This window comes from Balaenoptera borealis (genome assembly GCF_965194805.1).
Source record: "Balaenoptera borealis genome assembly, chromosome: 4".
Taxonomy (NCBI): domain Eukaryota; kingdom Metazoa; phylum Chordata; class Mammalia; order Artiodactyla; family Balaenopteridae; genus Balaenoptera; species Balaenoptera borealis.
Genome location: NC_138861.1, coordinates 150,525,940 through 150,641,034, shown reverse-complemented (window position 1 = coordinate 150,641,034; position 115,095 = coordinate 150,525,940). Strand labels below are relative to the sequence as shown.

At 49.3% G+C, this 115,095-nt stretch overlaps 2 protein-coding genes and 2 long non-coding RNA genes across 14 annotated transcripts; 2 read left to right on the top strand and 2 right to left on the bottom strand.

The window, feature by feature from the left end:
* Window positions 1–28,382: 28,382 nt before the first annotated feature.
* On the bottom strand, window positions 28,383–36,261 carry LOC309627776. Of its 3 annotated transcripts, XR_014243951.1 has the most exons (5): window positions 35,964–36,261; window positions 33,879–33,937; window positions 32,812–32,958; window positions 29,651–29,830; window positions 28,383–28,893 (listed from the first exon to the last, which is right to left on the bottom strand). It is a non-coding gene; the product is annotated as an uncharacterized lncRNA (long non-coding RNA). The 3 variants fall into 3 exon arrangements; XR_014243952.1 differs by lacking the exon at window positions 29,651–29,830; XR_014243953.1 differs by lacking the exons at window positions 28,383–28,893; window positions 29,651–29,830 and adding an exon at window positions 29,844–31,918.
* An 82-nt stretch (window positions 36,262–36,343) lies between these two features.
* Window positions 36,344–77,459, top strand: PIGG (phosphatidylinositol glycan anchor biosynthesis class G (EMM blood group)). 9 transcript variants are annotated; one of them, XM_082389934.1, is made up of 13 exons: window positions 36,344–36,550; window positions 37,562–37,767; window positions 45,116–45,325; window positions 46,960–47,148; window positions 48,041–48,182; window positions 54,674–54,886; window positions 58,708–58,925; window positions 59,091–59,372; window positions 60,610–61,067; window positions 63,379–63,570; window positions 68,562–68,871; window positions 72,480–72,643; window positions 73,707–76,162. In XM_082389934.1, exons 2-13 carry the CDS (start codon window positions 37,618–37,620, stop codon window positions 73,930–73,932), a joined length of 2,754 nt encoding a protein of 917 aa, XP_082246060.1. In that variant the 5' UTR covers window positions 36,344–36,550; window positions 37,562–37,617; the 3' UTR covers window positions 73,933–76,162. The 9 variants fall into 9 exon arrangements, with proteins under 9 accessions (XP_082246060.1, XP_082246054.1, XP_082246053.1 ...); XM_082389928.1 differs by lacking the exon at window positions 73,707–76,162 and adding an exon at window positions 76,173–77,459 and having other exon boundaries at window positions 36,361–36,656; XM_082389927.1 differs by having other exon boundaries at window positions 36,361–36,656; window positions 73,707–76,161.
* Window positions 77,460–96,760: 19,301 nt separating this feature from the next.
* TMEM271 (transmembrane protein 271) lies at window positions 96,761–100,584 on the bottom strand. The gene has a single exon (XM_082389895.1). It carries the CDS (start codon window positions 100,541–100,543, stop codon window positions 99,425–99,427), a length of 1,119 nt encoding a protein of 372 aa, XP_082246021.1. The 5' UTR covers window positions 100,544–100,584; the 3' UTR covers window positions 96,761–99,424.
* Window positions 100,585–101,371: 787 nt separating this feature from the next.
* LOC309628658 lies at window positions 101,372–105,498 on the top strand. The gene is made up of 2 exons (XR_014244618.1): window positions 101,372–102,298; window positions 102,621–105,498. It is a non-coding gene; the product is annotated as an uncharacterized lncRNA (long non-coding RNA).
* Window positions 105,499–115,095: the final 9,597 nt, after the last annotated feature.

The following is a 115,095-nucleotide window of genomic DNA, read 5'->3' as shown; positions in this document are numbered from 1 at the left end:
ACCCAACAAGTAATTTACAATCTATTCAAACTTAGCTACTTAGGATATGGGAGTGTCAAAGACTGGAATACAGAATGTAACAAAGAATCTAACTGATTCAGAAATGTATGAAAAAACTCACTGTTGGTAGTGGGACAAACGGGCTGACCTAAGTTAACTTTGGAAATGTACAGAATCTGTAGGCCAAAGACAAAATGTGCCATACATACACAGTGGACTCTGTGTTCTTTCCATGAGGGGTAGTAGCTAACAGTACCGAAACTACTATATCAGTAATCGAATGGAACAAACACTGAATTTAATAAATGACAAATGGTGGAAGCCAGGTTTCTTACCACTGGAGTGGGATGTTACAGTCAAACAAAGGGAGAAGGTTACAATATCCATGTCATAACAGATCCGGTTGGAGACATCAGTATAAAATATCTTTAGCCTAATAGAGATACACACAGTTCCACATGGAAATCTTTATAATTATGTGTATATGCATAGGCTGGGATACATGCACATATTTCCATGCACTGTCAGCTGAGCATATTTAGCTCCCATGTGTAAGTTTTTAATACCATTCTCTAATAAAAGGAACAAGGGCTCTTTGAAGAAAGGGCTGATGCTAGGACTGAGACAGTAAATATATGAAGCAGGATAATCTTAAAATATCAGAAAGTAAAGAAGTACCAAAAATTTTAAAAACCCACAAAAGGAAAATTATGTAAAATGAAAACAGGAGCAAATGGAAAAAGCTCTCAACAGCCAAAGCAAGAATTAAGTAAGCAGTCTAATAATGTAGTGCTGCATTATAACCAAAAGTTTACAGTAATTATTCACGTGTCCAAACTGGTAAAAATAAATTACATAGTTTTTGATGAACGGTGTTAAATAGAAATCTCCTATGCAGAAAGCTTCTAAGCAATGTATATAGCCACTCAGCTGTCCATCAAGGATGTGAAGATAACCCCTCTCTCCTCAAGTGTGGGTTCCGCATTATGACTTCCTCCTAAATAAAACACACAGGATGGACATGGGGAAAAAATTAACCTCACTGTGGGAAAACTTGACACACACTACTTCAGCTAGGTGACCAAAGTTAAGAATATAAGTGAGAAGTTCCCTTAAGAGCCTGTTCTCTCGATACATAGTGAAGAGGAAGCACTTTACCTCTGTGGTCTGCTTTTTCAAAGCCAAGTCTAACCACGACAAAACCACCAATCAAATCCCAGTGCCCGGCAGTCTATAAAATACCTGACCAGTCCTCCTCCACACTGGCAAGGTCATGGAAACAAGGAGAGTCTGAGCAACTGTCAAAGCCCAGAAGAGACTAAACAGACATGATGGCCCCATGTCCTTTGAGATCCTGGAACAAGGAAAGGTATAACAAAGGGCACATGAATAGGGACTTCACTTAATAATAAAGTATCAATATTTGTTCATTATTTGTCATGATTCTGTAGAAAATTAGACAGGAAAGATTAAACGTCAAATAAGAGAAATCTACTGTAACAAACTGGAAATCTAGAGGAAAAGGGGGATTTCTTTGTAAAAACACATTACCAAAATGAACCCTAAATTAAGGAAAATACAAAAAGACCAGTTAATCACTGAGGAATCTCTTCCCCATACTGGTTATCCTATCACTGTTCCAGGGTTTCCCTCTCCCGGGACAGGGAAGGAACAGGGACAGAGATGTTTGGCAGCTCCCCTAGTATCTGACCCCACCCAGTGTCTTCATCTCCCCCAGCCACACCTACCCAGTGAGGACACCTGAGGAAGGATCAGGGATTATTGATTCAGATGTATCAACCAGGACTTTTTCTTTTCCCAGCGACTGGACACACTTACTGAAGTAAAAGAAATTAGTATTTATTGTAAGGGTAGAAATAAATTAATACTTGCAAATGGAAAGTTGAAGAATGGGTTTGGACCTGGCAGGTTCAGTGGCTCACACTGTCTCAGTGTGACCTTGCTTCTCTCCAAAACTTTGTCCTGCTCAGTGCCTTTGGGGGACCCCATTCATAGGCACAGGCTCTCTCACTGCCCTTGGGCCAACAGCAATTCTAGGCTGACAACCACTCACCATCCATTCTCTGAGAAAGAGTTTCTCCTTTTCTTGGATTCCAAGAAAGTCATGGTTTTAAATGCCTTTGATCTGGCTTGGGTTGCATTCTCATCCTTGACCCATCACCAGAAGATGGAAAGTGGGACTGGCTAGATGTGGGCTGTAAACCCATCTTCGAGCTGGGTGGAACATGGGCTCATCCTTCTGCAACTGTTTGGACTGGAAGCAGGTGAGATGTAATTCCCAAAGGAAAACTGAGGCACTTGGGCCTCAGAACAGATGCTGGCTGGCAGAAAGCAGCAGATTCTAAGTCAATGACAGCTCACTGCACAGCACAGAATCTGACACAGAAGGAAGAAAGGGGTTCACTCAGGGTCAGGGGCTGCAGCTACTCATCCAGTGCTCTTACTGTCCTCCCAAGACTGCAAGAAGTTCTTTCACTTACTGAAAAGTCAGGATCGTTGGTGGTGGTAAACTCAAGTCTCTTTCCTTGGGCATCAGGTCCTCACATCTCAGAGGCTGGCCCAGAACAGCCCATGTGCCCTCAGAAGACACACAGACCTCATTCCTGCCCCTGAGAGGTGGGAGCCCTTGAGTTATGCCATCTCCATGGCCATATTAATTGCCCATCCCTGAAAAACAATACTGCTCCTTTTCCAGTTTCTTCTCTCTCCTTTACTAAGAGGAAGAAACCAAATGCTAGGGTGGTAAGGAAACTCTTGTGCAATGATGTAATGGGAGGCTCAAGAATTATTCCAAGCCATGGCACCCATAATTGGCAGGCTTTCCAGAGGCCACATGGATGCATATGGCTCTCCAAGACAATGCAGTGTCACTGTGAACCTTCCACTGGGAGGTCCAGTTGCCCCCATATCTTTGATTCTTAATGAATATGAATGTCAAAAGTTTCTAACGGGGGCTTCCCTGGTGGCGCAGTGGTTTAGAATCTGCCTGCCAATGCAGGGGACACAGGTTCGAGCCCTGGTCTGGGAAGATCCCACATGCCGCAGAGCAACTAGGCCCGTGAGCCACAATTACTGAGCCTGCGCGTCTGGAGCCTGTGCTCCGCAACAAGAGAGGCCGCGGTGGTGAGAGGCCCGCGCACCGCGATGAAGAGTGGCCCCCACTTGCCACAACTAGAGAAAGCCCTCGCACAGAAACAAAGACCCAACACAGCCATAAATAAATAAATAAATAAATAAAAATTAAATTAAAAAAAAAAGTTTCTAACGACTGACAGGACAAAGGATTGCAGGGCCATGGTCTGCTGTATGGTTGTTGTGTCAGGGACGCACTCCAATGTTTAGAGGATTATTACTTCTCTTGGCAGCCTATGAGGCTGTGAGCAGGAGGCCTTTTTCTCAACTACATGCGTGTTGGTAGTTGAAACTTCTCAAAGGAATGTCTACACTGAACAGGCAGTTCTTGAATTGCCCAGCATCCTGGTCAGCTCCGTAACTGTACATGAGGGCCTGACAATGCCCAGGCTGGACTGAGCTAGAGGACCACAGATGTCTGCCTGGATAGTCAGAGGTCAAGGGCTGTCCTGCCCGAGACCTGATCATCTATTCATGCCCACTCAGATGGGACAAAGGATGCCTCCAGAGCCAGGAGGGCCCCACCAGCCCTTAAGAAGGCGGCATCTGGGGGCTGGCAGGTCACTGCACCCAGTCCTGTATAAATCCACACATGCCCACTGAGTGCCCTGCTGTCTGGGCTGTGCTGGAACCTGGGGCTGCCCAGGCAGAGTAGGGCCAGCATCACCCTTCCCAGGTGGGAGGGCAGAAGGAAACCATGCATGACTTCTGACACCCTCCCTAATCCTTGACAGAGGTTGAGTTGGATGAGAAACAGTCCGAGACAAGAACAGACATTTCATTCTTCTCTCAGAGCCCAGGACTGGGGGAAGGGAGGCCAGAAAAACAGTTACTGACCTCAGCTCCCTGACTCCTGTTTGATCCTGGGCAAGTCCTATCCATTCTGGAGGCTTCAGAGAGAAGGAGAGGGGAAGGCAATGAGGGTCAACTGTGCTTAAACCTAACTCTAACCTTTACCCTAAGAACCCTAACCTCTAACCTTAACCCCCTAACAACCCTAGCCCCAGACCCTCGCCCCTGACCCTTTAACCACAACCCTCTACCATAACTCTCCAATCATGACTCTCCAACAATGACCCATAACCCTAAACCGTGACCCCTGAACCCTCACACTGACTCAACCCCAGGCCTAAAGCCTGGCCTAGTGGGTACCGAGGGATGACTGTATGAACTCTCAAATAAACCAAGGAATTAAATCTTCCTGACCATGAATTTAGCAATGGTTTCTTAGATTTGACAGTAAAGCATAAGAAATGAAAGAAAAAAATAGATAAATTGGATTTCCTCAAAATTACAAACCTTTGTGCATCAAAAGAGGTTATCCAGAAAGTAAAAAGACAGCCCACAGAATGGAAGACAATATTGGCACATTATATATCTGATAAGACTCTTTACCTAGGATATACCCAGGGCTTTTACAACTCATCAACAAAAAGACCAACAATAAAATTTTTGAAACAGACAAATGGCTTGCATGGACTGCTCTCCAGGCAGGACATACAAATGGTCAACAAGGACATGAAAAGATGTCAAACATCAGTAGTCATGATGAAAATGCAAATTAAAGCCACAGTGTGATGCCCCTTCACACACACTAGAACAAAAACAACAACAAAAATAAATTTTAAAATATATAAATAAAAATAACAAATGTTGGCAACAATGTAGAGAAATTGGAACCCTTAAAAGTTGCTTGTAGGGGCTTCCCTGGTGGCGCAGTGGTTGAGAATCTGCCTGCCAATGCAGGGGACACGGGTTGGAGCCCTGGTCTGGGAAGATCCCACGTGCCGCGGAGCAACTGGGCCCGTGAGCCACAACTACTGAGCCTGCGCGTCTGGAGCCTGTGCCCCGCAACGGGAGGGGCCGCGATAGTGAGAGGCCCGCGCACCGCGATGAAGAGTGGCCCCCGCTTGCCACAACTAGAGAAAGCCCTCGCAGAGAAACGAAGACCCAACACAGCCATAAATAAAATAAATTAATTAATTTAAAAAAAAAAAAAAAGTTGCTTGTAGAGATGTACAATGGTGCAGTCTATGTGTACAAAACTTTAGCATTTACTCAAAAATATAAAATATAATTACCATGTGGTTCAACAACTCCACTCCTAGATAAATACCCAAAAAATGGAAAACACGTGTTCAAACAAAAACTTGAACACCAATTATTCATAGCAGCACTGTTCACAATAGCCCAAGGTAGAAAAGATTTAAATGTCCATCAGCAGGTAAATGGATAAGCAAAATAAGGTAGATCCATAAGCTGCATTATTCTGTCATATAAAGGAATAAAGTAAAATTATACAGTCGCTGTGGAAAACTCTATGGTGGCTCCTCAAAAACATGGAAAATGTATGAGCCCTTGATTCCACTCCAGGGTGTACACCCAAAATATTAGAAAGCAAGGACTGGAACAGATATTTGTACCCCGTATTCATAGCAACATTATTCACAATAGCCAAAAGGTGGAAGCAACACAACACATCCTTCAACAGATGAATGGATAAGTACAGTGTAATATATACACAATGGGATATGATTCAACCTTTAAAACTAAGGTAATTCTCACACATGCTACAATGTGGATGAACCTTGACGTCATTATGCTAAGTGAAACAAGCCAGACACAAAAAGGACAAACGTTCTACAATTCCACTAGTATGAGGTATCCAGATAAGTCAAATTCAAAGACAAAGTAGAATAAGGTTGCCAGGGGTTGAGGTGAGTTAGTGTTTAATGGCTACGGTTTCACATGGGGAAAATAAAGTTCTGGAGATGGATGGTGAGGATATTTTTACAACAGTGTGAATGTAGTTAATGCCATAGAACTGTATACTTAAAAATGGTTTAAATGGGGCTTCCCTCGTGGCACAGTGGTTAAGAATCCACCTGCCAATGCAGGGAACGTGGGTTCAAGCGCTGGTCCTGGAAGATCCCGCATGCCACAGAGCAACTAAGCCCACGAGCCACAGCTACTGAGCCCTCGTGCCACAGCTACTGAAGCCCATGCGCCTAGAGCCCGTGCTCCACAACAAGAGAAGCCACTGCAATGAGAAGCCTGCACACGGCAACGAAGAGTAGCCCCCTCTCGCCGCAACTAGAGAAAGCCTGCACACAGCAACAAAGACCCGACACAGCCCAAAAATAAAAAATAAAATAAAATTTTTAAAAAAGCTTTAAAAAAAAGTGGTTTAAATGGTAAATGTTATGTGTTTTTAATCACGATGGAAAAAATGAATGAAATAATGATCAATGTTACAATGTGGATAAACACTGAAAACATCCTAAGTGAAAGAAGCCATACAGAAAAACCACCCAGATCTTGCTCATCTTGTACACTTTAAATCCAGCAAGGTTTTTAAAGTGAGGAAAAGCCCCAGTGGTGGTTCCAGGAAAAGAAAACTGTATTCGAATGGGAAAATACATTTCCGCAAAGCTGGGGCAACTGGTGAAAGTTGAAGCAGGTCTGTGGATAGGATTATAATGTGGAAACCATCATTATTCCTCATTTTGGGGTTATGTGCTGGTTCTCTGGGAGAGTGGCCCTCCCACTCTCACAAGGTAAAACAAACTGGAGTATTTTGTGAATGTGGAAAACTTGATACTGTTATTTAAAGTTTTTTATACACTGGAAATTTACTAGAAAATAAAGTACTTACCAAAACAACCATGTCGTACCACGCCAGAAATACAGACATCAAACTCTGTTACAGAGGCCAAGCCCTACCCAGATCCAGCTCACCTCACCCAGTGGGGACGCCAATCACCCTCGTAGGAGTCCACATACTATGAGAGGCACCGTGGGAAGATTACATTGGGAGCCACTATGTCTTGGGTGCTGTGGGTGACGTGGATGTAGCTGAAACAGTGGGATTTCTGAATTCTAGTTTTCCACATTCAACCACCAAAAAACCGTTACAACTAAAAAATGAATTCAGTAAAGCTGCAGGATACAAAAAAAAGAAAAATCAATGCACAAAAATCATTTGTGATTCTATACACTGATAATGAACCATCAGAAAAAGAGTTCTAAAAAAACATCCCACTTACAACTGCATCCAAAAAGATAATCAGGAGTAAATTTAACCAAGGACGTGAAGGACCTGCACACTGAAAACTGGAAGACACTGATAAAGGAAACTGAACAGACAAAAATAAATGGAAAGATACCCCGTGCTCATGGGTAAAAAGAATATTGTGAAAATATGCATTCTAAGGTGGGACTTCCCTGGCCGTCCAGGGGTTGGGACTCTGCGCTCCCACTGCAGGGGGCGCAGGTTCGATCCCTGGTTGGGGAACTAAGATCCTGCATCCTGCATGCCACATGGTGTGGCCCCAAATTTTTTTTTAATTTAAAAAAAATATGCATCCTAGCCAAAATAATGTATAGATTCAATGCAATCCCTACCAAAAGTGCAATGACATTTTCCATAGAAACAGAACAAACAATCTTAAGATGTGTGTGGAACCACAAAGGACCCAGAAGAGCTAAAGCGACCCTGAGGAAGGAGAACGGGCTGGAGGCATCTCGCTCCCTGACTTCACACTTCATTACGAAGCTACAGTCCCAAAAAAGTGTGGAATTGGCACAAAAACAGGCACGCAGACCAGAGGAACAGAGCAGAGAGCCCAGGAATCAACCTACAGGTGTGTGATCAGTTAATTCACAAGAAAGGAGCCAAGAACATACACCAGGGAAAGGACAGTCCCCTCAGTAAACGGTGCTGGGAAAACCGGACGCCACACGCCAAAGAACAACACTGCACTCTGTCTACACCACACACAAAAGGGGCCCAAAACCCAGTTTTCCACATCAAGCCCTTCCCCTCCTGGCTCCTCTGAAGACAGACACCCTCAGCGGTCAGCCACGTACAGGAAGCTTCTGCCCACTTTTCCTTACCTTCTCCCTCAGCGGCGTCACCTCCCGGCAGGTCCTGAGGAGACCAGGCTCCTGTCAGAGAGAAATGGACCCCACGATGTCCCAAAGCTGAAGCCCCAGGGGGTCCTGAGGAGACTCGGCTTCTGTTAGTGTGGACTCGACCCCGGTTGTCCCGAAGCCCGGCCATCAGCATGGACTCGGCCCCACGTGTCCCAGAAGCCAAAGCCCCAGCGGGTCCTGAGGAGACAGGGCTCCTCTCAGCGTGAACGTGAACAGCATGATCTGAATAGACATCCCACCAAAAAAGATATACAGATAGTAAAAGTCATACAGAAACAAGCTCAACATCATATACCATTAGGGAATTACAAATTAAAATCATGAGATATCACAGCACACCTATTAGCACTGCTAAGCTCCAAAAATATGACAATACCAATGGCTAGAGGGTGAGGAACAAAAGGAGCTCTCCCTCATAGCTGGGGGGATGCATGTGCAGCCACTTTGTAAGACAATTTGGCAGTTTTTTCCAAAGCTAAACAAGTCTCACGTTGGGATCCAACAATCATGCTTCCAGCATTTAGGCAACTGCTTTGAAAATCTATGTCCAAATGCAAACAAGGATGCAATTATGCACAACAGCACTTTCATAATAGCTAAAAACTTGAAGAAATCAGGATATCCTTCAAAAGATGAATGCATAAGCAAATTGGGGTATATCCATGTCAAGGCGAGTAGAATATGCCACCCCAAAATATGTCTCTCTGGCATAAGGATTATTGGTCTGCTTTAAAAAAAAAAAAAAAAAAGGGCCTCCCTGGCAGCTCAGTGGTTAAGAGTCCGCCTGCCAATGCAGGGAACACGGGTTCGAGCCCTGGTCCAGGAAGATCCCACATGCCGCGGAGCAACTAAGCCCGTGCGCCACAACTACTGAGCCTGCGCTCTAGAGCCCGCGAGCCACAACTACTGGGCCCGTGTGCCACAACTACTGAAGCCTGCACACCTAGAGCCTGTGCTCCATGACAAGAAAGGCCACCACAATGAGAAGCCTGCGCACCGCAATGAAGAGTAGCCCCTGCTCGCCACAACCAGAGAAAAGCCTGCATGCCGCAACGAAGACCCAATGCAGCCAAAAATAAAATAATAAATTTATTCAAAAAAAAAATCTCAGAAAACTGAGATTGCCGTTTTATGAAGGACATTTACAATAGAGAAGTCTCCATTTATAAGGGCATGTCCCTCTTTGCACCAAAAATAGAAGGATAATTAAATCTTAAGTAACTCTTTTCACTGGAGAAGTCCTGACTTAAATGTGCAAACACTCATACCCTTGTTTACTGTGCTTTGCAGGATAACCTGCCAAAACTGGCCTTTCCCCCCTTCCCCAGCATCTTTCTTCTGTTTTTAGCTGAAGACGGTATTTAGGGGATGGTTTTGGTCATTTCAGGGAGTGACTCAGTTTTCCTTGCTATCCCCCCTGTATTCAGAAGGTATACATGTAATTCAACTTCTGCTTTTCTCCTGGTAATCTGTCTTTTATTTCAGGGGCAGGGGGGCCTCAACCAAGAACCTAGAAAAGTAGAGGGGAAATTGTTTTTCCGCCCATACACATGCAGTGGAATACTACTCAGCAGGAAGGAATGCACCATCAGCCCATGGAAGGACATGGATAAATCCTCAGTATGTACTGCTACGTGAAAGCATCCAGGCTGAGGAGGCTGCACGCAGTATGACCCCATTGGTGACACTCTGGGAAAGGCAAAGCTACACAGATGATAAGCAGATCATGCGGTGGGGGGTTTGAAGCGTTCCATGTGACACTCTAGGATGGATACCTGTCACTGTGCATTTGTCTAAGCCCACAGATGTGTGTAGCCCAAGGGGCCAATCATAATCTATTCAAATTTAGTTATTTAGGATGTAGGAGTGTGGCAGGATGGAATACATAATGTGACAGAATCTAACTGTATTAGAAATATATGGAAACAACTCACTGTAGGGGATGGGATCAAAGGTGCTGACCTAAGTTACCTTTGGAAATGAATGGAATCTGTAGACTAAAGGCAAAATGGACCGTACATATACAGTGGGCTTTATTTTACGAAGTTTTCCAGGGTGTAGTAGCTAACAATTCTGAAACCTCTGCACATGTAACCTGGAAAGGAGCAATGCATACATAAACGGCAGATGGTGGGAGCCAGGCTCCTTGCTGTGGGAGTGGGAAGTTACAGATAAGCAAGGGGAGAGCCTCTGCCCTCGTAATCCTGGATCTGGGCTTCCTGGGAGGATGTTGACTGGCCGGGGGAAACACACAGATCTTCACGCTGGGAAGACCCTGCAGACATAGGAACTTCACGCCCCATCTTTCCACCCATACCTGCTGGAAACACTCAGCCCTCCATCATCAGTCAATTGCAGCGTTTAAGACATTCTCGCCCCCAGGCAGATAAAGGAGCATGAGGGTCTTGCTTACCCCGAAGCTGTCCCAGAATCCAGGCCCTGGGGGTGGAGCCAGGTTGGGGCTTCCTGGGCCTCTGACCAGCAGGTGAGAGGAAGGAGGAGGACCAGTCCTGAGGACAGAGGTTCCCTCAAGTCTGTGAGCCCAGGAGCCCCGATGGGATTCATTCCCAGTGCGGACATGGGCGGGGCCTGCAGTGGTTCTGTGCTCCCCCTGGGCCCCTTTGATGAAGCCATGGCAGCACTGGCCCCAGACGTCTCCTGGCAGTGTCTCAAACTCTGACACAGCGGTTTTACAAAGGAACAAGAGAATGGAGCTGAGCCCCTGACGGCCACTCCTTTCTGGCTCTGAGTTGCTTCCAACAGGACCGCAGTCACCTGCACGTAGTCTGCTGTGACCTACCTGCCCCCATTGGCCTTTCCTCTCCCTCCCTGCGATGATTCCCGTGACATTTCCAGCCTGGACCCCTCTCGCAGGCCAGACGCCTCTGTCCAGTCACTGCACCCCCATCTCACCTTGGGGGCTAACAGGGCCCTCAGGGGACCGGGATCCTGCAGCTCCCCACACCCAGAAGCAGCCCCACCTTCCCTGGTTGCTGAGCCCAGGCACGGGGTGTAACCGAGCAGGACCCTACGGGGCCTTCCCAGGACAGACCCCTCCCCGACATCCTCTGCTGTAGCTCCTCTCTGAAGTACCTGGATAACAGCATCTGATGCACGCTTCCTGAGTTGTTTTAGAGATGCTAAAACCACCACCAAACGGAAGAAATTAACTACCTGATGATCTTGAACAGGTAGCCCCGGAACTTATGCCTAAGAATTTAGAATGTTAACTGCCTGTTACCTCACCATCAACCAGAGAATTGTGCACCAGCTGATCTCATACCCTGCAACCCCCCTCCTTCACTTGGCCTTTAAAATTGCTGTGCTGAAATCCTTCAGGGAGTTTGGGGATTTAGAGCACAAGCCACCTGTTCTCCTTGTATTGGCACTTTTACAATTAAAGCTGCACTTCCCTTCACCACACCCGGTGTCAGTAGACTGGCTTTACTGCACTCAGGCAAGCGGACCCAAGTTTTGTTCGGTAACACTGGGGTCTCCCAGGCTCCCACTCTCCTTGTGCCCCACTGACTGTCATCTGCTCCTCCAGAGTCTTGTTGCAGCAAAAATAGAAATGAAGTTTTCCCTCCCCTGAGAACAAGGAAAACAAAGGGAACAGCGAACAGGCTAGAGAAGAAACATAACCTGGCCTGAAAGAGTTCATCACTCCTTGTTTTACTTTGTCACTAATTTGTACTAACTAGATTTGTACTTTACAAAGCGAACCTCACTCCCTGACACTACGTAATTTACCTCTGGCACCCATCACCCCTAACTCTGTGTGAGTTACATCCCCTGCCTCTCACTCCCTAACCTTACTATGTCCAGCACGTACATTCTATATGCCCCTTATAACAAATCACCCCCTATAGTCTTTGCATTTCAGAAACAAGGTCACCGGCCGATAAACCAGAGGCAAACGGACGCAATTACCAGACTGCTGGACCCCAATTACCACGCGGCCTGATGCCAACTATGACTGTTTTGAAATAATGCAAAGAAAAGGAGGAATGCAAGACCTTCACTACTTTGATCCTCATCCTATACCCCGGACTGCGAGAGCCCCACATATAAAACCTTCCCTGATTCTCAAGGAGGGCGGGCCCAGTTCTTGAGGCGCTAGCCGGCTGTGTCTTCCCTTCTGCCTGGCAGAAGAATAAAACCATCTCTCTCTTCCTCCAAAATCCCTGGCTCCGTATTTCTGTTCAGCCTCGGTGCACGGGGAAGCTGAGATTTCGACAACAGTCTGTGGCCAGTTCCCACACTAATTCACCTCTACGCCCACAGCCCTGGCCCAAGCCCGATCTTGTGCCTGGTTCCTCCATCAGGCCCTGGCAAAACTCCCTGCCCGCACCGTGCACCTCACATCCCACCCCAACGTGGTCTTTCTGAAGCATAAACGAGACTGTGACTCTCCCCCACCTGTAATCCCCCAAATGTTTCCCCACTTTCGCTAGGGTATCTGCTGGGAGAGACATCTGCCAAGGCCCTGAGAGTCCCCAGCACCCCCACAAGGCTGCTGGCTCCTGGGTTCCCTGACAAGGAGCACCTCCGCAGGCCAGGAGACACGGCAGGAAACCCCAGAACCGCTCACCTCAGGAGGGGACTGGCACGGCCACGGCCTGATCAGAGAGAACAGAGAAGGGCTCCCCAGCTGGGACACAGACTCTGCACGAGTGGCCTCTCCCTGAGCCACTACATCACCTCGTGTGACTTGAGGGAAGGAAGGACCGAGGCACACTTGGTTCCTAAGGAGGATGGGATAGGCTCAGTCACGTCCCCCCAAATTCACATGCTGAATCCCTAACCCCCAGGACCCCAGGATGTGGCTGTATTTGGAGATGGGATTTTTAAAGAGGCGATCAAGGTAAAAATGAGGTCCCTAGGGTGGATCCTAATCCAATAGGATTGAGGTCCTACAAGAAGAGATTAGGACACAGATAGGCAAAGGGGGAGACCACGTGAGGACCTGGGGAGAAGATGGCTGTCTAAGCACCAAGGAGAGAGGCCTCAGGAGAAGCCAGCCTGCACACACCTTGATCTCGGACAGCATCCAGGACTGGGAGATGATAGGTCTGTTATTCAAGCTGCCCAGTCTGTGGTATTTGTTACGGCGGTCCTGAGCAGACTCACACGCAGGGTAACTCAGGGCTCAGACTGGACAGAGCCCACTCTCCATCCCCCTGTACGGGAGTTACAGGATCCTTACGAACTGAGGAGGGGGTCCCTGAGGAGAGGCACAAGATAGAAGGTGCTAGGCATTAACATGACTGCATTCGTGTTAAACGTGCCTGAAGTCCATTCACACGAGATGGTCTTGTCCTGTATGTACATCGGCACCTTCAGTCTGAACTGAGATCTCTGGCTTCACCACCTCCACTGAGAGCATTAGCTTCACCTGCTGTGGACCGTCTCCTGTAGGATTTCCAGAACCACAAAGCATCAAAGCTTCACAGGACCCAGAGTCTGTGCGCTACCGTCCAGGTGACCCTCACAGCAGAGCCACGCAGCTGCCCACCAGATCCCATTTCCCTTTTTCCTGTTCACAGCTACCCTGCACCTCCCAGCCTTCCCACCCCTTACAGCTGGGGCACAGTGTCTCGTGTTACCAAGGGGGAGAGGTGGAGGTGGTGAGGGCCTTGGCCAGACTGCATCCTAGGACGGAGGGCATGATGCCCACCTGGTCACCCCACCCTGCTGGTTGGAGCCCTCACCTGGAAGCAGGGAGGAGAAACAAGGTGGACAGAGCCTGGGCCCTGCCACCCACCTGCCGTGGACTCTCACATGAAAGGGACAGAGACATCTTGAGCTTCAGCCCATTTTGGGGGGGACACTTGGTTCCAGTAACAAACCTTTGCCCTAAAAGCCAAGGTGCTTTACAAACCCCTCCCCAGCTGTCACAGAAAGTCAGACTTAACTTCATCACACTTTTCTCAAACCCCAGCTCATGCTGAGACCACCACTCAGCCTTAGAGTCAGCATTGGGCCCCCAGAAACCCTAAATCAGTGGCTGGACACCACAACGTTGAGGGGTCAAGTAGGAAACCCATCCCTAAAGGTGTGGGTTGCACACTGCCTCCCGAGGTTCTTACACCGGTACATGTTGGGGGTATTTCAATCCTGACTGAGGACATTTAATGTCACCATTCATGTTGCTAATTAAGAACCCACTAGTTAGAGGAAAACCCTATCAAGATACTTGCTACACTGATGAAAATTTCTGAAGTTGGTCGGAGGCGGGGCGTTTTCTCACATGCTGCCAGCAGCCCCCCACAAGGACCATCCTCATTGGAAAGCTGCTTGGACCGCGCGGAGGCGTCTCTTTGTGAACGTTAGCTGACCTCCAAGCCAGCTGCTCCTGAACTTTACCCACCCTTCCCAGGAAAGCCGCCTGAATATGTGCAAGGACCTCACAGGCTAGAGGAAAGGGCTTGCAGCCACCCCAGCGACAGCACACGTGCTACGTGGGCTCCTGCACGTCACACAGGTCGGTCCTGGCCCCGGCTGCTCTTCTGGAAGCTTTCCATTCCCCTACCCGAGTTACCCCTCCTGTCCTGGCCCCCACTGCCCTTTTCTCGCTTCCTCACCTCTGCCCGGGGAGAACTTCCAGCAGCGGCCCGCTCAGACCGGGCCACCCTCACGGCCGTGGCCCCTCCCTCCCTCCCACCAGCCCAGCCCCGAGACTGCTGACGGCGCAGAGAATATGGCGTCAGGCACAGCTGCAGGGGATCTTGCTGCCGGGAGGGGTGTTTATATTGACCTCAGCCCAGGCACACCTGGGGAGGGCTGGCCGGCCGGGTCAGGCTGCCCAGGCCAGCCAATCCTCGCCCCTCAGGGGCTCATAATTGCAGAAAACGGGCCTTGTTGTGCCGGCCAGGCCCAAGGAACAGGTGTGGGGTCCTGAGGGTCAGGATTGACATGGGGCTACAACTCTGGCTGATTTTCTAATCATTTTAACTGGCTCATGAGTAGGAAACAACTTCAAGAAGACCCTCTCCACACGAGAGGAACCCAGGAGTCAGGGAGAGGAGGGGTGGTGAGTGGAGACAGAGGCCTGGTGCCCCAGCTGCAGTGGAAGCCCCCAGAAGACCAGGCGGAAGGAGGCCGCACAGAGTGAAGCCCAGGGTCACAGACCTGTCGGAGCTGCTGTTTGTTAGTTCAGGTCCTGCTCTGAGGTGCTCAGGGTCAGCTCTGACCAACAGGTGGGCTGGGGTGCTCTGCAATGAGGGCCACGTGCACGGTTCCTGTGTGCCCAGCCCTGCCGGGTGCCTGCCCAGGGGAGCTCCATACCCTGGGAGGGGTCTGCCCACAGAGCCCCGGGGGCTGCCGGGTGCCTACCCAGGTGAGCTCCATACCCTGGGAGGGGCCTGCCCACGAGAGCCCCGGGGGCTGCCGGGTGCCTGCCCAGGTGAGCTCCATACCCTGGGAGGGGCCTGCCCACGAGAGCCCCGGGGGCTGCCGGGTGCCTGCCCAGGTGAGCTCCATACCCTGGGAGGGGCCTGCCCACGAGAGCCCCGGGGGCTGCCGGGTGCCTGCCCAGGTGAGCTCCATACCCTGGGAGGGGCCTGCCCACGAGAGCCCCGGGGGCTGCCGGGTGCCTGCCCAGGTGAGCTCCATACCCTGGGAGGGGCCTGCCCACGAGAGCCCCGGGGGCTGCCGGGTGCCTGCCCAGGTGAGCTCCATACCCTGGGAGGGGCCTGCCCACGAGAGCCCCGGGGGCTGCCGGGTGCCTGCCCAGGTGAGCTCCATACCCTGGGAGGGGCCTGCCCACGAGAGCCCCGGGGGCTGCCGGGTGCCTGCCCAGGTGAGCTCCATACCCTGGGAGGGGCCTGCCCACGAGAGCCCCGGGGGCTGCCGGGTGCCTGCCCAGGTGAGCTCCATACCCTGGGAGGGGCCTGCCCAGGTGAGCTCCATACCCTGGGAGGGGCCTGCCCACGAGAGCCCCGGGGGCTGCCGGGTGCCTGCCCAGGTGAGCTCCATACCCTGGGAGGGGTCTGCCCACGAGAGCCCCGGGGGCTGCCGGGTGCCTGCCCAGGTGAGCTCCATACCCTGGGAGGGGCCTGCCCACGAGAGCCCCGGGGGCTGTTGGGTGCCTGCCCAGGTGAGCTCCATACCCTGGGAGGGGTCTGCCCACGAGAGCCCCGGGGGCTGCCGGGTGCCTGCCCAGGTGAGCTCCATACCCTGGGAGGGGTCTGCCCACGAGAGCCCCGGGGGCTGCTGGGTGCCTGCCCAGGTGAGCTCCATACCCTGGGAGGGGCCTGCCCACGAGAGCCCCGGGGGCTGACTGGGTGCCTGCCCAGCTGAGCTCCATACCCTGGGAGGGGTCTGACCACGAGAGCCTCGGGGGCTGCCGGGTGCCTGCCCAGGTGAGCTCCATACCCTGGGAGGGGTCTGCCCACGAGAGCCCCGGGGACTGCCGGGTGCCTGCCCAGGTGAGCTCCATACCCTGGGAGGGGTCTGCCCACGAGAGCCCCGGGGGCTGCCGGGTGCCTGCCCAGGTGAGCTCCATACCCTGGGAGGGGTCTGCCCACGAGAGCCCCGGGGGCTGCCGGGTGCCTGCCCAGGTGAGCTCCATACCCTGGGAGGGGCCTGCCCATGACAGCCCCGGGGGCTGCCGGGTGCCTGCCCAGGTGAGCTCCATACCCTGCGAGGGGTCTGCCCACGAGAGCCCCGGGGGCTGCTGGGAGGAGCACGTGAATGAGCGTCCTCTCTATGCAGCCAGCACAGAGTTGCTCAGCGACTTCCCTGTGGGCGGTGCTGGGGTGAGATGAGAACCAGGAGCTACTGCGGGCCCCCTGCACCCCCATCTAGGCCCAGCCACAGTGACGAGGTCAGTAGGCGGTTGCTGGCTGCTGTGCTGCGTGAGGGAGGCCCCACCAGTACCTCTTGTTTCTTCTACCTGACACCATGGAGGCCGCCCCAGGACAGAGCGGACAGCCTGCACAGGATGAGTGGGAGCTCCTGGTGACCCTGCAGGGGACGTGAGAGGGACGGACCAGGCAGGAGGGGAGTGGGCACCCAGGCAGAGCCGTGGGGCTTGGGGCCCAAGGGAGCACTTCTGGGTCTCAGCTGGGAGTGGACGGGCAGGTGGTGAGTATCACCCAGGAAAGCTGCTCTGGTGACGTGAGGCTGAACACGCTTCAGGGTGATATAAACTTCCTGGGTGACCCCAAAAACAGCATTGTGAGATGAATCCCATGAAAGGAAGGTTTTGTAAGAGGAATCTTGCTGAAGGGAAGGTTTGCAAAGTGAATCCGCCTAAGAGGAGGCCCTGTGAGCCAGTCCCCTCAGAGGGGGGACATGGAACCTGCTGGGAGCAATCGTTCACCCTGGGCGGGCGATGGGCACAGACCCCACTTCCTGCTCCCACATCTGTGCTTCTGCGTAGCTTACTTGGCTTCTTGGAGTCTCAACTTCCCAGTCTGTTTATCGGGTGACAGTAGCATGGATTGACTAGTAATTTGCTCAGAACAGGGTAGAAAGGGGTCCCATGGAAATTCCACAGAACACCATCAGAATGGGAATCGCAGGCCCTGTTTCCCGCAGGTCTGTCTTCAGGATCAGGAGAGCAAATCTGAGCAGACTTGCAGCAGAGCCCAGGGATGGGCTCAGTTTGGTGGGTCCTCCTGTTTCCTGAACCTCAGAGAAGGGAGGCTCCAGTGGGTAGTGGCGTGTTTACCCCACACCTGGGAGCATCTGGACCTCAAGTCCCAGCAGCCGCTGAGCCCTATCAGCCCAGCATCTGGGGCCCCAGGAGGCAGGCGGGAAGCCTGGAGGGCTCAGGCAGGAAGCACTGGTGTGGTCATCACCCGTGCGGAAGCTTCCGAGCCAGTGTCCAGTGGGAGCTCTTGCCCTGCCCATGAGTTTCAAATCCACAGCACAGATCAGCTTCTAGCGGCTCTGTTTGTTCTCTAGACACAAAGCAAAGTCCTCAGACCCAGTATGTCCATGGCCCGTGAAAAGACACGTCTGGTCTGGCACCAGGAGCTGCCTCTGGGTCCCTCCTGATTGGACGCCCAGCAGCCAGTGTCACCACGTCATGACCGTCAGGTGGTGTCGGGTGTGGGGGGACGAGAGCACACGGTCCAGGCCCACAAGGGACCATGCTGTCCACGGAACCAGTGTTGTGGCTATAGGTGTGCCCTCCACCACCCCACGGGCAGAGACCACCGTCCCCTTACACACTGTTACCAAATCAAGTCATATGAACCCTACTCGGGCCCTAGCCTGGCTGAGGATCACTGCCTCGACAGGGAACGTTTCCTTTTTCCATTCTGGTTCAAATAGGCGAATAACGAAACCAAAGCTGAGACCGACAGAGCACAGGCTTTATTCAGTGGCCAAAGAATGGAGAAGTGGGAACTAAGTTCATAAGTAAACTTCTCGCCCACCTGGAGAGAGTGATTTAATTTTAAAGAGTAAAGGCACAATCAGCTCAGTAATTGGCCACGGGGGCTTGAGGGGCCAAGGTTAACCTGAGCTGGAGGAACGTGGGTGCCTGCCTGGACGCTCAGAGGCCAAGGGCTGTTCTGAGACCTGCTTGGACACCCGTGCAGATGGAACAAAGGATCCATCCAGTCCCAAGAGGGCCCCACCAGCCCTCAAGAACGCAACACCAGACTTCCCTGGTGGCGCAGTGGTTAAGAATCCACCTGCCAATGCAGGGGACACGGGTTCGAGCCCTGGTCCGGGAAGATCCCACATGCTGTGGAGCAACTAAGCCCGTGCACCACAACTACTGAGCCTGCGCTCTAGAACCCGCGAGCCCCAACTGCTGAAGCCCACGCGCTTAGAGCCTGTGCTCTGCAACAAGAGAAGCCACCGCAATGAGAAGCCCCCACTCGCCTCAACTAGAGAAAGCCTCCGTGCAGCAATGAAGACCCAACACAGCCAAAAATAAATAAATTAATTAATTTAAAAAAAAAAAAAGGCAGCACCTGGGGGCTGGCAGACTGATGCACCGAGTCTTACATCACGTCTACTTAGTATCCTGCATGTCAGGGCCATGCTGGACCTGGGGCTGCCCAGACAGAGTGGGGCCTGCATCACCCTTCCCAGGAGGGAGGGTGGAGGGAAACCCTGCATGACCTCTGAGGCCCTAAGAACCCTTGACTAAGGCTGAGCTCAATTTGAAACAGTGGGTGACCAGAGCAGACATTTCATTCATCTATCAATGAGAATCCAGCACTGGAGGAGCAGAAAACAATGGCCTCGCTCAACCTTGACGCTAATCCTGACATGGACCCTAACCCTAAACTCTGATCCTGACCCTAAGCCCTGACCTAACCTTAGCCTAACCCGTACCCTAAACCTGTACCTTACCCTAACCCATGCTCTACCCGTATCCTACCTGTACCCCAATTCTAACCCATTCCCTAACACCCACTCTAACACAGAACCCTAACACCCTGAGACCGAAACCATAAACCTTAACCAATAAGCAAAACCATAACCATAACCAAACCATAAAATATATTCATTAACATACCCATAAATAACTCACAACCATAAAACTTAAACCATAACAGCAACCATAAACCATACACAGCCCCAACCCTCACACCAGCCCCAGCCCTAATGCTAACCCTCCAAACCACTTACACCAAGCCAAGTCTAATCAGATTATACAAATACATCTTGAAAAAGAAAACTGGGGAATTCTCTGGTGGCCCAGTGGTTAGGACTCTGTGCTTTCACTGCCAAGGGCTCGGGTTCGATCCCTGACTGGGGAACTAAGATCCCACAAGCCATGGGATGGGGCCAAAATAAATAAATAATTTAAATGAAATAAAACCACGATTTTAAAAAAGATTTTAAAAATAAAGGAAAAAAACAAGAAAACTACCCCAGTACAACTTATAAATATGAATGTAAAAATCTATCACAAAATAATAGCAACATGAAACCAACAGAACTTTAAATGGATAATGCCATAAGCAAGTATCTCTACACGAGAAATTTCAGGTTGCTCAACATATTTAAAAGTAAGCAATGTATTAAACCACAAAAATGGTGTGAAGTAAAAACACATAATCGTATCAATTAATGCAAAAAATCTACAATGAAAATCCAGTGTTATTTCATGATAAATACTCAAGAAAGCAGGAATAAAAGGAAATCTGTTCAATATGGAAAAGAGTAGTACAAAAAGCCACAGCAAACATCATGCTCAATGTTAAAGACTGAAAGATTTACTCCTGAAATCAGGAACAGGGCCAGGAAGCTGACCTTCATCACCGTTACTCAATAGTGTACTGGAAGTTCTACCCAGAATCTTGAGGAAAGAAAGAAAAGGCATCCATGGGTGAATGGAAAAATTAAAACTGTGTCTCTTCACAGAACATAGGTCACATCATCTTATATATAAAACTACCTATAATCAGCAAAGAAATTATTTGAGCTAATCAACTAATTAAGCAAAGTTATAGAACAAAATATCAATTCATGAAAATCTACCTTATATGCATACGCTGGCAAAAAATAATCTGAAAAAGAATTTATGAGAACAATTCCATTTTTAATAATGTCAACATCAATATTTAGGAGTATATCTAATCAAGGTACAAGACTTGTTTTTATGTATGTAAAGTTGTATGTTTGAAATTACTGGAAAGTAAATTACTTTTCAAAACATCATGTATGTCAATAGCATGCCAGAAAAGCAGAGAAAACATCAAACTTCCATGTAGAAGCCAAGCCTTACCCAGATCCAGTTCACCCAAAGTCCACATGTCATTCAGAGGCACTGTGGGAAGGTTATATTAGGAGCCGCTGTCCTCTGTGTTGCGGACGACCTGGATATGGCAGAAACAGTGGGATTTTTGAATTCCAATTTTCCACTTCATTCCACAAAAAAACTATTAGAACTAATAAATTCAGTAAAGTTTCAAAATCAATACACAGAAATCAGTTGCATTTCTAAACACTAATAATGAACCATCAGAAAGAGAAAGAGAGCAACCCTATTTACAAATGCATCAAAAAGAACAAAATACCTGGGAATAAAGTCAACCAAGGAGGTGAAAGACCTGCACACTGAAAACTTTAAGACATTGATGAAGACATTGAAAAACACACCAATAAATGGAAAGGTACCCGGTTCTCATGGAATGGAACAATTAATATTGTTAAAATATCCATTCTACCCAAAGCAGTGGACACAGTGAATGCAATCCCTCCCAAAATTCCACGGTATTTTCCCCCAAAATAGAGCAAATCCTCCTAATATCTGTGGGGAACCACAAAGGACCCCAAATAGCCAAAGAAACCCTGAAAAAAGAGAACGGGCTGGAGGCATCTCCCTCCCTGACGTCACACTCTGCTGAGAAGCTACAGTCACCAAAACAGTGTGGAACTGGCTCAAAACGGGCACAGGGACCAGAGGAACAGGACAGAGAGACCAGAATTCAACCCACACGGACGGGGTCGGTGAATTTATGACACAGGGACCAAGGACACACCAAGGAGCACGACACTCCCCACGATAAATGGTGCTGGGAAAACTGGACGCCCCATAACTCACGCTGGCTACCCTGCACACAAACCTGACCAAACACCCAGCTTTCCACGCCAAGCCCTCCCTCGCTCACACGAAGACGGACCCCCTCAACGGTCAGTCGCCCACAGGAAGCTTCTCCCCACTTTTCCTCACCGTCTCTTCACCTTTTCCTCAGGCATCGCCTGGGTCCTCAGGAAACCTAGTTCCCTAGTCAGCGTGGACGCAGCCCCACTTTGTCCTGAAGCCGAAACCCCAGCGAGTCCTAAGGAGACGGAGACCGAGCTCCTCTCAGCAGAGACGCCGAGCCGGGCGTCCTACCCGAAGGCCCCCGCCCCCGCCCCCGCGCCTGAGGCGGCTCAACTCCTCTCAGCTGCCCTCACAATCGAGTTCCATGGAACGAGCATGCGCTGTGGGTCAGAGAGGCGAACTCGGCGCCACCCTGTGGTCAGTGCGGGAAGTGCAGGCCGCGCCTCCCTCACAGGTCACTGGAGGCAGCGTGCCCTACTGACAGGACTGCTGAATCCATTAAACTGGAAATTCAAACTGAAATGGAACCTCTATCCCAAAAGTTTTCTAAAAGTAATTAAGGAACAATTAATTGGAAACCATTTGGAATGAAATGAATGTAGATGCAAACTTTACAATTTATACCAAATTCACTCAAAGTTATTCCGAGGCAAATTTTATTTTATTTTATCATTTATTTTTGGCTCCGTTGGGTCTTCGTTGCTTCATGTGGGCTTTCTCTAGTTGTGTCGAGAGGGGCTACTCTTCGCTGCGGTGCACGGGCTTCTCACTGCAGTGGCTTCTCTTGTTGGGGAGCGTGGGCTCTAGGCGCACAAGCTTCAGTAGTTGTGCCGCGCAGGCTTAGTTGTTCTGTGGCATGTGGGATCTTCCTGGACCAGGGCTCGACCCCTTGTTCCTTGCATTGGCATGCGGACTCTTAACCACTACACCACCAGGGAAGTCCCCACAGACAAATTTTAAATACAAAACTATTCAAAATTATAGAAGAAAATTGACATGAGCTTGGGTTTGCCCATGTAAATCATGAGCTTTGGAGTTTTAACACACAACACAAAAAGGCAATCTAAAACTGAAAACAAGGAATAACATGGACTTAATAAAATTAAAGATTTGTACTCTGTGAATGACCTTACTCGGAAAATCAAAAGACAGGTCACAAGACAGGAGAAAAATATTTGCAAACACATATCTAATAAAGGTTTTGTCTCAAAACATACAAATAATTCTAACACAAACAACCCAATTAAAATAGGGAAAGATCTGAATGGACACCTGGCCAAAGAAGATACACAGACAGTACACAAAACTATGCCCAGGACTAGGGGGCAGAAAAACAATGGTCCAGCTCAACTCCCTGAGCTATTTGTGACTGTGGACTAGTCCTGTCCTTCATGGAGGTCTCAGAGACATGGAGAGAGAGGAAGGGGAAGAGGGCCAGTTAGGCTTAAACCTAACTCTAACCCTGACCATTCCAGCCACTTTCATTTGACATGGTCTAAGAAGTCCTAGTCATAGTCATTAGATTTTAAAAAATAAAAATAAAAGGAATCTCATGGCAGAAGCAAAAGTAAAACTGTCACTGTTTGTAGATGACATGGTACTCTATACAGAAAATCTTGAAGATGACACCCAAAACCAAATAGAACTCATCAGAAAACACAGTTAAGTTGCAGCATACAAAATTAATCTAGAGAAATCGGTTGCATTTCTATACACTCACAACAAAATGTCAGAATGAGAAATTAAGAAAACAACCCCATGGACAATGACATTAACAAAGATAAAATACCTAGGAATACATCTAACCGAGGAGGTAAAAGACCTGTACTCAGAAAACTGGAAGACATTGATGCAAGAAATTGAAGACGACACAAACAAATGGAAAGACATACCATGCTCATGGATTAGAAGAATTCGTATTGTTAAAATGATTCCACACCCCAAGGCAATTTAGAGATTCAATGCCATTTCTGTCAAAATACCAACGGAAATTTTCGGAGAACTAGAACCAAGAATTCTGAACTGTGTATAGAAACACAAAAGAACCTGAATTGTCAATACAGTCTTAAGAAAGAAGCACAAACCTGGACATATCACGCTCCCTGATCTCAAACTATACTACAAATCTAGAATCATCAAGACAATATGGTATTGGAACAAAAGAAATACACATATGCCCATAGGACAGAATTGACAGCCCAGAAAAAAACCCATGCTTACATGGTCAATTCATCTATGACAAAGGAGGTGACAATATACAATGGGGAAAATATAACCTCTTCGATAAATGGTGTTGAGAAAACTGGACAGCTACATGCACAAGAATCAAACTGGAATCCTTTCTTATACCATCTAAAAAAATAACCTCAAAATGAATCAAACACTTCAATATAAGACCTGAAGCCATAAAACTCCTAGAAGAAAACATAGGCAGTACACTGACATAAGTTTTAGCAAGATTTGTTGGATCTGTCTCCTCAAGCAAGGGAAATAAAAGCAAAATGAACCAATGGGACTCCATCCAACTGAAAAGCTTTTCAACTGCAAAAAAACCTATCCACAAAACAAAAAGGCAGCCTACTGAATGTGAGGAATATTTGCAAGCAATATAGCTGGAAGTGGTTCATACACAAAGTAGACCAAGAACTCACTCACACAACTCAACCTCCAGAAAAACAAAAATCCAAATAAAAAATTGGCAGAAGACTGAACATGTTTCCAAAGAATATATACAGATGGCCAAAAGACACATGAAAACATGGTCAGCATCACTCATCATCAGGGAAATGCACATCCAAACCACAATGAGATTATCACCTCACACCTGAAAGAATGGCTATCATCCAAAAGATAACAAATAAAAAGTATTGCCGAGGATGTGAAGAAAAGGGAATCCTCATTCCCTTTTGCTGGGAATGCTCATTGGTACAGCCACTATGGAAAACAGTATGGAGGTTCCTCAAGAAATTAAATATAGACATACCATATGATGCAGGAATTACACTTGGGGGTATCTTTCTGAAGGAAACCAAAAAACGAATTCAAAAAGATATATGCACCCTTATGTTCATGGCAGCTTTATTGGCAACAGTCAAGATATGGAAGCCAGCACAGTATCCATTGATAGAAAAATGGATAAAGAAAAGTTCATATATATAGTTTCTCTCCCTCTCTCTCCCTCTCTCTCTCTATATATATATATATTTATATATTTATATATATATATATGAAAACTACACACACACACACACACACACACACACACTGGAATATGACTCAGCCATAAAAAAGAACGAAATCTTACGACAACATGAATGGACCTAGAGGACATTATGCTAAGTGAAATATGGCAGAGAATTACCTTATGATGTCACTTATATATAGAATCTACAAAACAAAACAAGTGAAAACAAAACAAAATGAAACAAATGAACAAACACAACAAAACAGAAAGGGATTCATAGATCCCAAGAACATGCTGGTGGTTGGCAAATGGGAGGGGGGGTGGAGGGATGCGTGCAATAGGTGAGAAAGATTGAGAGGTTCCAAATTCCTGTTATAAAACGAATGTCATGGGGTGTAATGTACAGCATAGGGAATAGAGTCCATAATACTGTAATAACATTGTATGGTGACAAATAGTAACTAGACTTATCTTGGTGATTATTTTGTAGTGTATAAAAATATCAAGTCACTATGTTGTATACCAGGAAACTAATATGTAATATTGCCCGTCAAGTATACATCAATTTTTAAAAAGAAGAAAAAATACTATCTTAAAAAAAAAGAGCGTTGGGGAATTCCCTCGCAGTCCAGTGGTTAGGACTCCATGCTTTCACTGCTGAGGGTGCGGGTTCGATCCCTGGTTGGAGAACTAAGATCCTGCAAGACTCACAGAGCGGCCAAAATTTTTTTTTTAATTGAAAATTAAAAAACAAAAGTGTAGTGAGATAAAGAGTAGATGCAGAAGAAGCTTTGAAAAGATGCAGGTTGAAAGGCCAACTGTCCGCTGAAGTTTGACTTTCAAGTGGCCCAGACAGATTGAGGATTTGAAGAGGAACAGCCATGTGATGCTAATGGAATGTTATTTGTTTCTTTGCTTAAATAAGGTTTATCATTTTTTTAAAGTTTTGAGTTCACAGCAAAATTGGGCAGAGTACAGAGAGGTGTCATATGCCCCCTGCTCTGCTGTTACTGCTCTCCCCATCTACCCCCTCCCCACCTACACAGGTGCTCAAGAGTTTCTCTCTCCCCAACTATCCTATCAACATTCTGTGTGTTGGTCACTATCGATGAATCTACATGAACACATCATGATCACCAGAGTCCAGAGTTTACACTAGGGTTCACTCCTGGTGTTGCACAGTCTATGGGTTTTGACAAATGTATCTCGCCATGAATGTATCACACTGAATAGTTTCACTGCCTTAAAAATCCTCTGTGGAAAAGTAAAAGCTAGAGCTTTACTTAGCCCACTCTGCCATGCATTTTCATAGCTGTGCCTATGTCTGCGGTCAAGTGGCAGAAGGACCAGAGGATAAAAAATGGTGAGCTCATTGCCAGTTCAGAGCTCCATATTTCAGTCTTCCCCAATTTGCCAGAGTCCTTTTCAGAGTCCTCAGATAGCTTCTGCTGTTTATTCTGGCTAGGTTTTATAGCTGCATTCAGTGGGAAAGACCAAGAGGGATGTGCTTACTCCATCTTATTCCCACTCAGGGTTTTTTCAACTATATTCATGAATGACTTCGCCTATAATTTTCCTTTCTCTTACTGTCTTTGTTGGGTTTTGTATTGAGATTATGCTTCCCATAAAACGAGTTAAGTGTATTCTCCTTTTTAAAATTCTCTGGAAGAATTTGTGAAGACTGGAATGTTCACTAATGAAGCCAAATGGAATTTTCTTTGTGTGAAGTGTTTTAATTTATTAAAATGTTTTTACTAGTTATAGGAATATTCAGTTCTATTTCTCCTCGTGTTATTTTTAAGTTGTATTTTCTAGGACTTTCTCTATTTCACTTACATTTTCAAATTTATTAACATACAATTGTCTGTATATGCTTTTATGATCTTTATAATCTCTTTAGACTCTTCAGTGATCCTATTTTTATTCCTGATTTTGAATCTTTAAAAAACTTTTATCAGTCTCACATAGGTGCCTTTATGACTTTGGATAGGCAGTAGTTTCTTAGATATTACCAAAAACATAAATGACCATCATAAAAATTAAAAACTTTTGTGCCTCAAAGGACACCATCAAGAAAGTGAAAAGACACAAATGGAAAAAATATTTGAAAAGCACATATATGACAAGGAACTTGTATTAGAATATGTAAGGAAGTCTTACAACTCAGTAATAAAAGGGAAAAAAAGCAATTTAAAGATGGGCAAAGGATCTGAATACATTTCCTCAAAGAAGATACACACATAGCCAACATGCACATGAAAAGATGCTCAATATCATTAGCCATCAGTGAAATGCAAATCACAACCACAATGAGATGCCACTTCATACCCACTAGGATGGTTATAATAATTTTTTTTTTTTTTTAATTTTTGGCTGTGTTGGGTCTTTGTTGCTGTGCGCGGGCTTTCTGTAGTTGTAGCAAGCGGGGGGGGCTACTCTTTGTTGCAGTGTGCGGGCTTCTCATTGCAGTGGCTTCTCTTGTTGTGGAGCACGGGCTGTAGAGCACACGGGCTTCAGTAGATGTGGCACGTGGGCTCAGTAGTTGTGGCTCACGGGCTTAGATGCCCCGCGGTATGTGGGATCTTCCCAGACCAGGGCTTGAGCCCGTGTCCCCTGCATTGGCAGGCGGGTTTTTAGCCACTGCGCCACCAGGGAAGCCCAGTTTATAATAATTTTTTTAAAAAACAGATATGAAATATTAGTGAGAATGTGGAAAAACTGGAACCCTCAAACAATGTTGGTGGGAATGTAAAATGGTACAACCACTTTGGAAAACAGTCTGGCAATTTCTCATATGATTAAACATGCAGTTACCATATGACCCAGTAACATATACACTGGGTATACATACCCATTAATTTCATTCCTAGGTATGCATACTCAAGAGAAATAAAAACGTTTATGCACACAAAAACTTGTACGTGAATGTTCATAGCGGTATCACACATAATAGTTAAAAAGTCGAAATAACCCAAATGCTCGACTCATAAATAAATAAACGTAGTATATCCATATAGTGGAATATTATTAAGCCATAAAAAGGAATGAAGTACTCACACATGGTACAACATGGATGAACCTTGAAAACATTATGCTAAATGAAAGAAGCCAGTCACAAAAGACCACATGTTGTATAATTCCATTTTTATGAAATGTCCACAATAGGCAACTCTACAGAGACAGAAAATAGAAAATTAGTTGTTGCCTAGAGCTGGGGGATTTGAGAGTACTGAGAAGTAGAGACTGAAAGTACAAAGTTTCTTTTGGGGGTAATAAAAAGGTTCTAAAATTGATAGTGGTGATAGATGCACAATTCTGTGACTATGCTAAAAGCCACTGAATTGTATACTTTAAATGGGTGAATTGTATGGTATGTGAATTTTACCTCAATAAAGTTATTAAAAAGATACCAAAAAAAAAAAAAAATCCTCTGTGCTCGACCTGTTTATCATGCCCCACCCCTCAACCCTGCCACAAACCCTTGGCAACCCACCCTTTCTTTGGTTTGCCTTTTCCTGAATGTCATATGTGGTTGGTACCCTAAGCTATGCCACCTTTCCAGATTGGCTTTTTTTTTTTTTTAATTTCTATTTATTTATTTATTTATTTATTTATTTATGGCTGTGTTGGGTCTTCGTTTCTGTGCGAGGGCTTTCTCTAGTTGTGGCAAGTGGGGGCCACTCTTCATCGCGGTGCGCGGGCCTCTCACTATCACGGCCTCTCTTGTTGCGGAGCACAGGCTCCAGACGCGCAGGCTCAGTAATTGTGGCTCACGGGCCTAGTCGCTCCGCGGCATGTGGGATCTTCCCAGACCAGGGCTCGAACCCGTGTCCCCTGCATTGGCAGGCAGATTCTCAACCACTGCGCCACCAGGGAAGCCCCAGATTGGCTTCTTTTGGTAAGTGACATGCACTTAAGGTGCCCCTCCCATCTCCCCATGGCTCCATATCTCTCTCATATCTTTTCAGTGCTGAAGAACATTCTGTTGCATGGATGGAGACCAGTCTGTGTGTCCATTCACCTCCTGAAGGACGTCTTGGTTGCTTCCAAGTTCTGGCAGTTATGAATAAAGCTGCCGTAAACGTCCAGATGCAAGTTTCTGTGTAGATGGAAGCATTCGACTCATTTGGGTCCATCAGTACCAAGGAGTTTGAGGGCTGGATCGTATAGTAAGAACGCGTTTCATTTGGAAAGACGCAGCCCACGTTCCCAGAGCTTCTGGAGATGGTCGCTGAGAGCATGGCAGCATGCTGAGGAACCAAGCCAAGGAAGGAGGCAGAATTCAGATGCCGGCGAGGAAGATGTGGCCGGGACAGGACCTGACCTCCACCCTCTTAGAGCTGGAGGCTGGTCCGGAGAAGTAGATGGACACGAGACAGACTCACGGGAGGGAACCATACACATTTATTTCCCGCAAGTTTTACCTGACCCAGGACGCCCTCCTAAGGAAATGGAGAAAGACCCAGAGAAGTGGCAAAACCTAAATTCTTTTCTGTTGGGTTGAACAAAGAGAGGCGATTGTGGAAAAGGAACCACACTAAGTGGGGAGGCTAAGGAGGTTGAGAGTTATGTTGAACAAGGTCTGTTTGTACAGAATTCTCTCATTCTCCACTCTCTGCCCCTGACGATCACAATGTCACTCTCCTTCCAGGAGAGGGAAGGTGTCTTCCTGGGGCGGGTGAGGCATGACATGTTATCTGCTGCTTCCAGGAAAGAGAAGGGGAAGGCTCAGCACCCCCTTCTGCACCTGGTGTATTGCTGTTGGGGGGGGAGGGGAATGTTGTTTTTGCTTTGTTTTTTGAAGTGTCTGTAGCTCGAGACAATATTCTGGTTTCCTTTACATCTAAGTCCTTTACCTGGCATCTGGCTTCTGACAGGAGGAGGGACACATGTTTCTGACATGACGGGCTGGGCAGGCAGAGGAGGATAAGATGGGTGCGGGCCCATGACTGTTCTCTTCTCATGTGTTGGGAAGATGATTCTCCTCTTGCCAGATGGGATCTAATTTGTCCATGAACAATCTAGCAAGATATCAGCTAAAAAGAGGAAGAGCAAAGGTCAGAAGAACATGGAGAAGATGGATGATAGATGCTGGGGTCTCCTGAGCAATGATTTCATCAGAGGCACATGCACATCCCTGGTCTCTGGACCACCGTGTTTAAGGCCAATTTGGTGTGTAGATCATTTTCAATGTATGGTGGTACCATCAGGACACTTTGGGGTACTGTCTCTGGCTCATCTAAGTGGTGCCGTCAAGCCCACATAAGACGGGGCTCACCCAGGGATGGCATGGTGCCAGAGAAAGGGAGACAGCAGTATGTCATTGAGCTTAAGGTATTTCTAAGAGAGTGACTCTCTGAAGTGGCTGAGGTAGGAGAGCAGCCGGATATCTGTCTGCTTGTTTGTTGGGGACAGGGATGGGGATGGGGGCTTTATTTTCTGGACGAGGTGAAAGAACTCTTAAAGTGAAGGTGTTTCTACAAGGGGTCTGTCAGGATGAGAGGGTGCAGGTCAGTCCATATGCCAAGAAATCCAGAGAATCTAAAATGGCTCAGACTCAGGCCTTTTCTCAGAAATAGGCAGAGAGAGTAGTTGGCTTTGGTCATCACAAAGCTAACTGGCGCCTCAGTAGTCACGACAGAAGGTTCCCAGAATGAATTGATTTGCAGGGGCCAGCACGCCTGCAGCCCTCTGCCCTCAGGTCTCAGCCCCCAGGTGGGGTACCTTTCACAGGAGAGATTTATTTCTTCCTAAAAAGAGGTAGAAAGTGTCTCTCTTGCACGGCTCTTAAGTAACATTAATTCAAAATAATCAATATGTCACTAAGGCATATTTAGAGGGAAATGCCCTCAAATGCCCCCACTCCCCTGATTACAGGGGAGACTTCAGGGTCCTCTTAGGTGGGAAGCACGAGGACCAACCATCTGCACCCAGGATCCCATCTGTAAGACTACATAGATGTGAAATCAACATAAATGTAAATAAATCTGCTTGTGTGTGAGAGAGACAGAGATAGAGACAGATAGACCCTAAGAGAGATGCACCAAACTATTCAAGACGGTCACCTCTGGGGGTGGGATTGGCAAACCTCTTTTCTTTAGGTAATATTTCAATTTCTTATAACATGTGCGTATTACTTTAATAATTCTAAAACGATTACAATCATATGTCAAGTGTGATCCATTCATCACTCATCTATGGAGTAATTAAAGTACAATATTTCATTTTTATTTTTAAAAGATTTATTACAAGGACAATAAACATTTACAACAGTAAAGTAAAGAATTCCAAAGGAATTAAGAATCAAGTAAAGAACAGAAGTTTTTGGTGACTCAGTACCAGGCCAGCTAGGTGGCAGTACATGGCAGGGTCAGGGCAAGTTTCTCCAGGAGGTTGTGTGTGTTCTGAATCAGCCTCCAATAGAGGTGAGGAAAAAGGTGTACAAGAATTGTACACTGGGGCTTCCCTGGTGGCGCAGTGGTTGAGAATCCGCCTGCCAATGCAGGGGACACGCGTTCTAGCCCTGGTCTGGGAAGATCCCACATGCCGCAGAGCAACTGGGCCCGTGAGCCACAACTACTGAGCCTGCGCGTCTGGAGCCTGTGCTCCGCAACAAGAGAGGCCGTGATAATGAGAGGCCCGCGCACCGCAATGAAGAGTGGTCCCCACTTGCCACAACTAGAGAAAGCCCTCGCACAGAAACGAAGACCCAACACAGCCATAAATTAATTAATTAATTAAAACTTTGAAAAAAAAACAGTCTAGTTATTTTTTTAAATTAATTAATTAATTTATTTATTTATGGCTGCGTTGGGTCTTTATTGCTGCACGCAGGCTTTCTCTAGTTGCGGAAAGCGGGGGCTACTCTTCGTTGCCTACTCTTCGTTGCCGTGCGCGGGCTTCTCATTGTGGTGGCTTCTCTTGTTGCGGAGCACGGGCTCTAGGTGCAAGGGCTTCAGTAGTTGCAGCATGCAGGCTCAGTAGTTGTGACTCACGGGCTTAGCTGCCCCGCGGCATGTAGGATCTTCCCGGACCAGGGATCGAACCCGCGTTCCATGCATTGGCAGGTGGATTCTTAACCACTGCGCCACAAGGGAAGTCCCGTCTTGGGTGTTCTGGATGACCTGGATGTGGTAGAAACAGTGGGATTTCTAATTCCAGTTTTCCACATCAACCCACCAAAAATCTATTAGAACTACTAAATGAATTCCGTAAAGCTGCACGATACAAAATCAGTAGACAAAAATTAGCTGTGTTCCTATACACTAATAATGAACCATCAGAAAGAGAAATTAAGAAAACAACCCCATTTACAGTAACATCAGAAGAACAAAATACCTAAGAATAAACTTACCCAAAGATGTGAAAGACCTGCACACTGAAAATGTTATGACATTGATGAAGAAATTGAAGACGTAAATAAATGGAAAGATATCCTGTGCTCATGGATAGAAAAAATTAGTAGTGCTAAAATGTTCATTCTACCCAAATATACACATTCAATGCAATTCCTACAAAAATGCCAAAGGCATTTTTCACGGAAACTGAACAAACAGTCCTGACATTTGTATGGAACCACAAAGGACCCCAAACAGCCAAGGGGATCCTGAGAAAGGAGAACAGCAGCTGGAGGAAACTCACTCCCTGACTTCAAACCATATTACGAAGCTACAGTAACCAAACAGTGTAGAAATGACACAAAAAGAGACAAAGGGGCCATAAGAATAGAATAGCGAGCCCAAGAATAAGCCCACACACATGTGGTCAGTTAATTTATGCCAAAGCTGCCAAGGACATACACCAGGGAAAGGACAGTCCCCTCAATAAACTGCCTGGAAAATGGAACATCACAAGCCAGAGGAGGACACTGGACACTGCACCACACACAAAACTCACTAAAACCCACAATTTTCCACATCCAGCCACTCCTCCGCTGGGTCCTCTGGAAACAGACACCCACCCCCGGGCAGTCAGCCACGCAGTCAGCACAGCAACCTTCTCCCCACTTTTTCCTCACCTTTTTCTCCCATGGAGGCACCTCCCAGCCGGTCCTGAGGAAACCGAGCTCATCTCAGTGTGGGTGCAGCCCTGCACTGTCCCGAAGCCAAATCCTTGGAAGTTCCTGAGGAGGCCACACTCCTGTCAGCTGTGCACAGGGCCAGGCCTGTGGGCAGAAAAGGCAGGTGCACACTGGTAAGAGGGGCGGGCTTGTCGCCCTGTGCTGGCAAAGTGGGAAATGCAGGCTGCACCCACTCCCAGTTCAGAGGAGACCGAGTTCCCTGCTGGCCGTCCTGCTGAATCCACTAATGTTTGGAAATTCAAACATATGGCAGCAAATATACCATGACTTCTTGAAAAATAGGTATAGAACAATCAGAAATCATATGCAATGAAATGAATGTAGACACAGACTTTGCAACTTACAACAAAAGTCATTCCAAAGTGTCCACAGACAAATTTAAAATATAAAAGTATAAAAACTATAAAAGAAAACATAGAAGAAAATCTACATGACCATGGGTTTGGTCACATAGATCATGAGCTTTGACTTTTAACACACAACACAAAAAGCCAATGCACAAAAGGAAAAAAGTTAATAACATGTTCTTTGTACATTTATTTTTTTTATTGAAGTATAGTTGATTTACAATATTGTGTTAATTTCTGCTGTACAGCAAAGTGACTCAGTTATTATACATATATATACATTCTTCTCCATTATGGTTTATCCCAGTAACGTGTTCTTTATAAAATTAAAAATTTCTATTTGGTGAAATGCCTTTTTCAGAAAACTGAAACCCAAGCAACAAACTGGGAGAAAAATATTTTGCAAAACACATATCTGATAAAGAATTTGTACTCAAATTATACAAAGGACTATAAAACAAACAACTGCATTAAAAATTTGTTCGTTAATTGTGACAATTCTGTTGAAAACTAGAGAAAGAGGAAAAATTAAAACTCAAATAAGAGAAACCTATTGCATCAAACTGGAAATCCACAGGAAATTGGTGATTTCCTAGCAAAAACACACAATAACAAAATGCATGCTAAAATAAGGAAAATACAAACAGACCAACTCACCTCCCAGGGACTTCCTTCCCCTGCTGGTTGTCCTCTCATTATTCTGGGGATTCTCACTCCTGAACAGGATAGGAAAAGGAACAGAGATGTTCAGCAGCCCCTGTAAGGTCTGACCCCCACCCAGTGTCTGCATCTCCCCCAGCCATGCCCAGCTGAATAAGGACACACTGCCAGAGGGATTCCCAGGGATCACTGATTCTGCGTCACCTAGGAGTTTTGTTTGTTTGTTTGTTTGTTTGTTTCTGGAGTATAGTTGCTTTACAACGTTGTGTTAGTTTCTGCTGTACAGAAAAGTGAATCAGCCTTACGTATACATATATCCCCTCCCTCCTGGATGTCCTTCCCATCCAGGTCACCACAGAACACCAAGTAGAGTTCCCTGTGCTATACAGTAGGTTCTCACTAGTTATCTATTTTATACATAAACCTAGAACATCATAGTTTTAATTCACAGAAATGTCAACGGCTATTTAGGGAGGCCTATGTTTCTAGGCGTCAAGGGTGGCCTCTGGCTAGTGGCTAGCAGGAAGCCAGGGCCTCAGTCCTACTGCTGCACTGCAAGGAAATTAATTCTGTCAACAACCTGAGTGAGAGTGGAACTGGATCCTTCCCCAGTCGAGACTCCAGATGCGAACACAGCCCTAGCCAATACCTCGAATGCAACCCTGCAGAGGACCCACCAAGCTATGCCCAGGCTCCTCACCCACAGATGCTGAGATCATAAATCATAAAACTTAGTTTTAAGTTACTAAGTTTGTGGTATTTGTTATGAAGAGATATAAATCTAATACAGACTGTATTTATTTGCTAGGGCTGCCATAATAAAGTACCACAGATTGGGTGAGTTAAGCAACAGAAATTTACTTTCTGACAGTTCCAAAGGCCAGAAGTCCAAGATCAAGGTGTTGGCAGTGTTTGTTTCTCCTCAGGCCTTTCTCCTTGGCTCCTAGATGGCCACCTTCTCACCATGTGTGCACATGGTCTTCCCTCTGTGCCTGTGTGTCCCAATCTCTTTTCTAAGGACACCAGTCACACTGGATTAGAGCCCACCCAAATGACCTCATTTTAACTTAATTATATCTTTAAAAGCACTGTCTCCAAATAAAATCACATCATGACCTACTGAGAGTTAGGCCTTCAATATATGAATTTTGGGGAGCACCCAATTCAGCCCATAACAAGAACCACTGGAAAGGAGAAGATGTTTTTTGTTTTTCTGAGATGTTAGCAAAGTGTGGAGATTCAAAGTTCAGGCTCAGAGTCAGACCGATAGCTCTGAATCTTGGCTCTGTGGCTGTTTAGCTGTGTTACTTTGGATATGCTACTTTATAGTCTGACATCATTTCTCTGTCTGCAATAAAAAATAATAAGACTACCTACTTCAAAGGGTTGTTGTGTTAACCAAATAAAATAATCCATTTAAAGGGCTTGATCTAGTGCCTGGCAGGTGATAAACTAGATAAACCTCAGCTGTCATTAAATGGTTATTATTAACATTCATGGTTAGTGTGTACTGGTGAGAAGGTGGTAGAAGCTTAGACTGTCGTCGTCAGAGCTTGGGAAAACTGACTCGTTATAGACTCATCACATTTAAGGCTCGGAGACACACCTTGGAGTCTGCCTTGGGCCTGGTCTCCTTAAAGGAGAGCCTTAGAAGGGAGGTCGGGTGCATAAGCCTTAACAAGGGAAGGCTCTGGGGAGGAGGATGTGAAGATAGCAGGAGAAAGCAGCAGGGATGTGGTCTTAGCTGAAGACTACCTTCAACTTCATTCCAGAGGAGCTCGGAGCACGAATAGCACGAGTCAACTCTCTTGGAGGCAAAGGAGCTGGGCCTTTATACTGCAACCCCAGTCAATCATGAGCTCCAGGTGTTTGGGGAGTGATAACTTCCAGGGTGCAGCAGTTCCCATCAGCCAAGGACAATTAACTATTCAGAGAAGGGGGTGGCTGTCAGCTGTTGGCCCCCAGCACACCCAGAAGCCGGAGATGGAGGCACCGGGCAGTAAAGGGGTCTGAATGCGGCCCCAAGAAAGTCCCGGGGTCCAATCCCGCACAGGGACACCCAGACCCAGGAAGTCAGCTTGCCTTCTGGAGGTCACTTAGCGAGGTAACGGCAGCCCAACTCGAAGTCATGGTCGGAGACGGCGTCCTCTGCACAGACCTGCCCAAGACACACGAGGGCTCTCAGGGCGATGGCACCTGACTCAGCAGGCTGCTGAGGAGCAAACGCGGCAAAATGCGTGACAGCTCCTAGCAGGAGGCACGGCACACAGCATAGACTCCACACACCCGAGACAGCCGGATTGGTTCAGACCTTAACAAGGGGCTGGCGGTGCCTTGCGGGCAGACGCCCCGGAAGTACACGAGAGGCCCGTGAGCTCAGGCCCGTCCCGCCCCGGAAGTACACGAGAGGCCCGTGAGCTCAGGCCCGTCCCGCCCCGGAAGCGCCCGGACCGCGGCGCGTATTTCCGGCGCGACGGCAGACGCGGGGGCGCCGGGCACCTGTCCGGATCTCCGGTTCGCGCTTGCTCGGAGGCGGCTCCCTGCAGGCGGAAGCTGCTGCCTTTGGGCAAGACGTGACTTGGGGTCCGGGAACCCAGATCCCGGCCCGGCGGGTGGGCACGATGCGGCTGGGCTCTGGGACCTTCGCCGCCTGCTGCGTAGTGATCGAGGTGCTCGGGGTCGCGCTCTTCCTCCGGGGATTCTTCCCGGTTCCCGTTTGTTCCTTTTCCGGGACGGAGCACCAAACAGAGTCCCCAGCGCCCGAACCCTCGGCTGGTATGGACCGCTCCCCGGGCGTCTCTGTTCCCCGGGCCCCACTTTTCCCGGAGGACCCTCCTTATGAGTCTCGCCTCTTGGATTTCTTCCCGCGGCTCCCCGGTGGTCTCTTCCATTCTGGTCCCCAACCCCTAGGGTCCCCTTCTTACCGTTCCAGCCTCCTTTTATGTATCCTACAAGTTTGTGGTAAGCACCACTACCAGCCCTACTAAGATTCTCCTCCCTTACCTTACCGCAGAGTAAGGTCTCCATACCCGTGAAAAGTAAGCCTCTCCCCAGCTCTACTCATCCAGTGACACCCCAACCCCCTTCCCTGAGCAGATGTTTGGGTCACTCCCTGTTCCAGGCACCCTTTTTGCTCAGGAAGACACACAGATAAGATTGCTGCCGACCTCTCGTGTTTTCTTCTATGGCATTCCTCCAAGACCCCGTTTTTTCCAGTAGTTAAGACCTCCCTGCCTAGGCCCCTTCCTAGCCCTCACCTACCCAACAGTATATCTTAGGTAAAGGAACTCACGTTTTGGATCAAATCCACACAATACCAGCTGCTAACCATGGAAAGACAGTTTGTAAATGCTCGCCCATCCCCTACCTGCAACACTGTGTTTTAGGTCAATCTCCCTAATGTCCCATTCCAGGATACTCATGAAGGGACTCCCCTGTGCCAGTACTTCCCATCATGCTAAGGGTAGTTCACTACATAATATTAGGGCTCCCTGAGCTTACTTGTTGCCCACCCCCTGACCCCAGCGTTGTTTCCCAAGAACAGGCCTTTTTCTTTGGCTCAGGATATGTAGGTGTGACAGAGTATGTGCTGGAGAGGTAAGCAGAAACTAGATTATAAGGTGCTTGAATGCTAAATAAAGGTTAAAATTCAATTTCCTTTTTCTTTTTCAAACACTTAGGAGCCATTTCCAACTGGACCAAGCTCCCACCACCTCTCTTCAGTAAAGTTGTTATTATGCTGATAGACGCCTTGAGAGATGATTTTGTGTTTGGGTCAAAGGGTGTGAAATTTATGCCCTACACAACTTATCTTGTGGAAAAAGGATCATCTCACAGTTTTGTGGCTGAAGCAAAGCCACCTACAGTTACTATGCCTCGAATCAAGGTAAACAGTTTGACTTAATATATTATAGATCACGGTTTGGCTCGTTCAGAGGTTTAGAGGGGCTCTCTGTAGTCTGTTACTTGGAGTCCCAATTTTAACTAAGTGGAAATTAGTTTGGTGCTGTAAACCTGGCTGGGGCAATAGAATGCTGAAAAAGCCTCCCAGATAGGGTGGAACTAAGACCCATGATTTATGCCCTCTGTAAAGGTAGCCAAAAGCTCATGCTTCATGGGAAGCATAACAGATTTAGAGCCAGATCATCTAGGCCAATCTAATCCAAGAGATACCATGCTCCTTGCTAACCTGCTATCTTCTTTAATCATCAGTGGGTCACTTAGAATTCTGGGAGGAGCCTCTAGGGTTATCTAGTTCAATCACTTGACTTTATGGATGAGGAAGCAAATTCAGATAAGTTAAATGACTTGTACAAAATTTTAGTATACGCAGTGACCAAACCAACATGATCTGGCCTCACAGATACCTGTTTTTACTCTATAAACCGCCTTCAGGTGTTCAGCTTAGTGGGAGTGCCTTTGAAGTGCCTATGCTTTACTTAAGAACTATGGGGAAAGAAAAGAGTAAAGCTTTATTGATTTGCTCAAAAACAAGTTTCTTTTTGAAAATAACATCTCTGCCTTCATGGAACTTTCAGTCTCTAATGAGAGACATAGCCATTAAACAAATGAACATACAAGTAAATGTGCAGTTACAAAGTGTGATTAATGCATAATGAAGAAGAACAGAGCGTGATGTTCAGTGCTGGTTGGGGGCTCAGTTTAGATTGGGGTGGTTCAGAAAAGCCTGTCTGAGGAAATTGCATTCAAGCTTAGACCCGAAGGTTGAGTGAAGAGGTGGGATCAGAAAAGGACAGAGGAGCTTAAAAGTTTGTGAATATACTGCAGGCCGGTATGGTGTAGAAGTCTCTAGCTGAACCTTACATCTGTGGATGATCGTGTGACACCTTATTATTTGGTGAGAAGGTGTCACTTGTTTTAAAGCTTGGGGGCAGCATTGGTAGTTACTCAACAAATGTTTACTGGATGAGTAAAGCAGTCTGGGATTAAAGGGGTTCATGCCGCATCTTTTACTGATTTTTTTTTCTTGAGTTTCCCATTCTCTCTGCCACTTTTGGATGTGGTTTGTCCTTCATTCAACATTCATTGAGCATCTATATGTACTGTGTGCTGTTCCACATAAGAGGGGTTCAGTGAAAAAACAAGACAGCAACTGTCCTGTTCTCATGAAGCTTACTTTCTAATTGAGGGAACAGAAAATATGTAAGTATACAAATAAATAATCAAAATTGTTTCAGGAGATGATAAATGCTATGGAAGAAATTGAGGAGGAGAATGTGACAGAGAGTGATGGGGAGTGGGGGAGGCCACCTGTAGTCAGGACGCTTGGGAACAGCCTTTCGGGGTGCAGTCATTCTGCTGAAACAAGTCCTGTGGAAGCTGGAAGAAAGGCATCCAGGCTCCTGACCATCAGGATCACTGCTTTCTTTATCTGTCCTGTCAGAAGTGTGGAAGGAACTCATTCTTCCTTTGTTCTGATAAGAAAAGAGTTATTAGGAATCTGGGCAGATTTGTAAGAAAAAATGTAAGTGAGCGTGGTGGCTCCAGGTTCTGTTCAGTCTTGTGCATTGGCCGGTGTGGTCCTCCCTTCTCCAGTTTGTTTCATTTTACCAAACCAGTGTTTTGTTTTGGGTCCTTTGCAGGTTCTTGCTCCTCATTTTCTGTCCGGGAGGAGCTAGCATACAGGAAGTCCATCCTGGAGTTAGGATTACATTGCTCTGGAATTTGATAGGATCAGGTAGTGTTGGCTAAGGAGTGTGTCCCCTGCCCTGCCTCCACTTAGGAAGGGACTTAGTTCATCTGGAGGTGCTGATACAATTGCCACGAGACACCAGTTTTAAAATTTCAAGACTAATGTCTCTAGTAGCATGTTCACATGTTAAGATGCTGCAGTAGCTTCCTTCTAAAACGTTGTAACTGATTTTTGAATGCCTTTCCTTTTCCTGGGAATTTATAGTTGTAATAGCGGCAGTTACCACTGGCTGTGGCGCGCCCGTGGTGCAGGCACTGTCTTGTACACTCTTACCACAGCCCCGTGGAAGCTCCATGATGTTGGTGCCACTCTCTTCTCCATTTCCCGGATGAGGAAACAGGCTTGAAGTGTGAAATCTCACAGCTGGCATCAGAAACTGAGCATAACCTTATGTGTGCCTAGTTCCAGAGCCTCGGTTGGTCACACTGTGTTATACAGCAACACTGTGTTATACAGAATAAGGTGACCAGGTCAAATTCTCTTTCAATAGTCTCTGCAGAGCCCTCCTTAATTCTCAGAAGTCAGGAAACTACTGTTCCCAAGACCACAGCAACCCCAGGAAAACCTCCAATGAGATGACAGACAATCACTCACTTAAAATTCCTGGGATCTCAGCTGCAACTTTGTTGCTGCCTACATGTTTCCTGGGGTGAAGGGGATACCAGGTAGTCCCTACCCTTCTTAAAAATGTCCGTGTGAACCCAAACTAGTGTGAAGAGGAGGGAAGTGCCTTATAAAAGCCCAGAAGAAAGGGTGGACAGATTCAACCCGCAGTGGTGGAAGACATTATAAACAAAGTCAACTGACAGACAATAAATGGAAAAATTATTTGCAGTTAGCACAACAAACAAGATGTGAACCCCATGATATGTAAAGAGGATCTGATCAAGGGCAACAATCCAGTAGCAGCTGGACAAAGGATATAAAGAAATCCACATAGAAAGAAATTGAAATATGCCAGTAAGCATATAAAAAGATTCTTAACTGTACTAGTAATCAGATTAAAGGCAACTAAAGAATCTATCACATTGTAAAAATTGAAAGGTTGATGATAACACTCCTCACAAGAAATGAGGTGAACAGATCTCTGTATACTGTTTATGTGACTAACCGGACTCAGCCACCACCTCCACTACCCCCACTGTAGTCCAGTCTGCTATGGTGTGAGCCTGGATGGAAAACTGTCCCAGCACTTCTCACCCAGAACCTGTCCAAACAGATCATGTTGCTCTGCTCTAGTCCCAACAGTCCTCCAGTGGCTTACACTCTGCCTCCTAACCCAGGCCTCAGGGTGCGTGGTCTTCCACCGTTTACCTCTTCACCCTCATCTGAGCTGATTTCCCTCTTCCTGTGTGTTTTATCCACGCAGATCACACCTAGCTCCATTCCCCATGTGTGCTGCCCCCTTTCACCTTGGGGTTTTTGCAGTTTGCTGTGTTTTGCCCTGGAAAGCCTCACCTCAGCTCACCTAGACAACACTCCACCTTCACACCTCAGCTCAAATGGCACTTCCACTGGAGGCTTTTTAAAAGCAATTGCCATTGCATTTTTCACAGAACTAGAACAAAAAATTGCACAATTTTTATGGAATCACAAAAGACTCCGAATAGCCACAGCAATCTTGAGAAAGAAAAACGGAGCTGGAGGAATCAGGCTCCCAGACTTCAGACTATACTACAAAGCTACAGTAATCAAGACAGTATGGTACTGGCACAAAAACAGAAATGTAGATTAATGGAACAGGATAGAAAGCCCAGAGATAAACCCACGCACATGAGGTCACCTTATATTTGATAAAGGAGGTAAGAGTATACAATGGAGAAAAGACAGCCTCTTCAATAAGTGGTGCTGGGGAAAATGGACAGCTACATGTAAAAGAATGAAATTAGAACACTTTCTAACACCATACACAAAAATAAACTCAAAATGGATTAAAGACCTAAATGTAAGGCCAGACACTATAAAACTCTTAGGAAAACATAGGCAGACACTCAATGACATAAATCACAGCAAGATCCTTTTTGACCCACCTCCTAGAGAAATGGAAATAAAAAGAAAAATAAACAAATGAGACCTAATGAAACTTAAAAGCTTTTGCACTGCAAAGGAAACCATAAAAAAGAAGAAAAGACAACCCTCAGAATGGGAGAAAATATTTGCAAACGAAGCAACTGACAAAGGATTAATCTCCAAAATTTACAAGCGGCTCATGCAGCTCAATATCAAAAAAACAAACAACCCAATCCAAAAATGGGCAGAAGACCTAAATAGACATTTCTCCAAAGAAGACACACAGATTGCCAAAAAACACGTGAAAAGATGCCCAACATCACTAATCATTAGAGAAATGCAAGTCAAAACTACAATGAGGTATCACCTCACACTGGTCAGAATGGCCATCATCAAAAAATCTACAAACAGTAAATGCTGGAGAGGGTGTGGAGAAAAGGGAACCCTCCTGCACTGTTGGTGGGAATGTACATTGATACAGCCACTATGGAGAACAGCATGGAGGTTCCTTACAAAACTAAAAGTAGAACTACCATGTGACCCAGCAATCCCACTACTGGACATATACCCTGAGAAAACCATAATTCAAAAAGAGTCATGTACCACAATGTTCATTGCAGCACTATTTACAGTAGCCAGGACATGGAAGCAACCTAAGTGTCCATCGACAGAGGAATGGATAAAGAAGATGTGGCACATATATACAATGGAATATTACTCAGCCATAAAAAGAAACAAAATTGAGTCTGTCATACAGAGTGAAGTAAGTCAGAAAGAGAAAAACAAATACCGTATGGTAGCACATATATATGGAATCTAAAAAAAAAAAAAAAATGGTTCTGATGAACCTAGGGGTAGGACAGGAATAAAGACACAAACGTAGAGAATGGACTTGAGGACACGGGGAGGGGGAAGGGTAAGCTGGGATGAAGTGGACAGTAGCATTGACATATATACACTACAAAATGTAAAATAGATAGCTAGTGGGAAGCAGCCACATAGCACAGGGAGATCAGCTCAGTGCTTTGCAACCATCTACAGGGGTGGGATTAAAGAGGGTGGGAGGGAGACGCAAGGGGAGGGGATATGGGGATATACGTATGCATAGAGCTGATTCACTTTGTTATACAGCAGAAACTAACACAACATTGTAAAGCAATTATACTCCAATAAAGATGTAAAAAAAAAAAAGGAAGAGTGACAAAAAAGAACAAACAGACACAGAGAAAAAAAAGGGACACATGCGAGACTGTGTCCTTTGAGTGACTGAGAGAACCGCTAGCCTTAGTTCCTGTTAGCTTTCCAAAAGTTAAATCTCTCCTCAAACCTGACTGGACTTTCTGCTCGTGGGTACTCAGTATCCATAAAATAAATTCTCTTTTCTGCTTTCAAAAATAAAAGTAAAGCAATTGTCATTAAATTCGTCTTGGATAAATATATTGTATATCCAAACACTGGAGTACTTTGTAGCTGTTTTTAAAAAAGAAGGTGAAATACCTGTATGTTTTCTGTGGAAAGGGGTTCATGGTATTAAGTGAAAAAAGCAAGTTGCAGAATTATCTATATAGTTTGTTACCATTTTGGTAAAAAAAAAAAATACGTACTTTATATATTTCTGATTGTACATAAATGGATGAAAGGATACTCACCCAAAGTAACTGGTTACCTTTAGGAAGTAGAATTTTGGGGTGAAAGGCTCACATTTAAAAAACTAACTTCATTGAGGTAGAATTTTGGTTCACACAGTACTGTAAACTACAGTTTGATGAGATTGACCGAGTGTGTACATCCATGCAGCTCCCACCTCGGCTCGGTCCTGACCCGCAGCCGGGAGTGCTGGTGGCTGTCGCTGTTTGGCTGACTTGCTGGGGCTACTTCTAGAGAGTCTGTCTCTCCTCAGGTCCTGAGATGTACACTCACTGATGTCTCTGCTTGTTGTGTGTTTTTTAATTCCTGGGGTTTTTTTTAAGCCACTCTTCCTGAGGGGCAGCCAGGTCAGCATGGCTGAGTGGTGAGCCAATGACTGGTCACAGGTTGTGCTTAAACACATTGTGGTGTGGCCTCCACTCTCTACAGGGGGTCTTTGTGTGTGGCTCCAGCCGTCAGCTCATCTTCAGGCGGTTTATGAGTCTTCCCTGACTCTCACTTTGTTTGAGCAGGGCCTCGTGTTCAGCTGGAAGGACCAGGCAACTAGGCCCTCTCTGTTCTCTCCTGAGTGTACACTCACCCTGTGTGTGCACACAGCCTTCCAGATTCCAGGAACATGTGGGAGCTCACAGAAGCCTACCGCAGCTGTCCCATTACCCAGACCCCCTTTCCAGACTTTTTCCTGTGTCTTACTGCAACCAGCATTGAAGCCTCAGGTAGCTGTGATGTTGGCCTTCCCTGTTTTCACCTTGTCCCTGGCGTGGGGCTTCTCCATGGAGGGCCAAATTGGGCAGGCCCCTCCTGGTCCTCATGGCTACCACGTCACAGAACTGGGTGTGCGGGAGGGGAGCAGCCCATGTTAAAACACCATAGGTACTCACAGTTCTTACCGAAATTCGAAAGTGTTTTGAATAAGAACATTTCAATTTGTGTATACCTTCGTTGAGTTTTCAAAGTCTTGAAGGGGTTGTTTTTGACAGTTTTATCCAGTTTTGTCGTTGCTCTTCAGGGAGAGGATTTGCCAAGCTCCTCATCCTCAAAGTCCAAGATTAATTCATTTTTGCGTTACTTTGCTGTTAAAGACGTCTTGGCAAAATTATTATACTTGTTAGCATTGTCCAGATTCCTCTTTTCATTGCACAGGTCCCTGGATGCCAGTGTTGTAGGTTGTCAGCTAACTCCAGATCATGGAGACCCACGACCCATTTAGATTCCGCTAAAATGAGGGAGGCGGTTGACTTAATTCTGTAGCAGAAAGGTGTGAAGACATGTCACAGCCACCTGCTCCTCCAAGAAGTTATGGCGCTGAGTGGGGCGGGGAGGTGGCCCCACCAGCACCCCTGGGCGAGTTTACTGTGAGGATTCCTCAGAGTTCCTGTTTAGAGACAGCTTTCCTCCCTGGCTGTGTGAGAGGCTGTTCTTTCTCTCGGGGGTGGACAGTAGAATTGCTGGGTTTCAGGGTCAGTGTGTGGAGTTTGCTTGTCACATGAAGCAGATCTGAAGCTTAGATGAGGACCTGACAGTGGGTTTGGGTATACAGAGTGCATACCACCCTTTGCCATTTGTTTCATTTCTTACTATCCCTCACTGCTTTTTTGACCACAGCCGTCTAGCTACCCCACGGCCTCCTCCTTTGTCCTCTCATCGGCTGAAATATGGTCAGTTCTTCACTTATTGAGTCTGCTGGTTTTGCCAAGAATCTGTGTAGCTTTTCCCCCTTTGTCCTAATACTGACCCAGCCTTCAGTACTGGTGTCGCTTTAGCTTTATGCTTGCCTCTTTCATTCGTTACAGTCATCTTCGGCACCCGTTCCCACGCTGTACTTGGATTCTGTGGTCTGACTCCTGAATGCTTCCTTCTGCAGGCATTGATGACGGGGAGCCTCCCCGGCTTCATCGATGTCGTCAGGAACCTCAATTCTCCCACGCTGCTGGAAGACAGCGTGATCACACGAGCAAAAGCAGCGGGGAAAAGAATCATCTTTTATGGAGATGAAACATGGGTGAAGTTATTCCCAAAGCATTTTCTGGAATATGATGGAACAACCTCTTTTTTTGTATCAGATTATACAGAGGTCAGTTTTTAAGAAAAATATATCCTATGAGACAGAGCCTGGTACCCTCTAACTTAGTGAGAGGCAACGTTGTTTTGTATGTGGCTTTTATCAATATACTGAGAATAGTATGGACAGATTGAAAAAATTGTTCCTTCCCGTAATCAGCTACAAGCCAGCACCATAAACCCTAACGCAGGTGTGAGCATAGTTCTCTGAGCCCAAAGCCCAGACCAGGTGAGCACCCGTCGATGGGTACGGGGGTCGGGAAGGGCTTCCCAGGAGGAGCCGCTCAGCCGGAGTTTTGACAGGTGAGTGGGGCCTTCACAAGTGGACAGAAAGTGGTGGCGGAGTCTGCGAGGCAGAGCCTGAGGTCCCCACGGTCTGCCTGGGATCCTGCCTTGCTGCTGTTCTCCTGCGAGGGCGGCAGCATGAGGGCAGACGTGAGCTGGGCGAGCCTACCTGGTGCGGAGAGCGTAGGCCCTGTGCTGCGTGTGCAGCCTCCGACAAGGAGGTTACACCCCCCATGTTGGCCCCGGGGCAGAGGGAGGCCCGCAGGGCAAAGGCACCGTGCGTCTGAGCTGGCATTGGATGAACCCATTTGCTTGGCCCGGGGGAGCGCCTGCCGTCCTGTTTACACCGACACCCTTTTCCAAAGCTGACCCTGTAGACACAGCAGTCACTGCCCACCCTGTGTGTGACGGCTCAGAAGCACTTGTCTTTGTAGTAGATTCTCCAGTGGGAGGGAGGGGTCAGGGCTGACCTGGCTAGTGGCTCTGTCAGGGGCTGTGTGGCTGGGAACCGCTGAGTGTGTGCCTCTTTCTTCCCCAAACAGCCTTCTCGTAGGACACAGGCAGACGCCCCCAGCTTCACCCTGCTGGTTTCTTGAACTCTGGGCACTGTCCTGTCTTAGCTAACTGCCCTTAGCCCTCACTTGCCTCATAACAACCTGGCACCCATTTAACTTGGTTATCTGGTCAGCTTTAGTTTAAGCTCCAGTAGTGATCCTGAAGAACTGTTTTGTGAGAACAGCCTTTGTTCGTTTAAGTTATAATATGTTCTATCCATAACTTAGAGACATAAAAACAATATTAGTGAAAGCTTAATCTAATGCAAACATTTTTTAAGACAGTTTTTATTTTGGGGGTTGGTTTGTTTGCTGTTTTGGTTTTGGTTTTGGTTTTGGTCTTTTCAAACTCCCATGAGTCCTAGTAACCTAAAATAAGCCCATAGATTTTTTTTTTTTTTTTTGCAAGACTTCTTTAATTATTATTTATTTATTTTATTTTTATGGCTGTGTTGGGTCTTCTTTTCTGTGCGAGGGCTTTCTCTAGTTGTGGCAAGTGGGGGCCACTCTTCATCGCAGTGCGCGGGCCTCTCACTATCGCGGCCTCTCTTGTTGCGGAGCACGAGCTCCAGACGCGCAGGCTCAGTAGTTGTGGCTCACGGGCCCAGTTGCTCCGCGGCATGTGGGATCTTCCCAGACCAGGGCTCGAACCCGTGTCCCCTGCATTGGCAGGCAGACTCTCAACCACTGCGCCACCAGGGAAGCCCCAAGCCCGTAGATTTTAAAATGACCATATCACTTTTCCTTGAAGAGTGAACACCAGGGAAATTAGGGAGGCTATTCATATGTACTCTTTTTCCCTTTAAAGGTGGATGATAATGTTACAAGACATTTGGATAAAGTATTAAAAAGGCGGGATTGGGATGTGTTAATCCTCCACTACCTTGGGCTGGACCACATCGGCCACGTTTCTGGGCCCAGCAGCCCGCTGATCGGGCACAAGCTCAGTGAGATGGACAGCGTCCTGATGAAGATCCACACCTCACTGCTCTCAGAGGTGGGCCTAGAATGTCAAGGTGCCAATGTTTCCTAGAAGAAATGTAGCTTCTAAAGGGAACTGGGGTGACCTTGTGTGAGCTTCATACCCACCATCGCTCCAGCAGCCTTCACCTACAGAGCACGTGCCGCGTGCTGGGCACCGCACCCAGCAGCCCTGCAGAATAGCGGCTCTTAATATCTCTGCCTGTTCCTCCAGCTCATGTTTCCTGGAGGCCTTCTCTGTCACTGTTCCTGTCTGGGCATTTGTGGAGCTTAATCTCTAGCCAGGAGGGAAGAACAGGAAGCATAATCAATGAGGACATAAGTATTCTAGACAGTGATTGGTGCCATAGCAGAACGTAGGGCAGGAGGAGGGCACAACATCTGAGAGAAAGGCTGTAATTTTAAACGGCATGGTCAGAGCAGTCTTCCTTAAGGACGTGGGAGATGTGAGCCGAGACTTGAAGGGCAGGGGTGCCGCTGCGCCATCTGTGAAGGTGTATTCCAGGTGAAAAAGCAGCAAGGGTGAGTCAGAGCCTGTCAGGTACATGCAGGGGCAGCAAAAGCCACTGGCCGGAGCTCTAGGGGCCAGGGGCAGGCAGCTCTGTTTGACAGATAAGGAGACTAGGGCATGAAGAGCAATGTGCCCAGACAGAAACCAAACCCTGATTCTCTGCCCTGAGAGGCCTAACACAACCCTCCTGTGCTCTGTGACCTCCATATGATTCCGTTTGTTTTATTTATGACATTACTCGACGTTGACCCTTTGATCTGACTATAAGCTCATAAGTTAAAAAAAAAAAAAATTTAGGAAGAGCTACTATTTACAAAGTAAAGCTGAAATCTGAGAACACATGATCTTCTTCTCCCCAGTCTGGATTCAGCTGAAATGTATTTCCTTTGCCTTATAGGAGAGAGAGACTCTGTTACCCAATCTGCTGGTTCTTTGTGGTGATCATGGCATGTCTGAAGCTGGAGGTCACGGGGCCTCTTCTGTGGAGGAAGTAAACACCGCTCTGATCTTAATCAGCTCTGCATTTGAAAGGAAACCTGGTGAGAATTTGGGAATGTTTCACACTTTAAAACTGTACTTTATTTCTTTGCTTTCTGTAGTTTGATTTTAATTTTAAAAACCATTTAACCATTTTTGGAAGCTGTGTAAGTTGAAAAACCCTGAACAATGTGAGAATGAAAAATAATGGGACAAGGGCCAGTCAGGATTTGGAGTTTACATTTCTTGCCGATTCTTAAAATACAAATGTTCTTTTTGGGAATTGTGTGCTATGAATGTCACTGCCTCGATATCTGGAACTGTTAATAAAAAGTGCCAGTGGCTTAGAGACATCTGAAGTGCATGTATGAATTGAGAGAAACATAAAAATTTAAAGTTAAGAAACAGTATCCGTTATTTGAGACTGTATCTTGAGCAGCAGCAGTCAATGAGAACCACAGGAGTAGGGCTGAGTAGGACCGTCTGAGGGCCCACGTTCAGCGCTCAGACACACCACAGCTCTCCAACCCAGGCCCGCCGGGGCCCTCGGCCAGCACAGACCTGTGCACGGCCTCTGCCCCCTCACCTCGTCACACGCAGGCAGCCAGCTCACCAGCTCTTTCCACACTGGACACTCTGGCTTCTCTCAGGTGGCCCTTGAGCACCGTTCGGCAGTGCTGACTCCGAGTCCTGGGACCCCCCGTGTCTGGCTTCCCTCTGCCTCTCCCTGTGCCCTCCAGTCTCCTTTGCTGGCTTAGCGTCCTTGCCCTGGCCTTCTTTCCGGACTGCCTCTGTTTCGTTCTGCGTTCACTCCTGAGATGATCTCATCCACTCCCATGGTTTTAAGTGCCATGAATAGGCTCACACCTGTCAGATTTATCCCTCCAGCTGTCTCTTTTCCAACCTCCACACTGTCTCCTCGACTGCCTGCTGATGCCTCCACTTGGATCTTCCACAGATAGAGCAAATGTGACTTCACCTGCAATCTGCCCTCCCTATTTCCCCGTCAACAGATGGCGCCATTCACGCGGCTCTTCAAGTTGGAAACCTGGGCGTCCACCTTGATCTGCCCTCTCCCTGCATGAGCCAGACCGTCCCGGCTCCCAGCTTCCATACGTACCACCTTTCAGTAGCTGAACCTTGGATACAGTAAAAATCCTACGTGAGACTTCTCGCCTACCTCACGGCTTTGTCTTGAGCCACATTCCCCGTTACTCACTGAATCCTGGCCTCTCCCGCAGGTCCTCCAAGTGATAACTCTTCCTCACGTGCCCCGATCCCGTGCTCCTCAGCCCCTCAGCCCCTCAGCCTGCTCGTACGCTCGTCCTTGGTCTCAACCAAAAAACTAAAGTACCTTCCTTCCAGTTGTGTCGCAGTGCTCGTGTATTCTACCATCATCCTTCGGGTGGTTTGTCATCACAGCCTGAATCGTGTGGTTTGTGTCATCTCTCTCTTGCTGCGAGCTGCACTTGGGCAGAGCAGAGTCTGTTTTATTCATCACTATATGCCTTGGGCCTCAACATTGCCTGGCATTTGATGTACGCTGAAAATATTTATGGAGTGAATGAATCTTCCACTTGAGTGGGGATTGGTTGGGGAAGAAGCTCCGCCTGGTTCCTTTTGTCTTTTTACAGCCCTGCCTCCTCTTGGATGTCTGACCTCCTAAGGTATAAGTTTTTGGCTCTTGTAACCTGAGCCTTTCCTGGGTGCCCAGCTGGAGCCTGCCTTCCAGTGAGTGCACACGGTGCCCATCAGAGCACTGGCCTCCATACACCCAGCTTTCCCGCTCTGCACACCCAAAGCAGGGTCCCGTGGGGCCCCTCTACCTCAGTGAGAGCCCCAGGCCAGAAACACCCTCTCCATCCATCTGTCCACCCATTCAGCAGAGGGGTACTGAGCACCCACGGTAGGCTAGGCACTGTGCCGGCACTACAGACAGGGAGCTTGTAGTCTGGGGGGAAAAGAGACAGCTAAGCTGACGTGCTTTTATTATAGGAATGTTAGGGTTATTTTTAACTAAAGTGCTGATGTTTCATTGCTCAGATGGGTATTTACGGATCTCCTCCCTGGGAGGCCTGACACATCTTCAGATAGGAAGGGCCAGGGCGGCTGTGCATAGGAACTGCCTGCATGGGCTGCTCACATGGCTGACCTCAGTGCCAACAGTGAGTCTGAGCTCTTTCTTATTTTGTTTATTTGTTTGTTTGCTTTAAGAATAGTTATATTGTCTTCTCATCATGCTTATTTTTTGAGCGTTTTAGTTCATTCAGACTTGGTTAGCCATCGTCAGTGTCAATTTGGGGACATATCACCTCTTTAGTGGTCACCCCCACTTCCCCCAACCCAGTAACACACCCACCCCCAGCCACTGGCAATCACTAATCTACCTGTCTCTACAGATTTGCCTCTTCTGGACATTCCATATAATAAATGTAGTGTATAAATGGTCTTTTAATAAATGGACCATGTAATAAATGGTCTGTGTGACCAACTTCTTTCACTAGGGTAATGTTTTCAAGGTTCATCCACATTGTAGCAGGTGTCAGGACTTCATTCCTTTCTATTGCTGAATAATATTCCATTGTACAGATGTACCACATTTGTTTTTCCATCCTTCCATCAGTTGATGGATATTTGGGTTGTTTCTACTTTTTGGCTATTATGAACGATGTTGTTGATAACATTTATGAACAAGTTTCTGTGTGGACATGTATTTTCTTATGGTGCCGTTTTCTTTCTCGAGTACAGCTTCGCTTCTCTTTACCTGTGCTGTTGTTGTCAGATACATTCCATTTCTATATGTTGTAGGCTGACAATATACGTATATATATATACACACACACACATATATGGTTTTATATATACATATATATGGTTCTATATAATTGCTTTGAAATTTAAGAGAAAAAAATATGTATTTATGCTGTCTTTTATAACTGTATAATTACTGATACTCTTTGCTTTTTTTTTTTTTTTTTTTTAAACTGGATCCAGATTACCATCTGGAGTCACTAGCTTTCAGCCTGAAGAACTTCCTTTAGTATTTCTTGTAAGGCAGGTTTGCTAGCAATGAATTGTCTTTTTTGCTTTTTTAGTCTGCGGATGTCTTCATTTCACCTTGATTTTTTGAAAGGTAGTTTTGCTGGATGTAGGATTCTTGGTTGACTGGTCTTTTTCTTTCAGCTCTTTGCATATGCTGTCCTACTGCCTTCTGGCCTCTGTGGTTTCTGATGAGAAATCAACCATTAATCTAATTAGGTTCCCTTCTTTCCCTCTTTGTCTTTCAACATTTTTATTATGTCTGTTAGTTTGTGTTTGTCCAACTTGGAGTTCATCAAGCTTCTTGGATGTGTTGATTTGATGTTTCCCATCAAATTTGGAAGATTTTTTGTCTCTTTCTCAGGTTGCATAATTTTTATCAGTCTGTCTATAAATTTGCTGATTCTTCTGCCAGTTGAAAATCTCCTGTTGAGCCTTTACAGTGAATATTTCATTTTAGTTATTATATTTCTCAACTTCGGAGTTTGCATCTGGTTCTTTTTTATAATTCCTGTCCCTTTATTGATAATCTCTATTGGATGGCACACTGTCATCATACCTTCCTTTACTTCTTTATGCATAGTTTCCCTTAGTTCTTTGAACAAATTTACGATGACTGCTTGGAAGACTTTGTCTATTAACTCTGACATCTGGGCCCTTCCCAGGAAGGTTCTGTTGCCTGCTTTGTTTCCTCTTTGAATCGTACTTTCCTGTTTCTTGGCATAATTGCTTTGAGTTTTTGATGAAAACTGAACACTAAATACTATATTGCAATAACTCTAACTACTGCTCCCCTCCCCTCCAAGGGCCTGTTGTCATTGTTTGCATGTTGATTTGTTGAGTACCTTGACTGGACTGCTCCAGGGAAGCCTTGACCCCCCACGTGTAAAGTCTGCTATCGTTTCTGTGAGGGCACCGTGCCCTGGGAGCCAGCAGAGCTCTGTGACGGTCACTTTCTGTGGCAGCTCTAAGCTGTTGCCTCTCTTGCTGCCACACCCACCCAGCTGTTGGCTCCCCTCATTGCAGGCTGATTGCTGTCTCATTTTTGACAATTTATAATCAATGTGCTCTGCAGTCTGGTCTCATCCTATTGGGGCCACTTTGCAGAAGTCATTTCGAGGCCAGTCTTTGAGTTTGTTCTGATGCCAGGGGAGCCCTTCTTAGCTGTCTTTTCTCCCTGACCCTCTCTGGTAAACTTCCAGCTGGCCTGCAGTCTAGCCTGTTGCTCTCATGAAGCTGCCAGCTTCCTCTTAGTCACTTACCTCCAAAACCTTCATAGTTTTCAAGAGCATCCTTAGGCTTGAATTCCCCACGTTCTTTTTAAAGTAACGTCAGTTCTTGTTGATATGTCTCTAAGTCTCTTTTAATTTATAGGTCTCCACCCCCATCCTCTTTTATTGTGATTATCTGTTGAAGAACCTGGTTAGTTGTCCTGTGGAGTCTCTCTCTGCATTGTCTGCTAACATGTCCTTTGCTCATCCGGTAAATCCCACCTGACCTGGAGTCATGAGCAGATTCAGATCCTGTTGGTTTGGTTGGTTTGGACCAGACTCTTGCTAGCAGGAAGCACAGAGTGTCCGACTTGTCTGCTATGTGGTGATGTCAGTAGCCACTGATGACCACCTAGGGCCACTAATTCGCTAGAGGTTACAAATAGTGATGTTTTAATTCTGTAAGCCCTTTTTCTTTTTTTTTTCATTAATTAGCCAAAATAATTCAGTAAAGAGAATCTTCCCCCATCTACTTTTGGTTACCCAGCATTACCGTTTATATAAGAGAGAGGAGGTAAATGGTGGCTTATTCTTCCCAATTAATTCCCAGTTTCAAATCAGTGAATTAGTTCATTATGAGTTCACTAGCATGCTTCAACTATGACCAGTTAGTTTTTATTTTTATTTTGGGGACATTTTGAACTCATGGATTTAAGCTTATTTTATTTGTTTCAATTCACTATAGATACTATTTAATATTATTTACTATTCAGTTTGTCCCATCTTTGGGAACTGGGAGCATCTTCAGATGACCTCCTGAGTCCTTCTGACCTTATGGTCCCAGAGGCCTTAGTATCTCTGAGGGCTCTGTTGCTGTCTAGTCTGAGAAGGTGTCCCAGCCGCTTGTGCACAAGCCCTTCCCTGGACCTGGAATCAGCTGCTTTCCAAGATGCCCTGGTTCCTTTCAGTGGAAAGGGGTCTTTGAGGACCACCGTCTCACAGCTAGCAGTGCTCTTGCATACTGGCTTACTCATTTCTGGACAAAGTGAGGAAATCTTTTTAAAATAAAATTGATCTTGAGTTCGTACTGATAACTTGCACTTCACTTCACTGCTGTAAAATTACCTCCTGAGATCTTTCACCTGTACCGTCTCCCTCCCGAGCTTAGAATCCTGGTTGTCAGTACCCTCGGATCTGACAGAGTATCCTGTGAGACCCTCAGTAGTCTCAGCACAAGACCAGCACCATCACTAATATCAGAGCAAAAGCACTTTAAGGTGGGGTTTTTGTTTTGGGTTTTGTTTTGTTTCAGATCAAAGCACCTAATGTAAGAAAATTCTAGAAGAAAACAGATAATAATGTTGGGTGGAAATGTTCTTCTAAGTGAGCCCAGAAGCCATCAGTAAACGGTGGGTCAAGAAAAGATTAATACATTTCATCAAATTAAAAGGAACAATTGTATACAACCATAAATTGCCACAATCATAGTAAAACCTTTATAAACTCACACTAGAGTATCTAAGAGACTTGCACCAGCACTGCCTCTCCCGGGTAGACCCTCCTGGTGACCCCTCAGCCCCCAAGACCTGCATTGTAGCTTCTGAGGTCTGTGGGCCAGATGCTCTCTTTACAGATGACAAAATTCTGAGTTTCTTGTCCAAAGCCTCCCACTGGATGGTGGCACAGCAGGGGCCTGAGCCCAGTGTCCTGACGTCACACCCGTTCTCCTGGCAGGAATTCGGAGGCTGGCCAGCCACTGCTGGGCCTTGGACTTGTCGGAAGGCGGTGTCTCGCTTCTCAGAGTTGGTTATGGAACTTGGCCCAGCTGGACCCAGCCTTGTTCTGCTCTCCCCGGTAGAGGCACCTGCTGCTGCTCAGGATGCGTGGAGAAGTCTGCGTCAGCTTCCCTGTGGGGCCGCGTGGACTGCCTGACTGCGGCGGGGCAGGGCCACCAGAGATCCACCCTCACCCTCGTTCAGCAGGGTGCCCGCTGACCTCACCAAAGAGAGCATCTCTCGGCATCCACCCCATGCTCTGAAACTCGCGCGGTGTTGAGTTTCCTGCGTTAGTGCCTCTCCCGTGTATTGTGTGCTGCTTTTTAGGGAGGCACCAGGCTCCGCAAAGAATGAGTGTTCAGTGTTTTTACTGACGTGAAAAACGAGGTGGTTTCTGTCTGAATCTACACAGGACGGTTTGAAGAGATGCGTGGTTTGACTTGCATTACTTGTAGAAGGTCAAATTCAAGAGTGCTACCATCACACGTGTCCTAGAGCCTGTCACTTAAACTGTTTTCTTTCTTCTAGGTGACGTCAGGCATCCAAAGTATATCCAACAGACTGATTTGGCTGCAACACTATCAATAGGGCTTGGTCTGCCGATTCCAAGGGGCAGCGTCGGCAGTCTCATATTCCCGGTTGTAGAAGGAAAACCAATGAGGGAACAACTGAGATTTTTACATTTAAATACAGTACAGCTTAGCAAGTTGTTGCAGGAGAATGTTCCATCGTATAGAAAAGGTAAGCCAGTTAGTAGCTGCTAACATCTGTCATGCTGTGTGTGTGTTTCCATTGCGCCTGATGTCTTCCTGACGTTCCCGTGGTGTGCGCTACAGCAGTCTTTGACTGTGTGTTCCTTTTTATTAGAACCCTGACTGTCACCATTAGCAACACCCACAGATGCAACCATGTAAATCAAAATCTTTCATAAATTTATTTATTCAGCAAGTGCTGAATTTTTTTCACTAAGCTCCTGTTTGGCCAGGGGCTGTTGAAAGCACTGGAGACACAGCAGGAGGAGAGCTCTGCCCTCGTGGAGCTCATCATCCAGAGCGGGAGAGAGAGAAGAGCAACAGCAGATGTCAGATAGTGATGGGCGCCTTAGGAAAAGGCTCAACCGGGGAAGGGTGGGGATGCAGGTGGGCGAGGGCCACTGGGGCAGGTTGGCCTGGGAGGGAGCCTTGTGGCAGACGCAGAGTCTTGTGGTGGGGATGTGCCTGCACAGTCGAGGAGTGACCGGGGGCCCGAATGGCTGGAACTGGCGGAAGGCAGAAGGAGATGAGGTCTGAGGGGTGAGGGCCTTTTGGACATTGAAGGGGTTCTCACTTCCATTCTGAGTAAATGGGGAGCTCCTGCGGGGTGTTGTGCAGAGCTGAAACCTTCCACTTGCATTTTCAGAGGCGCCCGTGTGGAGGGCTCTGTGTTGTGCTGCCGCAGAGCCAGGAGGCTGGTGTGCTACATCAGTGCAAGGGGAGGGAGCGAGGGCCCAGGCAGTGGGATCCGGGACAAATGGTTGGTTCTGGATCTGTTTTGAAGGTAGTGCAAGCAGGATTGGCTGATGCACTGGATGTGAGGTGAAGCAATCCAGCGACATAAGGAACAACTTGGGGTTTGCAGCTGAACAGTGAAAGGATGCAGTGACCATCACTGAGGTGGGGAAGGCTGTGGGAAGAGCGGGCTCGCAAGGCAGGTGCTTGTGTGTATGCTGGGGGGCCGGGGCAGGATTGGTGTCCACGAAGCCAAGTAAAGAAAGAATTTCAAGAAGGAGAGAGTGAGCAGATGTGTTGAATGGGGTTCAAGGTAAAATAAAATGAGGAATTGAGGGGACTTCCCTGGTGGTCCAGTGGTTAAGACTCCACACCTCCACTGCAAGGGGCGCGGGTTCGATCCCTGGTCCGGGAGCTAAGATCCCGCAAGCCATGCGGCGTGGCCAAAAATAAAATGAGGAACTGAGAACTGTCCGCTCATATGGCAGGTGAGGTCTCAGCAACTTTGCTGACAGAGCGGTTCACATGGAGACAGCCTGGCTGGCGTGGGTGCAGGTGAGGACCAGGGACAGGGCAACGGGCTGGCATCTGAGGTGGATGGGGCCCAAGCGGGGTGTGTCCTTAGTTTTAAGCTGCGAGAAACTGGAGGGTGTTTATATCTTGGTAGGACAGCTCCCCAGGACCATACTTTCAATCAGTTTACTCTGACCCATCCAGGGACGTCAAGGCTAATGTTTGACGCTGGGGCTGGGGCTTGTTGGGAAATGCAGAGGAGGTCACCTCCCAGTTTGAGGCAACATTTGATGGGATGTTGGCAGGTTTTCCTACTTGAAGTGGTGGGGTACTGCCCAGTGGAGTGAATGCCTGTGAGTTTGTGGTGACATGTAAACTGACCTTGAGTTGGTTGTGGAGGACACACCCTGCCAGCAGGGAGTGGTTGGGAACCAGGTGTCCTGAATGGCAGGAGGGCATGGGGAGCACCAGCTCTTAGACCGTGAGACAGCCCGGGCAGCAACTCTGTCAAAGGTGAGGCCCAACCACCGTGCACGTTTCAGTGCAGACCAGAGGCAAATAACTTATGAGTTTGGTAACTTTTGCAAATTTGTTGTTGGTAGCGTGTGTCCTTTCTCCTATACCAACAACTAATAAAAACGAAACCCAAAAAACGGTGGGGTCATTTGCTTATTTAAGGGATAGCAGGGTAGGGAGGATTGAGCGCTGCAGTGGCTGTGGCCGTAATGAGCCTGTGAAATGAACAGAGGCCAGTCCCCGGAACGAGAAAGCACCCCCAGGGCCTCACACCCCCATCCAGGATGCCCGTCGTCTGCACCATCAGTGACAGTGTTTCCTGAAGCAAAGCTGGGTACATGTCTGACAGGGCAATAGATGTCAAGGCCTGCCATGATATCCACCCCAGTCTGATGCAACTCGCTCGTCTGACCATTTTTTGGTCGTAGCGGGGGCTGTTATCACCCTTGGACCTTTGCGTGTGCTCTTCCTGCTCATTGGATGCTGTTCTACCTGTTCTACTGGTTAGTTCCTGGGCATCCTTTACATTTTAGCTTCACTGTCAGACCTCCCTTGTCCCCCACGCTCAACCCCATTCTTAAGTCAGTTCCCTTTCCGTTACCAGGGGTCTCTCACTATTCTGTCTACTTTCCCTCCATAGTATTTTTCACTATTTGTAGTTTCACGCATGCGTGACAACCCTGCTGGATCACAGACCCGCATTGGCAGGACCTATCCTGATGCATCTAGCATGTAGTCAGTGTTCAGCCCATTTTTGTTTGGACGCATGCACAGGTACCCCCCATGTCTCTGGGACTCTAGGCGGTGGGGTGCAGACACAGGTGCCCCCATGTCTTTGACTTTGGGGTGGTGGAATGTAGCAAGTACGAGTACCAGCTTGGATCCAGACTTAGACCCCAGCTCTCACCTGCCCGCCCATGAGCTGGTGTCTGAGTTGCCTCCTCTCTGAAATGGGCATTTAACCTTTCAGGTCCCATAGGTCACGGGGAGAGGACCTGAGTGAGGGGCTTAGGGTCGTGCCTGCCACCAGAACTTGGTACAGGTCAGCTGGCTCCAGCAGCAATGGTGGGGCTGCAGGCATCGGGGCCCACGCTCAGGGGTTGTGCAGTGAGGATGCCACGCTATGATCAGGGAAGGCGGGGTGGGTGCACTGCTGGTGGGCTGGGCCAAGGCCCCTGAAAGGCATGGCCCAGACTACCTTGGAACAGCTCTGCTTGAAGTTGAAAGAGCATGTTAAGTACCAGGGAGTCTCGGAAAAGAAGTTCTTGCTCTGCCGACCAGTCAAGTTACAGGTGAGTCTGGTCCAGCCCTGACAGGAAGGAAGGCAAGCTCCCTGGCCTTGGGCAGCACGCCACTGTCGTCCCTAGTGGGGAGCCAGCTGCAGCCGGGGCTGGGCTCCATCCACGAGCCATCACGCAGCCCTGGCTTTATGTCGGCCGTGGATCATTCAGCCGGTGTGGTGCATGGGAGACATAGCGTTGTGGTAGGAGGGCTGGGAGACTGCCATCCCTTCCCAGAGAGGACGGGTGAAGAAGGGAAGCAGGTGAAAGAGGGGCGCTGACGGTGAAAGGCAGGAGGGGCCAGCCTGCCTTGGGGAAGGGGCCGCGGCGGAGCAGGCGTCAGGCCACTGCCTGCCCCGTCCTCACACAGAGCGTGAGGGTCGGAAAGATTTTGTAGAACTGAGGGCCTTCTCATGCAGTGCGTTTCTGGGATGTTTTAATATTGCACCTTGAGGAAGAAGAGTGGAGAGAGAGAAGGCGGAGGAGGAGGCAAGCGGGAGGCAGAGAAGGAGGGGCCGAGCGGCGGGCAGACGCTGCTGTCCGTGGTGTGCACCGAGGGCTGGCAGGCAGGAAGGACGGCAGAGGACGGGCTGGCTTCATCCGCTCTTGGGGTTTTACTGAGGGTGTTGGCGGCCACCCCCACCCCCGGAGTTCATCTTGGTTAGGTGTCAGGCTCTACCATGTGCCATGAATAACTGAGGACTCTGAGATTACACATGTGCGTGCATGTCGGTGATAGGTGTGTGTTGCCTTTTCTTCTTGTCAGAGCCTGGATTTGAGCAGTTTAAAGTGTCAGAAAGGTTGCACGGGAACTGGATCAGACTGTACTTGGAGGAAAATAACTCAGAAGTCCTTTTCAACCTGGGAAGCAAGGTTCGCAGGCAGTACTTGGACGCGCTGAGGACCCTGAGCCTGTCCCTGAGCAGACAAGCAGCCCAGTATGACGTCTACTCCATGGCAGCGGGGACCGTCCTGGTCCTGGAGGTACGGGTGCCTGTGCAGTGTTGCAGCTCAGCTGTTAAACTAAGCAGATAGCTCAGCCAGGATTTGGGGGTTTAAAGGATGTAGGGTATCAGTGTTTCTACAAAAGAGAAGGCGGAGTCCCCTGTCTGTCAAAGTCGCGGGCACCACCGCTGTTTCCTGTTCCAGGTGGTCGCCCTGCTCCTGCTCTGCGTCCCGCAAGCGCTGAGTGGCAAGGCTGAGCTGGACGTCCCTCTGCTGTCGCCCGTGTCCTCTCTGCTCTTCTACCTGCTGCTCCTGGCTCTCGCCGCGCTCCACGTCGTCGTGTGCACCTCCTCTGACAGCTCGTGCTATCTGTGCAGCCTCCCGTGGCTCGCGGCAGGCGGGGTGATGGTGCTGATCTCCACACTGCTCTGCGCAGTCGTATCTGCTCTCACCGGGATGTTTGCCGCTGGAAGCCGTCTGAGTAAGGTAAGGCTGGCTTTCCAGATAGGCTGTTCTTGTCACTCCAGCTGATGAGACATGGGTTAAACCCCTGGTGTGTACCAGGCGTGGTGCTGATGGGAGCTGAGGAAAGCGCCCACCCTTCATAGGAGCCGACAGGACGTGCTCACAGTGGCTGGTCTCCCGGGTCCCTGAGCATCCCGACTTGACACGCTCAGACCTGTGCTATCAGGTCTCGTGCCTTCCTTCTCAGTTGGAAAGACAGGGTCCCTGGGACCGTAACCAGGGGACTGTCCAGAGCGGCTGGCACAGAAGGACAGGCAGCTGGCTGACGGGGGGTCAGGAGGAGACTCAGACCCCGTCCTCATCCTGCCTCATGAAATGCAGTTTCCTGTTCTAGACTGATGTTTCCCTTTAGAATTCTTGCAGCCTTTGGCCTCTGACACCTTCATTCATCAGCCACTTGTGGTGGCAGGGTGGCGAGAGAGAGGTGGGCAGTCCCAGTTGGTCCACAGTGCCCAGAGCCCGAGGGACCCAGTGCAGTGACTCCAGGCCCCCAGTGCAGCTCCTCGTCCCAGGGCCACAGACGCCCCCCCCACCACCACCTGTGTGTTGTCGTTTACCACACACATGTCTCCCCGCTGGAGCATGAGCTTCCCCAGAGCAGTCTCATTCTCGAGGGCCTGACCAGTCTCACAGTATCAAGCTCTATCATGTGCTAGCTGCACACAGTTAATAGAACAAATATCGAGTAGTATTGAATGACGGCCATTGAGTCCTCATTTTACTTTAAATGCTTTAAATTAGTGTATTTAAGGGCTAGTACTGTGATGCCAACCATTGTAATGGAAACTCTCTGGATTTCTGGAAAGTTCTTGGAGAACTTAGATGTCTGGTTTGGTGGAATATACCCTTGGGGCTCTTTGGTTTCGAGTAGCAGGCAGGGGCTCAGAGGCGAGGACAGGGTGCAAGGAGGGCCAGGCCTGGGGCTGGTGGGCGAGCGCTCCAGGCTCTGGCACCGCCGAGACAGTTTGGGTCCAGACGTCTCCAGTCTCCTTGTCACTCAGCTTAGAACCTGCAGTCCCGGGGAGGACCGCCCTGCTGCTTCCACGTCCTCCTGGCGGTGCTCGGGGGGACGGGGAGGGGTGGGTGCCGGGCGTGAGGAGCAGCGGGCTGTGTTCCGTGAGCAAAAGCTGGACGCTCCACAGCAAGAAGACGTACTGTGCAGATTTTTCCCTTACAAAATCCATTTTCCTTTTTACAGAATCCACCTCCATCCAACTCAAGGTGGTCAGAGTTAGATCTTCTCATCTTGTCGGGGACCGTGGGCCACGTGTTGAGTCTGGGCGCAAGCAGCTTCATCGAAGAGGAGCACCAGACATGGTACTTCCTCGTCAACACGCTGTGTCTAGCTCTGTGCCACGAAATCTACAGAAACTGCTTTGTGGGAGACGACTGTGCGCCTCAGCGTTGCCCGCACGCGGGAGAGGAGTTTGACGGGGTCGCAGCGGCCCCACAGGGCAAGAGCACTGGCCCTGACGTGTGGGAGCTCGACAGAGCGTCCAAGCACCCCTCTCCCCTGGAAGCGCTCAGAGGCCCTGAAAGGTGGATGGTGCTGGCGAGCCCATGGGTGATTCTGAGCTGCTGCCGGCTGCTTCGGTCACTGAACCAGACGGGTGTGCAGTGGGCCCACCGGCCTGACCTGGGGCACTGGCTCACCAGGTGAGAGCATAAGCTGTGGCCTCGGGCCAGACCCTCCATAGGCCTGTTTTTCATATTCAGGATAGAAAGGGTATTTGAGATCTGAAGAAATAGAAAACTAACCCATGATTTGACATTGAGAGGTGACTTTATTTGAGGCTAGCTTGGTAGTTTGGTTTTTTATTGCTGAATCACTGTAAGTGTTCATGTTTGAGAACCTGTGAATTTTAAAATGATCACTGCAGCAGGATATAGTTTGTCACTCGCTGCCCTGTCCCCGATGGTGCGAGGCTGGGGTGACAGGCTGGTAGGGCATGTGTCCAGGAGCCCTTGGGAGAGTGGCTTTGCCTTCTGTGCTTCCGCCCTTCTCTGTCCTCCTTCCTCTCTCCCCGCCCCCAGGAAGGGCAGCTGCGTTGGTTGGAGCCTGTAGGTGAGTCTTCAGCCCCCTCTGAGGCCTCTCACGAGTGGCCGGGAAATGTAGTAGAAAGTATAGCAGATACAGAGGATTGAAGTACAGAGAAGAAACTAGGACAGAAAAGACCAGCATTTGGCTATATCATAAGTTTTACTCTCTGTCAGTGAAGGTTTAGAAAACTAAAGTACGGGAACAGTGAAATGAAAAAGTATTTCCGAGAGTGACAAGGGTCACTGTCGGATCGCTGGGAAGAGCTTCTGTAAGAATTGTCAGCAGGAAGCAGGACTCAGGAAGGTCGTAGACACGTTCCTAAAGGAGGAAGTGCCAAAGGAAAGAACAGGAAGTGCTCGCTTCTGCTCGTGATTCGGGAACTTCAGTTAGATAACAATGTGCGGTTTTATACCTGATGAGGGAGGCGTCAAAAACCCAGGCTTGACGAGTACCGGAGGGTCCTGGGACCACACACTGGCACAGTCCTTTTGGAAGATACCTGGAATTATACATCAGAGGCCGTAAGATTGTTTATTCCTCTGGCCAAATAATCCTCATGATAAATTTCTCCCAAGTGTTAACGATACTAGCAAACGTTCGGCAACCATAGTAATCACAGGTAGCGTTTTTCAGGTTCCTGCTGTGTGTCCACTCGTTTCATTTTCACAGCAACCCTGAAGAGAGGGCGCTGCCCTGTCCACGCTTGGGGTGTGAAGGCAGAGGGGAGCTGAGGCAGCACCAGGCAGAGCCAGAGCACATGAGGATGAGAGCATGCTAGGGCAGCACAACGACCTCACTTCTTATTTTCCTGGGAAGTTGCAGCACTGCAGGAGGATTTGCTGATTTCCACCCACAGATGCACTAACATGCGTGCAGGGATGCCCCCACCACCCCTGGCCCACTCTCCAGGGTGCAGCTGTGCCCGCTCCTGGGTCTAGACCCTCCTCCAGCACACTGGACCCCCACCCCTTTCCATCAAGGGTGCTCCCCTCCTGCAGCACGATTCTCCCTGTCAGTTTGTAAAGAGGCTGCAGTTTCGGTGATTCCTCCTCCAGGGCAGAGCCTTCGAGAGACGCCCAAAGTCGCCATCTCTATGCTCCATTTTCCATTTGTGACAATTAACAATCCAGGATCTGCATGGAACATGCAGCTTACAGAGCAACAACAGAGGCCCCAGTGTGGCCCCCATCACCATCTGCCATCCCCGGGACCCATGCCCTGGCACTGGCCTCCTTTCCTCTGCATCTTTCCAAGTTAGTTTTTCCGTGTGGCATATATATACCTTGGCTTAACAGCTATTGAATATTTGGGCTTTATGAGCATGAGCTGCAGTGAATAGAACAGGAAAGAGCCCTGCCTCCCCAGGGCACAGCTCAGCGAGGTAGCAGGGAGTGGTGGGCAAGGGCCAGGCAGAGAGAGGGCCTGTGACCGCTATGTGCCCAGCCTCTTCACTAAGTCTCCCCACCTGGGAGGGGGCAGACACTCCTGAGTGAGTCTGTCTGCACTGACAAGTGAATGGAAGAGGATGGTGCCAGGATGTGTGCGTCTCCCGTGAGCGGGCGCACACTGGTAAATATGGAGTTTGCACACAACCTCTTCACCTGTGGTTGGGGAAAATGAGGCTGCCCCAGAAAGGGGGCACCGGGGGAGCCAGGGGATAGTGTTAAATATATCACTGCCCTGGCCAGTGCAGAGCTGATGGTAGGTGCCAATTGTGAATGAGCAATGAGAGATTGGGTTAACGGCCCTTTATTTGTTCCACTTTAAGAACCTCTGTTTGAATTTAAAAAACCAAAAATTTTCTTTTTTGCTTTTCAGGAAAATGAGCTCTTTTTAGTACAGTTCTTAGAAAGCCACTTGGTGTAGATCCATAATATCACTAGTTATCCTTGGTAGTAATTTTTGGCATTTTACATTTCATTTCAGCTCTGATCATAAGGCTGAACTCTCTGTTCTGGCCACAGTTTCCCTCATCATGATTTTTGTGTTGGTTCAGAAGAGGTGCTCCCTGGCGTCAAAAGTGGCCATGGCGTTTGGCCTGCTGGGCATCTATTGCTACAGGGTGGCCGTTGGAAATCTGCTGTTCCCATGGCAACAAAACAACAAAGACATTTCAAAGTAAGTGTACTGGCAGACACGAGCATTTGTTTTTAGATCTGTTCTAATGTTTTATATACTAAAAAATGCCATGCAATCTTGAGAACATTGGAGTTTGGTCTTTGTGAATTGTGATTTTGTCAACAGTTACTGACAACGCCTCAGTGAACCAATTCTGTTAGCCTCTTTTTTTGATAGGAGAGAGACAAATAACCTGGAAGTAAGGTCACTAAGATTTATTTTTTTTTAGTAAGGGATTCTTTAAAAATAAAGAATTTAAAGGATTCAGTTTTGCTCCATCAAGAAGTAACTAGTAATGAGGATAATAACGAGCGGATGCTTCCTAGCAGTTGGGGGGCGAAGCATGCCAGAAAACCAAACTTTCCCATAACTTACGTGAGCTCCTGGAGCGGGGGCTCATGGTGATTGAATCGTCAATACCACTTTTTGTGTGTCAAAGTGGCAGCTTTTTTGTTTTTAATGGTGATGTGGGTTGGGGAGGGCAGAGCCTGTTCTGGAGGGCTGTTCGTAAAACGTGTTAAGAACCTTGACTTTGTCCAACCCTCTGACTTGGGTGTCCTCTTACAGAATTTATCTCAAAAATACAACCAGAGGTGAGGCGAGAGACTGGGATACGGGCATGCTCTCTGAAGCATTACTTTACAGTTGCACAGAGTGAAAAACAAGGTAGTTGGCCAACAGTAGTGGATAAGCCTCGGAGTTATGGTTTCAGGTCTTACGTTTAAGTCTTTAATCCATTTTGAATTTATTTTTGTGCATGATGTAAGAGAGTTGTCCAGTTTGATTCTTTTAAACGTAGCTATGTAGTTTTCCCAACACCACTTATTGAAGAGGCTGTCTTTCCCCCATTGTATGTTGTTGCCTCCTTTGTTGTAGATTAATTGCCCATATAAGTGTAGGTTCATCTGGGCTCTCTATTCTGTTCCATTGATCTATGTGTGTGTGTTTGTGCATTACCATACTGTTTTGATTACTGTAGCTGTGTAGTATAGTTTACAGTTAGGGCATGTGATACCTCCATCTTTGTTCTTCTTTCTCAAGATTGTTTTGGCTATTTGGGGTCTTTTGTGTTTCCCTACAAATTTTAGAATTCTTTGTTCTAGTTCTATGAAAAACACCATTGGTATTTTCATAGGGATTACATTGAATCTGTAGATTGCTTTGAGTCGTATGGTCATTTTAACAATATTAATTATTCCAATCCAAGAATATGGTATATCTTTACGTCAGTTTGTGTTGTCTTCAGTTTCTTTCATCAGTGTCTTATAGTTTCCCAAATACAGGTCTTTTACCTCCTTAGTTAGATTTATTTCTAGGTATTTTATTCTTTTGATGCAGTTGTCAGTGGGATTGTTTTCTTAATTTCTCTTTATGATACTTTGTTGTTATATAGAAATGCAACGGATTTCTGTTTATTAATTTTGTACCCTGCAACTTTACTGAATTCATTGATGAGCTCTAGTAGTTTTTTGGTATTGTCTTTAGGATTTTCTATGTATAGTATCATGGCATCTGCAAACAGTGACAGTTTTATTTCTTCCTTTCCAATTTGGATGTCTTTTATTTCTTTCTCTTATCTGATTGCTGTGGCTAGGACTTCCAATACTATATTGAATAAAAGTGGCGACAGTGGGCATCCTTGTCTTGTTCTTGATCTAGATCTTTTCACCACTGAGTATGATGTTAGCTGTGGGCTTATCGTATGTGGCCTTTATTATGTTGAGGTATAGTCCCTCTATACCCACTTTCTAGAGAGTTTTTTTTTTTATCATAAATGGATGTTGAATTTTGTGAACTGCTTTTTCTACATCTATTGAGATGATCATATGGTTTTTATTCTTCAATTTGTTAATGTTGTGTATCACTTTGATTGATTTGTGAATATTGAACCATCTTTGCATCCTTGGGATAAATCCTACTTCATCATGGTGTATGATCCATTTAATGTTTTGTTGAATTCGGTTTGCTAATATTTTGTTGAGGATTTGTTAATCTGTGTTCATCAGCGATATTGGCCTATAATTTTTTTGTGTGCAATATCTCTGTCTGGTTTTGGTATCAGGGTGATGCTGGCCTCATAGTATGAGTTTGGAAGCATTCCTTCCTCTAGTTTTTTGGAATAGTTTGAGAAGGATAGGTATTAAGTCTTCTCTAGATGTTTGGTATTACTTTCCTAATCAGAGAAAGAAAAGCAAGTGTTATCCTCTCTAAAAGGGTGTCAAGGTGAATTCTGAGGGCTATGGCCTGGTTGTTTGGGTGGCTGAGGGGCACAAGGGCCACACCTGGAAACAAGACCTGTCAACTGGTGTGGGACGTCAAGGTGATGCCAAGGGCCTGGCTGAGGTGACGGCAGAGTGGCAGGCCTTCACCTGAGGCAGGGAGGTCAGGTGGAGAGGGCATGGTGGGGAGACATCTTGAAGACTGTTCACTTCAAAGTCTGAGACTCTGGGCAGATGTCAAGGCTGGATGTCACATGTGAGGGCGTCCAATCCAGGGGTGTTTGTTTAAATCTCAAAGTGCAATACATGAATAAATTCCTCTTTCCTCTCGGATGCACCTGATTTCAGCATCACTCACTTCAAGACTTCGATGACTTCCTTACCTTTCATGGATACAACAGCATGTACCTTGTTGGTGCCCAAACTGTAGGCCAGTGCACCCTTTCATTAACCGGCACTGCTTGGTTCACATCCGTCCCATAGAATGCTTCCATCCTCCACCCCCATCTGTCCTGATTCTAGACCCCTCTTGGTTCTAGATCTGCCCCAGTTCTAAAGCTGCCCTAATTCTAGGTCTCCCTGAAAGCTGCTTCTCTCCTTTCAATCCCCACAGGTGCTGCTGTCCATCGGTATTCTAGAATCCTCTACATTTAACTCTTGACTTTCTTCTCCACTCTGAAGCCCAGACTTGGCTGGAGCAGAAAGCCTATTTTCAATGGTTCTGGATGTGCAGGCACAGCTGACTGGTTAGAGCAAGAGGTGGATCCATTAAAGGCATCCGGTGGTGCTCTCCCTCCTCTTCACAGTCAGTCTGCCCTGGTGTCCTCCTTGATACAGAACCCAGCCCCTTTCTTCTTTGGAACTTCTCTGATTACTTGGACCTTTGCTCATTTCTCCCTCTTTGACCCTGTGGGTCCGTCATCAGCACTCAGCTTAGCACACACCTTGGCTGTGGTTGCATCTGGCCCCAGCTCCTCCACCAGCGTGTGGCCCCGTGGCGGGCCTCATATCAGTCTCTGGTGTCTCCATGTTGCCAGTAGATAGTGCTCCACTGTTTAACTTAAACTGATCATCCTAAAAAAAAAGCATTTTTAAAAAACGCAGAAACTGGGCTTCCCTGGTGGTGCAGTGGTTGAGAAACCACCTGCCAATGCAGGGGACACGGGTTTGAGCCCTGGTCCGGGAAGATCCCACATGCCGCCGAGCAACTAAGCCGGTACACCACAACTACTGAGCCTGCGCTCTAGAGCCCACAAGCCACAACTACTGAGCCTGCGTGCCACAACTACTAAAGCCTGCGTGCCTAGAGCTGTGCTCTGCAACAAGAGAAGCCACCGCAATGAGAAGCCCGCACACTGCAACGAAGAGTAGCCCCCGATCACTGCAACTAGAGGAAGCCCCGCATGCAGCAACGAAGACCCAACACAGCCAAAAATAAATAATAAATAAGATAAATAAATTTATTTTTAAAAAATGCATAAACCTTTTCCTAAGAAAATCTGATATAGGAAAATTCAGTTTTCAACACAGATACATTCTTTTTTTTTTTTTTAATTTATTTACTTTATTTATTTATTTTTGGCTGCATTGGGTCTTCATTGCTGTGTGCAGCTTTTTCTAGTTGAGGCGAGCAGGGAACTGCTCTTTGTTGCAGTGCGCGGGCTTCTCATTGCGGTGGCTTCTCTTGCTGTGGAGCATGGGCTCTAGGCGCGGGCTTCAGGTAGTTGTGGCTGGCGGGCTCTAGAGCACAGGCTCAGTAGTTGCGGCGCACGGGCTTAGTGACTCCGTGGCATGTGGGATCTTCCCGGACCAGGGCTTGAACCCGTGTCCCCTGCATTAGCAGGCAGATTCTTAACCACTGCGCCACCAGGGAAGTCCCCAGATACATTCTTACGGTGAACATTTCATTTAAAATTTTATTTACTTAGCGTCACTTTAAATAATCAGCTTTTCTAGTATTTATTAAATGTTTGATTTATGAAATGGATCTAAAATACGTTTTAGGAATATATAGTGCCGTAAATTGTATCCTTTACAGGTGATGACTACTAAAATACTTAACCCACAGCAGTATTTAATACTTAACTGTGCGCCACACGCTTTACGTGCGCTCTCTTGTTTAATTGTCAGGACAGCCTTGTGAGGTGGAGGTACCATTTCTCTTCATTTTACGAATAAGAAGCTGAGCATCAGAAGTCGTAATTAACTTGCCCCAACAGCAGAGCTCGTCTGTGGCAGTGCCCAGACTAACCTGGCGCCACCTTCCTCCAGACCCGCAGTCTGGACTGCACCACTGTATGTGTGTGTCTGTATACACATGCAAGCACGTACTTAAACTGCTTGGTCATGAACGTGCTCGGTTGTGTCTTAGCACTTATGAACTTACGGAATTTCCTGACAGAGCTGGACCTTATCCTACTGCAGTGGTTTTTCAAACTAACTATGCAAAGTAGGTGGACAGTTCTTTTGGCTACAAGTAATGGCTCTGGTCCTCCACCCAGGTGATCCTTGGGCCACATGAGCAAGATTTCCTGTAAGGCAGCTCCATCAGAGAAGTGAGCGCAGAGAGGACAGGCCTGCCGGCCTCTGGGCAGGGGGTCCTGGGGGCCTGATGTGCAGAGGCAGACGCCCTCGGTTCCACAGAGCTCCCCCGGCCGGTGGGTCCTAAAGCTTGTATTGTCAGCTCAGTAGACACGTGGTTTTCATGGGAAAACGTGTGTTTGAATTTTTCTAGCTGGTGCTAATGAATCTGACTTGTTTTGCTTTCTTTAGGGGCATTACCGAAGCTCGTTTTGTTTATGTCTTTGTCCTTGGCATTCTGTTCACGGGCACCAAAGACTTGCTTAAATCTCAAATCACTGCTGATGACTTCACAGTCAAGACCGTGGGCCTCTGGGAAATATACAGTGGATTAGTTCTCCTGGCGGCGCTGCTCCTCAGGCCTCACAATCTTCCCGTCTTAGCGCTGAGCCTCGTCATCCAGACCGTCATGACTCACTTCGTCTGGAGGCCCCTGAGGCACGACGCAGCTGAGGTCACCGTGATGCATTACTGGTTCGGTCAAGCATTCTTCTATTTTCAGGTAGGTTTTCATCATTATCGTGGGTAGAAGACTATGAACTTTTTATGTCGTTTATCTTTTAGTTTTTCTTTGAGAAAATTTTACCATAAGCTAGGAAGTTATAATGTATGTTTAGTGAAAGAACTGTCAGTATGGCGTGGTGAATTATGCTTAAATGGCACATACAACATAAAGTACATGTAGTTATTGAAGACAGACATCCTTGGTGGCAGTGTGTAGTAGCTGCGCTGGATCTGCTTTCAGCGGGCGGTTAGGGAAGCGCGTCGCGTTCCCGTGGCTTTATCGGATGTGGATGGTGACTGCTGTCACCTGCTCCCCTGGCGGTCAGCACTGGGCGTTACTGGGGCTCCCCACTTGCTTATTAATCTCTTGGGCCCCGTGGTTGTCACGTCTTCTCTCCAGTGTTGAAGGGCCCGTAAAGGCAAGTCCAGCCGCCTCCAGGGTAGACCTCAGTGTGCAGCTGTGTACTTGGGAAGCACCTGGACAGGTGAATAGAGCATCCAGCTCCTGGCCTTGGAGGGACCGAGTTCCACCCCAGCCTTCCCGCATCGCTGCCCTGGGTCAGGTGGCCCCGCCCTTGACCTGGACCGCATGTATCACCCCTGAGGGTGGAGCGCAATCGCCGGAGTCCCCGTCTCGCTCCGCACTCCCCGGCCAAGGAACTTTGCAAACCTACTGAACGTCTAAGTGTGTTTCCCCATCTGTACAGTGAGGATCTGTATTTCCTCCCTTCTCCTCTGTCTAGACCCTGGAGCTTGCCTGGTTCCCTGTGTCCCGACAGCTTGGCCTGGGGCCTCTTCCTCGTCTCCTCCTCCTCCTCTCCTGGTTTCCTGCTGCTTCCAGCCTCACTACAGTTGCATGGCTTTTCCTTTTGTTCCCTGAAGCCCAGAAGTGGGTAGGGGTAAAGTACTAGAAATCTGTAAGTCCTGGAGGGATGTGACCTGACCCTCACCCTGTCTGTGCCTCCCCAATCCTCCACCCCCACTTTCCTTCCATCTCCCTTTCACTCCAGCTGTAGCCTCGCCCCAAGGACCCCCACTTTCAGTGCCTACCGTTGTCACCAGGACCCCACAGTGACGTCACAGCTGGGGTCCGTGCGGACCCAGGGAGTGGACCGCACCTCCCTGGAGTCTGAGCCCCCCATCGCAGGACGGCGCCCTCTCTGACAACCGAACGCCGGACCACAGATTCTGTTCCTTGTGTGCCTCATGGTGTTTTACCACCAAGGGCACAGCTGTTCGTACCTGTCAGAAGAAATTCAGAAGGTCACAGGCGTCATGGATGTGGGGAAATGCAGAGCTTGTTTCCAGAATTGCAGAGTACCAGCCGGGAGTGGGAAGACGGCGAAGGGACCAGCGTGAACGTGGGCCCCAAGGGAGGAGGGAGGAGAGCGGCCCGAGTGCCTGTTCCGAGCGCGCCTGCGTCAGAGCTGTCTGCCGGCCGGTTGGCGTAGCTCATGTGTGGCCTCGGAAGGACTGTAGGTTTCACTGCACATTTCAAGAGATGTCCAGATGGCCCATGTCAGTCTGTTTCCTCTCTTCATCTGGACGTCACTTGCAGGCCTGTTCCTGGTGGTTGCCTCCTGTCCGGAGGTCAGTTAACGATGGTCACTCTGTCTCTGAGCACAAGTGGCTTGGTGGGGAATGGGAACGCTGTCACATCGGAAGATCGCCTCGTCCCTCTCCCTTCTCCAGGCTCCCCAGGGCCCAGCTCAACAGTGGGCTTGTCTGGTGAACGCAGGACACCCCTGCCCGGGGGCGCACGGCCCCACAGCCCTGCGTGGGAGCCCTCCCGGCAGCGCCCACACAGTCTACAAGCTGCAGGTGCGTCCTGGTGGCGCAGCAGACCCTGCTGGCCTGATGAGGCTGGTGCCCACAGTCTCCCTCTGAACGCAGACGGAGAGGGCGGCTGCTGGTCAGGCAGCCTGGCTCAGCGCTGAGGCCTCAGCGTCAGGAGGACTGACCACAGGTAGCGCCCGAGCGAGGAGGCAGCCTCTGACGTTCGGTCTGCTCCTCTGGGGCATGTGGCCTCGTCCCACGGGGGTGAGCACGGAGCTCCCGTGACGGCATGTGGTGCTGGCACATCTCGGGCGCTGCCCGTGGGCAGCCAGAGCGCACGAGTCCAATGGCCACGGGCGTCCCTGCAGCGGGCGCCGTCAAACGTGCCAGCGGTCCCTCGGGAGCAAGACCAGCACAGGTCGGCCGTGCACGACGGGCCGCGCAGCAAGTCAGACGAACAGCAGCTGCGCGGGCCTGGGAGCCGAGCGCCCCGGGGCCTCCCTCCCCTCCCCTCCCACAGCCCTTCCCCCGGGCGTCTCCCTTTTCTCCCTGCCGGGTTTCCTGGCAGGAGAATCACAGGCTCTCTGCTCCTTCCGGGCTTCAGCTCACCAGCTCCTCGTGGTATGGGGTCAGGAGCATGGTGCCCAGCTGGCATCCACGGCTCTCCACGGGCCCCTGGGTCTCTCCCTGCCTCGGTTCCCCACCTGCACGGTGTCAGGACTGTTGAGGATCTAGTGAGTTAACGCAAGGAAAGCCCCAGAGCATGCAGGCCGCGCCTTAGGTCGACCCTCTCTGACAGCGGAATCGGCTTCAGCGGGACCTCCAGCGACCTGCCTGGCGTCGGACCCGCTTTTCCATCTTCGGCCCGCCTCCCCTCAGCGTGGCGTTTGGGACCCTTGTTCTTCCCCCCCTCCTCCTCTCAGCAGCTCTAGGGTCTCCTCCTTCTCCAGGGAGGGAGTCGTGCAGTTGGGGGAAAGCCCAGGCGGACGTGGGCAGGGGGGGGTCGGGGGAAGCTGCACAAAGGAGCTTACTGTCGAGAGAAGGGCACAGCTCTGAGATGCTTGGGGTCTGCACCACGACCCAGTGACTGCCGGGAGTGGCACACGGCCGAGGGAGAAGGCGTGGGCTTCACCCAGCCGGACTTGTGTCCCAGGCCACAAGTCCCAGGCCGTTGAGTCAAGAGCTCCTGGGAGGGGCCTTCGCTGGGCTGGGACAGACATTTGTGCTGTCAGACCCGTAAACATCATGAGTGTCTCAGAAAAGGCCCCCAGCGTCAGTAAAGACTGAGAGTGGAGAGGGACTGAACCTTGTGAGACCCTTGCCTTGGATTCAAAACCCCACCCTCCCTGCAAGGGACAAGCTGCCCCATTACTGGCCAGGGTCTCGCATCTGACACGTGAGCCAGACACCGGGCAACCAGCCCGCCCGCCCTCCGCCACCTAACAGCAGCGTCCCCCCTCGAGCGAGCCGCGTGGCAACACCGCCCTCCGCGCCCCTGTGCCACGTGCAGCCCTCAGACTGGGTCCCTGAGAAGGGAGGTCGGTGTGTCTGTCTGAAGTAAATAGACCTGGGGAAGTTTGGAATTTTCCATAGTTCATCACCAGACTTACATTTGTATAGTTTCTCGAAGGTAAAAGACATTCCGCTTGCTCCTCCTGCCTGGGCGTGAGGCGGGCACGTGGAGGGACAGCATCTAGGGTCAGCCCCGGAACCAGGAGTGAACGGGCAGCTGGGGCTCCTGTGTGTCCAGGTCACCGTGACTGGCTCTCACAGTTGCTCGTGGCCATGATATGAGACCAGCCGGCTCAGCATGTTTCTCCCCGTGTCCAGGGAAACTCCAACAGCATCGCCACTGTGGACATCTCAGCAGGCTTCGTGGGCCTGGACGCCTACGTGGAGATCCCGGCCGTGCTTCTGACGGCGTTTGCGACGTACACGGGGCCTGTGCTGTGGGCCGGCCACCTGGTGAACTTCCTGGCCTCGGAGGCCAGCAGGTGAGCTCCTTCGCCTGTGATCTGACGGCAGCTTAACTCCTATTACGGAGACAGGGCGCCTGAACCCCAGGGGCTCAAAGGTCTCTCTCATCGGTTTTCTTTACCTTGAACACTCCACGGCGTGTGGCAGGGCTGGTCTGTGTGGGGACGGCTCAGACGCCCCTGCTGGCTTTTTCCAGCTCATACCAACGTGTGTCTCCAGAGGGACAAGAAGGAAAGTCTCTTTGCATTTTCTCTACTTGCTGGTGACCTGGTTGGAGCACGGGGCGGGGGGGATGGGGGGCTTCCCTTTGGAACAAGAGGACAGGAGGTGCTGGTTCTCACCTCCAGGGTCCCTGCTGGAGAGAGGAGCCTGGACAGGCCTGAGGGGCTGTCCGTGGGGGTGCGACTCTGTGTTGCCCTGTCCCGCCCCCGTGGAGTCCAACGGTCACCAGCCCCAAAGGCTCCTTTCCCACCAGACTGGCGGGGCAGCCCACTGTTCTGTCCTGCCCGGCACGTCCATCCGTCCACCCTCCCCTGCCTGTTTACTCCACAGTGTTCCCACCCCCTCACATGCAGTGCTTCCTTCCTGGCTTATACACCGCTCCCCGCAGAAAGGGGGCTTCATGAGGAAGGGGCCTCCAGCTTCTATCCACACAGTAACCTCGGTGCCCGGGCCCACCTGGCAGAGTGCAGCCCGAGTGGTGCGTGGCTGCGTGATTCCGTGCTTCCCACACGGGCCCTGGCTCCCCGGTCTGTAAAACGGGCGATGGTGTCGCCGCCACGGGTTGTAGGCCCATGTGAGGTTTTGCGGGGTGTGAGGCTCCCTTAGCGCCTCTGAACTCCTGACACACTCCCCTCCGCACCCCGGGGGGTCAAGCGGGTCAGGGAGGCCCCAGGAGGACACTTCGCAGCTGAGGGGAGGGCGAGCTTCCTGTCGCCAACCCCCCCTCGGGGCCTCCACTTCTCCGCCCGAGTTAACAGCACAGGCCTCACTGTGGTGACGTCTGACCCCACACTGAAGCTGCCCCCGCTTACTCAGCCTCCCTCACGGGTTCTTCTCAGTCCTACGTGTCACCCCCAGACCAGCTCCTGAGACACAGGCCTCCGGGACCCTCTACCTCCGCACCAAGCTCACGTCCACGTCGATGGACGGGGTGAAGGCGAGCATTGGATTTTGGAGCAAGAAAGCAAGAGGCGGCTCCCGCTGCGGAGGGTGGGCTTCTGCCCTGAGGCCGCTGGCTCCCGGTGGGCTCCACCTGCTCTCTGCTCTCCAGACTGCCACGGCTGACCCTTGGCTTCCCCAGTGAGAGGCTCTCTCTCCCCAGCTGCAGGCTTGCTGAGGACAAGGGAGGGGCCTGCATGTGGCCTCTGGGATGTCTGGACAGACTCCCCTCTGATCAGCCACTGCCGATCTGGTCTCCCGCGAGCCGAGCACCTGCTGGCGGGAGCGGAGGGACGTGGGGTCGCTGTGCGGCGCAGGACGCCCTCCCAGGCTTTCGTGCTGGACGTGAACCCACGTCAGCGGCAAGATCGCCGCTGAGCTGTGGGTTCTTTCATTAGCGGATTCCTAGATGCCCCTGGGGGTGGGTTTGGTGGGGTCGAGAGGCCCAAACTGACCGACGGGTGTCTTCGCATGTCGGGGACCAAGGGGCCAGGAGCCGGTGAGGTGAGCTTGCCGCTGCCCCCGAGGGCTGCCTGCTCTGGAACACGGCTCTCTGCGTGTGCCGCGTCTGCAGACCCCAGGCCTGCTGGGCAGGTGGACCCAGGCGGTGAGGGCCTGGGCTTCTGTGAAGAGCAGCTTCCTGGTGCTAAAATCACAACTTGATTTTCCCGGCACTTCTCATCTATTACACTTGTACTGGGGAGAAAAAAAGACAGATGAAAGCATTTTTTTAAAGTGAGTTGAAAGCGTTTTAATCAGTTGGAGAGTGTTGTATGATGTTTTCCCTAATTAAGGAATGTTTCTCCTTTATTTTAGTAAAGGTTTTTCTTCTTCATTTTCACTCAAGTTTCACTCATTGTTTCTACTTTTTCTAGTAAAATAAGAAAACTATAACCAGATTAAAGTGGTAAAAAAAGAAAATATATTTCTAATGGCTTAAAATTTAGGCCCTGGGTGGCCCGTGCCCCTCTGCTTTGGGGGCTGGCCTCCGGTCTGGAGCGCGGCAGCGGGGACAGCCGAGCGGTCCAAGCTGCAGGGCCTTCGTTCATCCCCTAGGTCGCAAATTGTCATTTGTTGAGGTTACGGGAACTGTCACCCCACTGGCTGTCTCTGTGGAAGGAACCCCAGTCAGAGTCTTCCGAGTGTGTGAAATCGAAACACAAGGAAGTGAGTGTCCTGAGCTCCCCTCCCTCACTGTCTGGTCAAGAGGGGAGTGGGATCAGCAGGCTCCCAGCTGGGCACAGACGCCCTGATGCCCCAGGAGGGGGCAGCAGAGCCCCCGCTGAGGCCCGTCGTCCACCAGGCCTTTCCCTAGGGTGCCCTTTGCTGGGTGTTGGGGGAAAGGCCCTGGGGAGGGAGGAGGTGATGCTTCGGGGCCCAGCTCTCCAGGGATCCCCTGCCGGATGGACTGGATCCCAAGTGGGACCCAAGGTGTGGGCGTGAGGACTCGCTCCAGGAGCGCGGAGTCCGGTGGGGCAGCGGCGAAATGAGCCAGTCACAACGCTGGGGTGAGGGGTCAGGACGGCATCCCAGAAGAGGGCCTGCAGGTAGGAGTCGAGGCTGCGTGATGCATCAAGGAGAAGTAAGCAGAGCCTGTTGCCCACTGAGGGTGACGGGCAGCTGGAGAGCCCAGCAGGAAGGATGGGCACTGAAGCCCCAGTGGGGGGCCAGTTAGGGCCAGGCAAGGACGCCTGCCTGCGTGACGGAACCCCTGCTCCAGGAGGGGTGAGCGGCAGCGATGCGCATCGTGGCTGACCGCGGACAGGCCACCTGGAGACTCGGGGCGGGGTGTGAGGAGAGGCGCCAGGACTGGAGTCGGGGAAGCCTGGCCCCCAAGGATCTGTGGGGTTGGCAAGGAGTGAAAGGTGCCTGGGTGGTGGAATTCGTCATCCTGAAATGGTCACAACCCCGGACGGTGCCTTGAAGAACAGGCTAGATTTATGTAATGGTGTGGGGATGGCTTGGAAACAAAGGCAGTGCATGCATGTGCCTTGAGGGGGACTGTTCTTATTTCAGGAGTGAGCCAATGTCCCCAGACCAGACCAGACAGACCAGACACCCCACTGGACACCACACGTATCTCATCCTTGCGTGATTTTCTTTTCATTGTTTATATGTTATAACATGTATAATTTTAAAATAAATAACTGTAGAATTTGGGGGTGCATTTTTCAAAACTGTTTTGCAGATTGTGGTGGCCCTAAGTGACTGGAGGTGCCCGTCTGCAGCTGTCCTCTCCTCGGGCGCCACAGTGCCCGCCAGACTAAGTCCCAGGAACAGGAATTACTGTAGTCAAAGTGCAAATATCGATTATTTGTGTGTGTTCATGCCTCACATGATCCAGAAGTGGCATGTACTAATGCATGTTTCCCTTTTTATTAACAGCGGTTCAGCGCTGAGTCATGCTTGCTTCTGCTACGCACTGATTTGTTCTATTCCAGTTTCTGCGTATATCGTTTTGGTGACATCCCTGCGTTATCATTTATTTATATGGAGTGTGTTTTCTCCAAAACTTCTCTATGAGGGAATGCATCTACTCATCACAGCTGCTGTCTGTGTATTCTTCACAGCCATGGACCAAAGCAGCACAAAGTCTTAGACTAAGCTATTAAGACACTGGAAAAAGAATATATTTTTAAACTTTACTGTTTACTTCATGGATTTGCATAATGAAAGAAATCTGTTTAAATGCAAGATCATTCTTAAAAAAACAAGGTGTGAATTCTATAAGGTTGATGAATAGTTTCAGTTTCTTTGACTACTGTACTTGAATTTAGGTTAAATAGTAAGTGGTTTAAAAAGGTCATTTAAAAATACTTAGTTTGGATATGAATTGTATTCCCCTGTTGACAATCACTCCAGAAACTTCTGAACTTTTAATTTCCTCTGGATAAGTTACCCAAATATATCAGTTTAATCTGAAGAATAAAAAGTTTCCAGGTTTGTCACAGTGCACGGGAGCCCCAGAGGGCCTGGGGCCTCTGTGGGACGAGGCTCATCTGCTGCCGGGGTCCCCTCGCAGAACTCAGGAACTACCGGGGTCCCCAGCAGCTTGGGTTTATGTGGGTTACGTCTGTCAGCATTTATGGCATTTAAAATTAAAACTAAGACATTCAAAAATAAGTATTCATTTGAAACTAAGGTTATAAACCCGTTGTGTGTTAATATAACATTTTAAGGAAAAATAACTATATTTTCCAAAACAAAAATATTTAGCGAGGAGAGTGGCATTGCTTTACATTTTTGTAAATCTAATGTCTGACTTAATTGAAGGCAGTTGGATTCTGTGTCTGTCTGTTGTGGTCTGTGTGTGTGGTTGCAGCAGTCGCACAGATGTGTCATTGGAAAAGGGAAGAGTACTTTAATATCCTTTTCTGATCATCATGGATGTTCTTTCTTGATACTGCACTAAAACTGGACCTGTGACAGTTTCTTAAAGGTTAGTTGGAGAAAGAAGAAATGAGCGTGTGTAAAACAGGTGAAGACCTACTCGGGTCTCACCTGAGTGAACAGACTGGCACCCATGTCTGCTGCCAGGTTTGACAAGGACTGTGGCCATATTAGGTACTCTTGTTGGGGAAAGCTGGGTGAATTGTACGTGGGACTCTCGGTAATATTTTTATAACTTGTGAGATTTAAACTTTTCAAAATAAAAGTTATTTTAAAAAAGAACAGATCAGTTGCATTGTGGAATCTGAAACCGTGTCAATGAACTTTCGTGCTCTGCTTCGTTAAAATCCACTGATCTGTCCTGCTCCCTGAATGGATCTTCTACACGGGTGTGGTTCTGTAACATCTGTATTATCATTTGGGAAAAAGCGATGATTTAAGCTGTATAGATCTTCCGGATGTTGGCCCAGTCGGTCCATCATTCACCAAAATTCACTTGTCACGTCACCAACAGTCTCATCAGAAAAGTCTTTAAGTATTGGGAGCTCACAGTGGCAAATGTAAGTTTTCCAAAACTTTACTTACATGTGAAAACTCAAATTTTATGGTTGACAGCAAATACTGAGTGTTTTTTTCCTTGAACTGGCAGTCTCACTTGGTTCGTTTTCAAGGAAATGGCTGCCACATACCCAAACCCTGGCAACCAGTTTGTCATTCTTTCAAGTACAAATAATGGCATTCAGTGATGGGGCTTTTCCTGGAGACAACCTCACGGTCCAGGCGCATCCTGTGTATCAAGTACATTCCCAGCTCTTGAGGGATTGGTCCGCTTCTGCCAGCATGTCCTAAGGGACCTGGTGCCCCTCTGCTGAGCTACGGCGGTGAGGAGCACCGTGACCACGGGCATAGCGGTTTGACCCACTGTTGCTCTTAATGTGCTTGGTGCCCATCACAGGCAGCCTGTAGAGTTTATTCGAAAGAATGAACCTCTGATCGTTCTTGCTGAGGTACTAGGAATTAGAGCCTGATTTCAGCTCCTGGACAAATATTTGCTTCCTGGGTGCCAGCACATCCTGGGCTCTGGGGAACCTTAGTGAACAAAACGGGCAAAACCCTGCCCTCATGGAGCTGACATTCTAATGGAAGGCAGATATAACTCAGATCCATTTTTCCCTGCTGAGAATAAGATGATAATAAAGAAGGGAAGTGTGTAAAGAATGGCCAAAATGCTGTTTTTAGAGAGGATGTTCAGAATCAGCTATTCTGAAGAAGCAACTTTGAGCAGAGCCCTGAACAAAGTGTGCATGAGGTACACCTAGGTCAGCACAGCCCCGCAGCAGGAAGGAGCTGAGGGAGATGCATAAGCAGGGAGGGAATGTAGCGGGCTGGCCAGCTGCTGCTGCAAGAGTGCCACAAAGCCAGGACCAAGGGGGACTGGCCAGAGTGCTGGAGGGGCACATGCCCCAGGGGGAGCTGCTGAGGAAAGCAGGCCATGCCCTGTCTGCAAGGCCCTTTGCATATGACCTTCCCACCACCCTGGACGATTATTATCAGAACTAACCACAGATGAAAAACAGGTGTAGAGGCGGAAAATTCTGTTTGGGGCCACAAAGCTAGTGAATGTGTGGGCAGTCTGATCAGACACTATGAGGCTCTGCTGTGGTGAAGGACATGGGATGAAGAGTTAAGTGCCAGAGAGCTGATCCAGGGTCAGTGGCCCTCTGGGCTTAGTGGCCAGCGGAGGGCAGAGCAGCCACACAGCGGGAACGCAGAGGAGGAGGAGCAATCTGGGGATGCAGGCAGTGTGTGGGAAAGCTCAGGGTCACCCCAGACCTGATGTGAGAAGAGAAGGCTCCAGACCTTGCCTCCTGGCCCTGTGTTAGAAACGGCAGCATTCCCCCACCCCAGGTGCCCATCACACCCCCCTCAGTGGCATATGCCACCCGTCAATGCACCCTGTCACCTGGCCTCAGTCACAGGCATCTCTCGCCTGGGTTCTGAATAGAGCAGGCCACAGTCATCTTTGAAAGTAAAAACCAGGCAACAGTGCCCTGGTCAAAACCCTTCTAGGGCTCATCCCATTCATTTAGAATAAAACCCAAGCTCCTGGTTCTGGCCTGTGCCGCCCTGCCCTCGCCTCAGCAGATGCCCTGGTCTGCAGCCTGCACCAGCTCCTTCTGCACACAAGGCAGTGCCCAGTCGTGTGTGGTACTGCTTGTGGAGCTGTGCTTTCCTGCACTGATTTCTTGACCTTGAACCTTCTTATTTCTCCTTTTGCTGCCCTCTTCCCCCTCCTCCTTACCTTCCTAGGGCCTGCCCCACCCCACCTTTTTAAGGAAAAATAATATTTTTTGTCATTTTTTAATTGTAAATACTTCAAACAATGAAGAAAAACACACCTATGATTGTGGATTTATGTGTTTCTTAGATCTGTTAGATTTTCTTCATATATTTTAAAACTGTTGTTAGACACATATCTACTGTCTGTTATATTGTCCTTATATATCTACTTTGTATCATCATGAAATATCCCTATTTATCTCCAGTAATACTCCTTGTCTTAAACTCTATTTTGTCTGATATTAATACTGCCACTCCAACTTTCTTATGATTACTGTTTGCATATATCTTTTTCCATCCTTTTAATTTCAGCCTACTGTGACTCTGTTTAAAGTGGCTCTTACAAGAGCTCAAAATTTGCATCCTGCTTTTTTATCCAGTCTGACAATCTCTGCCTTGTAATTGAAATTTTTAGTCCATTTACATTTAATGTAATTATTGATAGAATTGGATTTAGAGCTGCCATTTTTCTCGTTTCATTTTTGGTCATTGTTGTCATTCTTCTGTGTCTCCTTTCTTGTCTTCTTTGGGTTAATTTAATGCTTTTTAGTGTTCCATTTTATCTTCACCATTGTCTTTTTTTTTTTTTTATTTATTTTATTTATTTATTTATTTTTGGCTGCGTTGGGTCTTCGTTGCTGCGCGCGGGCTCCCTCCAGTTGCAGTGAGCGGGGGCCACTCCCCGCTGCGATGTGCGGGCTTCCTCATTGCAGTGGCCTCTCTCATTGCGGAGCACGGGCTCCAGGCACGCGGGCCTCAGCAGTTCCGGCACGCGGGCTCAGCAGTTGCGGTACGCGGGCTCAGCAGCTGTGGCACACGAGCCCAGTTGCTCCGCGGCATGTGGGATCCTCCCGGACCAGGGATCAAACCCGTGTCCCCTGCATTGGCAGGCAGACTCTCAACCACTGCACCACCGGGGAAGCCCCACCATTGTCTTTATATTAAATTAACAGACTATCTTTTAGAATAGTTTTTGCTGTATGGAAAAATTCAGTGGAAAGTACAGAGAGTTCTCATGTTACAGTCTCCTCTCTGCACACACACAGTTTGCTCTATTATTAACATTGTGCATTAGTGTGGTACACTTGTTACAATTGATGAGCCAATATTGATACATTATTATTAGCTAAAGTCCATAGTTGACATTAGTGTTCACTCTTTGTCTTATATATCTACTGGTTCTGAGAAATGTATAATGACATATATCTAATGGTATATCATCATATAAAATAATTTCACTGCCCTAAAAATCCCTCGTGCTCCACACCCTCCCTGGAGCCCCTGCCCTTTTTATTGTCTCCATGGCTGGAATCATACAGTTTGTAACCTTCCCAGGTTGGCCTTTTTCACTCAGTCACATGCATTTAAGTTTCCTCCATGTCTCTTTGTGGCTTGATAGCTCATTTCCTTTTAGTGCTGAATAATATTCCACTGTTTGGATGGACCACAGTTTATCCATTCACCTACTGAAGGACTTCTTGGGTTCTTCCAAGTTTTGACAACTATGAGTAAAGTTGCTATAAACATCTGTGACTGGCTAGTGTGCTCAGTGGGATTTCAGCCCCACTTGCCACACACCAAGATCTTGGGACACAGTGTAGAGCTGCATGCAGGGACCTGAGCAGAGCAGAGGGAGGTCCCTGGATATTAACTGTGCAGAGACCCCCAGAGCCCATGTCAGGAGGGATGAGAGCTCAAGAAGGAGGTCTGTATGAAAAGAAATCCTGGATTACTTGGAACATTTGAACACTTGGAGAGAATGTTTTCACTTCTGTCAAAAGTTGGGGATGGGGCTTCCCTGGTGGTGCAGTGGTTAAGATTCCACCTGCCAATGCAGGGGACACAGGTTTGAGCCCTGGTTTGGGAAGATCCCACATGCCACGGAGCAACTAAGCCCGTGCACCACAACTACTGAGACTGCACTCTAGAGCCCGCGAGCCACAGCTACTGAGCCCACGTGCCACAACTACTGAAGCCCGGGCGCCTAGAGCCTGTGCTCCGCAACAAGAGAAGCCACTGCAATGAGAAGCCCGCACACCACAACGAAGAGTAGCCCCCATTCACCACAACCAGAGAAAGCCCGCGTACAGCAACAAAGACCCAACGCAGCCAAAAATAAAAATAAATAAAATAAATAAATTTATTAAAAAAAAAAATTAAAAGTTGGGGATGACATGGCCACAGGTTCATGGAAAACATCAGTCAGCTGTTAATTTCAACAAAAACAAGAAAGAGAATGTAGTCACAGAACCCCATTTACCTCACCTATGGACAATGCTTATGATCTTAATAAAGGAGAATACTGATTTGACCCCTAAAAATCCCAAAACTCTACTGGGGAGAGAAGGTTGTGTGTCAGGTGGGGGGTATAAAAAAACTAGTCCCAATGTTCAATAGTAAGAAATCAGCGGGGGAAGGGATAAATTGGGAGATTGGGATTGACATATACACACTACTATGTATAAAATAGATAACTAATAAGAACGTACTGTATAGCACAGGGAATTCTACTCAATACTCTGTAATAACCTATATAGGGAAAGAATCTTAAAAAAAGAGTGAATATATTTATATGTATAACTGATTCACTTTGTTGTACACCTGAAACTAACACAACATTGTAAATCAACTATACTCCAATAAAAATTTCAAAAAAAAGAAATCAGTAATAGTCTAAAATGGAAATAACCAGCATAGTAATCATTTTTTCCATACATACGGAGGCATATTATCAGAGAAAATGGTTGCTTACAGGGGTGGAAATATGAATAGACAGATAAAACAATAGTACAATTGACTTTCAAATTAGATGTAGTATTAGCTTGACTTAAAATTGAACACTGGATTAGTATAATTTACCACAGTAACAGATTAATCCAGGAAAAAACTGTGGAAGGAAAATCAAAATGGAGTCAGTATTGCTAAGAGAGCTCTGAAATGGAGCTGGGGGCCACTGCGGGAGCTTATATGGTCCCAACCTGAATGGAATCTGACCTTTTGACCAGTTAATGTCCCAATGAAGGCATCTGCCAGAAACTCAAGATACTAATCTGACCCTCATCCTAAAACAACTCATGACAGCCATCGCTTAAGGACAAATATTTCCTTTCTTGTGTCAGAGCACAGCCTCATGGCTTTTGGTTTATAAGCTTCTGACTCTTTCTATTCCCTAGAACACGCTTTTGGTTTTACCTGAATCTGTGCCTCCTGAATTATAATTCTTAAGACCCCAGATAAACTCTTTTCTTAGTTGCAAGCTTCTGTGGCTTTTTTTCCTCTTTGGTTGACAAAACAAATGATCATGATAATCGATGGAAAAATACATAGATAGAATTCAATGCTTATTTATATTGGAAAAAACACACACACACACACAAAAAATCCATCCCCCCCAAAAAAAACTCTTAGCAAACTAAAAATAGAAGAAACTTCCTTAATGTTAAAAAGTGTCTACCAAAATTCCAGGCAAACCTCATACTTAATGACTTAACTCAGAAAAAAGAAGAGGAGGCCTGTCATTCCACCTCTACTCAACTTTGTGTTGGAGATGTCGGGGAGGGAAAAATTTCCCCTTGTACCCACCTTGAGTTCTTGTGGCTGGACTAGTAACATTGACACAGGGCAGATTAACAGGAGACAAAGACACAAACTTAATTCACGATCACAGAGGGCTCTTAGAAAGGACTTAAGAAGTGGTCAAAGCAGGCAGCTTTTATACTTTTTAGACAAAGAAACAATAAATTTGAGAGTAAGTGACAGGACAAAGAAATTTAGGTTTGGGTGCTTGACTAGTAAGGAATTTAAGGGACTTCCCTGGTGGCACAGTGGTTAAGACTCCGTGCTCCCAGTTCAGGGGGCCAGGGTTCGATCCCTGGTCAGGGAACTAGATCCCACATGCCACAACTAAGAGTTCGTGTGCCACAACTAAGACCCAACACAACTAAATAAATAGATTAAAAAAAAGGAATGTAAGCAAAATTTGGGTTTGAGTAGTAAAGAAGTAAAGGTTTGTTTAGACAGGTTTCTCGCCCTGAATTCCCTGTCTCTGGAGATAAGGGTGTCCTTCTACATCCAGATGCAGGGAGGGCACCTTCACATGAGAGACATTTCCTGCTTTCAGGGCACAGAGAGGAAGGTCAGAGTGTCTCTCTTGTGTTGGCCATTTCCTAAGTAAGTTTAACTCAAACTAACTAATATGCCATTGAGGTACGTTTTTCTACCTACCTTGGGCCCCAGCAGAGGTCTTAGCAAGAACACTTGGATCACTTGCAGAGGGTTTGGAAACCAAGGACATCATTTATGTCAACTGAAATTTTTAAATGCACAATGTGAGAGCTGTGAGTTTCAGTTTTATTCAGGGACATTACTGATCACAATAGCCTAGGAGACAGCCTCTCAGGTAGCTCTGAGGAACTGCTCCGAAGAGGTAGGGGAGCAGTCAGTATATGTGCATTTGTTGGCTGAGAAATACTCCCATCAGGGAGTTTGAGCCACCCGTCTCTTCTCATGGCCCTGCAATAAACCTCTCTCTGCTCCAAACTCCAACGTTTTGGTTTGTTTGGCCTCAGTGTGCGTCCGGCACATGGACTTGTGTTCCGTAACGTAGGTTAACGACTGCAGTGGTTAATGAGCTGGCCCTTGTACAACCAGATGGACGACAACATTGTTAGTCACAGATGATATTGGAAATGGACAAATAATTACAACTAAAGTGAAATTTTTGCAATGTTGTTGGTTACAAAATTAGTACACCAGGTCAGTAACAGGCTTTACACCAGCAATAACCAAATAGAAAATGAAGTTTTTAAAAAGGCAACATTTACAATAGCCACAAAAACTAAAATGCATCTCAGGGAAAATCTAACAGAACTCATGCAAGACAGTTACAAAGAAAAGTATTAAGCTTTATTGAAAAACATAAAAGAAGACCCAAATAAGTGGAGAGATAGACCTATTCAAAGATGGAAGGACTCAAAATTACAGGATGGCATTCTACTCAGAGTAATGTGTAAACCCCATGCAATTCTAGCCTGTGCCCTGGCAAGGTAATGCAGGGTACATGACAGTCTTATCTGAAACGCACATGGAAAGTGCCAAGAGCAACATTCTGAAGAAAGACATTGGACATGCAGTTCAATAGAAAAAAATGAATAACATGGAAGAAAATTTGTGTAAATATAGAATATCAATACATGTGAGTGTTGGGGAGGGGGAAATTTTCCTGCCCCTTCTAGGTTCTTCCTGCTGGTCTAACAATTAAATTGACATGAGAGAAATTAACAGGAGAAAATTAAACTGTCAATGAAAAGTTAATTAGTCAATCTAAGGAAGAAATGGAAAATTTTATTTGCTCCAAATTTGAGGATTATAACCCATGAAGAGCATCTCAGAAAACTCTGAGAACTGTTCTGCCTGTTAGAAGTCAAGGCATAGTTATATATGTTTTTTGAGACAGAGGGCTATACATCAAAAGATGTATTATTGACAGTTTACATAATCCAGATCTAAGCGTCATCATGGTGGGTCATGTGACCCCTTAGAAGATCAAGACGGAATGTTATCTTTAAGGAGTTATCTTGTTGACACTGGGAGAATGTTGCTCTTTATGGTTGAGCAGGTGTTCCTGCCAATGGGGAGGTTTGCTTGATGCATAATGCAGATACACAATGTACGGTGAGGGGAGATAGGAGGCCAAAGGGCAGAGAAAAATTTTATGTTTAAATTTTTCTTGTCTTGCCATAAAATATGAATTTTATTCCACAAAAGTTTACTAACACGTATACATGGGAGAGACCCAGGAAAACTGACCAAAATGGCCAAAGCCCTCACCTTTAATACCACCCTCAGCTAAAGACAAAAGAGAATATTCAGGGCTTCCCTGGTGGCGCAGTGGTTGAGAATCCGCCTGCCAATGCAAGGGGCACGGGTTCAAGCCCTGGTCTGGGAAGACCCCACATGCCGCGGAGCAACTAGGCCCGTGAGCCACCAATACTGAGCCTGCGCGTCTGGAGCCTGTGCTCCGCAACAAGAGAGGCCGCGATAGTGAGAGGCCCGCACACCGCGATGAAGAGTGGCCCCCACTTGCCGAAACTAGAGAAAGCCCTCGCACAGAAACGAAGACCCAACACAGCCAAAAATAAATAAATAAATAAATAAAATTACAAACAAACAAACAAAAAACTATTCCCTTTAAAAAAAAAGAGAGAGAGAATGTTCAGGGTGGGATGAATCAATTACGGGTGGTTACAGGAAAAGCACAGTAAACAAGGGTAAGATTGTGATGCAGATTTAAGTCAGTGCCTTCTCCACTGTTAAGAGTTTCTAGAGATTTGGTCACCCTCCTCTTCCTGGTATAGAGGTGAAAGCGCCCTCACAAATGGAGATTTCCCTTACAAATGTAAATGTTTCTTACAAAAGGGGAGGAAATTCCTGCCTGGTTTTCAGAGTTTTCCCCAAGTCTTGCTGTTTCTTAGAAAATAACCAGCTTAAAATAATATGCTGTGAGACACATTTTGGGGTGGCAAATTTTGTTCCCCTACGTGAGAGATGATGTTACAAACAGCTTAAAAATAATAGATTTAATAAAGGCACTGAAATAAAAAAGAAAATGTGTGAGAAAAATTAGCTATCCCTACAATAAAGATAAAATGATAAAGGAGATACCTGGATAGATGACAGATAGATACACACACACATTTGATGACAAATCAAAATTATAATAGAGTAATCATAGTGAAACTGAAGAGGACCCTGTGGGGCTCCTGGACACAGAAGCCTTTCTGTGTCCCCTGTTTCTTGTTTACAGGGAACAGACTCCAGCCTCCAGGGCCTTCCCTGAGTCCTAAATGGCAAGTCCAAACAGTTGCTAATCAGGGAAGGGAGGGGATGCAGAGACAAGGGAGGAGCGGCCAAGAAACAATAGCGCCACCTTGGGGGAGGGTCCTGGTTCCGCCTCAAGGGATACACAGAACAATGTCTTTAGGCTACCCTGGTTGCACAGTGGTTAAGAATCCGCCTGCCAATGCAGGGGACACGGGTTCAAGCCCTGGTCCGGGAAGATCCCACATGCCGCAGAGCAGCAAGCCCGCGAGCCACAACTACTGAAGCCCAAGCGCCTAGAGCACATGCTCTGCAACACAAGAAGCCACCACAATTAGAAGCCCGTGCACCGCAACAAAGAGTAGCCCCCGCTTGCTGCAACCTCGGAAAGCCCGTGTGCGGCAACAAAGACCCAACACAGCCAAAAATAAAATAAATAATAATTTTTTTATAAAACCAATGTCTTTGAGCTTCTTACAGAACTAAAACCCCCAACAAATGGAAGATGTCAGCATTCTTCATTCCAGAGAAGACCACCTGAGGCCAGATTAAAGGAACCAGAGAAGCTCATCAGGAGACCACCTGAGGCCAGATTAAAGGAGTGCAGGCCCTGCACACACCCCGATCCTTACCAGCAACCTGCCTTTGAACCACTGCTATAAACCTCCTCACCAAACCCTCCCGGGTGGGGCCACACAGTTTGTGAGGGGCATGAGCTCACTGTGGCACCCTCTGCCTGGCAAAGCAATAAAGCTCTTCTTTTCTACTTCACCCAAAACTCTGTCTCTGAGATTTGATTCGGCACCAGTGCACAGAGGCCAAGTTTTCGGCAACAATAGCTCAGGCGTGATCTTGGGTGGCCTTGGCCTGCAGCGGCTTGAAGCAGGATTTCGATTCCTGGCCAGAGACTGCAGTCAGGCTGTGACAGTGAGAACGCTGAATCCTAGCCACTAGACCAGTGGCCAGTAACAAGGCCCTGGCCCGTGTGGCTTTGCAGAAAATGAATTTCCACAAAGAAGCAGAAAGTAGTGAAATAAGTGAAGTGTGTATTAGGAGGAAAAAGAGTACATGTGAATAGGCACACAGGGGTAGGCTCAGAGAGAGAGTGGGCTTTGTGGTAGTTTGAATCACTTTTATGGGGCATTTCTTCCAGGTTTCCTTTGGCCAATCATCTTGCTTTGTCTCATTTTGAGTCCGTATTTGCTTTATCTCAGGATCCTCCCATGTATGTGCGTGCATCTCTTAGCCAAGGTGGATTCTAGTGAAGAGGCCTATGGGTAGGTTGACATCACTCCCTTTTTGACCTCCAAGGAGCCTTTCTGTGCATGTATCGTCGGGAAGGCCTCTTTGACCTCGAGAATGAGAACTATGCGGTCTCTTATCTGGGCGGCGCTCAGCTCCCCCTCCTCTGCATCGGGCAGTATCTGTCCACAGGGGACGAACTCCAGCCGCTCAGCCAAGGGCCCATCTATCTCCTGCCTCAAGGCATACAACAATGGAGTCAGGCAACCACTGAGGACCTGGCCTCAGACACTACCTGCACCACTGAGAACCTGAATTTTCTGAACCATATTAAACTCAAGGGCACCACCAGCCGTTCTCAAGACAGTATCTGCTGGCCACTGCCAGCTGTAGCCTTATGATCTCAAGGTCTCCCCTTCTAACTATGCAAACATTTCGGACTCCAACCAATCCTTGCTTAACTAGCATCCTTACTTCTTGCCGGCTCCAGTTATAATTCTTGATAAAAAACTCATTTAACTAACTGTAACCTTGCTGATTTTGCCTTCATACGCATCCCCCGTTTCGTAGTCCCACAGAACACAGTTCAAGTGATCTTGGATCTGTGCCTCCTGGGCTACATTCCTAACAAACCCCAAATAAACACCTTTTTATTTTAATCAGGTCTCATCTCAGATTCTAAAATGGTGGTTAACATGTACATTTATATCTAATAATAAAGGATAAAGTGAGATTTCTACCTTACGTTATAAACAAAGATAACTTCCCAGATGGATTAAAGGCCTTATTGGAAAGGAGGAAATTTCTCTCTCTATCCCACGTGAGTTCTTGTGGCTGGACTAGTAATAAAACTGACTCAAGACAGATTAACAGGAGAAAAAGAAACAAAATTTAATACATGTGCACAGAGGTCTCACAGAAATAGTACCTAAGAAGTGGCCAAAGCAGGCAGCTTTTATACTTTTTAGACAAAGAAACTATAAATTTGTGAGGAATTGAGAGAGGACAAAGAAACTTAGGCTTTAGTGCTCAATTAGTGAAAAAATCTAAGCAGAGTCTGGGCTTGGGGAATAAATTTTAAAAGTAACAAGGTTTGTTTAGACAGGCTTCTCAGTCCTAATCCCCTGTCCCTGGAGATAAGGGTGTCCTTCTGCGTCCAGATACAGGGAGGGTACCTTCACATGGGAGACTTATTTCCTGCTTTCAGGGCACAGAGAGGAGGTCCAGAGTGTCCCTTTTGCACTGGCCATTTCTTAAGTAACTTTAATTCAAAATAATCCAGATGCCATTGAGGCACATTTTGGGGCAGCCTACCCTGGGCCCCAACAACTTAAATATAAAAGCAAAACTGTAAAACTTTTACAAGAAAAGGAAAAATATCTTTAAAACATCAGGATAGGGACTTCCCTGGTGGTCCAGTGGTTAAGAATCCGCCTTCCAATGCAGGGGACACGGGTTGATCCCTGATCAGGGAGCTGAGATCCCACGTGCCGCGGGGCAACTGAGACAGCGCACCGCAACTACGCCCGCGCACCGCAACTACTTAGCCCGTGCACTACAACTAGAGAGAAGCCCGAGCCCTGCAACGAAGAGTCTGCGGGGCCGAAAACAAAACAAAACAAAACAAAAAACCACCAGGATAGGGAGAATTTCTTAAGCGAGAAACGGGAAGACAAGCGTCGACTTACAGAAAACTGCACAACATAAGTGTTGTGAGCTTAAGTTTTATTCAGGGACCTTACTGAGGACAATGGCCTGGGAGACAGCCACTCGGTAGCTCTGAGAAACTGCTCTGAAGAGGTCAGGCGAGAAGCCTAGCTTATATATAATCTTTGGCCTGGGAATATGTGCAGTCAAGCTTACATCTTGGTAAAAGACTACTGCTGTTCACAAAGAACAGACATCTCAGGTTAAAGGTTTTAGTGCTTTTCTATGTAGGGGAAGATGCAAGAGCCTGGCTTCACTAAAATTCTTCCTGAGATATGCATCTAATGATCTAAGGAGTCTGCTGGTCCAAAGCACAGATCACCCATCCTGTTTTCTTCCTAAATTCCTCTCAGGGTGCACGTCGGTCAGCACTGCAGTGGCTGATGACTTAATCTGCATTTTCTTTATTTATCACAAGCCATATAGGAAAGGATTAATAAATGTGATTTACTTTTTGACAAATGACACCCCAAACGAAAAGGCAACTCAGCTCTGGGATAAGGAGCAGTACCCAGGGTATATGTCTAGAAATCAATCAGTAAAAAGACAAGCAATTTTTTTTTCATGCTAGAGAATAAGAACGTAGGAGTTACAGAGCGGTCAATACCTCACTAGTAACTGTGGAAATGCAGGTGAAAACTGTGAGATACCATTTCACAGCAACTAACAAGAGGAAACGCGACGGTCTCTGAGGGAGGTTCAGGAGACGGCCCTGAGCTGCAGTGGGGGCAGGCCCTACACACGCCTGCCCAGAGCCCCCATGGTGCAGCTCCTGGGAGAGCAGAAAGGCACAGGCCCCAGGAACACACCTGAGTGTGAAGCTTAGAGAAGCCTTCCCTGGGAATGAGACAGGTGAGGGGTTTTGTGCAGCACGGATTGTAAGGGGAGAAAGGAAATCCCCTAGGAGCGACTCGGTGGGGAAATGGCAAATGAGCTGAGGGTTGGCTGCACGATCCGACGCAGCACAGCAGTTAGAATACGGGAACAAGTTCCAGTGAGACCACAAACAAATCTCAAAGACATGATGTTGAGGTTAACACACTACGTGTCCTGTGATATTATCATTTACAAAATATGCACGTGACGGAAATGTGTTTCTCAGATGTATTTGCTCTTCACCCACAGTTCCTGGCTCCCAGTTCCCAAAACCCTTGGAATTTTCATATCGATGAGAGCAACGGGAGTATCCTTTGTTATAACATTTGGCCTCTTGTCTTCAGTTTCTGAAAGTGTTTCACGGCCATGAAGGTGAAGTGGTTGTCCTGTTATCCGTAACAAGCCCTGTCTATCACAATTGGGTTTATGTTAATGAGGTGACTTTTGTATCCCAGACCAGGGTGGGGGCTGGTTGCCAGGAGAACCAGCCAGGTGATTAGGGGGCTGGAACTTTCAGTCCCACCCCCTGATTTCTGGGGAGGGGAGGGGAGGGGCTGAGGTTGAGTCAATCACTACTGGCCAATGACTTAGTCAATCATGACTATGTTTAACGAAGCCTCCATAAAAACCAAAAAAAAAGGAGTTCTTTTTGACCCTTTTTGGAGAGTTTCCATGTCAGGGAACCAGGAAGGTTCCTGGTGCCACCGTGCTGGGCCCCCAGCTCCACGAAGACAGAAGCGCCTTTGTTCAGGACCTGGCCCTGTGTGTCTCTTCATCTGGTTGTGGATTCATATCCTTTAATATCCTTTAATAATAAATCGCTAAACTACTGAGTAAACATAAGGTTTTCCTGAGTTCTCTGAGCCATTCTAGCAAATTAATGGAACGACCCAGAGGAGGGACTCATGGGAACCTCTGATTTATAGTCAATCTGTCAGAGGTACAACCTGGACTTGTGTTTGGTGTCTGAAGTGGAGGGCAAAATCAGATTCTATCTCTGGGTTGATAGTGTCAGAATTGAGTGGAATTCTCAGATTCCACACTGGCTTCAAGAACTGCTTGGTGTGAAGAAGCCTCCACACACAGTCATTGGAATTGGGTCCAGGAACTCTTCTCAGTATGACACCATTATGTAAAGTTTAAAAACATGCACCCCAATGTTCACTGCAGCACTATCTACAGTAGCCAAGACATGGAAGCAACCTAAACGTCCATCGTCAGAGAAATGGATAAAGAAGATGTGGTACATATATACAATGGAATACTACTCAGCCATAAAATAGAATGAAATAATGCCATTTGCAGCAACACGGTTGGACCTAGAGATTCTCATACTAAGTGAAGTTAAGTCAGAAAGAGAAAGAGAAATGCCATATGATATCACTTATATGTGGAATCTAAAATATGACACAAATGAACTTATTTACAAAACAGAAACATACTCACTGACATAGAGAACGGACTTGTGGTTGCCAAGGGGGAGGGATGGAGTGGGAGTTTGGGATTAGCAGATGCAAACTAGTATATACAGGATGGGTAAACAACAATGTCCCACTGTATAGCACAGGGAACTATATTCAATATCCTGTGGTAAACCATAATGGAAAAGAATATCAAAAAGAATGTATATATATGTATAACTGAATCACTTTGCTGTACAGCAGAAATTAACACAACATTGTAAATCAACTATAGTTCAATTAAAAAAAAATTTCAAAGCAACACTATATAATGTGCACAGACACACACTTTTGTTGTGGAAGCATGAAAACACCCCAGGCATGACCCACAACCAACGAGAGGTGAGTGGTGACCCAGAGGACGAGGGGGACACCCTGGCTGTCCATGTACCACTTTACATATTTAAAATTAGAAGAGAAATGGGGACCAAGTACGGGGAATGACATTTTAGACTGTTAAGAGTTTTCTGTTTTATTTTTGATGCCATGTAAACTGAATCTAGACGGTGGAGACGCGTGTATTATATTATATGCGGTACATCACGTTTAACATTTTTACTGATGAAAATAAAGGAAGCGTGTGGGGAGGAGGCTGTCCGCAGTTAGGGTGCTCAGCAGCCACTCGCCACAGCAGCTACTGAGTCTTTGAAACGTGGCCGGTCCAAACTGAGATGTGCCTTAAGTGTAAAATACAACCAGATCTGTGCACTTCGTATGGAAAAAAAAGAATATGAAAGTCTCTTTCCCCTCCAGTCTCCCAAGAGTGAGCACATGCACTTGCATCGGGGCGGGGGGCAGGGAGGGAGCGTGCAGCCCCCTCTGGAGTCCGGCATCTGGCCCAGCGGGTAGCTGCTGAATGAACACTGAGATGAATTAGCGGAGGCTGCGTTGAGGGGCTTGGTGACGGGCGTAGGGACGGAGCCCCTCAACCAAGAAGAGGGAGATGCTGAGTTTTGGCGAAAGGCTTAGTTTAGGGTCCTGAGGGACCCTGAAGGGGGCAGTGAGCAGGCCGTTGGCTGAAGGCACAGAGGTATGGAGGGAGCTGGAGATGGTTACACTGCCCACCCCACACCTGGGCTCACAAAACTCCCACAAATGCCACTTGGGAACAGAACCTTGGTCCTGCTTGTGGCTGCAACAGGCAGGGGGCCCAGGCACCAGGCAACGCTGGGTTCAGACTGCTGCTCTCACACCAGCTCCATCCCGGGCACACAGCACGTTCCCTAAGCTTCGGTTTGCCCACCCGTAAAGTGCCATTTCCAGGATTAGGGGAGGCAGTGTCTGCAAAGTGCTTGCCACATGGGGCCTGGCCCATGGTGAGCCCTCAAGACAAGTTAGCCCTTGATCAGGTGATGCCTGTGCTGACAGAGATGGCGGCGGGTGTGGGACTCCGGGGGCGGGCATGCAGGCTCCGTCAAGGCTAGCTGCACGGGCAGGTGAGGGCATGGTCTCCAGCAGCCCTGGAGCTTTTCCCAGCCTCCAGGAAGGGATGGGGATGGCAAGAGGTGAGGGAGGCGGGAGGGTGGCAGAGCTCACAGCTGTGGGCGGCTCCACTGGGCAGGGGCAGGGGGCACTGCCTCAAGGGCCGGCGGCGCAGGTGGTCCTGCAGGTGCACCTGAGGGGCGCTCCCAGCAAAGGCGACGTCCCAGCGGGGCCACGACACGGGGCGGGGACAAGGGTCCAGGAATGGGCAGAGGCGCTGAGGGGACTGTGCGAACCAAGGCTGGGAGGTGAAAGAGCAGGTGGGCAGAAAGCCCTTAAGATGAGCAAGACCGAGGCCGCAGCAGGGTCCGCGCTGCCCCAGGCGGAGAGGCCTGGAGACGGGAAAAGCCCCCTTTCGGAGCAGCCTGGGGCCGGGAGCACACAGTCCGTGGCCTTTCACCTGAACCCGAGCGGAGTCTCCCAGCGGGAGGAGAGCCTCTGACACCAGGGCCACCCAACCCCCAACCTGCCAAGAAGAGGAGGGTGATACGTTCCAGGCTGGATTCACAAAATATCGCAGTCTCCGGGGCTCTTATCTGAAAATGTTTGCAAATACACCAAATGGAACTTATTTTCAGAAAGTTTTTCGCCTCGGGGGATTAATTTTACTCTTTCAGCTTCTTTTAGAATGTTCATCTGACAGCTGACGAGGGCTCCACCAGCTTCATGCCTGTGCCCCGGTTCAGGGACGGGGTGCCTGTCCCCAGGGGTCCTCAGAGCTGGCCCCAGGCAGGAAGGAAGGAGCAAACCACTCAGCCTCAACTGAGTTCTGTACTGGGTTCAATATAGTTCAGCACTGTCCCCGCCAAATTCTTGTTCACCCAGAACATGGCCTTATCTGGAAATAGGGTCTTTGCAGATCACTCTGGACTAGAGAGGGGCCTAAAGCCAATGGTGTCCTTTTAAGAGGCAGAGAAGGACGCACAGAGGTGGAGGCCACGAAAGGCGGGCAGAGATAGCGGTGAGTCCACAGGCCCGGGCACGCCTAGGACTGCCGCCCCCAGGAGCCTGGAGGGAGGCACGGAACGGATCCTTCCCCAGAGCTTCCAGAAGGAGCCAACCCTGCCGACCCCCTGACCTCAGACTTCTGGCCTCCAGACTGTGAGAGAATAAATACTTGCTGTTTTAACCCACGTAGTTTGTGATGCCTTGTGGCAGCAGCCCCAGGAAACTAAGATAAGCTCCTAAAACGTCCAGGCGCCCGAGGCAGCACAGAGCCCGCGAAGGTCCAGGCCCGCGTCCTCGCGCCCCTTCCTCTCCCCCCGGACTCAGCGCCGCCGCTCCGTTCGCTTCCCCAAGGAAGCACACCGGCCTCGGTCACCACGCCTACTTTGGCCCCACCAGACAGGGGCCCCCCGTGGCCCCCGGAGAAGGGTGAAGGGTCAGGCTGGGCCAAGTCCATGAGGGTTTACTTTTCTTCAGAAAAGGCAGTTCTTGAAAGTTTCTGGGTAGGACAGCACAATCTGACACACGTTTTAGGAGAAAGTTGTATCAGGAGTGGAGCTGAAGAAAGGGCTCAGGCTGGCGGTGTAGGAATAGTGGACGGGCATGGCAGGTGTGCGGCCAAAGCCAGCCTGGGTTCAGGGAGGAAGGCAGCCCTCCGGGTGCCAGAGCCGTCCCCACCCCCCCACCCCGTCTGCTGGGAGCTCCTGCCCTCGGTAGAGCCCACGTGGTCGTGACCACACGGTTTGCTCGATCAGGACAAGCGCCGCAGAGACAGGGAGGAAATGATCATTTTGTGGAATGTGCTGTGCTTTGACACAGATCTCACTGGTCCTAAAGTAACAGGACTTCTATTGACGTTCTGTTGAGGATCAATAGTAGATAAAAAGGTAAAGTAGAGATCGTGGCTTCTCTACATGAAACAAACATGGAGACTTTAAGAAAACCATTATAAACAGCGACAGGAACCACCAGGCTTTCTCCCACCTCCCCAGTAAGTCCTTAGAATTCAAACTGGGGACATAATGATGTATGGGCACTGTTTTCCAAAGTTACATTTTCTTTTTCCATTTTGGTGGGGGTTTTTCCTGAAAAACGCTAGGCTGAAAAGTAGCAAATTAAGCAAAGAGATTGGATCATCTAGAAAATAAACCAATGGACATTAGGCTGCTGCCTCTGTCTCCTACAAAAATAGGTACACAGGTATATAAAGAGTTTATTCTTATTTATATGCCAGAATTCATTTTTCTTCGAGTCCCTCATTTATTAATTTTCATTCATATCTTGGTGAGAAAACAGTGCTTTGGGGCAATAACTACACCGAGGGCTTGCGTGCAGCCCTCCCCCGGCCCGGAGGTCACCCAGAGGTCAGTGGCCACCAAGCCCAGCAGTGTCTCCCCAACACTGCCGCCTGGGAGCCTGGGAACTCAGCCTGCGCGCAGCCCCCTTGACCCCGGCGCAGCCCTGCTGTGGCTGGCTGTGCTGTGCTGGCTTCTGGGTGAGGAGCCGTCCCACCAGCTCGCCGCACCTGGATGCGACAGAGTGTGCAGGTCTACGTGGTGCCGCTCAGCACCCACAGGTGCCCTCCACGTTGCGCTCCTATGATGCCTTGTCGAGGGAAGCACCAGCCCACGGCCAGGCCACTCCACCCGACACGTTGCACCTGGCGTCCTGGGTGCCCCAGGCAGGGCCACTGGCCTGGCCCTCAGACATCGCCGGGGAGGCTGTGTGTGTGTGTGTGTGTGTGTGTGTGTGTGTGTGTGTGTGTGTTCATACACTGGTGCATGTGCTTGCAAACAAGTGTATGTGTGGGAGTATGAACACATGCATGCATGTGTATGTGTGCACACGTGTGCATTTGTGTTTGTGGGCTTTCCTATGTGTGTGTGCACTCATGTGATGTGTGTGCACGCTCATATGTGCATGCATGCATCGCACATAACTGTGTGCCTGTGTGTGCATTCATAAGTGTGCGTACATACGTATGTGTGTGCCTCTGTACACATTGGAGGTTCCCACCTGCTCGGCGTCATGACACCAGCCAAGAGTAAAAACATTGCTCACCAGCAGTTTCATGTTCACCACAAACACCATCTGCCTGATTTTTTAAATTAAATGATTGTTTAATTGAATATCAGTCGAAAATTCAGTTTTGTGGTTGCGATTTGTGTTGCCAAGAGCACCTCCTCTGCCTGAGGAAGTATGTAAACCCAGGCACTCTGGGATCACTGGTTCATCAGTCTTAAGAAAACACAGCTTGTTTGGTGACTGTGTCATGTGTGGTGTTAATTAAATTATTCTTTTAAATATAAACAACCTTTATGTTTAAAATAGTAACTTACAAACTCAGCATTAAGTGATGTAAAAACACTAAAATGTGTTTAATTTTGGTATTTCATGATGATAATAAACTCTTGGTCTGGCCTCCACCAGGCCAAGAGTTTATCATTATTTTGAGAAATAGAATAAGACCCATATTTTAAGAAAGCTCCAAGAACTGGCATTATTTTCCAAGGAGCATAAAGAATCAATTCTAAACAACTAACTTAAACTTTCAAAAAGGAGAACAAGCGTGAATGAGAAGGGCTTGCGCGGTGGATCAACTGCCAGGGCTCTGGAGCCATCACAGGAAGTTCGTCCCAATTAGAAGGAAGCTGGGCAGCTTCACGATTCTCCACTCGCTTCCCCGAGTACTGGTCTTTGGAACAATTTGAGTGTAGGGATATTTGAGATTTTATTTCCTCTAGTAAACTTTAAAAATTAAAACCCTGGTATCCCACATCATTATATCAGCCTCTATAACGTGGACTTAACCATATTCATGGAGTTAGAAACACATCTTTAAAAATCCCATCTGGCTTCTTGGTCAAACGTACATTTGACGGGGCAGAAGCCGCTGTCCGCACCCCCAGATGCTCTCTGCTGCCCCGCCCCGTTCTGCCCTTCTGCTCTACCCCAAGGAAAGTTTGACGCTTGATTTTGCTTGCAAATTTGAAAGATTCAGAAGGCATCTAACATTTTCAGCTGCGCAAACCGTGTAAGACAGAACCTCAGAAAACAGGAAGGATACGGGAGGGTCTGACAGCTGACGTCTGTGCTGCTCACGCATTTGCTCCGTGCCGGGGTCCCCGCCCAGCTGCCTTCCGCAAGAGCCCACCGCGTGCCCAGCCACTGGGCACACACTGGCCGGGCTGCCTCCTCGTTAGTTCTGGAAGGCAAGCCTTGCAGCTGCCGGTGAGGTCTCTGCCCCAGGAGTGAGGAGCAGCCCTGATCAGCGGGCAGGAGATGCCTGGCTGTGCCGTATTGATTTGGCTTAGGTAGATGGGGAAAAGTATTTTAAAAGTCACTTGTGCTGCCACTTACCACTTTTTCTACTTACATTGATGGCCAGTGGGCTGGGGGTGTGGGGGCAGGGGGCGCCGGGCCATAAGGACCGGAGTGGGACTAGTTGGGCCGGGCCCTCAGCCTGGCTGAAGCCAGAGGCCCAATATGGACCATTATCTGAAGAGGTCTGTGGATGAGGACCTAGTAGGTTGGCTCTGGATGATTCTTCTTCCTCGGGTGGCATCAGCATAACAAGGAGAAGACACTGCCCGTGGCCTCTCCGATCAGAACCCCCAGGTTTCAAAGTAATTGTCCAAGCATCAGCACGACTGCTTTGCCTCCTCCCCTTGACGGTGACAGGTCTGCACGTCTCTGAGTGGAGAGAGGGCCTCCTCTCTGTAGCAGTTTCCGTCGCAGCTGGGTAGCCTGGCCAGGTCCCGGCTGGATGTGGGCCTCGGTCACCTGGGTACATGGGAACTCGAGCTGCAAGCAGTGCCCTGGGAGCTAAGGAGAGGTCTCACCCAGAGCCTGCACCCGGAAACTACATCTCCAACGCTACATCTGGCTACTTATTCACAGTTAGAAGTGGACCCCTATACGCTCTAGAGAGATTACACATTATTTCCTTAGCTTTTGTCACCTCAAGTGTCTTGTGCTGTGCTCACCCGAGCAGAGCACAGAGTGTATCCTCAACTCCTTTTGCAGGAGGCACACACCATTTGGGTCAAGGTGGGGCTCTGCTTAGAGCACGTTCAGAATTAGCAGCACACCTGCCTGGCACCACAATTCCAGCACATGGGAGTTGGATCACCTTTTCCCAGGAGGCACACACCATTTGGGTCAAGGTGGGGCTCTGCTTAGAGCACGTTCAGAATTAGCAGCACACCTGCCTGGCACCACAATTCCAGCACATGGGAGTTGGATCACCTTTTCCCAGGATTCAGAGCCTGCCTGGCTCCCAGTCAGCCCACAAGACTGGGTGGAAACACACTTCCCATCATCTGGAACGCATTTCATATTGCGTGTGTAAACATGCACACACACGCACATCCTAATGATCTGAAAGTATGACCTTCACGTCAATTAAGGCTATTTAAGGGGTATATTTCAAATGAAATGCTATAATATTCAAAATCACCAGATTAATGAATTAATCAACAGGATAATAATCTTTGCCAGAAAAACTATGACTGTGATTTTCCAGAATAGGATTGGATTGTTCTTATGTATTAACCAAAATAAGCTCAGCTTTGCTGTAAAAACCCCATCGCCAGTTTCCAGAAAAAGAAATGTATGGGACCTGATATACACACAGAAATTTAGTCTCAGAAAGAGGTTGGATTTAGTCAACCAACTAGCATAATACAACTGTTCAAACTCAACATTTGTCTGACCAAATTCAATCATTTCCCCCCAAAACGGATTTGTGTCGACATCCTCTAACCCCAATGTGATGAATATCTCCAATAACATGGCAATTAATTTAATAAAGGAACTCACCAATTTTAAATTGCAATAAATTTACCAAACATTTTCACTGTTTATGGAGAGCTTTACAGTAAGAAAGTATCAACAAAAGCAGGCACATCCGTGTACAAAGTGTTGCTGTTGGGTGCTTCTTCACTTCTTCCATTCCTAAAGGACCAGCTGCTCTTTCTGTCCTCTCAGCGAGCGTTCTTCCCGCCGCGAAATCACCCTCGCTGGGTGAGCTCTCACTCGGGTCTCGGAGGGCGCCCAGGGAACGCGCCCAGGGAACGGACTTGCCAAAGAGAAGTGCGGTGGGGCGAGCCAACCCCAAAACATTTATTGTAAACTTTAAAATGGAGTCCGGATACGAACAGACACAGAAAAGAAGAGAAACCTCCCAGACACAGAAATAATCATACTGGAGGGCCAGTCTCGTGGCGGGTGGCCCCCAGAGGCGCTGGGCCAGACCGCCCCTGAAGATGCGTCGCCACGGAGAGGCCTGGCTCTGCGCCCCGCCAGCCCCCGACCTCCCTCGCTGCGGTGGCGGGTAGGGAGGCGGCCGCAGTACATCCGGATCGGCCCGGGGGCTCAGCAGGCCCGGCTCGGCTCCCAGGGGCGCGCCGCCTCGCAGGGCGGCCGGCAGCAGTAGGGGTAGGAGGCGTTGAGGTCGGGGTCCGAGGGCGCGTACCCCGGCAGCTCCACAGACGGGTGCCCCCCGCAGCACACCTCCACGCCCGCCTCGTCAAACGCGTGGAAGACGCCCACGTTGATGTAGGAGACCGCGTGGCGCGCCGCGAAGCCCGCGCAGTCCCCCGGGGCGGCGAAGTCCGACTCCTCCGGGGACAGGATGGAAGCCTCGCTCGGCCGCTGCTGCAGCCTCCGCCCCCGCCGACCCCGTCGGCCCCGCCGCGCCCGGGAGCCTGGCGGCTGCGCACGGAACCCCGGGCCGCCGCGGGGCCGCGCCAGGGCCCGGCCTCCCTTCCGCCGGCCGCGCCGGCCGCGCCGGGCCTGCGAGGACTTGTAGTTCTTGACCAGCAGGAGGCTGAGCAGGCCCAGGAGGCACTCGAGCGAGTTGAAGACGGTGGAAAGCACCAGGCCGCGCTGGTAGTCCTTCAGCTGGCGGCACTTGGCGGACGTGGCGCTGTCCAGGGTGCCGCGGGCGCGCGGCGCGCCGGGGGCCGCGGCCGCAGTGCCCGCGGCCGGGCCAGGGGCCGCGGCCGGCGCGCGCGGGGGCAGGCAGTAGTGGGAGTACTTGCGTTCCACTAGGGACACGGTGTCGCCGTCGATCACGGCGCCCGCGAAGGCGCTGAGGACCCCGAGCATGAAGACGAGAACGCCGAGCAGGAGCAGGTTCTGGCTGTTCACCCGCCCCGAGGGCCCGGCTGCGCTCCCCGGCTCGCCCGGCGCAGCCTCCGGAGCCCCCGCTGGGGCCGCGGGGACCCCGAGCCCCGGGCCCGGCCCCGGCCCCGCGAGGGGGGCGTCCCGGGGCCCGCAGCAGAGCAGGGCGGCGCCGAGCAGCGAGAGGCCGGCGGCCAGCAGCAGCCCCGAGTAGAAGGCGCCGGCGGCCGCCCCCAGCCGGAACGGCTCCCCGCGCAGCTCCGAGCCCAGCGAGAAGCACTTGAGGCCGACGGCGGCGGCACTGAGCGCGCAGGCGAGCAGGAGGCAGGAGGAGAGCGCGGCGCAGGCCCCGCGGACGCTCCACTTCATCCTCCGCGCCCGAGCCGGCCCGCACCCCGCGCGCCCGCCGCCGCCCGCCGCCGCCCCCGCCGCCTGCGCCTCCTCCCGGCGCCGCGCGGCCGGACCGCCGGCCTCCTCCTCATCCTCCCGCGTCCTCCCGGGCCCGCGCCGCCGCCGCCGCCGCCGCCGCCGCCGGAGCCCGCATCCTCCGCCTCCCGCCGCCGCCGCCGCGGCCCCGCGCAGGGAACCGATGCGACGCGGAGGACCGCAGGACGCGCGCGCCCACTCCCCAGCCCGCGGTGCCCCTCCCAGGACGTTCAGCTCCCCCCCACCCCACCCGCGGCCCGGTGCGCCAGGCCCAGGCGCCGCCCTCCCCCCTTCCCCCCAACCCCCGTAGCCCCTAGGACACCCCTCTGCCGCCTCCCCAAGGAGAGGTGCCCGCTCGCCGCGTCTCTCCGCCTTCCTCCCCCTATCAGCGCCCCTGGCCTCTCTGGGAACGCCACCCCCCACCCCTGCCTCCCTCCCCTGATGCCCCCAGGCCCCACCTCCGGCACCTCCCACCTCTCGAGACCCTGCCTTTGCGCTCCCCTGGTCTCAGGGCTGGGGTCTCACTCCATGCCCACCGGCCTGCTAGAAATCAGGAAGCCTGGGAAGTTAGCTTGGGGGCAGGAATAGGGGCGCCCCGGCGCTGAGGGGCTACGGGGGAGAGCCTGACTGCGGGAGGGGGAAGAGGCGAGTCTGGGGGAAAGCGGAAGAAGGAAGAGCCCGGGGGGGGGGGTGGGGGGGGAGGAGGTTTGAGTGCGGGGGGGGGGGTGGGGGAAGGGACGGGGAGCGAGGAGCTCGGGGGAGGGGTGAGATGAGGGCGGGAGTCCGGATGCGGGGTGGGGGGCAGGGTTTGGAGGAGGAGCTCAGGGGCTGCGACCCTCCGGCGCCGCCCGGGTAGTACCGGCTCGAGGGCGCGGGGGAGGGGGTGCAAGTGCTGCGGAACTGGAGGTGAAGCCTCAGGCAGAACCTTGGAGGAGTCTCGTTGCGCTTTAGTCGCAAAAGCCCTTCTCAGGGATCATGCAGGAATTTCCCCCAGATGCGGGTGCGAGTGAGTTAACTCATCAGAAGGCGGTTCACGGCCTGAGAGCACCGCGGGGGAGGGGGTGCAGCGCGGGGGAGGGTAAATCGGCTCCTTCCGACCGACGCGGACCGAGAAGAACTCTCGATGAGTGAGAGGAGGCTTGGGGATGGTTGGGGCGTGGAGATGGCCTTCCCCCAGGCCTCTCTGGGCCCCCAGCCTCCTCCCAGAACCAGACCTGGGAGGGGCGTCTCTGGAAAGCCCTCTGAGGTCCCACCGGGCCGAGCGGCTGGGCCCGCGCCCTCGGCTCTTTCCACACCGTCGCTGCCGCTGCTGCAGCGAGGCACGGGGAGCCGATGACTCACCCTGCCGGCTAATTGCAGCGTTAAATAACTTTGCGCTGGATCCAGGGGAGGCGGGAGTGGCAGCAGCTAGAGAACGCGCTGGGGGAGGAGGGGACGGGGGAGGTGCAGGGGTGCTTTGAGAACACACCCGCGTTCCTGACGCCCGCTTGGCAAGTTCAGGCCTGGGAAAACGTCCCCCAGAACTCACAGCGTCATGCCCCTTCCTTCACAGAGTGTCCAGGGTGCCCGGCGAGCAGGGCCACAAGCCCCCAGAGGCCGCTCGCGTCTGGAGAAAGCCTCACCCGCATTCGCCAGGCAGCCCGCGCGCAGGGGTCCCTCGCCCACGTTTCACGGAAGCCATCTGCCCAGTGAATACATGTGAGCGCCCTTCATGCGGCTCTCTGGACATTTGCGTGGGATTGACTTGAACGTCAGTAGCTGCGCGGAGAAGGAGCAGGTTTGGCGGTATTTTTAGCGGGGGGTGCAGATTTTAGAACATCGACTGAACCTCCTGATTCCGTCCTGCTCCGCATGCATGACGACTTGCCAGAAAAGTAGGGGTAGTGAGCCTTCTTTCACATTTATGGTGTATAGGTTTTAAAAGGACAGTGTGTAAATCAGCTTGTATAATAATCGTGGCACCCACGCGCGTAAGCGGAGTTGCCATGAGCTGACTTCCAATGATTATTTCGGTTTCCAGGGAGACGAGGTTTGCAGCCACCTCCGTGAAGGATGGAGCCGCTTCTCCATTCCCAATGCGGTGCCGCAGCAGCCCGATTGATCAGGCTTTGCGGGGAGAAGGGAGCTGACTCGCCTGGTCCTGCGCCCGGCCTCGAAAGAAGGCCTGAGTCGGCCTGGGCGGGCTGGGGGGCGGGGTCGTGCATCAGCCTCTCAAATCGAACGACCTGAACTAGGCAGGTCTGTGGTTTAGTATTTCTCCGGGATCTGGCCTCCTCTCTCCTCCGGAGCTCGCCACCGCCCCCTCTCACTAGACACTTCCCTCCCCTTGACCACCTCTATGTTCCTTAAATGAGCCGTGCCTCTTCCACAAGCAGGGCCTTGGCATGTGCTGTTGCCTTTTTCTGCTTTATGTTCCCCATGCCACATTCTCAGCCTTTTCATTTCTTAGACCTTAGCTTCAGCTCCCTTAGTCGGACCTAACTTTTGTTGGATGCCCTCTGTCCTGCCGGCAATGTAAAGAGTGCTCCCCAGGGCTTTCTTGTTCAGTCCTTGCAACAAACCCTGAGGCACCTGGCACTGTGATCCTAACAGAGGCTTCCCACCCAAACTCGGGTGACCTGTGGAGACAGAAGTCAAACCCAGACTCTGTGCCCTCCCCCTGCCCCCCACCTCCCTGCACCCCACCTCCCTGCGCCCCACCTCCCTGCGCCCCACCTCCCTCCACCCCACCTCCCTGCGCCCCACCTCCCTGCGCCCCACCTCCCTCCGCCCCACCTCCCTGCGCCCCACCTCCCTGCGCCCCACCTCCCTGCCCTCCAGCTCCTAACAAAGAGTCTCCCATAACAAGCAGGATCTCCCAGTGGTCTCAACGTCTGTCTTCCCGACCAGACTGGGAGCTCGGTGCAGGCAGGGTCCGTGTCCGACTTGTCCCCACCTTCTCCCCATCAGGGCTCGGCCCTGCCCTAGCCGAGCAGAATGGACGAGTGACCAGATGGATGCATGGGTTGATGGCAGCCAACCTGGGGTTGCTCTGTCCTGTGACAGCATCTAATGTCAGTCCAGGTTTGCTCCCAAGGAGAACAGGGCCAGGTGACACAGGCCAGGCCAGCAGGCGGGAGAGGTCCCACCTCCCTGTTGCGGAGAGCTTGTGGAGCTCTGCCGGCAGAGAGCGACCAGCGGGTGTCCTGTCATAAAGTGTCTTGAGCTGTGCAAGTTCGGACTTCATCCTGAGGATGGGGAGACCCTAGAAGGGCCAAAGGATGCTGTGCTGTGTTTTAGAAGCACTGCTTCGAGAAGGCTGGGCTGGGGAAATGGCGGCATGTGGGGGGTCTCGTGCAGGTGGACAGTCCTGCCCCCATCACAGTGTTCATCTCGGGTTTCCCCCCCGCCCGGCCTCCCACCACCTGGCACTCAGCAGATGGTCAGCTATCTTGCCGAGAGTGTGTCTGTCTCCCCTCTGTGTCCGCAGGAGGGAGGGGCAGAAGTCTGGGGTCCCTGCCATACAAAGCTCACAGGGACCCTGTAACCGCCCACTTTCACAGTGAGCGCCTGTGCACCTGAGCTGGTTTCTGACACCTACGACCAGGGGTGTAAATTAAAACAACCCATGCACATTTTGAAAGTTAATTCCATTGCTTTTTGACAGAATCCTTTTCCCCAACCCCTGACCATCTCACCTGTGAAGCTCCTCCCCTCCCAGCCACCCGGCAGCGGCCAGCGGGGACCCTGGCACAGCTGCGGTCCAGGGAGTGACTTGGGGGCCCCACAGTGAACTCTGAGGCAGGGAGCTCACTCCGGAAAGAAGCACCGCCCTCGTGAGAAATGCCCCTCTAGGTGGTGAGGGGCAGGTGGGAAGGAGTAAGTTTTGCAATCACAGACCCTACCACATGCCAAGCAAATCCACAGGGACCCTTGAGTCGCCAGCGCGTGGGACGCATCACTGCCACATTTTAAAAACAGGGCACAGAGAGCAGAGATGACGATGTTTTTAAACCGTCATGTGTTTTTTTCTGATTACAGAGGTAATCATGTGTCAAGTGAAGAATATTTTCCCTATTAACTTTAAATTGCATTTTAATCTTACATATTTATTAGCATCTAAAATCCAATCTCCTACAGTGTTTACTTCAATTAATTTGGCTGATTCTAATTATTTTTTCTAATTTGTTTTTCATTTAACTTTCCAGCATTTTTATCCTTTATCTTTTTAACTGGTTAGATGCTCAAATGTTTCTGTTATTAATTCTAAGCCCCTTTTTTTCCCGGAACAATCAATATTGATCTTCACGTGTAGGTGCAGTGTGTGCGTCTCTGTGCCAACGCTGCACAAGTGATGGTTCACGTAAAGCGCTCAGTCTCACAAAACCAGAGCCAGTGAATTATTGGTGATACAGCATGCACTTTACTGTTTTATAAGCTTTTGTCTTGTACAATATAATAGAGCCACAGGAACATCCATAAAATATGCATGGGACAGTTTAATGACTTACATATGAGCATCTGCGTCCTTGCCACCACATCAGGAAACAGAACACTGAAGATGCAAAGATGCAGCTCGCCCTGCCCTCCCCCAAAGGTTCTGCCGACTTCACTGAAACCACTTCTTTGTGTTTATTTGTACTTTGATCACCTAAGCATGCACCCCTAAACATTTCAGTTTGGCTTTGTCTGTTTTTTGAACTTTATACAAATGGAATCATAGAGCATGATTGTTGCACATCTGGTTTCTTTCGTCCAACTGAATGCCTGTTGTTGTGTCTGTAGCTTATCCCTTTTAATGCTGGTACTAAGCCACTGTGCGAATGTGCCACAATTTATTTATCCATTTTACTGATGATGAGCATTTGATTGTTTCTAGTTTGGGGATATTATGAATAAAGCTGTTGTGAACTTTCTTATGCTTGTGCACTGATGCACTTGAGCCTGCATTTTGTTGGATCATGAGTAATGTACATGTTCAGGTTTTTGTGCATGTTTTTATTGAGACACAATTTATGTGCAATAACAATCACTGATTTTAAGTGTTCGATTCAATGAGTTTGGACAACTGTACACATTGGTATGAGTCACCACCACAGTCACAATACAGGGCTAGTCCAAACCCTCCACCAAAGTTCCCCTTTTCAGTCATGCTCTCCTCCGCCCCAGGCCCTACATAACTGCTCATCTGATTTCTGTTGCTGTAGTTTTAGTAAAAACTTTCATGCTCCTACAATCATAAAGTATGTAGTCTTTCATGTTTGGCTTCTTTCACTTGACAATGCTTTGTTTTTATTGTTGAGTAGAATTCCACCAAGATTTGACTATCCATTCACAAGATGATGGACATAGTTTGTCCATGTGGAGTTACTATGAGTTAACATTCACGTGCAAGTCTTTTGTGAACGTATGTTTTAATTTTTCTTGGGTATATACTTAGGAGTGGAATTGCTAGGTTGTGTCTAACGTTTACATTTAACTTTATAAGAAACTGACTCATTGTTTTCCAGAGTGGCTGTACCATTCCGCACTGCCCTCAGCAGAATGAAAGTTCCCAGCACTCCATCCCCTCACCAAACCTCGGTGTTATCAGCAGTCTTCTTAGTAATGCTGACCAGATGATTTTGATTGGAATTATACTGAACCTATTGATTAATTTGAGCATAAGTGATACGTTAGCAACGCTGAATCTTCTGATCCATGAACAAGGTTTATCTCTACATTTATTTAGGTCTTCATTAATTTCTGTCAATATTTTGTAGTTTTCAGTATACAGGCCTTGCACACATTTTGTTAAATTTACCTTTAAGTATTTTGTATATTTAATCCTTCTGTAAATACTACTTTAAATAATACTTTCTTGTCCAATTGTTTGTTACTAGTATATGGAGATACATTTGATTTTTTAAGTTGCCTTTTAATTCTGTAACCTTGCTAAATTGACTTACGCTAGCAGCTAGTTTTGTAGATTCCTCAACATTTTCTATATAGACAATCATATCACAGGTAAGTAGAAACAGTTTTAATGCTTCTTTTCCTACCTGCATGCCTTTCATGTTTTGTTTATTTGTTTGTTTGTTTATTGTGCCTGCACCGCAGCAGGGATCTTAGCTCCCTGGCCAGGGAAGCACGGAGGCCTAATCACTGGACCACCAGGGAATTCCCCATTGTTCCTGATTTCAGTGGGAAATCATTTGATTTTTCATCCTTAAGTATGATGCTTTTCTGGAGAAAATTTTCATCAGGTTGAAATCTATTTCGAGTTTTCTGAGAGTTTGTTTAATCATGAACAGGTGATGAGTTTTGTCAATTTGTTGTTGTTGTTGTATTTGTTGAGATTATTATATGGCTTTTCTTTTTCAGTCTGTTAGTATGGTGAATTACATTTATGGCATTCCTAATCTAAATCCCACTTGGTCATTCTCAGGCAAGTAGCATCTAGTGCCTATTATCAGGAAGAGAGGTACAGATACTTCTGCCCACTACATCTTGCTTTAGGAGTCACCAAGGAAAACACAATACAGTCAAGCACTCGATGGAACAAGCTTTACGCACACAGAGAAGTGACAGAGCAAAATAACAGCTTCACAAGTGAGTGTTGGTCTCCCATGGCCAGCGGGTCCTTCCCAGCAGCTGATATGTGGCCATTAGCCTGCATGCACCCCGCTTGTGCTGCAGCAGGAGGACCCTGTCTCCTCCCTACAAGGAGCAGATGTGGGGCTGGTCAGGTGCCCTACGGCACACACTCTTAAGTAGAACAGAGGAACACATATTGAGCCTAAAACAGGGGAAAATATTCCCACACAAGGTGACAAGCCCAGTACAGGCTTGAGGACTCTTTACCTCTTGGTGAGGAAGTGCTCCAGGCCCAAGGCCCATTGTTATGGGCCAAGTGGGGGATTAAAAGACTGTGTGCACAAGACTGCCTTTCTCAGCAGTCATAATGTGTTGTCCTTTTTATACTGGGGCGGATGTGATTTGCTATTATTTTGTTGAGGATTTTTTTTTTAACATCTTTATTGGGGTATAATTGCTTTACCATGGTGTGTGAATTTATGCTGTATAACGAAGTGATGTTGAGGATTTTTGTGTCTAGGTTAGTGAGGGATACTATGTTTAGTTTTCTGGTAATGTTTCTGTCTTGTTTTAGTGTCACGGTGATGCTGCCTTCATAACTGGGTTGCGAAGTACTTACTTTCCCTTTTCTGAAGAATCTGTGTAGAATTGGTATTATTTCTTCCCTAAGTGTTTGGTAGAATTCACTTGTGAAAACGTCTGGGGTTAAAGTTTTCTTTCTGGGATGATTTTAACTATACATTCAATTTTTTTAAACAGTTATAGGGCTACTCAGGTTATATGTTTTTCTTGATAAGCGTTAGTAGTTTGTGTCTTTTGAAGAATTTGTCTACTACATTTAAGTTTCCAGATTTGTTGGCATAAAGTTGTCCACAATATTCCCTTTTAAGTGTGATTTTTATTATATGTAAAATATATCTCAATAAAGCTGAAAGAATAAAATGTTTAAAACTTAAAAAAAAATTTTATGTCTGTAGGATCTGTAGTGAAATTCCCTCTTTCATTCCTGATATTGATAATCTGTGTGCTTTTTGCTTGATCAGTTTGGCTAGAGGTTTGTCAGTTTTTGACCGTTTGCAAAAACTAGTTTCCGGTTTCATTATTTTCTTTATTTTTTGTTTTATATTTCATTGATTCTGCTCTTTTATTTCCCCCCTTTTTTTTCTGCTTACTTTGGCTTTAGTTTGCTCTTTTTTTTTCTGGTTCTGATTTGAGACCTTTCTTCGTTTCTTACATAATCCTTTAATGCTATAAATTTCCCTTTAAACATTGCTTAGTGGCTTACATCAACACTGAGTGAATTGAATCCCTTAGTTTGAACTTGAATTCATAAAAGAAAATTCACTTTTTCTTTACATGCCCCCATAACTTTTTAAGGTGGTACCTGATGGAAGATACTAGAAGGTAGTACTCAAACTGAAAGACAGGAGCTGGGAGAACAGATGGATGGTGGATGGAGGGATAGGTAGGGGACTTCACTGATAATCCAGTGGTTAAGAATCCACCTTCCAGTGCAGGGGGCACGGGTTCAATCCCTGGTTGGGGAACTAAGATCCCACATGCCGCGAGGCAGCTAAGCCTGTGCGCCGCAACTACCGAGCCTGCGAACCACAACTAGAGAGAAGCCCACGCACTGCAACAAAGATCCCAACACAGCCAAATAAATAAATAAATAGGATAAGTGGATAAAATAAAATGCAAGATGGAATAGCACCAGTGGTGACAATGTGTCATGAACTGGAGAACAGGATTAACTCAACTCCGATCTGTGGTTAAAAAGGAAGTTAACTTCTTGTGTTGTGCTGGGGTAGTAATCAGCCTCAGATGAGAGTGGCTTACAACCATCAAAGTATCCCTCACTCATATTTCATGGTTGCAGGAGGCTGTGGTCTGTCTTCTTCATTCTAGGACCCCAAATAGCCCCTTTGGGGATGTGACGCGTTCATAGAAGAGGGATAAAGGGCCCTGGAGGCCCCCACGACTGCTGAGAAGTGCCGCTCTTGCTTCCTTCTACATTCCATTAGCCAAAGCCACAGGTCAGTGGCCTGAGGTCAGTTGCAGGGATGTGGGGGTGGAGCTTAATCCTCTTACCAGACTGCCGGCCACTGCTTTTGCGATCCCCGCTGGGCAGTAGTATTTTATCCCAACTCCTTACTTGTCACCTTATGTGCAGCCACGGCTTCTTCTGAGCAGACTGATCCTTTGAACCAGAATATTCTGTCACAGGGCTTTTCAACGTTCCTCTTGGCCCTTGGGTCTGTGATCATCACCTGAGTTTTCTGTCGCAGGCAAGCATACGTCCCGTCTGAGGGGAGGGCCCATCCCTCTCAGCTTGTTTCCTGTGCATTCAGACACTTCCCACGGTGAGTCTCACTCTGAGATTCACGCTCAGGCCGCAGAGCCTACTGGTCTGTTTCTCTGCGGAGCCCGGGCTCACACGATAACAGCCGAATTTCCCCCACCGGTTGAGAAAAGCTGCTCACAGGGCTGAATGGACACCCGCTGGGGAGGGTGGGTTCCAGGCCGTCCCCTCAAGTTCTCGGCACTTCCCTCCTCTGGGCTTGGCCCTGCCCTCAGACTTGCCTTCCCCAGTGCAGCCACGACTGGGCAACCACTGTGCGTGTCCCAGAGCAAAGAATCATGACTGGCCAGCATGGCCCGGGTGCTTCCCTCTGCACCGGCGGCAGTTGCCAGGAAACATTCGAGGCAGCTCCAAGCTGGCCCCCAGCCAGTCTCTGGCCCCAAGATGAGGCTGGCTTAGACCAGGCAAACTACAGTCCACAGCCAAACCTGGCCCACCACCTGCGTTAGCCTCGTGGGGCTGCCCTAACCGAGTACACCACGTGGGGGCTTGAACAGTTTATTATCTCTCAGTTCTGGAGGCCAGAAGTCCAGGCCTCCCTCCAGCTCCGGTGGGGGCTGGCTGCCCTTGCGCCCCTTGGTTGCAGACACAGCACCGCAGTCTCTGTCTCCGTCCACGAGTGGCCTTCTCCTCTGTGCTTCTTCTTATAGAGACACCACCCACCCTAGTCCAGTAGGGCTCATCTTAAATGGGTTACATCAGCAAAGACTTTATTTCCAAATAGATTCCCATTCACAGATTCCAGGTTAAAAAAACAAAAGGCAGAAGTTAATTCACCAAGGCCTTCTTTACAGTTTTAAACAGAAAAGACTGTGGTACCTGTGGTACCAAGGGGATGCCTGCTCCTACTCCCCTGCCCCCCTGAGCCCTCCATGTGCCCCTCTCAACCCCCCCCATGGAGGCGGAATGCTACTTGGTTGGCAGTCACAGCCATAGGTCCTTTTTTGGTTGAGCTAAGTGAAGCTATTAAAATTCTGGAAGCTTGAGGGATCCCATCTCTTCTGCCCCTGGATCCATGTAGGTAATGGCCCGGGAGGCCCTTACCTGGGAGGCGGGCAGCATTAGCTAGGCCACCTGGCAGCACCCGAGGCCACGCCTTCTCTGGGGGGCTGGCAGCAACAAAGGTGATGGTCCCCTCCATCCGCTCTCTCAGCTGTTCCAGAACTGGGGCGGAGAACAAGGCAGCATTAAATTCCCCTCAGAACTCAAACAGGAACATCCTAAATGTCCATGAATAGGAGACTAATTAATTAAATAAGTGTGGAACCTCCACAAAATGGAATTCTGTGCAGCCACTAAAAATGGTGATGGGCAGGCCAGAAAGGGCCGGTGCCCTGGGTCCCAGTACAGAATCGCTGGCTTGGACTTGTGTGCAGAGAGGAGGGACCAACATCGCCAGCAAAGCTCCTGGCAGGGAAGCGGCGCCAGTGAGCATGGCTGCATCTACCCCCTGGACCCGACACAGCCCCTTCGTGGGAGGTGGCAGGGTGAGCCTCTGCACTGCTAGCTCTCCGACGACACGCGGTTTCTTATGTTACTTCTAACATGTCCCATTCAGCTGGAGAGCTGCCTCCTGTTGGGTGGTGACCCACTGGGAACACTGCGTGAGACTCCCACTGTGGCCCCTGGGGTTGTCGCACTGCCCCAGGCCCTCCCTCTGGTCCACCTCACCCCCTCTGACCTCCCGCCTGCGGCTCGGGGGGGGCACAGTCCCCCTTGGCTGCTTCTCCTGCCACTTCTGGCCGAGGGTGGACCGCCACCCCATGGCAGGGCGCCAGGGTTTCTGAATGGCAGAATGGCTGCCCACAGGGCTGGGGTGCCCCTGAGGGTGTGGAAGCTCACTCCCCACGGGGCAAGCCTTGGCCAATGGGAAGCGGGAGACCGGAGGAAAAGAGGAGATCAAGTCCCCTCCGTCCTCCTTCCTCCTTCCTCAGCTGTCCTGGGGCACGTGGCCGGATGGTCACACCTGATGCTCGGCCAACTGTGTCTGTGGCTCCTTGGGAACCAGGGTTCACTCTCCATCCACCCCCACTGCCCCCGGGATCGTAGCTCTCCTGTGAAGTATTTGCCCCCGGCTCTGTTTTCAGGGAATCAGCCACGCACAACAGGACAAGACGCCCCAAATCTTAATGGCTTAAGCAACTTCCTGTCTCATGATCTGTGGGTCACTCATTTGGACGGGGCTCAGCTGGGCAGTTCTGCCAGTCTCGCCTGAGGTCACACTGGGGCCGTGGTCAGCTGGCAGCTGTCCTGAGGCGGGATGGTCTAAGATGTCCACACTCATACGTCTGGCAGTGGGGCCGGCCCCTGGCTGTGGGCCGGGGCCCCTCCATACACCGCCCTCTCCTGCCTGCCGCGGGGGACCGGCTCACAGGGACTTCAGTCACCCCGAGCCTCCCTGGGGGCACCACAGATCCTGCTGGGATGGGACGTGTTCTGCCTCCTGCCCCTGCCCTCTGTGCTCTGGGCGGCTCGTGGTGCTGGCCCCCCAGCCTCACCCCCGGTAGGTGTGTGGTCCCGTTTGGAGGTCCCCTCACCCCATGCCGGGCTCAAGCACATCAAGGCCCGAGTCCGTGCCACACTGAAGATGATGACAAAACATGAGTGAGGAAGTGCCAGTTTCCCCTGGACACCACCACCCAAACGCCAGGCACCAGCCCTGCTTTCTCTTCTCCGTCTGACGTTGTTTTCTACCCATGTTTTGGCTCCTCCAGATCAACACAGACCCCAGATGGGTGGCCACCTCGCCCCCGTCCCACTGCTCCCAGCTCTGTGCCCCCTCCCCCCAGGCCCCCGCGAGGTTGACCTCTGTTCTCTCCCCAGTCCCAGCCTCCCTGCCCAGCCCTCCGCGGCCTGTTTAGTGGGCCCTCACCATGCACTACGCCCGCGCCACACCCTTCATGTCGCCACTGCTCACAAAAACACATGGCAAGGTGCTTGTTGGCTAAAGCCTGCCCCAGAGTCAGGCAGCAGGTGGGGGCGGGGATGCACAGGTCAGAGTCTGAGCGGCTCCCCCTCACCCCACCCCCCCCCCCCGTTAGCATCCGTCCTTTCACGGCGGGACCGCTACCACCTCCCCATCATCTCTCCAGCGAAACCACCCTGTAAAAGGTCTTAATGGAGGTGTCCATTTTCTGCACCACAAATTTCATGAGATTTCTGAATGGGAACTCCGATTTTCTCATCCTTTCCACCTCTTGCCATTCCTCTTGACTGGTTAATTTTAATTTCAGGGCATTTGCTCCTTGTGAAATTGCATCCTCTCCACAGTTTGGGACAAGAACCTAGAACTCTCTCCACGTAATAGCTATTGAGACACGCCTTGCTGTAAATGGCTCCCAGGATGGGCTTGCTGATAAAATCCCACATGATGATGAGGTAAAATTAGCAGGACCCTGGTGAAGGAGCAATCCCATTTCTCCTCAAACGCCCTCCAGGTTCACCTGTGGAGAAGTTACCTGTCGTATCCGATGGACCCTTGAACACAGGTGTATGTCACGTGTGCACCCCACAGGTGCAGCACCTCACAGGTGCATCTCAAAGGTGTATCTCACAGGCGCACCTTACAGGAGCCCCTCCAGACACACCTTTCTGCACACCTTGCAGGCACCCCTAAGTGGTGCATCCAACGGCATCGAGTCCACCCCTGGGGGCCGCTCAGGGGCCCAGGCACCACCAGTGGGCACCTTGAGAAGTGAGAGGGGAGGAGCACTGCAGGTGAGGCGGCTGGGCACTTACACCCCCGGAGCCACGCGCCCAGGGCTCCTCAGGGCACTAACGCCGGGGCCTCTGCTCCCACACCTGCAAGCACTTGAGGGCTGGGGGCAGCGAGACCCGCCAGTAGCTCACTCACTGCCCCCCGTGTCCCCCGAGAGTGCTCCCCACGCACTCTGCGCTGAAGCCCCACCGAGCCCCTCCAGCGGTGGTGCCTCTGAGCCCAGGGCCGTGCCCCCAGCCCCTCCAGAAGCGGGTGCGCGCCTCACACAGGTGAGCGCCACGCCCACGCCCCGCCCTCTTCGGCCCCGCGGGGAGGGGAGAGGAGAGGAGCACATGCAGGGAGGGGGGGCCCCGGGTGGGGTGAGCGGAGGGTCTGGGAAGCATCCCCCCAGCGGCCCGCTCGGCCAGATGGCTGCCTCATCGGCACTGGCCTCACATGCAGGCGTGACCTGGACTCCAGCTCTAGGGGCTCTGGAAGCCGTCTGGGGCTGAATTGAGAGCGCGGTGACCACAGCCCTGGCCGCAAAGCCAAGCACCAGCGCCCGCCCACAGCACCACCCACAGGCGTGTGGTTGTCCCTCGGCCCCAGTCACACTCACTGTTTTCAGGGAAGTGGGGGACCTCAGAGCAGATCCATGAAAAGAACCTGCTGGTGACTCAGCAGAGGCAGGAACGTCGCGGCCCGAGGCCAGTGCCCACGCTTGGCCCACTGGGCCCACTGTGGCCGGTACAGCTGCCGGGAGCCCGCCGGGGCCCACGCGGAAGGCTCCCTGGAACGGACTCGTGCAAGCCAAGGGGCGCAGGGCCCATGCGCAAACGCGCGCGTGCACGTCTCTACCAGCTCAGTGCACACAAACCGTGCCTCCCAGTTCAGAGCGTGGTAACAATATAGACACAGGCAGCATGAGAAAGACAAAGAAACTTCAGGCTCTTTCCCTCCGGGTTCTCGGTGACTCCTGGTTCCAGCTGAGCTGCTCTGCTCCCGTCTCTCGCGGGTGGCCAGCATCCCTCTGGCTGCTGCAGAAGGTGAGCCCAGAACGCCAGGCCCCCCCAACCTTCGTGAGTGGTGTGCACGGCTGGTCACACACACGTGACAGTGTGATGTGTCACACCGTGGACAGAGCTCCCACCCCCAGCCGTCCAGCAGTCCCCGGGCACACGTGCACACTCACGCACGCACGCACCCTCGTCCTCATGCGCACCCAGCACCCCCGCACATGTAAGCACACACACGTATGCACACACATCTGCACATGGTTTCTTGTGTGACGTGAGAGTCAGACTGACCTGGGATGAGTCCTCCAGTTGTAACCCCCAACATTTCTGATCGCATCCTGGCTCACCGGGAGGCTAATAGCCGTCTGACTCGGGGGAGGATGGCCGCGGCTTCAGCCGGAGGAGCTTGCTGCCGTCTGGGCCCGTGGGTCCCCAATGGAGGCACGGACGCTCAGGAATGATCCCGTCTGTAAAATATGGCAGTGCCGTCAGTGCAGCTGCGGGTCCTGTGCAAGGAGAGGGTCCAGCAGCGTGAATAAGGGTCCCAATACGTAGGAATTAGGCCGAGAAGGGAGATGAGTGGTGGGCATTCGCCAAGACCATTTCTAACTAAGGATGCTGGCTCTTAACAGACAAGAGCCGCCTCTTCACCACATAGGAGAAGGGAAAGTCTGTGCAGACCCCCCTATGGTCCCGCTTCCACATCTTCCTCCCTTCTCCCCACTTCCTTCCGTGGGCGTGGGCAGCACCGTCGGGGGGGTCCCTCCACCTCCCCGAGGCAGAGCTGGTGCCCTGCCACCCCACAACACCTGAGCCCGACTCTGGGGGCCCAAGAGACTTGGAGCTACCTGTCGGCCCATCCCAA

Bases quoted from the DNA above. Each gene is read 5' to 3' on its own strand.
- PIGG (XM_082389927.1), top strand. From the start codon at position 36,503: ATGCGGCTGGGCTCTGGGACCTTCGCCGCCTGCTGCGTAGTGATCGAG. The intron at 37,768-45,115 runs GTAAACAGTTTG...TTCCTTCTGCAG, and splicing joins TTACTATGCCTCGAATCAAG to GCATTGATGACGGGGAGCCT. The intron at 61,068-63,378 runs GTGAGAGCATAA...ATTTCATTTCAG, and splicing joins CTGGGGCACTGGCTCACCAG to CTCTGATCATAAGGCTGAAC.
- TMEM271 (XM_082389895.1), bottom strand. From the start codon at position 100,543: ATGAAGTGGAGCGTCCGCGGGGCCTGCGCCGCGCTCTCCTCCTGCCTC.